The sequence below is a fragment of the Rhinolophus sinicus genome, chromosome 17, assembly GCF_057876585.1.
Source record: "Rhinolophus sinicus isolate RSI-liver-muscle chromosome 17, RSI-T2T, whole genome shotgun sequence".
Taxonomy (NCBI): Eukaryota; Metazoa; Chordata; class Mammalia; order Chiroptera; family Rhinolophidae; genus Rhinolophus; species Rhinolophus sinicus.
In genome coordinates, this window is record NC_142517.1 from 141554257 (window position 1) to 141676152 (window position 121896).

Consider the following 121896-nt stretch of genomic DNA (forward strand, 5'->3'; position numbering starts at 1 on the left):
TCCAGGAATGAGAATAGGGTCAATCTCACCTATCAGACAATTGGCTCAGAAGAGAGAAAGATAGGCTTGAAAATGAATATCACAAGACAAGTAAAACAAAATAGTAAAACATGTACTCCATGCCAGCCTATTATTGCTCCGCTGTGCGTGGCTCAGATCAGACCTCCCTTGGTCTTCACAAAATAAAATCAGAAATGTAAAAATGTAGTAGATGGTTTACAAGTGAACAACAAAGATAACTAAAAGTATTTGGGTTCCTTAGCCTAAGGAAGAGCAATCTGAAGTATGATGCAATGGACTCTATAGGAATAGTTGTAAAAAAAAAAAAAAATAGGATCTACATTATTTTTGCTTTCATAAGGATTAGGGTTCTGGTCTCCTAGATTTTCTCCTTAATGAATCCTTCTTGCTCTGAGACTCCCGGTCCTATTACAGAGCCAAGCCGGAATGCTCGATCACTTCACCACAGCTTCGAGTGGCAAAATTAGCCTGGCCTTGTGCCTAGGCATACTATCACTCACAAGATAACAACCATAACAAAGGCTAACGTCTATTGACTGCTTATTATGTGCCAGACAGAGTGCTAAGAGCTTCGTATACATGCTTTCATCTGAGTTTCACAACTCCATTGGTGGTAACTATTATTATCCTCATTTTAAAGATGAAGAAATGAAGTGGAGTTTCTTTTTCTCCAAGGTCGTAAGTAATACGGCAGACTTTCTACATATTCAAATGAGAAACAATGCAATGGCCCTATACTGAGCCAGTTGCAGAGCTTGGAGATGAGGTATTTTTTAAAGAAAATTCTCACTTTTTTTTAGGACATATTTATGTGCTTTTTGAGGATAGCTACAATGGTGTATGCTCTTTGAATACTCATTATAGCCATCCCAGAACGGTAACCAGAATTGTTACTCATGAATTATGCTAGTGGACGGGATAATCTGGCCAAGAGCATCTTAAATCTATCTAATTTGTAATAGGTACATAGACCCAATTGAATTAAAGTTTCTTTTGTATGCTAAATCTATAAATATAGATTCTACCTTTCAACTAAGTCCCTCTGTATCAGTCAACAATTGTTCCATAACAAACCACCTCAATACTCAAGTCATTGAAAGATAGGCATTGATTCTTAGTCACATGTCTATGAGCCAGCTGGAGTGCCTGCTTCAGACTGGACCAGAACTGCTCTGCTTCACTGGTCTCACTCAGAGGCCTAGGCTGAAGGAGCAGTTGCTACTGGAAGTATATTCTTACCTTGGTAGAGACAGAGAGCAAGAGGGCAAATCCCAGTATGGAAGTATGTGTCAAACCTTTGCTCACATTTCTAACATCCCATTGGCCAAGGCAAGTCACATGGCCCAGATCAACATCTGTGGGATAGGGAAATACACTGCTCCCTTGGAGGTGTTTTGGGGAGAAGAGACTAAGTATGCTCTGAGCAATAATTGACTCTACTACAACTCCTCAGATAAAGAATGAGAAGAAAAGATGAACACATATTAGGCACATACCCATTTATCCATCAATTTAGAAAATGTTATGTAGTAGGTACAATGTAGTAATTTTTGAGCTGGGACTGTGATAATGAACAATAGTCTAGTGACAAAACAAATGTTATTTCCTTGTGAATTCTAATAGCAATCCCATTGGTAGATATTCTCTTCCCCATCTGACAGCTGAAGAGACTGTCAAGAGATCGAAGGCATCAAGAGACCGAATCACTTGGTCAAAGTCATACAGATAACAAGGAGCAAAGATAGAATGTAAAGACTGAATATAAAGCCTAAATTCTTTCAACCTCATCATTATTTCCCAATAGTAGATAAACTCTCACATGGCTTCAGAAATGAATAATGAAAAACGGACTACCCATCAGTTAGAGTTAGGGTTCGATCAGGCAAAAAGAACCAATACGAGTGACAGAGAACAAGGAATTCCCACTAGCCCTTATACAATCCTGGATGTCTAGCGCCGAGCCTCAGCATCAGCAGTCAGGAAAACGAGATGGACGTGAAGTCATGGCAATCAAGGGCAAATTGGAACCTGCAAGGAAAAACTGAAAAGTCACCTCATCATTTACAGCCTCCAGACCCAATGACTTGAGCCACTTGTGAGATAAGTCAACACTGTTGACCACAAAGCTGTCTCTAGCCCTGGCTCAGGATTCTCAGAAGTTGCAGGGGTTTGATGGGAGGTGGCAGTGCTGGGGGCCTAGCCGCTGCTCCTTGCCAGCAGCAGCTCAGTGACAATGTCCACAAATTCCAGCAGTGCCTGCCTTGCAACACTTCTCAGAGCCTAGAAATGGGTGCCAAATCCCACAACTTTCTGACCTGGAACCACATTAGCAGAGAATTTGGAGAAATCGACATGGTGCAAAGCCATCACACCAGTTTAGGAGTTTTACTGTGAATTAACTAAATGTTATATCTAAAATAAGGAAAAAAGAAATAAAATGATATGCTAAAAGTTTCAAGTGCTCTAGAGTGGAAAACACTGAGAGATGTCAGAGGACTGATGTTCAGAAGTTATTTCCCAGGCTACTTTTCATTGTCACATTTTGTAGTTATCCTTTTAGGGGGCAGTGATAGGTCATGATTACTTTTCATGTACTTAACCCTGATATTTCATACTTAAAGAGCCAAACAGTTAATTTTTCTTAGCATAATGTCACTCTGATATATACTATTTTGGCTGCAAAAATTCAAAGAAAGAGGGAATGTATTGGCTCCTATACCTACCAATTCAAGGATGGCTCTCATTTCAGGCATGGCTAGGTTCCAGGGTACCCACAGTATCATTCAGGTTTACTCAACATCTCTCAACTCTACTTGTCTACTTGTCCCTTTGTGTGTAAGGTTCACATTTTCCTTCTCCAAACAAACTCTCTCCACATGTCAGAAAATATAAGTGCCAGTATTTTCAAGTGTGCATCTTTACATCTTAAGATGCAAAAAATAAATAAGTCTTCCTCTCCCAACACACACACACACACACACACACACACACACACACGCATGCACACACTCATTGAAAGCTTCTAACTTGCCCTGTCTGAGTCATATGCCCACGACTTGCATCAAACATTATCAACAGGATGATGGGACACCATGATTGGACTGGTCTGGGTACTCTGCCCATCCTATAGCAGAAGCTGACAAGACACTGGGCCTGTCATTTCCACCAAAACCCCTAGGAAAAGGGAGGAGTCACTCCTCAAATAACACAGGGGCTCTGGCCAGATTAAAATGACTGGTGCTTAATGGAAATGTACTTAACATCAAAGAATTGCAAGGTCTCTGTTAGTTGAGAGAGAGAGAGATGTTGAAAATTAGGCTATTATTCTTTCCCTCTTCTGGAAAGCACGACAGTAGCATAAAGAAGCACCTGTATTAGTTCTTTGATAACAGAGTGTAGAAATTTAAAAAAAAAAAAAAAAGGCACATATTGGCACTAGAACCAAATGCAGTTTTCTATAGATAGCACTGGCCTGCTGCTGTTTCAGTGTAAAATATATTCCAAAAATTGCCACCAAATCTGAAAAACAAAACAAAACAAAATCATAGAAAAAGAGATCAGACTTGTGGTTACCAGGGGTAGGGAAGGGGAGGAGGAGTTGGAGAAAGGTGGTCAAAAAGTACAAACTGAAGTTATAAGATAAGTACTAGGGATGTCATGTACAGCATAATGACGATCGCTAACACTGCTGTGTGATATGCACGAAAGTTATTAAGAGAGTAAATCCTAAGAGTTCTCATCACAAGGGGGAATTTTCTTTCTTTTTTTCTTTTCTTTTCTTTCCTTTTTTTTTTTTTTTTTTGTATCTCTATGAAAGGTGGATGGTAACTGAACCAGTTATTTATTTAACCCTGGTAATCATTGCAAAATACCAACGATTGTAATCAAACCATCACTCAGTACTCTTTAAACTTTTGCAGTGATATATATCAATTATTTCTCAAAAAAACTGGGAAAACATAAGGAAAACAAATTGCCACCAGATGAACTTTATGACCAGCTTCAGTTTTGAGGGAAATAGAAGAAATCTAACATCCAACAAGTATCTTGTAATGGTTTGTCTTTGCCTGGGATTTTTTAAATTAACAAATAATCATGCATGCAGTTGTTACCATTGATCATTCACAACTTATATTTTTTAATACCTCCCTCAGACCCTGAAAAAAAGAATCCTTAAGAATGGAGAGGCATCCTAATAGTGAATAATGACATATAATTGAAATGGATTTTACTTTCAGGTAAATTGGTAAAAGAGGCTTTTTATAGCATGACGAAATTATTATTTTTCTTAATGCCTTTGTTTCCAGACGGAATGTGAATCCATAAGTGATAATGCTCAAGTTAGTTCACACCTAAAAGTACTGAAGGATTTATTCACTTCCTCATTCCCTCGCTCTGTCTTGAGAGCCTACTGTATTATCATGCACTGAGCTAAGCACTAAGGATACTAAAAAGAATAAGACATGTCCTTGATCTACAGAAGCTCACAGATTAGAGGAGGAAAGCTCAAAAAGCATAGACAGTGCTACAAGCCACTTATGTCCAGACAGCTATGACAACACAAAGCAGCAAACACTTAGTTTTGCTTGGGGGAGTGTCAGAAAAGGCCTTTTAAATGAAGGTCTTGAGGAAGAAATAGTAATTTTCTAATGAGAGGCCTAGAAGGGTATGCCAGGAAGAAAAGGCAGCCCCCACTGCTACAGGACTTTGTGAATTAACTAAGTAATTAGCAGGACAGGGGACAGTAGAAAGGAATTCTCAGAGAGCCAACTGGGGGTGAGACCAAAGAAAATGGGATGGGAGTAGTATGTCATGCCAAGGAGTTTGGGAAGATAACTCTGGAAGCAGGGAAAAGGATGGGTTACAGAGAAGAGACTGATTTCCCTGAGACTTTATAGAGATTCTAGAAAAGGCTGGCATGAGGCCTACCCTAAGACTGAAAGGCTACAGAGACTTTGCAGGGTTCAAACGGAAATTATTAGTAATGGATTGAGTGAAGGAGCTAAATAGGAAGTAATCAACATACCTGTCATGTACCCAGTTTAGACTAGTTGGCTGGAGACACCATTAAAGATATTAGGGGAAATGGAAGAAACAAGCATTGGGACAGAGGGCAAGGTAGAGCTGTATTAGGAGAGAGAACAGAGCTGTGATAGCTAATAGACATTAATTTTCTGTTTAGTACAATAGCTACATATAATAATTTATTTTACCTGCATCATATTATTCTTTGATGTACTTTGATTAATGTCCCACTTAAACGTATGCACCATGTCAAAACACATGTTATGTAACCCAGTCACCTGTTTCTATATTCCCAATAATACATGAGGAGCATAATATTTTGAGTAGCAATAATCTCATGTTATGTTTAGTGTTCTACCTTCCTGAGTGTATTACAGTTGCTTTTGGGAAGAAAACACCATCTCCACAATATTTTGAGACAAAAACAATTTTCTGACCTCAACTAGTGATCTCTATTAAAGCCAAGAACTGATACAGTTCATTTTTCTTAACCTCTACTTTTCATGTGGAGATATTTTCATCTGTAGGAGTATCACAATGTTAAACCTTTTCAAGTGATGTCTTTTGGTTCAATTCGCAAAATTCAAGGACTAAAGATTCTGATGGATTAGGAGTGAACTATTCAACAGAAACAATGATAGCTACTAGTTGTTGAATATACACAGCATTTTCAATGATGTTCTAGAAACTTGCTTACTACTATATTATAAAATTTTCACAGTTGTCTTGAAAAAATGCATTAAAACATATTACAAGCACATGTTGGGGGGTATTCATTGTCTAATCTTATTTCACATTGAGTCTTTTTCATTTACTTTTTTTAAATGCATGCAAAAATTGTTAAAGTTTCTTATATGAAAATATGATTGATTGTTACAGTGACAGTAATTGCATTTTAGCAAAAGTAACCATTATAGTAATTTTCTTCAAGGAAGAGAAATCTAACTAAAGTAGCTAGTTACTTCCTCACATTAACTTTGAATTTTTTTAACATAAGAAACTTGATAAGGGAAGTACAGACTGAAGAGCATAAAATGGCATACAGTATTTATAAAACTACTTCCATTAGGTGGTTCACAATTTTATGTAGCTGTTAATTACAAATTAAGTGAAACAAATATAGGAAAAAAAACTAAAATTTCTACACTAGTGGGCCAACTAAACTAAGTCCTCCATTGAAACCTTTCAAAAATGACTCAGATGTTTCTTATTTTCATTTCTAAACTACAGAAGATAATGATTTTTTGAAACCAAGATTTATTCATATCATGCCCTTAAAAGACTGAATCAAATGAATACACAAAGCTATTAGGACTACAAAGAAAAAAGAAAAAGCAACAATTATACATGAACTTAGACAGGGGAATGTTGCATAAAGTAACAACTTGTACATGTTACATCACAAATGACACAGCATTAGCATTTCATTTCATGTATTCTGCTGCTCACCTGAATACAAATTAGCAACTAAAATAGGGAATGTGTGGTACTGCATGTATTGATAAAAATCTAAGTTCCATATTCTTCAGACACCAGCAATTTAATATGAATTGCATACTGAAAAAAGCTACTTTATCATTTTTATAGTTTTCTTTCTAAAATTCTTTTTCCTTGTTATTAAAAGCTATATGCTAATTTCAAAATCAATCAAAGGTAACTTAAATGTTGGCTTTATTTATTGTTGAGGATGTATACTCCATAAGGAGTATAAGCAGAAGCCTCAAATTCAGTTTGCAAATAGATGAACAGTATTCAAGGTAGCCTAAATCAACTGAGTCAATTCAAATTTTTCATTCTGGGGGCCCACTGAGAACACTGGTACTTTGTTCCTGCCCCTCCTTAGCCCTGTTTTTAAAATTGCCCCCAGAACTACAAAAGAAAAGTTTATTTTGAAGAGGCTGAGATAGTGGAAAAGTAGTTCAAACTTCATGATTTTTCCCTGGTTGCCTCTATTCATCGCTCTCCATCTCCATTCCTTTTCTAGCTTCTGTATTTAAATTGGCCCTTGCACTACCATTTGATTCATTTTAGAGTTATTCTTACAGATGAGAGTTTTATTCACAAAGCGTATTTCTTTGAGTTAATATTTTATTTTTCCACTATCCCCATAGATTATAGATCCTCTCCCATTTGTTTGTACCATTTTGTCCATCAATTGAATTTATAATACAAGTTAGTTCTTATTATGTATTGCAAGGAATGAATTGGGGGAAATTCTAGGTGTGTGTGTGTGTGTGTGTGTGTGTGTGTACGCACGCTTATGTCTGTTTGCTATTGAGTTGTATTCCAAAATAAGAATTCAGTATAAAATTGATGATAATAGTCTTTCAGCAAAGTCCTATTTCCTTGAAGCATGGCTGGTAACTCATTTATTAATAGAACCCAAAGGTAAACGTAATTACAAAATAATTACACGAGTAGACATCAAAACAAAATGTTTCAAAGAGAAGGACCTAATAAATATCCGCTAAGAAAGTCACAGGGATTGTATCAGTTAGGATGCTTCTAATTACAAGAAACAGAAAAACCAACATAAACATGCATAAACAATCAAAAGAATTTATTGGCTCATGTAACTAACAGTCCAGAGGATGGGAAAGACTCAGGTACAAGTCACCAGGGTTGAAGATGAATTGGCTGCAGTTGTCTCAGTCCTTCCCTTCTTGATTGTTGGCTCTACCCTTAGGCTAGCTTCTTTCCCTGTTGCAAAATTTCAGCTAGAAGCAACCAGAGTCACGTTCTTTCTCATTCTCATCTCCCAGGAGAGTGCATGTTCTTCCCCAGCAAAGAATAAAAGTCCTGAACTTCATTCTAATTGGCCCAATTTGAGCCCCTCTTGAATCAGCTATTGTGGCAAGAAGGCAAGATGTACTGTAGTCCCCCCACTTATCTACAGGGACTATAATCTCGAACCCTACGTATACTGTTTTTTCCTATACACACATACATACGATACAATTTGAACAACTCTTGCATTTTGGGACCATTGTGAATTAAAATAAGGGTGACTTGAACACAAACACTGTGATACCATGACAGTCACTCTGACAACCAAGATGGCTACTAAGTGGCTCATGGGCAGGGACCATATACAAAAGTGGAGATTCACGTCCCCGGTTGGACAGAGCAGGATGGCGCAAGATTTTATCACACTACTCAGAGCAGCATGCAATTTAAAACATATGAATTGTTTATTTCTGGAATTTTCTATTTAATATTTTCAGACCATGGTTGACCCTAGTTAACTGAAACTGGGGAAAGCAAAACCATGAATGGTGGAGGAGGGCTATTGCATGGGTTTAGACCAACCCAAGAACGTGCCTGGCACACACTGAAACAAATCCATAGGGTTTTGTTTTTTGTTTTTGTTTTTTTTTACATATTGAGATGTTTCTAAACCACATGATAAGTAGCCAACGCTCTGAGTCTCCCCAAGTGTTCCTCACTGTATCAGCAACCCAGCCTGAAATCTGCAACCACTCCATTCTCCAGCAACTGAAAAATTAACATCTGCAAAGGAAGAATCCATTTGGACCCTGCTCCGCAATGCAGGCATGTCTTCTGTTTGGATGGATTGTGTCCTGGTTAAACATTTTGATATCATGTAACCGGCCACTGAGGGCAGCATCAGTCCCACTGGACTGGTTTCCTAGGGCTGCCGTAACAAAGGACCACAAACTGGGTGGCTTAAAACAACAGAAATACATTCTCTCATCGTTAAGGAGGCCAGAAGTCCAAAATCGGGGTATTGGCTAAGCAGTACTTCCTCCAAGACCTCAGGGAAGAATTCCCCTGGCCTCTTCTAGCTTCTGGTGGTTGCCAGCCGTCCTTGATGTTCCTTAGTTTGTGGCAGCAGAACTCCAAATTCTGCATCTGTCTTCACATCTTCTATGGGTCAGTGTCTAAATTTCTCTCTTCTTATAAGGACACCAGTCACTGGATTAGGGTCCTCCCTGTAACCCAGCATGACCTCATTTTAACTTTATGATATCTGCAAAGACCCTGTTTTCAAATAAGATCACATTCACAGGTTCTGGGTAGACATGAATTTGGGAGGGGGGGAACATTATCCAACCCAGTATACCCCTCTCAAGTAGGACAGCTAATATGCAATGGGAAAGTGGCAAAGTGATACTAGGGGCTTCCCACAATGTCCATTATAGATGCTGAACCCTCTGTGCCTTTGCTCTCTTCATTTACCTGGTTGTAGTCAACAGCTATAGTTGAACCAGCATTTCAGATTTATTTGCATCTTCTGAGCTAGATCTCACATTGCCTAGTCTCATTTCTAACTCTAAGGCCTTAAGTCCATGGACTTCAAAGTAGTTTGGGGAAGGGGTCTGGCAAATAATCCTTAAGTCCACATGCCAGGCCAAGCATTGTCAATAGAGTGAATAAGCAATATATCTCAGCTAGGTTAAGTACTATTGTTTTTCAAATGTATGTAGCTGTGATTCATTAAATAAAAGTTCATTTAAAATCTTCCTGCATTGACAATACCTCTTTGTCATTATGTATGTTCTCTATCAACAGATAGTAAAGTAGAACTACTATCAGCACACTGGTCTCTGTTAAAAGGACCATGAGCAAATTGGGATACAACTCTATCTGCTGTCACGAAGGCCAAAAAAACAATAGCTCAAACAAATAGACATGGATTTTTCCTCATGTAAGAACACAAGCTGTCCAAAGGTCATATGGCAGCTACACTGTCTTGGGAATCTAGGCACTTTCTATTTTTTTGGCTCTATCATCCTCAAGATAGGGCTTTCATACCCTGGTCTAAGATGGCTTTTGCAGCTCTCACAAGTGTGGCTGCATGTGGCTCACATACGATTGGCCAGATCCTAAAATATATGGCCAAACATAACAGCAAGAGTAGCTGGAAAATGTAGTCTTTATCTGGGCAGACATGTGCTCAGCTAACTGTTGAGAGTTTTATTACTGAAGAAAAAAAAAACACAATAATATTAGGGAAGAGTTAGCATCCTTGACAAAAGTTGCATGCACTTGGGAGAAAGTAATGCATATTTACAAATGATTTGCATATTCTTAATAGATTACAAAGTTTTTTCTAAGCTAATGTTCAAGGTAACTACACATCCTTAATATTTTAATTTCGTGGTTTGTTTTCTTTAAATTCTATCTCATCTTACTAACTCTACTTATATAGTTGGCCTAAAAATGCTCACTTAGATGTCTATAGTGAAGTTTGAGAGACAGAAAGAGAATGGTTGAAAAATACTATTGAGGTTAACAGGAAATAGTGTGTGGAAGGGGAAAAATTACAATTTGGAGAGTGACTCTTGATAGGATAAGGTTTTTAACTCCCTATCTCTGGTGACATGTTATCCAGTTACAACTAACAGGAAGAAAATTTAAATGAGGGTATCAGTATCAAAGACTTTACAAACTATATGCACAGTGCCACAGCCAAGTAAGACTTTCTATAGCTTATACTTGGTACTCTGCTTAAAAGCAGATTCTTCTCAAATGGGAAGGGGCATGTGAAGGTCTTTATAAATGTTGAACAACAAAGTTGGGCAGAACTTTGCCAAAACAAAATAATAATGACAAATTAAAAAAAAAAAAAGAAGAAGAAGAAGAGGGAGGAAAAAGTAAACTTAAAAAAAAACAATAAACATTGGAAGATTGGGAGTATATTATTCAATTTACGATTGTTCAAAGTTCTTACTGATGCTAAAATTTTCAGAATTCTGACTTTTCACAGAACCTTATCATAAACTTTTTTATGGAGACAAGTGTGCTGGATGGTCTCGGTGTGTCCATCGGATCTACCCTCCATCCTTCCACAGCTGATCTGTGCCCCAGGAGGCTGACTTTTATGGACCGCATCACTAGGCTTGCATGCCCTCTGGTTTCTTGCTGGATGCCACCAATGAGAGGCTCCAGCAAGATACTGGACACTGGAATGATGCTGAGGTTGGATATTTTTTCCCCTGCTTCCCTCCATGCCACGCGGCAGGTTGCCAGTACCTGTGTTCCTCCACTGAGGGCCACAGCTACTATCATCTGGTCCTCTCCTACAGTTACAGCCACAGCTGCCTTTCCTGCTCCCTAGGACCTAGCCAAGCCCCTCTGATTGGTTTAACCCTTTGTAGCTTCTGACCACAGCAAGAACTATAAAAGGCGCTTCAATTCACCTTTCCGCATTTACAGGAAAATTATGTCTTTCCCTCTTTCCAAAGAGCTGAGACAAAAATACAGTGTTTGACCCAGGTCTATCTGAAAGGATGATATTCAGGTTATGTGAGGAAACTAAAAAGGTCAGCAAATTGGCAAAGTATTTCAAGTTTAGAGGACAAAATGTGTCATCTACATTGAACATGTGCAGAAGGAGAAGCCAATGACACAACTATCCATGTAGGCATTCAGCCCAGCAAGGTGGTTGTCACTAGGCTAAAACTGGACAAAAATGGCAAAATGATGGTTGGATATAAAGCCAAATCTTGACGAGAGGGAAAGGAAAAGGACAAATATAAGGAAGAAACATTTTAGAAGATGAGGAAATAAAATAATCTTATATACAAACTTCATGAACAACTGCTTAAATGAAAATCTTACCTATCTCTGTGGTTTACCAGCTGTCACATACGCCCACTGTACAAACAGGTGGGAAATTCTTTTAAGTTCTCGCTTATTGATTTTGTATCAATTTGCACCAGAAGATTGAGATAAGGAAAGGCTTCCAAGAATAAAATTAGGGTCTACTTTATTCAAGAGTTCTCCTGCCTTGGTTAATTACACAATAGGAGAAAGGACTTTCCTTTGCCCTTCTGCTGGCCATGTCAAGAAACCTGAACTTGGTTTTGCCTCTGTTCTTCTTCACATCTTCTTTCTTGGAAATATGCACTATGTTTGTAAATCACTGTGTTTTTAAAATAATCCAAAATATGAAGAAAAAAAAGGTAAAAGTCACAGTACATTCTAGACAAAAGGAAATGTTCTTGGGAAGCATGTGCAAGCAGGTACCTGAAAGTTTTCAAAACCACATCAATAAAAGAAGAGGTTACATAAACGGCTTTTGAATATTGAAATTTCCATTATGTTAGCAAATCAGAAGGCATATGAAACACGACAACACCCTTTCTAAGATCTCCCAAGATCTGTATCACATAAACAGAGATTCTAGAGGGACATTTATATAAAGTAATTCATATTTGGAGCGAACAGAAGCCTCGTATTGGTGAGAGAATTCCAACTGCCAGCATCACAGAGTAAGTGCCTTATGATTTCAATTCTTTGTTATTTGATCTGAGGTTTCACTGGTTTTATTTCAGAAGTTATGTCTCAGAGAAAACTAAAATTTATGTGAAAGTTCTTTAGGATCTGAAAAGCATTTTATATCTTGGCTTTCTTTAGAGAATTTTGTAGGAGAGAGGTAAAGTATTGAGATTTAACCAGACCAGAAACAAGGTAATAAAGTTGACTTTACTACACCAAATCAGGATTTTGGCATTAATAGGTACAAATTTACATACTCACAATCTCTGGTTTCTCTACTCTACATCTTCTGTATTCATTGATATACTGCCCAATATGTATATTTATGTATTTTTTCTAACAGTTAGAAACATGGCACAACTTGGGATGTACCTCAATGAGAATATTCTTCAATACACCAAATTTCATGTTATAATGGCTAGGTCAGTACAAAGTGACACCTGCAGTTCTCCAGAAACTAGTATCAAGTGGTGCTAATATCCTCACAAGTACTTAAAGATTTAAAGTTGTCTCTATCTAATCTATGTTTGAGCACTGCGTAGAGAAAAAAAGATAGCAAGATATACTTAAAAGTCAAACATTTGCTTCTCCATTTGCTAGGAAAAAGTATATTCTCTCATCAAATCCAATATGTGTTATTGTTAAAAAATTACATGCCCACCACTAAATAGCTGAGTTCACCTGCATATTTGAACTTATCAAACAAAGAAAACAGGCTTGGCTGCAAAGTTAATGAAAGTCAAATAAAAGGCCAAACTAAACAGATGAGACACCATGCCCTGAAGATCAACAAAGGAGATCATTGTTAGGTGAGGAGGGTTTAGTAACTTCAGCAAGGAAGATTTGCTGTGCTCATCACAAACACAAAGCAACTCATTTAAGCAACTTAAACACAAAAACACATATCCCGCTGCAACACTGATGGGTAGTTTGTTGCATACAACTGGATTGTTTCTTTACCACACTACATTAGGGGTAAACTCCAATCAGCCTTACATGGATATCCCAGAGATATTTTTGAAATTTTTGGTAATAATCATGGTGATAACAAATAGATAGTATTTTTTTTGTATCAGTTTTGGTTTAAATAAGGAATGTTATATAAATGCAAGATGTGACGGCCATTATGATGTCTGAGATTAAGATAATAATGAACTATTTATTTGTTTTAAAACAACACCCATTCCAGTATGTCCTTCCTAAAATGATTTTACAGCTTTTGAACACTGGACATTCCCTGGTCTGGTCTAGAGTGCCAGAGAGTACATAATACACCCATATTTGTCCTTCCCGAGATTTGTCAGAAAAACCTTCAATTCACTAAACTGAAGCACACACAATTTCTTCTCCTCAACAGCATCCATTAGGAAACCTCCTGCCAGGTATTATAATTACATATCTGGAAAACTCAAGAGACTCAACTTAAAAGCTATTTAGCAAAGTAGTGGGGCACAAAATTAATATACAAAAGACAAACAACAAATGGTATAAATGTATAACAGAAGAAAGTACTCATTTAAATAGGAAAAAGAGATTCAAGGCACAGGAATAAACTTAATAAGAAATGTTAAAACACTACTGGAGGACACACAAGAAATTTTGTACAAAGGGTTGGTAGAGTTAACATCAAAAAGATGTCAGTTCTTTCTGAGTTAATTTATAATTTCAACATGAGCTCAATAGGAAAATATTGAGAGTGGGTTTTTGAATCTAAGCAAAGTGGTCATAAAGTTTATATAGAAAAATAATTAACCCAAAATAGGGAAAACAAACAAACAAAACAAAACTGGGGGGAAAAGGGCAATGAGGGGGAATTCGCACTATCAGATATTAAAACAAAAAAGCCTGAACACTTAAACAGTGTGGTATTGGCTCATCATTAGACAAACTGACCAAAGAATGTTATAGAAAGTCCATAAATAATTCTAAATGCATACTGCAATTCAATATATGAAAAAGATAGCGTTTCAAATCAGTGGGGAAAAGATAAACACATCAATAAATGGTAATAGCATAGTTAAGGGAAAAGATGTCAGATTTGTACTCCACATCATACTCTGGTAAAACCAGGATAAATTTCAAATTAATCAAAGATGTATATATAAATTAATGAGAGCATGTAAGTATTAGAAGAAAGCACAGGAAGTTCCTTTCTAACATTGCAGTGGAGAAGGTCTTTATGACTCAAAACCTAGAATCCATAAATAAAAGGAAATAAATTTAACACATAAAACCACAAAGTCAAAAGATAAATGACAAACTGAGAAACTTCTATCATAGACAAATGCTGATCTCTCTAACATATGAAGAGCTACTACAAACCAATAGAAGACTAACCACATAATAGAAAAAGAGGCAGAAATATAGACACTCAAGTCACAGAAAGAAAATCCAAATGGCTTGTAAACATCGCTTGTAATAAGAGAAACATGTATTAAAACTACACTGATATATCATTTTTCAGATTGGAAATGGCCTAAGAGATTAGCGACACATTTTGTTGTTTGTGGGAAAACAGGCCGTCACACACTGGGTAGAGTTGAAATTGGTACAACTCTAAAGGAACACTGGACATTCCCTGGTCTGGTCTAGAGCGCCAGAGTTTATCAAAACTAGATATACCATTGACTCACAATTGATCTTATAGGAATTTATTCTACAGATATATTTACCAACATGTGAAATGCCGTTATGATAACATTATCCATGCCAATTTTACTGGAAATAAAAAATTGGAAACAACTCACATGCCCATCAATAGGACACTGGTTAAAAAGCCATTGGACATTTACAGAGTGAAGTTCTACACAGCGCTTAGAAAAAAAAGGGAAGAAACTCTCTAGTACTGATCATCAAGATGTATTATTAAATGTAAAGTAAAAGGCAATGTATAATACAGTGTATATTATGTGCTACTTTTTGTAAAAAGAGAAGGAGTAAAACTATCTATTCATAATTTCTGTTAGATAAAGAAACTGCAAGAACATATAAGAAAATAATAACAAAGTATGCTCTCTGAGAGAGAGAGAGAGAGAGAGAGAGAGAAATGGGGTACAGGGTGAGAGCAACACTTTTCACTGTATGCCTTTTTGCTTTTTCTAAAATTTTGAACTGTATGAATATATGACATTTAAGGGATGTGCAAAGCCTGTGCTGCCAGGAGGAGCTGGTGCTTCACAGCCCTGGTCACAAGCCAACTATTTACTATTGGGGACAGTGGGAAGTCAATTAAAATTGTCTTCTTCATTGCCAGAGGACTGTTTCTACTGAAAAGTACACCACTAAAGCCACATTTTGGAAAGAGAACTACCATGAGTAAAATAAATTTTTTATTGATTTGTGTTGTTTTATCTAAGAGAAAGGGAATTATGCCCCAATAGAAGGTATCCTCTTTTAAGTGTTTCTCTTCTTTTTACTCTTCTGTGAACCTCAAAAAACCATTCAGTATTTTCCGTGTCTTACTCCTGTCAGGCTGCTCTAACAACAGAAACTGACTTCTCCCAATTCTGGAGCCTGGAAGTCAGAGGTCAGGGTGCCAGCATGGTCCATCAGGGCATCTTATGGGTCACAGGCTTCTCATTGTGTCCTCACATGATTGGAGGCACATTTCTGGAACCTCTTTTATAAGGGCACTAATCCCATTCATGAAGGCTCCACCCGCATGATTTAAGCACCTCCCAAAGGCCCCACCCCCTAACACCATCATCCTTAGGGGTTAGGATTTCAACATATGAATTTGGGGGGTGGAGTTCACATACATTCAGACCATAGCATTCCTCATAACATACTTCATAGCTTTTAAATCTGATTTTCTAAGCTGAAGTTTTCTTTCCTTTTGTTGATTTTTCCATTAATGTTGGAAACTCCTCTATTTTGTCCACAGAATTTAAAGTTTTCTGATCTAGATGGACATATTAGTTTAGGACAAGTCTGTCAAATGAAAAGCACAGTGGAAGGATCCTTTCAAACAAAATTTATGGGAGTCCCTTTTCTACTTAAATCTCCCCTTTTATTGAGAGCGAGTACAAATCAGTATGTTACCTGTGATTTTACGCTCTGTTTTCAGACTTATATTTTACCAGCTTGCAAGGACATTTCTCTCTCTTTGCTCTAGGATATTAGCAAACCACCTAACTCAGCTGCCTATGAGTCTAACAATATACCCTGAAACCTTTTATCCAGATCATCAATAAAGATAGGAAGAAAGCTATCCTTATAGCAAGTTTCCACTAATTATCATTTGATTCGCCTCATCTAGAAACACATCGATCGCTAACTACTCTTTGTAGCTTTGTCGAATTGTTGAATTACCTAAAAGTGGTAAAAACCAGACTGTACTACTTTAGTTCTTTGATAGCTTCTTCCCTCTTCTTGCAGGTACTGCAGCTGTTAATACTTCCTCATAAATGGATAACTATTCCCACATCCTAACCTGCTTAGATTGAAACTGATTCAATCTTCTGTCCGGAGCTTGCACTGAAGAATACATTGTAGGGTAACTATGACAACACTCGTAGGATTAAAGAAAAGCTACCTCCAATAATCTAGAATTCCCTTCACCCATTGTTGCAAAAGACAATTTATAAGACACTTTGCGTTGCAACTTGCCTTACGTGGTAAAGATAACATGAAACACGTACTCTTGGAATTAAAAGGCTGTGTTCAGTTTGTTCATTTTCTTTCCCTCCCTCCTCCCCCACTCTTTTCCCCTCTGTGTTGCAGTTTGGTTTCTGGGCTGGATTTAGAAAAAGAGCAGATGGGTCAAGGGGGCCGATAATTCTTAAGAAAGTAATGTTAATACAATATAGTGACTAAACATATTTTTTTTAAAAATAACATAAGTAGATGATAACTGTAGAATCTGAGAGTTCAATATAATATTCCTCTACTTGGTATATTTTGAATATTTTTCATAACAAAAAATTAAAGTAAGTAAACATTAACGTACATTCTCAATCTCTTTCGCTGGGGTGCATCTTATCAGATATTCCATAAATTAGCCTTGGCCTCATCCCCCAAATTGGATCTATGTTTACAGACAGAGATTTGAGTATAATTGAGGTAAAATGTGCAATTTATTTTCCTGTATTTAATAATATGATGAGAAAAGTAGAGGGAGGTAGCAACATGGTGGTCACCCCTGAACGCTGGGCGTTAGGAACCACTTAAATAGGTCGTTGGTGCTGTTTGAATATGGTTAGAGGAGGGGAGAAGGGAAATATGTGTTGAGTTACACAAGGGTGCTATGAGAAAACAAGGTTTTAAAGAAACTCTGGGTCCAGATGGTAAAGAACATGAGAAAAGAAGGAAAAGAACAAATCCAGAAATGGCTGATAATGAAAGGCTGAACTCAGACAATCTCTGCATATTATCACATATCTGGAATAAAAGAAAAAAGACTGATCGCGGCGTTTCTGTGGATTCAATCCCAATGACCGTGCACAAGCTAAACACTCAAATGCCTACAAGGATTGCAGTTTTATCACAAAACTCATCCAGGCAGAAAAGGACCCTGCACCTTCAGGGATATGGTTTTCTAAAAAAGATTTATCTGCCCTCAGCTTGAGAATGGAAGTAGACTGAACTAGAAAGGGCCAGGATTTCAAGGATTTGGACTCAAGGAGAGAGTGGCACACAAAAGAAGTGAGATAGCTTAGGAAAAATGGTTTGCTGTTTTCCAGCTTTGCTGAGCTAATGAAGCAGTATACACCAGTAACTCACCTCATCTATCTATATAGCTTGTTCCTGAAATTGCCCAAGAAGATAGTAATATTAGTTGTGAGACTGAACAGATTATGTATACTGTATCTTGGTGGATATAACAGGAAATGTGTGCTCCAGAGAGGGAAAAGGGTGTCAGAATATAGAGAAATATTTGGGGGAGAAATCCACACCCTACCTGTGGGGACAGAGCCCCAGAAAGTAGTTTACAGGCTCTCGGCCTCACGTGGAAGGGTGCTGGCTCGGGTGGTGAATGGCCGTCGGCTGTGGCTGATTGGCCGTCGGCTGTGGCCGGTTAGCCGATTGGCCGCCGGTATAACCGCTGTGGTTACGAAGGATTGCCGAGGAGCCGAGCAGAGCCAAGCAGAGCCAAAGAGAGCGGAAGAGGAGAGCTGAGAGAGAGAGGAACAGAGTCGAGAGAGTGGAGGAGAGTTGTCGGTGGGTCGGTTGGCAGAAAAGCTGACGGCAGGTCACGCGTCCGGTGGGCCCAGCCTCCAGTGAGACCGTGGTGGTATGGCTCCCCTACCTATGGCTCCGTGGGTGTTCCTTTTCAGCCTCACCATATCCTGCGTTCTTGTGTGGGGAGCGGGAGCAGAGACCCCGCAGGCCGCCCCGCCTGAAAGATGGCAAGAACGCCTCTGCGCATGACAAATGGCACAGCGAGCAGGGTCTCCCGCACGACACTACCCCTCCCAAATCTTTAAGTGGTTGAGAAGGTAAGTTTTTTGCTTAAAATGAGGAGCAGAGAAAATCTGGCTCAAGTTGCTTTCTGTTTGGGATCTGAGAGTGGTGTTTCATCAGCCATTTAGAACTTAATTGCAAAAGCATAAATAAATTTCCCAAGCCCCTTATTCTCTTTATAAATAGCACTTTTCTCACTTGTGTGCTATTCTTCATTTGCCTGAAAAGCAAATTAAGGCTTTCTAGTAGCTATCCTCAAATACATAGGAGCTCTGTGGGTCCTACTTTATTTATTATCTCATTTGAGATTTCAGAATTTATATTGAGAATAAAATCATTAAACTAGGTAAAGAGGCAAAGTTAGCTGGCATGCCTATTACTTAAGAAAACATGATTGAACTCAAAGTCATCTTCACAAATCTAATGACCTTTAATAGGGACAAATGAAGATGAAATCACCCAAATAAAAGAAATAGATGTTAGAACTTTACATAAACATGACAGAATATTATCTAGTAATCACGATATATCACAAACAACAACAAAACAACAAAACCTTTCCAGTGATCACTGACTGGGTCTTAATCAGAGTAATGTTTTCTGGGTGAAAACACAGGTGAAATGACAAAATAAAGCTCTTTTCTGATAGGGAGTTCAACCAATACAAGAATGCTTAGTAAATGACAGAAGGAAAGCCTAAATAAAATAGGGAAAGGATCACTCATGTGAGGGTTAGGTTTTAATTCTCCTCAAATATTTAGAAAGGAATCATTGATTGTGATCAATCATTCTACATTTGAGGAGCAGGCAGGGAAAGAGCAAGCTGTGGAAATAGAGACTTAGAGTATAATCGTGAGAAGACTTCCTTATCATAAAAAGTATGACATTGAAATGAGTGAGCATTGTGAAATCTCATCAAAAGATGTTTAAGTTGGATGACAAATAGTCTTGTATCTCACAGAAAAACTTAAAAGAGGAAGTTCAAAATTCTGTCTATCCTAGACTCCTCTGATTACCTATAGAATCAAGGATTAATATCATCATTTAAGAATGATTTAAGAGAATTCTAAACCCTCGGGCACCCATCTGATTTTGATAAGTTGGTGACTAGCAATATTCTCCAGAAACTGTTGAGTGTGGAAAAATGCATAATAATCTAAGAGTAAGACACATAAAGTATCAATCCTGACTCTACTATTCACAAATGCTGACTCTTCATCTGAGTGTCCTCATTTGGAAAATATAACATTTGACCTCACCTTCAAGAGTTGTACAGATGATAAGATAATAAATGTGAAAGCAGTTTAAGACCTTTAGAGCATTGCAGGCTTATGTGTATATGCCTGTTTGCCACAGTAACAAAAATATTAAAAAACAAACCATTCCTATGTCTCAGTGGCACATGTATGAAGCTCTTAACTGTGAATATGAAAGCTTTCACTCCTGGCATAAAACTGTAAGGGACTCTATATCCAAGAATTAAAGAAGGGCCTTGAGGTTAATCATTTACTTTTGTTTGTCAAGTTTTTTATAAGAGTATACACATTCATACAATAATGTTCACAAAGTTTATTGCTCAAAGAATTTTAGTAAATGAATACATCTGTGTAACCATCATCCAGGTCAAGATATAGAATGTTACCAACACCCTAGAATATTCCTTTATGTCCATCCCAGTTAACCATCCCAAAGATAACTGCTGTCCCAGCTTTCATCACTATGGATTCGTTTTAACTATTTTGGAAGTTCACATAAATGAAATCATACAGTATATACCCTGTGTCTGGCTACTTTGGCAAAAATTATTTCTGTGAGATTCATCAATGTGGTTGCCTGAAGCAGTTGTTCATTATTTTATTGCTGTATATTACCACTTTTTTTTTATCAGAGCAGTGTTTATTATATATATTATTTCCTTAATAAGTGTTAGATATTTATTATGAATGCTACTTTTTTAAATATAATTTTATTAGTTTCAGGTGCACAAGACAAAGCAATACTTAGACGTTTATCATTTATATCCCTCACACTGTGTGAACCCCCCACCCCCATCCACTATCCTTCTGACATCGCACAGAGCCATTACATGTCCACTGTCTCTATTCCTAATGCTGTACTCCGCACTCCGCTTCCTGTAACCATATACATACAAATATATACATATACATACATACACACACACACACACATATATATATATATATATGATTATAGTTGGCATTCATTATTGTTCAGCTTCAGGTGTAGCATGCAGAGATCAGGCATCTACATCATCCCTGAGGTGGTCTCCCAAATGGGACACATGTCCATTGGATACCCTACAAAATCTTTACATTATTGATTACATTCCCCAAATTAATTTTCAAAACCCCGTGGCCATCTTGTGGTTACCGACTATTTTCTAAACCTCTCACCTTCCCCCTTATCCCCACCCCCCCACCCCTCTAGCAACCCTCAGTTTTTCCTCTATGTCTCCAAAACTGTTTCTGATTAGTTCATTCACTTATTCTTTTCTTTAGATTCCGCATATAAGTGAGATCATATAGTGTTTGTCTTTCTCTGTCTGACTTATTTCACTTAACATAATGTTCTCTAGGTCCACCCATGTTGTTGCAAATGGTAAGATTTCTTTCTTCTTTATGGCTGCGTAATACTCCGTTGTATAAATGTACCACAGTTTCTTAATCCAGTCATCTACCGATGGGCATTTCAGTTGTTTCCATGTCTTGGCTACTGTGTATAGTGCTGCAATAAACATAGAAGTGCATAAAGATTTTTGAATTGGAGTTTTGGATTTCTCCGGATAGATACCTAGGAGTGGGATTATACCAAAACAGAAGCACTTCTGGAACAGTGGCGTAAGGACTTCTGAAAATCTCCTCTTCTATAAAAGAAATGAGATCACTAGTAAAAATTGTTCAAATCAACTTTTCAGACCTCTGGAAATTAACCAAAGACTTGCAGTAATCTGATGGTCACTTATTAAAAACAAAACAAAACAAAAAAAAACCAGTGAGCTTTGTAACATTTTAACTTTCCTTATTCTGATTTCTCTCTTCCCAGACCCATAGTAGCCTTGCAAATCTGCAGCCTCACACCATAGCAGCTATGAAAACCACCCTAGTAGACACTGAAGGGAACAGAATGGGCTGGAGCTTCCAGAAAATGCTCAGTCGATTGCCTTTGTTTGATCTACCTGGCAATTCCCTAGAAAAGCCCCATTCACAAGACTTGTCTGTTTCACCTGATCCAGAGTTTACTCAGTGAGGAGAACTCTATTCCAAAAGCATTGTTAAAAATATTCAGTGGCAATTGTTTAACATTACAGCTATCTCAGGTAGAGATCCCATTTGAAACATGTAAGAGGCTTGCTGAAAAACTTAGGAAAATCTAGAAAATGGGACATCCACAGTGGGGCTTTGAAAAGCTCCAATATATTCCTGGGGATTTTGAAGGCCACATGCATGTACAGGGCTGTGTGCATGCCCCCAGAAAGACCATGAAAGACCCTATTCTCTTCATTCTAGCACAACCTGAGGCTCTGTGCAAAAAGGAAGTGAAGGCTAAGGCAGACCTATAAAATGCCAGAGCACTTAAGGCATGCCCCAACACAAACACACACAGAGCCTCTTAGCAAAATCTTGAACATTTTTTGTTTCAAAGCATTTAAGGAAATCTTCCTGCAATTGTTATCTGACCACTTAGCTAACCAAGAAGAGGCTTCAGTGGCACATATTACAAAAAATACAAATTTTACAGAATCAGTTAACAAAAGTCATTAAACAAAAAAATAACAACAAACAGTAACAACAAAAAACGCTGGAGATAGGATTCTGATTTCTGAAGTCAGCACATTATATCACATAAAAATTTCAGTTTTCAACCAAAACAAATAATTACAAGGCTTGCTAAGACATAGGAAAGCATGGCCCGTACACAGGGAAAAGAGCAGTTAATAGAAACTTCCCCTGAAGAATGTCAAATGTGGAGCTTACTAGGCAAAGTATTTAAATCAGCTACTATCAGCATATTTAAAGAACTATAGAAAATCATGGCTAAGGAATTAAAGAAAAGTATGAGAAAGATGACTTATTAAATAGAAAACATATATATATATTTAATCATATATCAAATATATATGTGTGTGTGCATACACACACACACACACACACACACACTTGAATGAGATAGAAAATTTGGGATTAGAAAATACAATAACTGAAATAAAAAATTCATGAGAGGGGATCAAGACCAGATTTGAGATAAAAATTGGCAAACTTGAAGATAGATCAGTAGAGAGTGTCTAGTCTGAGAAACAAAAACTTTTTTTAAGTGAAGAAAAGTGACCAGAGCCTCAGAGATCTGTGGAATACCATTAAAAATACCAACATGTGCATAATGGGAGTCTCAGAAGGAGAGAAAGAAAGAGAGAGAGAAAAGAACTTGAAGAAACAATGGCCAAACATTTCCCAAATTTGTTGAAAAACATTAATCTATAGATGCAGAAAACTCAACCAACCCAAAATATGATGAACATATAGAAATTCACCTTTAAACAAACTATAGTCAAACTGTCAAAAGACAAAGAGCAAAAATGTATTTTTGTCTATAACAATCTTCTTCTGTATGAATTAAAAAGACATATGCATAAATTACAAAACTGTGTTGATAGGCCTTCTTCATATGTAAAAATATAATTTGTATGATAATAATAGCACAAAGATGTAAAGGGAAAAGGAGCTAATGTGGAGCAAAGTTTTTGTACATTATTGAAAATAAGATGGTATTAATTTGAAGTGGATTGTTTTCAGTTAGCATGTTAATTGTAATACCCATGGCAACCACTAAGAAAATAACTCAAAATAATATAACAGAAGAAACAAGAAGGGAATTATAATAGTACACTACAAAATACCTAACATGAAAGAAGACAATGATAGAGGAAGAAAAAGACATAAGACATAGAACACAAATAGCAAAATGGTAGCTGTGTACACCCTAACTTATCAGTAGTTACATTAAATGTGACTGGATTAAGCACTTGAATCAAAAGACAGAGATTAGCAAAATGGATTTTTTTTAAATGATCCAACTATATGGTGTCTATAAAAGACTCTTTACCTTCTTTAATTTATTTTTTATTTAAGTATAATTGGTATGCAACCTTATATTGGTTTTATTAATTTCTGGTGTACGATATACTGATTTGACATTTTGATACCTTACAATGTGATCACCTCCCACCTCTCTTCTGGTAACCATCTCTTTGGTCTCTGTTTCTGAGTCTGTTTTGTTTGTTTGTTTTGGTATGTTTATAGATTCCACATATAAGTGACATTATGTATAAAAGACCCTTTAGATTCAAAGAACAAAAAGGCTAAAAGTAAAAGCATAGGGAAAAATCTCTTCAGTTATTATAACCAAAAATACTTAGTAACTAAAGAAACCTACATTAGCTATACTAATAGCACACAAAATAGTCTTTAAGACAAAAATGGTTATAGAGACAAAGGGTAATTTATAATAAACAGTTAATTCATCAAGATGACGTAAGTGTATATGCACCTAGCAGCAGAGCTCCAAAATACATGAAGTAAAAGCTTATAGAATTGAAGAACTAGGCAATTCAAAATTAGAAACTTTAGACATTAATACCCTACTTTGAATAATGGAGAACAAAAGGAGAGAGGACCAATAAAAAAATTAAAAACTGGAACAACGGTATGAGCCAACAAGATCTAACAGACATCTATAGAACACTCCACCTAACATCAGCAGAATTCACATTCTTCTCAGGTGCATATACTATAACAATTCCCTAGGACAGACCATATATTAGGCCATGAAACAAACTGCAATAAATTGAAAAGTATTAAAATTTTACATGTGTTCTCCAGCCACAATGGAATGAAATTAAAAATCAGAAAAGAAAGAAATTTGAGAAATTTACAAATATGTGGAAATTAAACAACACACTCCTGAATAACAAATGGATAAAAACACATACACACACACACACACACACACACACACACACACACACCAAAAAAAACAAGGAAAATTAGAATATATTTTGAGGTGAATGAAAAGCAAAATACAACATACCAAAACTTATGGCGCGTGTAAAAGCGCCAGTAAAAGCAGTGCTCAGAGAAAATTTTATAGTTAATAAATGCCTGTATTAAAAAAGAAGAAGGATCTCAAATGAATAACCTAAGCTTCCACCTTAAGAAATAGAAAAAGAGCAAACTAAAGTCAAATCAAGCAGGAAGGAAATAAAAAAGATTAGAAAGGAAATAAATAAAACAGAACACAGGAAAACAGAGAAAAATAACCAAACCAAAGTTTGGTTCTTTAAAAATATCAAAAAAATAGGCAATCATTTAACCACTGATTAAAAAGAAAAGGAAAGAACTAAGAAGTCTTAAATTACTAAAATCAGAAATGGGAGGAGAACCAAGATGGCAGAGTAGATAAATGCTGTGCTTGCCTCATCCTGTGAACACATCAAAATTACAATGAAATTATAGGACAGTCAACATGGAGAACCATCTGAAGTTTAGCTGAACAGAAGTTTTATAACTAAGGATATAAAGAAGCCACATCGAGACTAGTAGGAGGGGTGGAGACGCAAAAGGGCTGGCCCCACAACCACTTGTGGTGGCTGAAAATCGGGAACGATATCTCAGCCACCAGGGTTCCCCACAAAGGAGCGAAAAACCCCAGTCCCCCACACCAGGCTTCCCAGCCCGACTACTGGTGCTGGGAAGAGAAGCTCCCACATCATCTGGCTGTGAAAAACGGTGGGGATTCTGACCATCCAGGTGGGACAGAAGGCTGCAGGAAAGCAAAACATCCTCTTAAAGGGCCCATGCAGGCACTCACCCTCGGCTCCAGTGGAGGGATGGTGACTCTGGGGGCATCAGAGACTGAGTTGTGTAACTTCGGGACAAGGACTGGAGGAACAGTCTCCATATTCCCTGTGTAGGGCCTTTCTCCAGTGCAGCCAGCAGGTGGGCGCCATCTTTCCTTTGTTGAGCCCGCCCCCAGAGGCCAAATCTGAATCTGATTGGCCTTATAAGCTCTACTGCTGATTCATGAGACCCTGCCTCACCCAACTTGTGAACCGCAGAAGGTTTTATTAACAGTTGAACCTTATGGAAGCTGGCAGGTGGTAGCAGGCCTCAGAGTGTCCCGGCTTTTTTCGCAGCTACTTCAGACCTCGTACTTGTGGCAGCCATCCTCGGTTCACAGCATGCCCTCTCCCATGTGCTTCCAGGTACAGCACAGACAGCGAACAACCATGGATCCCTTTGTAGCTTCTACCAGGTAGTCCCCAGCCAGTCATAGATCGTAGCTGACCTGGGCATGCACTGAGCCCTTCCCAAGAGGCACTAGAACCAACATACTTGGAGGTTTCTTCAGACCACCACAGAAAAGCACCGCCCAATTAGCCCCACAAGTGACATACACAAAGGGAGGTCTCAACAGGCACCAGAGTCCACTGGGCTGAATCCCACTCAGTGGGTAAGCCCCCTGCACAGCAACCCATAAGCTGTGGATATGGCCAAACCCCACAGTCAGTTAGCCTGAGGGTCAATACAACCCACTGACATGCCAACAGCAATCAAGGCTCAACTACAACAGGAGGGCACACACAAGCCACACAAGGGACACTCTGGGAGCAGTCAGCTCAGGTGATCAGGAAGACTGTGCCACTGGGCCCCACAGGACACCTGCTATTTAAGACCACCTGACAAGACTAGCAGCCTTACCTATATATATTTTGTTCCAATATTGATACATCATTTGGTCTTAAATGAAAGAACAGGACAAACTCCAGAAAAAGAACTCAACATAACAGAGGCAAGCAACCTACCGAAGTTCAAAACAATGGTTATAAGGATGCTCAAGGAACTTTTATCTCTGTAATGTCTTTCTTTATGTATTTTATAGTTATATTATTAAGCACATTTAAATTTAAGGTTATAATGCTATCGATCCCTTTATCATTGGGGACAGACCCCCAAAGAGCAGTTTCCAGACTCTCGGCCTCACATAGAAAGGTGCTGGCTCAGGTAGTAAATGGCCATCAACTGTGATTGGATGGCCATCAGCTGTGGCTAGTTGGCCGTCAGCTGTAACCAGTGAGACATTGGCCACTAATATAACTGCTGTGGCTACGCTAGCAGAAAATGGGGGCTAGTAAGAAGATGGTGGCTGAGCTAGCAAGAGCGGATTGCTGAGAGGCGGATGCCACCAGCGAGAATATAATGATATGATTCCCCTACTTATGGCTCCGTGGGTGTTCCTTTTTGGCCTCATGTCCTGCGTTCTTATGTGGGGAGCGGGAGCTGAGACCCCACATGCCACCCTGCATGACACATGGCGTAGCAAGCAGGGTGTCCCGCATGACTCCCCACACGACAATTATAAAACACTGTGTTTTTCTCCAATAATACTTTTTGCCCTAGAGTTTGGTTTGTCTGATATGTGTATAGCTACACCATTTTCTTTTGGTTATCGTTTCACGTTAAATCTTTCATACTATCACTTTCAACCTTCGAGTCCATATATTTGAGGTGTATCTATTACAAGCAACATGTGATTGTTTCTGGCAATTTTAACCATCTTTGTCATTTAATTGGAGTATTAATCCAACTAATTAAATGTAATTATTGATGTATTTGTATTTAAATCTACCTTCTTACTGTACAGCACCTTCTGTTTTTTGTTTCTTTTGTTCCTTTTTTGGGGGTTATCAAGTGTTTATTATTCCTTTTGTCGTATCTATTAAACTGTTAGTGAGACATTTACTTTTAGTCTATTGGTTACCCTAAAATAAGAGATTCCAATAGTCATCTTTTGGTTATTATAGTCTGTCTACCTTATTTTAGTATAGTTTTGAGTAACACTTTTAATCCTACTTCTATTTTAAACCCCCAAATGATTATTTTTACTGTGTGTATTTAGATTTACTCATTTAACCTTACCTGTGTTTGTAATTTGTTCTTGCAGTTCCATGTTTAAACCTGAAAAAAAAAAAATCCCTTTGACTTTCTTTTAGTGTAGGTCTGCTGGAAACACACTCTCTCTGTATTTTTGTCTTAAAATGTATTTCACATTCCTTTCTGGTGTATATTTTTTGTGACTATAGGATTCTTCGTTGGCAGTTATGTTTTTTTAGAACTTTAAAGATGTCATTCCATTGTCTTCTAGACTCCATAGTTTCTATTGAAAAGTCAGCCTTAAATCTTATTTTTGCTTCTTTGAAAGTAATGTATTTTTTTCCTCTGACCACTTTCAATATTTTCTTTTTATCATTGTTTTCCAGTTGTTTGAATATGGTGCTCTGGGTATAGTTTTCCTTGCATTTTCATGTGGTTTGTGAAGCTTCTTGAATTCATGAGGTGTTGTCTTTCATCAGCTTTGTAAAATTAGTTGCCAACAGTATTTGAAATGTTGCTTTTTCTCAATTCATGCTTTCCTATCCTCTGAAACTCCAGTTACAGATATATCAGACTTTTAATTCTGTTCCTCATAGTTCTTACTTCCTATTCTGTATTTTCCATCCTTTTTACTCTCTATACTTAAATTTGAATATTTTCTATAGCCTTCTCCTGCAGTTCACTATTCTTCTCTCTCATGTGTCTATTGTAGCCCTATCTGTTAGTTTGTCTTAGTTCTTGAAACTTTTAGTTCTAGCATATCCATTTGGTTCTGTTTTTTACATACTTGGTAATTTTTTAATTGAATGCTGAACTTCCTTTGTGAAAAATTGCAGACTCTACATGAAGTTATTCTTTTTCCAGAAAGGATTTAATATGCTCCAGTCGTATGAAGTATGGAACAATCACATTACTCCAGTCAATGCTGGATTTCAGACTTTGTTAGCCTTGTCAAATTCCAGGTTGTTCTGTTAAAACATAGCCTTGAATTTTTAAGGAGTAGCCTTTCTGGGTTCTCCTCTGAAATCCTGAGGTATTTATTTGGGCTGTTGCACCTTGAGGATCTCTAAATTGTCATCTATCTCTCACGGTCTCTAAGACTGCCAAAATGTCTGCTTAGATCTTTAACCTCCAAGCTGTTCCTTTACACTTAATTTCTATGCATTTTACCCTGCAGTTTAGGAGTCAGCACGTGCTTTGAGGGGAAATTGCACAGAAGTTTGAGCACATTCCTCTGTGGTTTTCTCAATTCCTGGATCTTAGTATCTCAAGTCCTAACCACTTTGGTAGCCCCAAATTCCAACACTTGTCTCTTTAACCCAGTGAGACTACTGTAAGTCCAGGCTGATTAGCCTCTATTATCCATATCATGAATCTGCAAAGACACATGGGAAAAGCTGAGGTGAATATGGGGTTCAGTTCATTACAGTTTTGTTCTCTCAGAGATCATGGTCCCTGCGTACTGGCTTTCTTAGTTCCCCTCTAGTAACTTCAAATGGTTTTATTTTAAAATAGCTGTTCTCAATGGGAGAGTTAATGTAACACGTTATTTTATCATAGCCAGAAGTGGAAGTTGAATCAGTTACTTTTAATTTGCAATTTTCCAAATTTCTACTTTCAATATAGTCTTATCATTTGTGCTTCTAAAACTGCAGAGTTAAATTGAATTAAAAAAAATTATGTACCTGGTGGACTTAAAAAAAGAAAAATGAGCCAGGAAAGCATTTATTCAAATACTAAATAAAATTTGTACAACTGCTATTTTTCTATGATTGTCGTAAATAACGAAGGGAAATGAATTCCTGAGTTACATGTTTGTCTAACACTGCAGATTTACCATTCTTTTATGTCCGGTCTAATGCCACTATTGAAAAACAAAATCACAGGGATAACCAAGATGGTACAGTAGGTAAACGCTGTGTTTACCTTCTCTCACAACCGCATCAACATTACAACTAATCTACGAAGCAACCATTATTGAGAATCGCCTAAAATCAAGCTGAACTGAAGACTTTCAACAAAGGATGTGCAGAAGAAGCCACCTCCAGACTGGTAGGAAGGTCAGAGACGCAGAATGGGCTGGTCCCAAGCCCATTTGTGACCACTCAAGATCGGGAGGGCTATTTCAGCTGTGGGGATCCCCACACCCCCTAAGTAGCGAGAGACACCAGCCCTACTCTGCCCAGAGTTCCAGTGCTGGGGAGAGAAGTCCCCATAATTTCTGGTTGTGAAAAACAGCAGAGATTGTGACTGAGTGAGACAGTGCGGCTGCACTTACAGGCGCTCCTCTTAAAGGGACTGAGCATGGACTTACCCATCAACGGAATCACTCGCTCTGAGTTCCAGCACTGGGGCAGCAGCTGGAAAGGCAGCAGGGACAAATGGTGGGGAATTGAGTTGTCTGCTTGGGACGCGGGCTGGAGAGGTGTCTTTCTCCTGGACGGAGTGACTGGCAGAGGCCATTGTTTCTTTGTTGAGCCCTTCCTCTTCCCGGCATGGGAACACAGGCAGCTGCCATTTCTGAGTCTCATTTGCCCCACTGTTCGTTTGCCCCACCCTGGCGAGTTGAGACCTGGCCCCGCCCAACTTTCAGGCACACCCAAACTGCTTTCAGTGTCTTTCTCATGCAGACCAGACCACCTGCCTTGACTCAAGCTGCACTTTCCTAGGGTCTCTCAAAGGTTCGCAGAACCCAGACCAGTAGCATATGGCTGGAGCATGTCCTGCACGTCTGGCTGAGCAGCCCTAAGTCAGCACTAGTGGCAGCCAGCCTTGGTTCATGGCTCAGCCTCTCAAAGGTGCTTCCAAGCACAGCACTGGTGGCAGACATCTGCGGATTTCTTTCTGGCTCCCACTAGGTGGCCCTAGGTGGGGCATGGACTATGGCTGAAGTAGACCTTCAGTGGATCTTCTCCAAGGTGGTCCTGCAGCTGGTGCCCCCAGTGGCCAGCTTCAAAATGAGCTGGAGCATCACTTAGCCATCTCTAAATACAACACACCCAAGGGGAGGATTGGGCAGGCACCAGAGTCCTGCTGAGGTAGATCCTGCTCTGTAGGGTCAGCCCCTGCACAACAGCCTTTCCATATAGTCAAGGCCAATCTTCACAACCAGTGAGCCCAGGGTCAGTCCCTCACACTGATGTGCAATTATCAACCAAGGCTCAACTACAAGAGGAGGGCACACACCACCCACACAAATGCATGATTCAGGTGACCAGAAAGACTGCGCCACTGAACCCCACAGCACACCGACTATATAAGGCCACTCTACTAAGACTGGAAGAGATAGCAGCCCTACCTAATACGTAGAAACAAACACAGGGAGGCAGCCAAAATGGGGAGACAAAGAAACATGTCCCAAATGAAAGAACAGAACAAAGCTCCAAAAAAAGAACTAAGTGAAACAAAGATAAGCAATCTATCAGACACAGAGTTCCAAACACTGGTTATAAGAATGCTCAGCGATCTCATAAAAATGGAGATGGAACCCATGAAAAAGAACCAGTCAGAAATAAAGGATACAATAATAAAAACGAAGAATATATTACAGGGAATCAACAGATTAGATGAAGCAGAGGATGCAACCAGTGATGTAGAAGATAAGGTAGAAGAAAACACCCAACCAGAACAGCAAAAAGAAAAAAAGAATCCAAAAAATTGAGGAGAGTTTAAGGGGCCTCCAGGACAATATCAAGCATACCAATATTCACATTATAGGGATACCAGAAGGAGAAGAAAGAGCAAAGAATTGAAAACCTACTTGAAGAAATAATGATAGAAAACTTCCTAAAACTGGTGAAGGAAATAGACATACAAGCCCAGAAAGCACAGGGAGTCCCAACCAGATGGACCCAAAGAGGCCCATGCCAAGACACATCATAATTAAAATGCCAAAGGTTAAATGTTAAAGACAAAGAGAATCTTAAAAGTAACGAGAGAAAAGAAGTTAGTTACCTACAAGAGATTCCCCATAAGACTGTCAGCTAATTTCTCAACAGAAACTTTGCAGGCAAGAAGGAGTGGCAATATTTGTAGAAACTTTGCAGGCAATATTCCAAGTGATGAAAAGCAACAACATACAACCAAGATTGCTCTACCCAGCATGGCTGCCATTTAGAATTGAAGGACAGAAAAGGAGCTTCCCAGACAAGAAAAAGCTGAAGAAGGGGAATTCTTTAAGATGGGAGGGGGGTTAAGGACGGGTGAAAGGGGAAGGGATTAAGAAGAATAAATTGGGTGTTGTACGGTAGTCATGGGGATATAGGTTATAGCATAAGGAATATAGTCAAGAATATTGTAATAACTAGGTATGGTGCCAGACAGGTACTAGATCTATCAGGGTGATAGATGGGAATTGAGTTGGGGTCAGGGTGAAAAGGTGAAGGCATTAAGAAATACAAATTGATAGTTAATACAGAATGGGGAATATAATCAACAATGTTGTAAAGATCATGTAAGGTGCCCGATGGGTATTGGATTTATCAGGGTCATCACTTCATAGACTGTAGGTGCCTGACCAATGTGCTATACACCTGAAAAACTGAAGTAGAATAATATTGAATGTCAACTATAACTAAATATATAGGTATATATAGTCACGGGATGTGGAGTACAACACAGGGAAGACAAGTGATGGTATTGTAACAGCTACATAAGATGTCAGAGGGGTAGTAGCTTGGGGGGTGGGTATCTTTATGAGGGGTTTAAATGTCTATTACGTTGTGTTGTACACCTGAAACTAATAAAAAAGAAAAAAAAAAAAACCAAAACATCCTTTGTTTTTATGAGTATAAAAGTTACTGTCTTTTTATAACATATATTCTGTATTACATTTTAAATTTGTAACATACCATATTTCCTCCTTATAAAAAGGGGAGTTTATCAGGTTGGTGTGTACTTTTTTTTATTAGGTGAAAGAAATGGGTCTTTTTGCTAGGTTTCGTAAGTCTTCTGGATGGGACATGCTCCATTTAGAGCTCTGTTTCCTGCTTGGAGGGACAATTAATATGCTTACTACTTGAGAAACAGCATGGCTCATTGGACTAAGCTTTGAGTCAGTAGTTTGGAGTTATAATCCTACTTCTGCTACTGCTTCAATTTGTGCCCCTGGGCCAACCATTTAACCTTTGTATTTGTTCACCTGAAAAATGGGATAAAATTATCCCTTATTTGCAAGAGTAGCTAGTAATAACTGATTTTGACTATAAAGAAATTCATATGATATGTTTTGACCAGTTAAAATTGCTACAAACCTTTCTACAAAATTGCTACAAATTCAGTTTCCTCTAAAGCCTTAGTACTACTTTGATTGCGATTCTTCTGATCTAAGTAAAAATGAAGCACAATAAAGTGCAGTTAAGTGTTTTGTTTAATTTGCATGCTTAAACAGGTGGGAAAATCCAGGGTAGTTAAGTCTGAGTAACAATTTAAAAAAAAAAAAAAAGATAAATAATCTTTGTTTCCTCCATAGTTTCTTTTAAATTGTAAAAAGTATTATATATTATACATATGCATTATTATCTATTGCCAAAGTGCAAAAATTCACATTTACACACTATTATGTCAAATTAACACCTATTATTTTCCTTTTCCTATTTATAGTTTTTTAGAAACGGAGTTTAAAGAATAATTATTCGTAAATTTTATAATAATTTTATATCAGTACGTTTAAAAAACATTGTCTCACCATATTATAAAAGGGAGCAAATAGATCATTCCTTTGCCTGGTACTAAATCTTCTGCACAATAAATGCAGAATCTTCTGCTAAATCTTCTGCTCTGAAAAAATATGAAAATTATTTTGAATACAGAGAAATTTAAGATATAGTACTTGGACTTAGGAAAGGTGCCATTAAAAAGAAGCCTTAAAAATATGCTTTTAAATATTTAATAAACCATCCTCAATTTATTTCATAAATTTGAGTTTAATTTAAAATAGAGGATACTAAATTGACTCTCTTTACCATGTATCTCCTTATAACTGCTTCTAGTACATTTATAATTTCTCTATTTGAGACTCAGTGATTTTTCTTGTCTATGAAATGGTAATAATATTATCAAGGCTACCTACCAAAGGTGTAATGAAAATCAAGTAAGAATGTGTATGAAAACACTTTGAAAACCATTTATCTTGCTAGAGATAACACTGAGGAATGCTGTCATGTAACAGGCTCCAAGTAACATCTCTGTGTTACTGAAGCCTTAATATTTTTATTCACCAGCCTAATCTTTGTCACCATTCTAGGTGGTTTCAACATCCTTGTAAAAGACTCATCCAAATTCCTGGATGCTTTGTCATCCAGTATTTGGATCTCCTCATTGTTAGTGACCATTTTTTTTCTGTCATTCCACTGGTAACTCTCTGTCCACTGTCATCACCAGACACAACTCGGCTCCAAAGCCTTGAATTCTTATTCATAGATCGTAGTTTCTATCCTTCTAGGTCATTCGTGTAAATATCTTGCAGGAAGCAAGAGACCTTCTGATGGTGTCTACTTTCTAATCCATTGCTCCTATCACTTCTTTCTGTCCAGAAGAGCCTCTTCCAGACTATACTTTCTTCTTATCCAACTGAAATTCTATTATTCATTGTCCCAATGACTCCCACACAATTCCCATAACTTCCTTGTCCCTCTCTTTCTCAAAATCTCTTAGTATAACACATCCAACCATGGAAGAACTCAATCATCTGCCTTCTCTGTGCCTGTCAACCCCTATGTGTTACAAGAAATAACCACACACATAGCTGGGCAGACTGATAAACATGATCTTCAACCTCAAGTGGGCCCTCATCCCTGACAATTCTACTATAATGCTTTTCTCTCTAATCTCAATTAGGACTATTTTCTACCTTTTCATCATGCCCCTTTCACTTCATGCTAAAGCCTTTCTTTACGTTACAGGGAAATTAGAGCTCTCAGCTGGGAATACCATCACCCTCCAGTGTGCAGTTCTACAAACTCATCGGCTTCTGCTTGCCCTTTCTTATCCTTGCCTGTCTCAAGAAATGAATGAATGAATGAATGAAAGAAACGATAACAATAGAGTTAGATAGATAGATGATGGATGGATGGATGGATGGATGGATGGATGGATGGATGGATGGATAGATAGATAGAGAAGGGTGAAACGGAGGGAAGGGGCGGAGAGAAAAGGGGAAGGGAGGGGAGAATGTAAGGAAACAATAAAACAAAAAAAGAAAAAAAAAAGGACAGGTGACTCTTCTCTGAAGGATAGCTCATCTATCTCATGCTCTGAAGCTCCTGCCTTCTCACTCTGACAAGCATTTTGTTCATTCAGTTTTCCTCACTTTCTTCTGCATTTTCAATCGTCCCTCCTTATTGCATCATACATCTCAGTTTACAAATATAATTTATGATCTCTTATCTGAAAGTAGAAACAAAATCAAATCCTCTTTTGACTCTGAATTTGCCTCTAGCCATTGCCCCATTTGATTTTTTTATAGCCAGATGTCTTTAAAGCGTTATTTCTGCTGCCTCTAAATTCTTATTTACCACTGACCTTTCAAACATTTCAGTTTGGCTTCTGCTGTAACTACTGTCAAGGACATTTAATTCTCTCCATGATGCCGTATCGAGGGGGTATTTATTTATTTATTTATTTATTTATTTATTTATTTATTGTCCCTCAATTTACTCATGTATCTACAGGAGTCAGTACCACTTCTATCACCCTTGGTAAAACACTCTCATGGATGACATATCTTTCTCTTGGTTTTTCATCTCGTCTCTCTCAGTGCTACTGTTTCATCCCCGTTCCTCACTGTTAATCCTCTGCTTGCTAAATTTCTTCTGTTTACTCTCCATTTACAGGCTCTCATTCATTTCCATGAACTTTAATACCATTTATTTGTGTGCTGACAATTCCCAAATTTCTATGTGTAGCGTTGCATATTCCTCTACACTTCAGTCACCTATATCCAACTAATTACTTTATATCTCCATTTGGATGTCTCATCGGCAACTCAAATTTAACATTTTCAAAATTGAAAAATTCCACTGTTCGTGTCTCCATTCCCTTCCCTATAATGTCTCTCTCCCCTCAATCTACCCCATCTCAACAAATGACACCATGTCCACTCATTTGCTCAGGAAAAAAAAGTAGAAGTCATCCAATTCATCAGTAAGTCCTGTTGATTCTACTTACAAAATAGATCTTGAATCTGTCCACTTCTTTCCACACTAGTTCACAGTACCAATAATCTCTTGCCTGACTTATTGCAACACCCTAACTAGTCTCTCTAATTTCTTTGGTAATTTCTTGCAACCTGTTCTCCAGATAAGAGCAAGCGTAATCTTTTAAAGCATAAATGAGAGCACATAACTCTTTTACTTAATATTCTCCAATGGCTTAATGCTTTACTTTGAATAAAATCTAAGGACCTTACAAGATCTTGCATAGTGTTTGCCTATACTGCTCTCTTTCTTTCTTTCTATCACTCACCTCATTGCCATGAGAGCCTCCTTTCAATTTCTTGAACATATCATAGGCTTTGTACATACTATTCCTTCTTAACTAGCTCCTTTCACGGCTATCTCATTTTGTAGGTTTTGGTTTAAGTGCCACTTCCTTTGTAAGTTCTTCCTGAATCATTGTCTCTAAATAGGTCCCCTCTTTCTATCTAACCCATCATTCTTATTCTGTATCTCAGCATCCTGTCTGCTTTTATAAATAATCCTTCCCACTTGACAATTACTTTTTACTTGCTGTTTTTGTCTTCCTCATGATACTGTAAGCTCAATGAGGGCAGAGACTATATCCATTGCACTTACCGCTATACAGTCAATTGCTAGCAAAAATCCTATAGCTAATAGTTACTTGTCGAATAAGTGGATACCACAGGTAAAGATGGACAATGTAGTAGAAATGACTAATTCTTATGCAGTCTTGCATTGTAGAATTTTAGAACTATACCATCAAAGCTTTACTCAAGATTTTAATCATTTGTTAAAATGGATGGACGGCACTATTTTTGAGAGTCCTGCATATATTGCCTGTTCTCTGCTCCAGTGCCTCTCAAATTATCTGTGAATTTCCAATCTATGAGACTTTTGTAAAATACAATGAAATTGAATTACTAAAAAATAAAATAAAAACAAAAATATCAGCCCAATTTTTCTTATTACTAGCTTCAGCAGACACAAAATTATTCTGTCGTTTCTACAAAAACTTTTAAAGCATTTGTCAACGTCTGCACTAATGTCATTGAAGATTATATTACTAGCTGGGTTAGTGTAGCCTTTTTATCAGTGTTAGATACCTTATTTCCACTTTAACTAGTTTCTCTTTAACTATTCTAACTCACTTTTCTGTCCTAGACTATTCTGTCTTAATGTTTTGTCCCTCATTTATTCTCACATCCATAGTCTCAGTATTTCTTTTTTACCCCATTGGCACAGCACAAGCCTATGGATAGACCTAAGTAGAAAGAGAGGTATAACAGGAGCAAAAGCTAGGATATAGATGAAGATTCAGCTTGTGTTGCTTATATGTAGCTGTTGTTACGTCTGAAAGCAGGTGAATACCTTAAGATGAATTTCCTTACACTATATGCCATACTACCCAATCTCAAAAGCAAGTTCAATTCCAGCTTCTCTTTAAAGTTCAAGGTTTAAGCTTAGTCCATACTTTTTTGAGCCTGATATATCAGTTTCTAGGGTAAAAAGAAACCTTCATTGTGGAAGCAGTCTGTGACCCTAATTTACCTGTCCCCTCATCCAGCCATCACACACTTGAATCTGTAGGTTGAACAGGCTTCTCAAGGTTCTTCCAGCTGGGAATAATTTGAAGTTCAATTGAACTTCTTTTGGGGACTTCGGACTTGAAATTCTACCATTGGACTGGCTACAAAGCCAGGTCTCAGGTTTGGGGATTGAGTTGTTAGCTAAAGTTAACACGTAATGTCTAATGCTATGGCAGACCAGAATTCCTTTCGTGTTTTCTTTTCCTCACCTTTCTTCCTAAATCCAGTTTGTACAGCTTGCACTGTGTTAGGGAAGTATTGGATTTGTAGGATAAAAAACAGTGATTCTAGAAAATAGGAAGGAAAGGGGGCAATAGGGTCAGCTGCAGTTTACCTCTGTCTCCTTAAGCTTTGGAATTCCAGTGGGAATTAGTCACGTACTCTTATGTCTTAATAGGTTAAATTATTTTAAAAATGCAGAAGGTGGGGTAAACACAGATTTAGGAACAAAGTAGGTAACTACTGGTAATGGAATCTAACTTTTCCCATGGGGCTATATTAACTGTTTATTAGAGAAGAATATTCTAGTGAAGACTTTGACTTACTGCTCCTCTTTCATACTACAGAAAAATAATTTTCATCTTTTCTTACATTCTTATAATGGGGAATTTGGGTGGTAAGATAAAGGATGTATTTTCAAGTTTTAGTTCTATTACTGGTTATTCCAGTTATTCCACTTGCTCTGGTTTCACAATTCAAAAAATATTGAAGTGATGCAGAGATAAGACAACAGTGGGGCCTGATCCAGGGTATAACCGACATCAAATTCCTGAACTGAAGGTGGTTCTAAATGAAACACACTCTCCATTCCAGAAACGTTAGCAGCAAGTCTTAATTCAACAAGCTAATGGAAGGTTTATATTTATTCCTCTGAACAGCTCATAAAGTCCAGAGAACTACATAATATGAGATCATTTAGATACCTTGAAGATCAACTTGGGACTTTTCTTAACTGTTGCACAACATGAATCAAAATCTGAGCACCATGACTTGAAAACTGGAACTCTTGGACACTTTAAATGCCACAATGATTGCTGATAACCCTGACAAGTTGTAGAAATGGGCAGACAATTACAGGATGAACTTAACAGAAATACAGTAATCCAGAAGAGAAAAATAAAACACTGTAAGTACAAGGGAAAAGGCTTGGCTTTGTGGGGAAAATGTGGGCATTCATAAGCTACAAGCAAAGATGAATTAGCCATACAGTACAGTTGCTTTATTTTTATTAATAAAACATTTGGAGAGTACATGTGAGAATATTGGATTAAGAAAACGGCAGTTACCCTCCAGTCATTTATGCAATTATTTATTAAGCACCCATCGTAGGCTAGACACTCTGAGTGTTGAGATAAAATAAGGAAGAAGACAGATAAGATCCCTCCCTACCTTCACCCAGCTCGCTAACGTGTGGTCAACGACAAAGCTAGTATCTTTAATACTGACTTTAGTTTGTATTCGGTAGACACTTCGCGCACAGCAAATACTGTGAGCTTTTTCAGGTTAGGGATCCTATTTTTACATTTCGGATCCAACTCCATGCCTAGCACAGCACCTTGTAAGCAATCAACTTCGATTAAGTGTGAAAATAGGCCCTTAAAACCTAAAATTTGAAAAAGTAAACACTTGTCTGACCATCAAACACGTCGATCAAAATCTGCAGGTTTCCTCTTCAGCGAGTAATAGGTATTTGCGAACCTATTACGTGCAGAACAGCTCTCAACACAATGCTTTGTGTATTAAAAGTGATGGTGGGAATGGATTCAAATTGCACATCGTGATAATTGCCGTGGATATCCCGACCGGGTGGACAGCCCATCCTCCGCGAGATTTTTTTTTTTTTAGCCGAGAGACAAAACGCTTAAGCCTCCGGGGTGGGATGCATCGCTAAGACTGGGCGGCACAGACAGCCGTTCGCGCGCACCGAGCTCGCTCCAGCAGCTCGGCAGGCACGGCGGACCGGCTCCCACCCGCGGCTTCCCGGCGCCCGGAGTCTCGGAGCGGACGAGGCGTCCCCCCAGAGGAAAGACAGGGCGCCGCAGACGCCCCCCTGGAGGAGTCACCACCACCCGCCCCGCCTCGAGGTCCTTTTCTTCTTGGGCTCCCTCGGACCATTCGGGCGTGCGCCCCCGACGCCGGTGGGGCGCGATTACGCTACTAGGCGCTCCGGAACCCCACCGTAGCCACTCGTCCACCCACGGGAAACGCACAGCCCAGCAGGCCGAGCAGGCCGGACGCCGAGGCCTCGCGGTATCGAGCCTCCGTCCGCCCCGCCTCCTCGCCCTCCAGCCGGCCCCGCCCTCGCTCTCACCCCTCCCCCGCTCCCGCCTCACTTCCCCGACAATCTCCTCGCGCTCCCGGCCCGGCACGCGCGCCGCGCCTCGCAGCCGCTACCGCCGCCGCCGCCGCGGAGCGTTCCTTCACGGTGCCTGCCTTCCAGCTTCGGGCCGGAACCGGAAGTTTAGGGGGCGGGGCCGGCGGAGGCCAGGGGACCGAAAACGCGGCCGAGCCCGGAGCCCGGAGCCGGAGCCAGAGCCTGGACCAGAACTTGGCCGCCGCCTGCACCGCCGTCGCTGCCGCCGCCCGCCGCTCCTTCCCCGCTCCGCTGCTGCCGCGGCCGCCACCGCCGCGAGCTCAGCCGCCAGTGGTCCGCGGACTTTGGGTGTCCGGGTTGAAGGTCGGTCCGGACGTCGGACCCAGCTCGGTTCCCGGACTGTCCGGGCGGCAGCGGACGCCGCCGCCGCCGCCGCCGCCTCGTCGCCTAAGCCTGGCGTTTTGTTCCGAGAGACCGAGAGGCGAGCCGAGCTGACAGTGATTTTGACAGTGATTTAAACCCGCTTTTGTTGTTGTTGGCTTTTCGTTGTTTGGTTTTGTGTGTTGTGCGTGTGTGTGGCGGTTTTTTCCCCCGTGGTGCATTTTTTTTTTTTTTATTGTTGTGCTTTTTCTTTTTTCTTTTTTAACCCCGTGAACGTTTTTGTTTTTTTTTGGTCGGGGCTTCCGAATATGTTTTATGACGGTTGATTTTACACCAGGAGGTTTGTCTCCGAGGAAGACCTAGAGAACTGGATATCTAGCGAGAACTTCCTACGGCTTCCCCGGCGCCTCGGGAAAATGGGAGCTGCTGCAAAGTTGGCGTTTGCCGTCTTTCTTATCTCTTGTTCTTCAGGTAGGTGCATGGAGCGTGTCGCGGCGGGGCTGCAGCCGCTGCTGCCGCTGCTGGCGGCCGCGGTTGTTGTTGGGTCGGCGAGCTCCAGTGGAGCCTGGGGAGTTTTTCCCCCCACCCCGAGCCCCTCGGCCGCCACCCCCAAGGTCTGATTGCGATCTGGAAACCTCCATGAATTTTCCTCGGTTTGCGTTAGGTTAGTAACTGATAAGAGTGACTGTTGTTGTGGAAGTGAGAAAGTCATGGTTTTGTGGCCATAACACTGGATGACAGCACTGGTTGGGTTGCAATTCAGCCGCAAATACCACAAGTGACAATTTATGCAAAGGTTCGAGACCCGAAAGGTGTATTCCAACATGTCATTTAGTGTGGCATCCTCCAAAATAAGGGTTTCTTAAATCGTCATTTAATTAGTGCTTCACCAGTGACTATCAGGGCAGAGATCAAGTCAGTTGTTACTTAATTTTAACCGTGAGAAACAATGCATCATATCGGCGGTTTCATCTGGGTCTCCCCTCAGGTTTTCTTCAACTTCAGTGTCCAGCAGTGTTAAAAATAGTTGTAGTTGTTGTTGAAATATTAACTATAACCCAGTGCAGAAGAGGTATGCCGCTGTGTGTTGGTAATAAGCTGGCTTCCAACCACCATTTATGTGCTCTTTTCTGGCAGAGATTTTGCTTACCTACGGAATACTTATTTTAAACGCGTTGTATTGAAGCATTGTTTTCGGTTTGGAACAGCCCATTTGAAATTGTTCATACTGTCAGATGCACTGTAGTCATAAAATAGGTTTTGCCCCAAGGTTGGAAGAATAATCTGGCCTTTTGGTATTTGAAATTTTGATTTTGTGAGAACGTTCAATGGTTGCAACCAGTGGTTGGAAAACTATCGAGTCTTTTGTATCTGAAATTCTACAAATGAATACAGCATGTAGCTGAAAGGTGTGCACAATGTACAGAACAGAAGAGTTAGGTTGGTAGATGAAATAATGCTGAAGTCGCAATGGATCTATTTAACATAAAATTCAATATTCAGTAACTAGGTTGTGAGATAGAATTATGGGGGGTGGGAGGAGGAATTGACAGGTTTCATGGCCATATCTTTATCTCATTTGCCACAGGGAAATTAGAGGGTGGTAGTCTTTTCTTTGTGTACCTCTGTGGGGTGTGTGTGTGTGTGTGTCCGTATTGGTCTGTCCTCCCCACCCCCCTTTTTAATAGAATCTTTTGTAATGTATAGAATTTTGCTGATTGGTACATTTCCTTGTGGTTAATAAATGGATAAAGTCTAGTCTCATGTCTGTAGTGGTATTGATCAGTTCCGGGTGGGCTGAATGTGTTGTGAAATGGCGATCATTGCCAGAGATTAACCAAAAGAATCATGTCTGTTTAAATGGCAGAAGGAACATGCTTAAGGCAGGCTGACAGTTCTTTTTGTGCTCGGTTAGGGGAGGAAGATAAACAGTGGTGTCTCTGAAATGAATGAATACCTTGATAATATTAAATCTCTTGCTTTTGAAGCATGGTTTAACCATGAGGTTTGTATTTTTCCTGTAGTACTCTTTCTCCTCTGCCCCTATATGTTCTGGTTGGTGAACTTCTCTTGTTCAAATGCCTGTTTCTGATCTCCTGCCCTTGAGTAGGAGGGGCATCATGGCCACTGACCAAGGAGTTGTGGACATTATTCCCTCTCAGGCTCACCTGAGTAACACTAATTGGTGAAGGAGGTTATTCTTGAGCAGTCTCGAGGTATTCTGGAAAAGCAGGCTGTCGCTACAGACCTTACAGCTCCCTTTGCTCGGTTTGGGAGTAAAAATAATTGAGCATTATTTTTTTATAGGATTATTTTTACTGAACCAGGAGGTTAATTTTGAAATAATTTGTTTATATAGAACATATACATGCTCTCCATACATTAGACTGATATTAAATATTGTTACATAGTTTTTTAAGTAAACATTCCTAGTTGAACTAAAATATAATTCTATTGAAGATAATTGAAATAATCTTAAAGACTTTAATCCATATTTATACACGAAGATTTTTAGTACTTAAAATGTCTGATTTTTTTTAAAGGTCTTTTGTTATAAACCAAATTCTGTCTAAAAAAGGATTATTATGTTTCTTTCCTAATTGATTTTTCTATGTAATTTGTAACCTGGCATGTTTAGGAGCATGAGAATGGCTATTTTTATGAGAATTGAAAAAATTCAAGTTTTCAGTTTTTTGTTTCTGATATTTTATTTTTTTATCAAATGGAGAATAGTAGTAAAGAGCTATTTTATTTCAGGTATAGGATGGATGTTTACTGTTTTCTTTAGTACTTGTGGACTTTGATTTTTCACTTTCTGAGGACTGATTATGCAGACTATTCCTGTAGGGTATGGCCAAATGTATAATTTCCTACTCTTGTTCTAGGGGAAATATTTTTGAGTTTTGCACTTATCCTGAAATGCCTTCAGATTCCATTTGATGTTGATTTTTTTCATTCCTCTTATTCTTCCTCATTTTCTGTTTCAAAACAGAAATCTACTTAGTTTTTTTGTTTTGTTTTTAAAGCATTGTGGTTAATTTGTATCTTTTCCCACAATCTGTTAAAATGTGAGGATGAGTTTAATACTTGCTTTAGTTCTTAGGTTTATCCTACCTAAAGTGATGCAGCTATTGTGATACTATTTGAGTTGCAATGAATAAGTTGAGAATTGCTTTGGATTCTGTAGGAACTGGATCAGTCTGTTCCATATATTTGATGAAATACGAAATGGAAGTAATTATGTGCATTTCCTTCAGTTCGGCCAGGCAGTGTGCATGTTTCTGTAAATGTATGTGTGGTTGGAGGGGGAATCGGCAGTACAGTGACTCTTCTGGGACATTTCTGAACTTTGGCTAACAAGTGATAGATATTAAATGCTTCATTTTTCTGAGAGGCAGAACCTCTTAAATGTAGTCTGTGATCAAATCAAATATAATGTATTGGCAAATGAAGACCAGAAGTAAAACAAAGTATCTTCCCCCATTCATTATTAATTTTTTTTTTTTTTTTAATTTATGAGAAGCCAGTAGTTCTCAAGCTTGGTAACTTTTGCTCCCTGCCCCTGCCCCTCTTACCCCAGGGGACATTTGGAGACATTTTTGGTTGTCACAACTGTAAGGGAGGAGGGGAGGGTGTGCTACTGGCATCTAGTGGGTAGAGGGCAGGGATGCTGCTGATCGTCCTGTAATGCACAGCACAGCACAGCACAGCCTTCCACAGCCAAGAGTTATCTGGCTTAAAATGTCAGTAGTGTGCAGGGTGAGAAGCCCTATTGTAAACTCTTAATTTTTAAAAGGATTAGTATGTTAGTAAAGGGCACTGCTGTCCCTCCCACAGTCATCTCAATTTTATAAATACATGGCATCGATGATCTCCACGTGACCTTGTATTGAGAGTTTTCATCTTTTCATTATCTTTTAAAATTAGAATGATTAAATTTGAGAAACAGACGATAGGTATATACATTATTTCATCCTGTATGCTTTACTAAAAACATTTTGTTAACTGTTTAAACTCTCTCCAGTCCTTTGTTATGATGGAATGCTCATGATTCCATATTCATGGATATGATGAATGATTGGTCAAGGTATCAAGTTTAATTATATTTGCTTTTGATCCAGCCATCTTTGCCATAATAATCATCTTTAAGGATATTCCCTTTTATCCTTATTGAAGTCACTGTCTGGAATGATGTGATGGCTGCAGGTGTGTGTGTGTGTGTGTGTGTGTGTGTGTGTGTGTGTAACATGGTGCCCGAAAAGTTTTGTAAGTTTCATATGGAAGCAATATGTTCACTATTACGTGTTCCCTGAATGGTTCAAGGTGTAAATTCATTTTTTTAAAAGGATATTTTGTCTAGCTAACTTTAATTTCAAGAAACTTTTAAAGTGATTTCTTAATTACATAATTTTCCTGCGACTCATTAGCTAGGTTTTGGTTACCATTAGGCTCATTTATTCTATACTAAATTCTACAATCTATCATAGACCCTTGTCCTTTTTATGGGTTAAATTTGACCATAATTAATAAGTGCTTACCTTGTTTTGAACTCCGGTTTTAAGGAAGTTAGTCAGCCAGGATAAGAATTACAGTCAAACTCTTAAAATAAAGGTAGCATTACACCATTGAGAGGAAAAATTCTGAAGTCACTCCCACAAAAAGTATGCAAATAATTTATTTATTTATTTATTTATTTATTTATTTATTTATTTACCTCCTGTTGTCTTTGTAACACACCTCCCATACATATCTCTGGTAATACTGACATTTCACCTTTTGGGTCAACCAGAATCACTGTTTGATGAGAAGTAAGGCATAACTAAACCAAATGAGATTTTAATAATTTCTAAATTATCTCTTTAGATTCTAAAACTGTTTTGTTGCTGTTTTACTTTTGTAAGTACTCTTGTTTCTCATCTTTGGTGTCTCATAAATCTGTGATTTAAAATTTTCTTTCCATGTTGCTGTTTGTCGTGGTGTCTCTTATGTTGCCATTTGTCATGAAGTCCCTCAGATGGTAAGTTAGGTAAGGTTGTCAACGTTTGATACTGGGATCACTAGTACTCCTTCACTTTTTATTCCATATTCTCTAACTCATCGTTTCTTCCGTTCCCTTTCATTATAGTTTCCTTTCTACTTCCCTCCCTCTGTTTGCTGTCCCCACCCCCATCCCTTCTGTATTTTGCTTACTGTAGTCTGCTTGCGTGTGGAACCCATTGGTTGCTGACCATCAAGGCTGGTTCAAGAGGTCTCACCCATGGTGTAAATGAAAACAGATTAAATTTAGAATGCTTGAGAATTGACCAGATAATCTTTTCCACTGTTCTTTCATTTGTTACTTTCTGGAATACCACACATACACTTGGGAGTAGTGTTACTCTCTTGGAATCAAATGGCTTTATCAAACTTTAGATTGCTTTTATTCCCTCTTTAATATTCCGGTTTTTCTTTAACTCTTTGCTGCTTTCAAAAAGTCTACCTCTTGTTATTTATCCATCATCTCTGTTTAAGTAAAAATGTGACCAGACCAGAGAGTATATTTATTGCCACAACTGGGACCACATTAGACTTCCTCTGTGGTAGATTTAATTCTGTTAGGTTATAATAGTCATGTCTAGACAGAACATTGATTTTAAATTGACTATTGAACATGAAAGTTCCAGGAATAGTATATAGAGGAAGGAGAAGAAGTCAAGAAGGTAAGAAAACTGCTATAGAGAGCAATTGTCTTTCATTCTCCAACTAGATTTCTGTTAGTCACTTTCCTATACCCAGCACATCTGGTGGTCAGGTTTTGTTTAGTAAAGGGACGGAAAGGGAATGTGGTGTTGTCTCCGAAGTTGGATTTCTTACACTGTTAGAGTGGTGGGCTTAAGGGGAAAAAGTGCGGGGTCCTATGGATACTGGGCAAGGATGTAACTGTGGTCAGTAGGTGTGGCGTCTGGTGCCAGCACCGTCTCTGTTGAGCTCATCTGTCATGTTTCTTACCTGAGTTATTGTACCTTTCTTTCTAGCGAAGACTAGCTAGTTCCCTGTCACTGCTTCCTCTTCCAGTCCATACACATAGCTGCCAGGTTGACCTCATTGGAAAGTAAATCTGAATATGTCACTCCTGCTTAAAATCTTTCTCTGACTGTGAGTCATCTTTAACGTAATACGTAATTATCTTAGAATGGTATGCGAAGTCCCGTATCATTTGGTTCCTGCCTGTTTTCTCTAACCTCTTCTTATAAATGGTTAAGACTATAGGCTCTGGAGTTATTAGACTTCCTCCGTTTACTTCCTGGCTTTTCACCTCACCCTTGAGCAGCTCACTTCACCTTTTGTGCTTCAATTTTGTCATCTACAAAATGGGAATATTAATAGTGCCTACCCCAGATAGTGGTTGAAGATTAAATGTCACATAAATGCTAGGTATTCTGCTGTGGCGCCTCGTCAACGTGAGGTATACAAACTTGCGGTTTCCTGAATGTGTCATCCTTTATTTTATATCAGCATGGTATTTTCGTTCGTGCTATCCCTTCCTCCTTTACCTGGCTAACTCCTTGTTTTTAAGACTGAGAAGTGTCATCTCTTTAGAAACATTTTCTCTGCCACCCAACCCATATTGAGTTAGTTGCTTTCTGTTGTTACATTTTGTAAAGTACCCTGATTCCAGTAATTATTGCAAATGTTTACTTGCCTATGAATGAATGAAGTGAAATCTTTTCATTTCTGGGCCTGAGTTGTTGTTTTTTTAATGTAGTAAAGCGATAATTAGATGATCTCTGAACTTTTTTCCTACTCTAAAAGCTTTTTTATTCTAATTTTAAGGTAGAGTTTAATAGTGACATTAAGAAAAAATTATTTTGGTGGGGTTTTTTGGGTATTCTTAAATTCTGTTCATTTTTTAAAAATGCTGTCTCTGATCTTAGACTAAATCTTTCAATATAATTTGAATCATATAGATTTAGAAGACATCTTAGAGATCTTCAACTTTAGTAGCTTTCAACGTTTTTGACCATAACCCATAATAAGAAATACGCATTGCATCATTACTTAGTTCCCATGTACATAAATATGTATATGTATTAGAAATAGAAGTTTCATGAACTCTTACTGTGTGGAGGACACTTTTATTTATTTTTATATTGTATTTCATTGGAAAGTGTTGATTTTTGACCCAATAATTAATTCAGTGACCAATGGGTTCTAAACTCCTAAAAACTGACCTAGTTTAACAGTCTCTACTCTGTCCACCCAAACAGTTGAGTAGAGAAGGAAGCTGCATAAGTAAATATTTGCAATGGAAAATAAGTGCACTGAAAAATATGCTCATTATTTAATCTATAATAGAAAACGTGCTTAGGTACAAAACTGATGGGAAAAAAATGGTCCCAAGGGAGAACATGGACCAGCCCTGACTGAGGGCTCTTCTGGACGAGCTGGATGAATTTATGCACTCACAAAGTGCTAAAACAAAATTATTAATAAATTGTAATTGTAAAGAGTTCAGGTTTTTTCACTTAGGAAAGGCTTGCTGGGAGATATAGATCCTAATAATAAGGAAAAAATGTCTTGGCAGGAGGTCGAGGAGGATATTCATCTTAATATGAAAGAAAAGGTACAAAATAGGCTCAGGAACACAGGGGGCATTTGTGAGTAAACTTGACCATGGATGAAAGGCAAATTTAGAATGAAGGAATTTTGACAAAATCTAAAGAAGAGATTTGTGTGATGAAAAGATGTTTATAATTGCTTGAAGAAGCAGAACAATCTCTGAGGGGGTTTAGTCCAAATGAAAAGTAATGAGAACCTAGAGAAGATAGGAGTGGATGACACCATCCTGATGGATGTCCCAAATACACACAGGTGGAATAAAGGACAGACGAGCCTGAAGATTAAGGTTGGATGGTATTAGTACTAAATACAATTGGTAAAGAAATAACAAGCCAAAAGAAAATAGGAATCACTTTCATAATAAAAGAAATTCTACGGAGATAGGGATTTAGATTGTAAGCATGAATGAAAATACATAGATTTGGAAAAATAAGAGTACATAAAAAACGAGAGCATGTAATGTTCTTTTACAGGGGCAGAGACACTGTATGATGGATATGTAGCCATTGTGATGTCGAGTTAAAGAAAGAATTGTAAGTGCTGGTAGCTCAATATGTTGTTTGTGTTTAAATAATGGTCATATTGCAATAATTGCATGAATTACTCATACTGGTCTTCCAGATTATACTCTTTGAAATTTACATGAGGCATTTTCCTCACAGTAAATTATACTGTTCTATAGAAGTAGATTTAGAAACTTTTCTTACTTGGTGTATGCTATTCATGCATGAATTCTAAACCTTTTTAATACCATTCTATTGGACTATATAAAAGCTCTTTTTTCTTTGGTTGGCTGTTTTTTGAGTAGTATAGTCACATTGGGAATCATTTTATTCTCTAATGTTGCTGAAGAAAATATAAAGCAATAGGATAATTATTAGAAAGGCCCATGTAGGGAGGGATTGCCTTTTAAAGATTTTAAAAATGAATCGTTCTTACAAATTGCAGTAGAAATAAGCTTATCTATACATAAAGCTTTGAGGGAGGATTTTTTCTGGTTATGATTACTGACTTTACAATTTATGTTTTATAGAAATGAAGCCTTAATTATTAAGAAAAATCTCTTGGTCTTCACATCTTTATAACTTTACATGATAAACCAAGCTTGTTCCAAGGCATTATTTCAAGAGGAAGGGGCATGGGCAAGTTGAGATGTTGGCAGATTTCTAAAACTCTGAGAATTTTTAAAAATTTGTAAACCAAGATACATTAAATGAAATAATATGCCACATAATACAGTAGCTGGTTCATAGTAGATCTTATATGTGTTTGTTAGTTTTTAACCTGTCTTTAAGTCTTGTTTTCAGAAATGTGTAAAATTTTTAAAAATACAGATTCAGTTCTTAGGGGATGTTTTTAAATTTGCTGGTAAATTATCATTTAATATGAGATAACATTCTGCCTAATGATTTAGCCAAAAAAATATCAATAAGAGTGCCAAATAGGTGCCAGGAAATATCTAGAACATTTAGATATCATGGTTCTTTTACAGAGTTCTTTGAGGTCTTGTTGTTCTAGCATGCATTAAAAGGAAACATTGGAGTAAATCTTGATCTCTTTATTTGTTGGAATGTAAAATGTTTTTCTTAGACAGTTTCACTTAAGCCTTAAGTATTTTTACATTTTTCATGTAAAGATTAAGTCTTGAAAGATTCTCAAGTCTGTTTTGGGGTAACAGTTACAAACTTTGAAAACATGATCCTTCAGTTTGAGATCAATATTTTGAATGTAGTATATAATATTTTGGACTAAAACTTTAGAGTTTCTCATTTGAATTTCTACTTTCCTACTGACTTTTCTTTGACCGTGGCAACCACTGAGACCCCACTTTACTCATCTCTAAATTAAATAGGATGAAATAAGCATTCATTCATTTAACTACCGTGTTTTCCCGAAAATAAGACGTAGCCACACCATCAGCGCTAATGCATCTTTTGGAGCAAAAAATTAATAAAAGACCCGGTCTTATTTTAATATAATGTAAGACCCAGTCTTATTTTATATAATACAATATAAGACTGGGTCTTATGTTAATTTTTGCTCCAAAAGATGCATTAGAACTGGTCATCCGGCTAGGTCTTATTTTCAGGGAAATACCATAGTAAATATCGAACTACATGCTAGGCACTGTCCTTTGTGCTTGGGATGCAGCAGGGACATGATTATGTGACAAAACAGACATGATTATGTCCTTATGGCGCTTACAGTCATAAAATAAGTAATCAAATGAATAAAATGATTACAAATTGTCTTATGTGCTCTGACAGAAACAAACAGGGTCCTGAAAGGGTGACTTTTTATTGGCCTCATACCACGTCACAATCTCTAATTACTTAGTTTTTTTATCGAACTATGTATTATCTGCTCCTTCCACTAGTGAAGTAAGTGTAAGCTCTGAGACAGGGTGAGCCACCACTTGCCTTCATCACAATGCCAAGGGATAGCTCAGTTTCTGGCCCAGTAAATATTTGACTGGCCGCCTGAAGTAATGAACGCAGGATGGGACTGGAGAGAGAGTCAGGGACAAGATCTTGTTTAGATCTGATGTGGCAAGGAGTTAGAATGAAATCCAAAGGGCAGTGGGAAGCAAAGAGTTTTAAACAGGAGCTAGATCTGGGTTATGTGTTAAGATCACTTAGGCAGCTATCTGGAAAATATGGTGGAGGTGTGTAGGAGTGAAGAGGTGAGACCAGTTAGGAGACTATTACATCACCCTAAGCTAGAGAGACTCTTAAGATCCCTTCTAGCTCTGAACCTTCTCTGTATTCTGAAGCTTGCCTACACTTACCAGTGTTCCTCTTATATTTTCTTAGTCTCCCCAATTTTTTTCTTATTATTAGTTAAAAAGAAATGGATGGGTTTATTGTGCACATGAGAACTTTGAATACGATGTCTTAAAAAAAAAAAAAAACCCAAAGCAAATCTCAAAAAGAAGATACTAAAACTCAGACCAGAGGCTATTGAATTTTTGTGGTAAATTTCTAACTTTAGATTTTGGGCATCTGCTAATTTATAGTCTTATTTACTAAGCATTCCTGTTTCTCTTGAAACTTTCGTTTTACTCATTTTCACATGCCGATGTTTTCATAACATTGCCTCTATTGTTTCAAAGATGTAGGATATTGTATTGTTGAAGATTTTAAGGTAGAAACTCAGCATATTTTCTATCTTAATTCTTAGGAATTTGATACCTTTATCAAGGTCTTACAATAAATGCTGAAAGGATAAATAGTTAACATTATAAGCTATTGTTTTTACTTAGGGCTATGACCTCTAAGTAGTCAGCTTGAAAATTTTTATCTGTGACTGATTTCAAGCCTCTACTGTTGGTGGGAGATGCAGGAAAATCAACTCTATATTGGCAGAAGTTCAGCAGCAGCATCTTTGACTAGGAAAACCTGCATTTTTTACAGAGATAAAACCAGAAGAGACATGAAACTTTACAGAATTTAAAAATATTGTGGTGGCTGCCTCTTTTCATTTGGTTTCTTTCATTTTGGAAGCAGGTAAAACTAACTGTCCTTGGTAAGCTACCTTTATGAAGAAGTGTAATTTCACCCTATAAATAGTATAGGCCATTTTATTTATTACCTTAAATAAAGTAGTTGTAGAAATATAACGGTTTGCTAGGCTTTGTGTTACCTGGTAGTGAAGTTTCATACTGCAGGATTAGTGAATAGAATTTCCTAATTATTTTTATTTAAGCTAAAACTTGAAATTACTTGCATAAGTATACTTTAAAATGATATGGGGAGAAATGAAAAGTCCTTTGACTTTTCAAAGATAAAAGACAATGATAAATTATGAGTAAGGGCAGTTGTGAGATATCTTATACAAGATGGGCAAGGTAATAGCAAAGCAATTTGGTTAGTAGCCATTCAGAAGTACAATAAAACACCTTTCTAAATGACCAGGAAAAATGATTAAATAGTTACTGACCATCCTTTTATTCTATATAAATATTATTTAACAAATATTACTGGATAATCTTTTCTTAAATTCTCTTCCTTAGGTCTTTAGAGATACATAAACCTGTTTTGGGTGTTGAATTGGGAAATTAATTGCTAATTATATTGTTTGTTAAAATGTAAATAGAGATTGCCTGTTTGGTGAGAGGGCTAGAAATAATAGAAGCAATTAAATCAGGAGGCTTTACCTTGGTGAGAGGGCCTAACAAACTGTCAGGTACTATTTTCTCCAGTAACTACCTTCATCAGAATGATTTTTATGAAGAATAAACTACTCAAGCTGATCCTCACTTCTGAAGGACCCAGGAAAGTTAAAAGATTAGGGTCATAGAAGAAGTGTCTTATTTATATTTTTTCCTTTTGAATTAGTGAAGGGTAGTTGTGATGTTATCTTTCCCTACTGGAGCCTGAGAGTAGCCCCTACTAAGAATTATAGTTCTTATTAGTCTAGCAGCATACAGTTAGCAGCCTCGATTAAGCAGTATTTTTATAGTTAATAACTAGTCTTGTTTCCATGATATGGAAAGAAATCAGCAGAAGTGTGGATGAGCCTAGTCTGTTACAGATTATAGAATCTTCTACCATGTGGTTGGCCAAATAAGGGCTAGTTAATAGAAATAAAAGCTAATCTTGTTGGTACACATTTAACAGTGGTTAGAAAGAATGGTTTTCTAAAAAACAAGCAAACCAAATCAAACAAACAAACAGCAGTAAGAATGTGCTTCATTTAAATTCAGTGAAAGCAATTAATTATGCAAGTCTTGGGCTAGTATAGTAGAAAGAGCAAACATTCTGTAGGGGGAAAACTTGAGTGTTGGGCATTTCTTTACTATGGTGTGATGAAATACCGCGTGAACTTGGGGAAATTCTCTACCCTTAGTTTTTTAATATGGAATTTAATAATGGAATTTAATAATACCTACCCCACAAGATTACAGAGAGGGTCAAAGGCTACGTACACACACACACACACACACACACACACTCCATCATATATACTGTGTGTGTGTATGTGATGTATTATGCTATATATTATACTATATATGATATGAAATTTTTAAACTTTCAAATATTATTGGAAATATTTGTAATCAATGATTTATTCAGGGAGTAGATAGCAATTTATTCTGTAAACAACTGAATATAAAATATTAGAGAAGATCTGTTCCTTACAATGATCTTAAAGGTACTACTTGATATGGCCCTTCTCCAGCCTCATCTTTCATCATACTGGCCCTCTGGTGGTCTCTACAACAAACCAAGTGCCTTTTATTTCTTTGAGCTTTTCTTTCACTTGCCTTCCATGAATACTTACGAAGGCTACCATATCTGACTTATTCACTGTAGTTTCCGCAGTGTCTGGGAGATACAAAATAGGTGCTTAACAAATATTTGTCAGAGACAATAGGTAAATGAATCATTTTTTTTTTTTTTTTTTTTTTATGGGGATTAAAGTATTCTTTTTTTTTTTTTTTTTTTTTGGAGTTTTTTTTTTTTTTTTTTTATTAATTAGTTTCAGGTGCACAAGACAAAGCAAAACTTAGACATTTATCATTTATATCCCTCACACTGTGTGAACCCCCCTTAAATGAATCATTTTGACCGCACTCCAATAAAACTTTATTTATAGATACTGGAATTGATTTCATATAATTTTCATGTGTTTTCATATACTTTCATAATTTTCATATAATTTCATGCAAAATATTATTCTTTCGATTTTTTTTTTCAACTATTCAAAGGTAAAAGCCATTGTTCAGGGGCTGTACAAACACAGGCTGCAGATTGGATTTGACCTACGGGAGGTAGTTTACCAACCCCTGACATAGGACATTGTATAAGGAGCAATTTAGAAATATATTATGTTCCAAAAACTTTGTTTGGAGCCTGGGAAGCATTTTCTTACAAAGCTCATTGTCATACGTGTTGGTTAAGCTCCCTGCCGATCTATAAGCCTGTTGTATCCCTGGTGTTCTGTATTACGGCAGTACAACCAACTTTACCCGCAGAAATCATAGTGTCTGAGGGAAAAGGGATTTTAGTATTCCTTCTTGGACCAGCACTGTGAGAATTTCCTTCTTGCCTGCTCTCTCTTCTACCCGCTGCACTTTGCATCCTGAAGTACCTGCTCCCTGGGCCTCCAGGAGGGTAGTATGATGACAAGACTAAAAAGAGCTTCATGTGTGTGATTTAGGGAGAAGGGCGTGGGGCGAGAGGAGAAAGCAAGAAAGAAAATACAAAATATCAGAATGAATTACACATAGTAAAGGTTAGTATTGTTTTGTGAAATCTCAGGTATGTGTGTGATTGTATCTACATATGTGCTGAGTCACAATGAAAAATGCACTTCTTACAATGGTTTGTAGTCAAAGAATTTGAAAGCCTGTGTTTTAAGGGTTCAAGATACTGATCCTGAGATCCTTTTCCCCCTCTTACTGTATATTAGAGTGAAATGAAAAACATAAAAGAAGCCTCTTGACTGCTTGCTACAGTGTGTTTCTGGTACTGAGCTACCTTATGAGGTAGTTAACTGTTTTACAGACGAGAAAACAGGGTCATATAGCCAATAAACTTCACAACTGAGATCCAGACAGGCACCTTATTTTAGAATATATGCTTTGTCCGGTATATGATGTTTTCCCTGTAGGGAAAGAAGCCATGTATGACTTCCATTGTGTTTCAGAGGACAAAAAACATCCCAATTGATGGCAACAAACCAGATTGCTTGAGACAAGGCATTAGCTTAGGTATTAGGACAGGGCCACTGGAAGAAAATGGTTAGGAACTCCATGTGGAGAACGACATATTATGTGTAGGAAAGGAGGGGGCTCTGTCATTCTGCCTTTATTTTTCCTTCTTCCGCCTCTGTACTACTGTCCCTACCTATTCATACCTCACCACCAGTAGGGCTTTTAACTCACTAAAAACAGGAAGGGCTTGAGGATGAGGCTTAGTGAGGAAGAGTAATCTAATCTTGTCCTCAACTGAAGGGAGAATGAGGAGGGAAACTCAAGTAGCAGGGCCACCTGGCCACCCAGATGGGTTAACTGTTCCCAGGTGGCAATTTATAAGTGGGTGTAGGTGAAACAGGGCCTGCTATTTATTGTGTTACAAGCAAATTCTTGGCTTTGGAGACTCCTAGCTTTGATAATGCTAATTAAAATAGTTCTTTTTTAGTTATTCAGGGAATGTCTCTCTTAAGCAACACTTGGTTAGTCCAGATTCAGTTACCCTTTTAAAGTACTTAAAAATTGTAATACTTGTCTGAGACATCTCTGTTTCTTCTATGTATTGAGTTAACAAGTATGGTGAAAACTAATTTATGTTGATTCTGATCTCTAACTTGATTTGGAATTGTCTTGGGAAGAAAAAGATTGATAGGAAAGTTATTGTTCTTAGGTAGAAAAATAACAATACCACAGCAGACAGATACCTGGTTAATTGAATGGAAAGATGACAGACCCTTCTAAGATGTATTCATCTTTCCCAGGCTGAGTTGGGATTTTTTATTTTGCTATGGGAATTACTAATTCAAATAGAATTAGTTTCAACTAGTGTATCTGAAGACTTGGACATTATATCCCTTATCCCTATGGTACTGCTTACCATATTCAGTAATATAATTACTTGTTAATGTGTCCATCTAGTTACTGGCTGACCCTGAGTTCTTTCAGACTCATTCAGTGTAGTGCTAAGTTAGTGTGATGTAGGTTAAGAGCCAGAATGCCTGGTCTTGTATCTTGGCTCCATTATTTTCTGCCTCTGTGTCCTAGGGCAAGTTATTTAACCTCTCTGTGCCACAGTTTTATCATCTAGAAAATGGAGATGATAGTGGTACTTACTCTATACAGCTGTTATAAAGTATAGGTGAGTTAATATATGTAAAATGCTTTGAATGATGTCTGGCATGTAGTAAGCATTCTAAATAATTATTAAAATATTAATTGAAAGATAAGCCACACACTGGAAGAAAATATTTGCAGTATTTGGTAATATCTGATAAAGGATTGTTATCTAAAATAAACAAAGAAATCTTAAAACTCAATACAAAGAAAACAAACAACTCAATTAAAAAAAAATGGGTCAAAGACTTTAACAGATACCTCATCAAAGAAGACATACAGGTGGCATATAAGCATATGAAAATATGCTCCATATAGTACATCATCAGGGAGAAGGAAATTAAAACTATTATACACGTATTAGAATGGCCACAATTTGGAACACTGACACCACCAGTTGCTGACAAAAGGAGGTAGAATAACAGGAACTGTCATCCGTTGGTGGTGGAAATGCAAAATGGTACAGCTCCTTTGGAAGACAGTTTGGTGGTTTCTTACAAAACTAAATATCCTCTTACATATGATACAGCAGTCATGCTCCATGGCATTTACCTTAAGGAATTGAAAAGTTAGGTCCACACAGAAACCTATTATACATGGATGTTTGTAACCGCTTTATTCATAGTTGCCAAAACTTGGAAGAACCAAGATGTCCTTCAGTAGGTGAATGGATTAACTGTGGTACATCCAAACGATGGGATATTATTCAGCGCTGGAAAGAAATGAGCTATCAAATCATTAAAAGACATGGATGAACCTTAAATGCATAGTACTAAGTGAAAGAAGCCAATATCCCGGATGATTCCAACTATGTGACATCTGGAAGACGTAAAATGATGGAGACAGTAAAAAGATCCATGGTTGCCAGGGGTGGAGTCGGGGAGAGATGAATAGGCCGAGCCCAAAAGGATTTTTAGGACAGTGAAACTGCTCTGTGAGATACAATGATGGCTATGTGCCATCCTACATTTGTCCAAACCTATAGAATGTACAGCAGCAAGAGTGAGCCCTAAGGTACACTGTGGATTTTGGGTGATTATGACGTGTCCCTGTAGGTCATCCTTGGAAACAACCATGCTGCTCTGGTGGGTGACAGTGGTCACGTGGGAGCGTGTGCACGTGTGCCATCGGGGGTCGTGGGAAATCTCTACTTTCCTCTCAATTTCATTGTAAACCTAAAACTGCTCTAAAATGATAGTCTTTTTAAGAAGTTGCCAATGCTGCTTGTTGTTTTAGCCCAGCACAGAGTCTAGCTTTGAGCTGTTTATTGAATAGGAATGAGAACAATGAAGTGAATCTGAAACTGAGGGCATTCCAGTATATTTAGTGAAAAGCTGCTTTTGCAGATGGCTCTGCTGTTTCATTCAGGATACAGTAGTGTTTGTGTTTTTTATAATATTTATGTTTATGTATTTATTGGATTCTGGTTTAATTCTAGAACATCAGTTGGTTTTCAGGGAAGAATACTAACATTTTCAGTTATGTAATTTGGTCATATTTTATATAGAAATTTTGGGGGGAATCTTTTCTGAAAACTATAACATAGAATGGAGTAGTGCATTATTCAGAAGTATATTCCCAAATGAGAACAACTCAAAACCTTCTTTCCAAAATAAAAGGGAGTTGGTCTGTTAGCAGAATAACTGAAATTTCCAAAAGTATCTTGTTTTATTTTCTCAGTATTTTAATATCAACATATTTGGGAAGATGGCTTCCATTTATTAATGCTTTGTAGTTTTCTTAGTAATTTCATGTATGTTCATTTTATCTTACTTGAAATAGGTTTTGTGATTTTTTTTTTTTTTAACCCATACTGAGATAACAGAATTTGCTTGAAGTCGCTAATCAGTGGAGGCAGAACTTAAAACCCTAATTTTTAAGCTCGGTGTTCTTTTGGAAAAGTAAAGAATGCTTACCAACTATTTCTCATCCTCTGCCATCTCCTTACCTCGGTGGGGGAATGTTTGCAGTCAGTTACAGAGATAATCCTTGTACCACACTCTTAGAAATCGATGCTCGGTGGGAGAAGAGGGGATCCAGAAGTAGCAGTACAGCTGTAGGAAGCACCAAAGTGAGCTCTAATTCCAGGGCAGAAGTGGTTGTGCTCTTGCTTGGGTAGCTTGATGGCAGCCATAAATCCACGTGTGTTAATTGCTGCTGAAGGAAATTGGTAGGTAAATCCTGCCTTTCATTGCTGCACAAGTGCTTTTCTCAATCACTTTTGCTTTAAAAATATTTAAAAAAAGTTTTCAATTGCAATTTACATGCAATATTATATGAGTTTCAGGTGTACAGCATAGTGATTAGACATTTCTATAACTTACAAAGTGATCACCTCAATAAGTCTAGTACCCATCTGACACCCTACACAGTGATTATAATATTATTGACTGTATTCCCTATGCTGTACTTCACATCCCTAAATCACGTTTGCTTTTGATGAAGAATAGTTAAAATTGTTTTCCTGATGGGCAATTATTGAGTCCCATTACAAGTGTGGCAAATTTTACATTATGACATCCTTTTGATCAAAATTGGAAGTGGCAAGTCATGTCATAGCCCAATCATTATGTAAAACAATAATGTTTTTAATGATTATTATTTGTTTCAATTGACATTATTAATAGCCATCACTTATTGCATGCTCTGGACTAAGTGCTTTTAAGTTTTAGTGATAATGTGTATGACTCACCCTACAAGATAAATATTGTCCCTATTTTATATGTGAGGAAACTGAGACTCAGTGACTTGCCTACAGGCTACATAGCTAAATAAGTAGCAGAACCAGGGTATATAACCTAGGTCTTCAGGGCTTACATTTATTCTTTCTATTGAATCAAATATTCTAACATATATATTAAAATGGGAGTTACCAATTCCAGGGTAGTGTGACTTTCTTTGAACCTGTTCTGCCAACGAACCCATCCCCTCCTCCCACCCTGACAGCAGTTGCTGGTACCCCTTAAAACCTGTGATGTAGTAAAAAATGCTGAGTTACCAAATTGAGTTGTTGATGGTCTACTGTGGTTCCTGTTGCTGATATAAGAGACGTTCCCCCCTCTTATGAAAGTAATTGTCCACAACAGAAGTTGTTCCTTTTGATTATACAATGAGCCCAAATCAGAACCAGGTCAAAATTCATTTGCCCTAATCACCACTTGAGTAATTAGTGAATCGAATGATCAAAGTAAATGCATCTTTTAAAAGTGATTATAGCTTGATTCAGAGAGGTTGAATTGATGGAAATTTGCTCATGTAGAAGAAAACAAATCCAGGTCCTTTTTGACTCATATATGGAAAATAATTTAATGATAGTGGTCATAATTGCTCACTTCTTGCCCATTTCCTATGCTGGGTGGGTGAGAAAGATCATGCTGATAAGTATGAATGGTTCTGGCATTTGGGTTTATGGTTCCCATAAACATATATACATAGTTTGTTTTTCCAAATCCAAGTACTTCAATTTTCTGTAACTATAACTTTTAAATTATAGATTAGCTTGCAGAAATCTGAAAGATACTGAAGAGAATAGAAAGAAAAGGAAAGCCCTTATTTCTATGTTTCTTAGACTAGGAAGAGTGAACATAATAAAAGGTGACAAATGAGTACTAGAAAGTAATACATCCTTAGGGATTTGGTTTGAATTTAAGTGACTAAATTTATAGAAAGCTAATATTGTCATATCCTTAGTCCATTTAGTTATAATTGAAATCAGTCGGCATTGAAGGGCTACCTACCATGGGCTTTGCAGTAGGTACCCCTTATGCAGTAGGTATGCCCACAGCCACGGAGGTTGCAAAAGGAATATGAAGTCTGTGATTGTCCAAGATACTAGTCACTTTGGAAGGATAAACCTTACACTCTAAACATAATACACATTCTGAAACTGAAAATGTAATACAAAAACATTGGACACAGTAATTACTAAAATGAATGGTGTCTGGTACTAAGGGACTTTTTCTTTTGGAGGCTTTGGTTATTATTATCTTTCAGAACTTTGCACTAGGTGAGGGATGCTTTTTAGATTTCCCTTGATCTAGTCTTTTTGAATCCTTGTTGGCGTTGTTTCCTCCTGAATTTATTGCTGCTAAAATAAAAGCACCATGATTTTAGGTGCTTTTATGGCCCTCGTGTTTATCACTGCATTCTTAGTGTCCAGTGCTCAATACATATTTTTTTGAATAAATTAATGTGAAAGTGTCTCCATTTTTCCTCTCACTCCATTTTCTTGAAAGCTTTCTATCCTACACTGGTTTCACATCTGTACCTTTTGTTTACTCTTCAACCGATTGTTATCCCAAAGTAAATAAAAAATAATTCCCTCAAAGATTAATGATTTTCTAATTGCCTAATCTAAAGGATTCTTATCTATATTCGGTTACTACTTGACTTTCCTGTAACTTTGATGCTATTGTCTCTGTTTCTTCTTGAAAGTCTACTGTTCCTTTACTCTTAGTTTTTCTGACTACAGCCCCTCACCATCTTAAATATTCGATCTGCCCGTCCTTTTAGTTTTGTATTTCTCAGTTCAATCCTTATGGAATTCTTAGTCTACATGCCCTTCCCTGCTGAAGTAATCCTATCTCTCATCTTTAGTTTTTAACTAAATGTAGATGTCCATAGCTATATATCTCTGACTTTGATCTCCCTCTTCAGCTCCAAACTTATTTATTAGTCATCCAGTAAACATGAAGTGTATGTCAGAACTGGGAATATGGAGATAAATAAGACGCAGTCTTTCCCCTGGAGGACTCACAGCTTATTGGAGGAGAATGTTTAGTAAATTGGCAGTTATGCAGCCCATCATATCTATATGAGAGGACCTTGGCACTACAGGAAAAAGGTGTCCTAATTCACTTTGGAGGGAGTCACGTAATGTTGTCCCTCTGTGATGCGAGAGGTGATTTTGAAGGATGATTAGGAGTTCACCAGGTGAATAAAGTGGGAGGAATATTTCCTGTCGTCTCTGTCCAGCCTGGGAGGTGTGCGCCTCCTGCGGAAGCCTGATATGGAAGCGTCCAAGGACATAGTGCCACAGAGCAGAGAGTGAGAGTCTTCCAGGGCAGCCAGCCTCGTGGCCAGCAAAATGGTATCGAGCGTTAAATCCAGAGGGGCACAGGTGACTATAAGAAAAGGAGAGTTAGTATTAAAATCCATTATTGCTCTGTCAAAAGCAGTGAGTGTAAGGAAATGATTTAGACTAAGGCTCTGGAAGTGCTGTATTTGCCCTTTTCTGCGATACCTGTTGTATGTTGCTGTGGTCACGATAAATTAAAGCAGCGATTCTCAGGCTTTAATATGTATATGAATCACTTGGAGATAATGTTAAAATGTAGCTTTTGATTCCGTGGGTCTGGAGTGGGGCGTGAGGATCTGTATGTCTTACACGCCCTCAGTGATGCCAAGCTGTCAGTGCCTGTACTTTGAGTGGAAAGGGATTAGAGGAGCCAAGAATGGCCAGACGTGCAGAGGAAACAACTGATGTGGGCACATGAATAATTACTACATGTTTGAGGAACTGGAATTGGTTCATGAGCCCTAGATCACAAGGCACATTATGGGGGCGAGGAGCAGTGATGGGGTGAGCCTACAGAAGGGGCAGGGGTCAGATCACGAAGAGCTTGATTTGCTCAGGTGTTAACTTCATGCTAGAGGCTGTGGAGGGGCCGTTTTGTGCTGAGTGTGCTCCAGCAAATTAGAGCTTTAGCATAGAAAGATGCCTGTGCCTTAAGTTTTCAGTAAGTTGAAAGGTCAGCATGTTGTGGCTCATCCTGGTAGGGATAGCAAGTAAGTAGTTGGTGATATAGATCTGAGCTGGAGAGGGATTTGAATCTTTAGCCAATTGACATACAGGCATGCAATCTGCCAGGCAGAAAGAATAAAAAGAAGACCAAAGGTCAAACTGTGGGGAACAGTAACATTTTTAGGGTAGGGAGCGAGAGGATGAGGAAGAGCTGGTAGAGGAGACCAAGGTGCTGCCAGAAAGTTAGAAGGAAGCGGATAGAGTGTCATTGTATTAAATCTAGATAGAGGGGCTGCTCAGCAGAGCCAGAGAGGGCGATTAAAACAGCCCGACAAGTTACAACCAGATTTGTCAACGTGGAGATTATTTGCAACTTTAGTGAGAGACATTCAGTGGAATGGTGGAGACAAACCCTGTTGTCGAAGATGAGGAGTGAAATGTAGAGGAGGAAGGTGGTTCAGATTTGGTCAGTTATTTTTCAAGAAACGTTGGCTGAGAAGGATGTGGCGAGATGGGAAGAAAGCTGCAGTGGAGATGCTCATGTGCTGAGGAGTTGGTTCAGGAGAGAGCTCACAGAAAGGGAATGGTGACAGTTTAAACCTTTTGGAGGCAGAAACTTGGATTCCATCTTAATGATTACTTTTTAAGTGTTCTGCCAAGTCCAAGAAATTACTAAATCCTGTGAATTTTACCTTCTGAATATTTCTTGAATCTACTCTTGCTTGCCTATTCCCATCACCAGTGTGTTGGTTTTATTTACCCTTACCATCCCTCACCCGGACTCTTGGATGGACCTTCCCTCTCCCATTGCCAAATAAAACAAAGCAAACGAAAAAGCACCAGGGAAAAAGAAAACCTGTCTTCCACACTCTTTGCTAGAAACCATGGAGATTATAGAAACTAAGAGATCTGTCATGAATGTACAGATCTGACCCTGACACTCAGCAGCTTAAAACCCCCGCACGACTTCTCTCATCACCTACACAGGATGAGGGTCAAGCTTTTTAACATGACATCCAGTGCCCTCTGGGACTGTTCCTTTCCAGCTTCATTTCCTGCCACCCACTGCCTCCCACTTTGATCCTATAACACTGAAAATCTTCTCATCTCTCCCCTCCCTCACATACTTGTATTTTGCCTCCCAATTCCACTCGTTTTGTACTTGCAATTCTTGTGGGACCCATCTTCCCTCGCAAGTTGTTAGATGCTCATTTCTGTGTTCTCTTGGTTCCTTACTTATCCACTTCTAAAAAGCATTATATGTGGAGGTGGTGGCATTTGACTAGACCTGGGAAGAATAGTAGGATTTCACCAGGTGGCCTTTGATGGGGAGGAAGAGTCTATGCAGAGTGGCCAGCATGTACAAGAGCACTAGGCAGTAAATGCAACGTCATAGACGTGGTGACCACTTCTTTAGACAGGAGACACAGTAGGAAATGTAATGGGATATAGGGTTAGAAAAATAAGTTGGGTACAGATGAAATGGAGCCTTGGATGCTATGCTTTTCAGATTTTATTCCCCCCGCCCTGCCCCCAAGCAACCCTTGTAGGATGTTAGTTAAACTGAGAAGTAACAGCAACTCTTGAATTTGAGGAAAGGCTCTATACCTTCTTGAAGTATCAGATGTGGATAACCTATCTATTTTGTGCATGGTTTTAGTAATTTATGTTTTTGTTTTTTAGCTCTTTTCCTAAAGATTATAAAACGTTGCCCTTTGTGTCTATATCAGTACTTTTTGTCATTGTCTTTTAATATCTTTGATTACTTCTAGATATTTTTTATTCAGAAATAATCATTTAATAAAGGTAGGTTTCAATATTTTTTCTTTAATATTAGAAAATGTTCTAGTATTACACTTTTATACCCATAAGAGAACTTTTTAAAACTTTTCCTCCCCTTTAGCTTGGTAACTTGCCTCCTAGAATTGCTTTTCGAAATCTGTAAGTTTTGCTGTATACATGCTTTTCCAGGTCATTTTTTAAAATATTAAAATTGATCTTGCATCATTCATATGGGAGAATGATTCTCATTCTTGCCTTTTGCATATTCTCTTAAGGCAGTTTACAATTTATGACTGCAAGACCCTCTCAGTTATGTATTTAAATGTGATATTGTGACATTGTGGAAGGCAATCCAGGGTCTGAATGTGATTGGGGAGCTATTAGACAAGTTCAGGTCAGAGAGGGGGATGGTGTGTAGGGTAACAGCCATTCACACGGGGTGTGCCCCTTACTGTGTTCCTGCAGAGAAAACACAGCTGTGGCCCCTGCTCATGCTCTGAGAGTGAAGAGAGAATTCTAGATGTCAACAGTCAATGTTACAATATAGTTTATATTTGAATGCTAAGTGGATGAGAAACCAGCGCAACACCAGTTGAGTAAGAAATCCAGGACCAAGAAAAATCATCAAGAGGCATAGAAGTCTGGAAAGCTTCATAAAGGAAATGGACTTCAGTGAACCTTGAAAGATGAATTAAAATTTAGATAGATGGGAAAGTGGTTGTGTGTGGTGGGTTGAGAGGTGGGGGAGGAAAGGTGAGGGCAGGGACATGAACTGAGTAACTAGGCAGAAGCAAGGAAATGGCATAATCGCGGTGCATGGGGTCTGAATGTGCTCGGGGCCGTAGGACTGGGTGGGTGTGAGGCTGAGACTTGTGTGGGGTATGAAGGTTGTGGGCATGTGTGAGAAGAGAGGGTGCGAGGGTGTGTGGATGCTGTGCAGGTGTGTAAGAGCAAGGTGTGTGTCGGGGTGTGAGGTATTGTGGGATGTGTGAGGAGGTGTGTGGGTTTTCCTTCCTTTTGGTCAGTGTTGAATAGATGCCAGTGAGTTAATACATTATTACTAACAAATTATTAAATAAGCTTTCTCCCACACTTATTTTCTGCTAACCACTTTCTTTGAATTTTGATACCTAAATTCTAAGGACATGATGGGACATCAAGAAATAATTTAATTTGGTCTGCTTTTTAAATCAGGGTTTTATCTAAATAAAATATTTTGTATCTTATCCCTCATAGGAACATTTGCATAATATCTAGCTTAAGTGCCTGTGCATTTATATATATATGATGTATTTAATTATAACAAAATTTTTATGGCTGGTATATCATATTTTGTGAAGGAAAAAAAAAAAAGTAAAAAACCGTGCTGTCTGCTGCAGGTAAGTCCGAGCAAACAGCTTCCCTTAAGCCTTGTACTGTCTGTTTAGTGTCAGTAGAATTGAGCAGATATATATTGAAAATCTCATTTTACAAATATTCTGAGGACTAAGTCCCCTACTTAACCATCTGTTAACATTTCACTTTAGAGACAAACTTGCCTCGTGCTTTTTGGGATCATCTTAAATTGCTGCTTACATTGCCATCCTCTTGCTCTTCTTCAAGTTGACATCTTTTAATTTTTCCACTAACTTTCTACTCTTGTTACTTCCTGTATTTACATTCCTTGTGACTTGATTTTGTTTGTTGGTCTTTGGCATAAGTAGGAAAAAAACCAATTTGTTGAGTGCCTACTGTGTTAGGGACGCTTACTGGTGAAGATGGCTTGCTCTCTGATGCAAGTGTTTTTTACCCCACATGATGACAAACCCGATCACATACTTTCCATTTCCTTCTCTGAATTAGCATTGCAAACGTGGAGCCCAGGTTTGGTATGTACCGTGTTTCCCCGAAAATAAAACCTAGCCAAACCATCAGCTCTAATGTGTCTTTGGAGCAAAATTAATATAAGACCTGGAATTGTATTATATTATATTATATTATATTATATTATATTATATTATATTATATTATATTATATTATACCCGATCTTATATTAATATTTGCTCCCGAAGACGCATTAGGGCTGATAGTCCGCTAGGTCTTATTTTCGGGGAAACATGGTATGTATTCTACCACAGTAAAATTTTAAGGTTAGATAGCTAACTTCTTAATTGTGTCCCACTTACCAGTTTTGCATCCATCAAAAAGGAGTCATATGTTATTTTTTTCACGTTGAATGTATTATGTAAAGCCTAATTAAAAGTAAAATATACTTTGATGTAAAAAGCTTCTTATTATGTCTTAATGGATAGTTGGATTCCATGGATAATCAACATAATTAGTAGTTGACCTAAAACATTGACGACTTATATTTTGTTGTACTTTGTATCTTCTGAGTATTTCTCAACAGGAACCTCTCTCTTGCTCCTTTTCCAGTCTGACACCAACAAACCGCCATGGTTTTTCTTCTGATGTTTGGTTATCACTGCCACTTCTGCACATTCAGGAAAGTTGGCATTGGTGCATCTTTTGGCTCAGATAATGAAAGAAATATTGATGTGACTCTTTTATATGACAGAAATGCTGCTATTAGGTTGGTGCAAAAATAATTGAGGTTTAAAAGGTTAAAAATAATTGCAAAAAACTGCAATTACTTATGCACTGACCTGGACAACCACGGTAGGGGTGTGAGTTGACTTCCGCTGTCTCCAGGGCACCTGCTTGGGCAGGATTGTGGTAGGTGCTGTTAAATGCATCCTTTCCGAAAGTTATAATGATTTTCTTTCTTCATAATGTATCTTCTAACTCCCAGAATTTTATATACATTTGGTTTTACATAGAGATATTTTAGCAATGGAAGTTATACTTGTGTTTTTATGATTTCTCAGATTTCCCGTTTCCTTTGTTAAAGGTAGCCATTGCCTTACCTTATTGAGGGCACCTTTTAAGTGCACAAGAGAGAGTAATATGAACAATTCCAGAGAATAATTTCCAAGTATAGGAGAGGATTATTTTTAGAATAGGCAGGGTAGGTAGTTATGTGCCTTTGAATAGCTCATCTACTTGACTCTTCACTTGTAGTTCTCACTTTGGAGATGTTCATGGTAGCTTGATTTCCAGATGGTGTTCCTTGAAATGCACACATATATTATTTGTGATGAAACATTGTTTTAGATTTTTTTTTTTTTATGGGATGATATAATTTGAAGAGATGGTTGCAAGATGGAATGGGTATGTTTTAAGAAAGTCTCACATGACATGTGTTATAAAAAGGACAGTGGGCCAGTTAAGCTCAGGATGGTTGAGTGCCTAAAGCAGCATTGCAGAAGAAATACCATTCAGGCCACAAATGTGAGCCACAAAATGTAATTTTAGATTTTCTAGTAGCCACATTTAAAAAATAAAGAGGTGAGCTTAATGTTAATAATATATTTTATTTAACTCAGTATATTAAAAATATTATTTCAACATGTAATCAATATGAAAATTACTAATGAGTTTTATTTGTACTAAGTCTTTGAAATCTGGTGTGCATGTTACACGTATGGCATATCTCAATTTAGATTAGCCACGTTTCTAGTGCTCAGTAACCACACATGGCTATAGTGGCAGTTGTATTGGACAGCTTAGGTCTAGAGTGGTGAAATTATGTTGACGCCAGGGGGAAGGTGTAAGAGGAGCCTGTCCTCTAAGATAGACCTAGCACAGGGAATTCTTGAAGAAATAGTGTGCAATTTCAGAAGAGAGTCAGATTGAGAAACTGGTGTGAAATAGAGCTTTGGTAGATGGTGGGGAAACCATCTGGAAGATGAGAGCAGCAGAGATTCAAAAGACGATGAAAATAGGACATGGCAGTACTTGACAATGGCCGGTATTCTATAAGAAGAACAAAGTAATTGATTATCATTTTAAGGAAAACATCTTTCCCAATCAAGGGGTTTTTAGCCTGGGCTATGTCATTATAGTTTTGAGGAGAGTAGTAGTTACTCATAATGACACCCAAGAGAAACCATTGAGATCAGCAGATAAAATTGATTGCAGAGAAATAATGTGGGTTGCAGGGAGGCAGTGGAGGATAATTTACACTAAGATAGTAGAGAGGAAGGGTCTGAGGTAAATGATTGATTTTTATGAAATAAGAACCGGACAGAGTTCTTAGTGATGTAAGAGCAAGTGAAAGATGATGCAGAATATCAAAATGTATTGCTTAGGCCGTGGCTAAGACCTAGTGACAGGGACATTGGCTGTGGTATATAAAGGAAGTTAAGAGTCATGCTTTTAACCTTGGTCCAGTCCTGGTCTCATCACTTAACTTTATATTCCTTGGCAAATGACAACAATACAAGCTTCAGTTTCTTCCATAAAACAGGCAGAAATAATATCTACTTCATAAAATTACATGGATTAAGTGAGATTATATAGTAACTTTGACTAGTAGGACACGTCTTCCTGTTATTTCTTAGTCTGGAGTATCCAGAGGGAGGAAAACGTTACAATAGTGTTTTTGTTTTTTTTTAAATACATGCTCACACTACATCTTTTAAGCTCTTACTCCTAAACACAGTTTTCAGAGTTCAGCTTGGTGAAACCTCTTGATAACTGATGAAAATTTCTTTACACCAAATTCCTATTAAGTGAAGGAAGATTTTCTAAATCTTGTTTTGTGAATGGTGTGGGTAGTGAAAATGAAAATAGAAGTCTAGGATAGTGTCCCAGGTCCGCCATAGAGTGACCTAATCACTTCACCTCTCTGGGACTCAGTTGGGATTGAATTGATTAGTGATTCTCAAACGGTGGTTTGAGAACCTCCCAGCATTAGACTCACCTTGAATACCAGATAAAAATGAGTGAGCCCCACCTTGGACCCACTGAATCTATCGCTGAGGGCAGAGACAAAGAAGCTCTATTTAGTGCCCCAGTGTAGCTAATCCACACCGCATCCAACCACCAGAAAGGATGATTCTGAGATCAGTTTAGGTTAAAGTATGAATCTATTCATTGTATTATACGTCTAGAGTAGCAGTTGAGTAGGAATAATGATATCTATTCCTGTTTACCCTAGGATTGTTGTGAGGATCAAGTAAGATATCTTTAAGTTTGTAAAAAATAAGTTTAAATGAAAAATTAATTGAATTTTAGAGTCCTATAGATTGTAAAATATATAATACATAATATCTATACATACGTTGTAATCTGTAATACATATGTATATAGGTAGTGACTCAGCTATAAAGGTATAATGATTTCTGTATTAAGTAAGTCTTGGTGGATCACAGGTTTTACTAAGAATTTGATACCAGATTTCCTATGCACAGAATAATGAGTTTATTTTTATCTGCCCTATCCTTTTAATTTTTTGCTTTTTAATTGCATATAGGCTAAGAATTGTAGATATTGAAACCATATGAATATATAATTTGAAAGAAAGACTTCTAATTTTTAAGTTTAGAGGTCTAAAGTTTAATATTAGGAACATTAATATTCAGAATAATCCTAATATTAATGTTAAGAATTTCTTTTTCATGATTTTGGTAACTCTTAATTGTTCAAAGTATAAATCATGTTTAGGGATTATCTGTAGTCTACTTTTAATGTTCTTTTTCCATCAATTAACCCCTCTGCTGTCAAACAACAAAAAACCAACCCAGAACAAAAAGCCATCTCCGCTGCTAGAATGCTTTCTCTGGGGATAAAATATAATCCTCCGTTTTCTCCATTTCCAGAGAGGGCAGACTATTATTGAATATCTACTTTGTGTGAATTATAGTGTTTCATACTTAAATGCATCTTATTTTCATATCTAACCCCTACGTATAATTTAGTATATAGAAATGCTTATTAAAAATGCAGCATCCTAGACAAACAACACACTTTTGGAGAGTTTGATTTAGTAGATCTGGATTGGGCCCAGAAATCTGCTTTTTTGTGATTTTTGATGAAGGTTGTACAGGGTCCACACTTTGAGAAACATTGCTGTGAGTTTCTTGTTGCCTTTAGAGGCACACATTGTAGGCACTGGCTGCATCACTTACATTTGAAATCGTATTCTTCCAACTTGAGAATGATCATAAAAATGTTGCCTATCAGGACTTCACGTGTGTTTGTGTGTGTATTTTCTATAGGAACTCAACAGGATATTACCGTGTTTCCCCGAAAATCAGACGTAGTCAGACCATCAGCTCTCATGCATCTTTTGGAGCAAAAATTAATATAAGACCCAGTCTTACTTTAATATTATATAAGACTGGGTCTTTAATTATAATATCATATAATATATAATATCGGGTCTTATTTAATATAAGACCAGGTATAATATATAATATAATTTAATATAATGTAATATATAATATAATAATAATATATAATACTGGGTCTTATATAATATAATATAACCTGGGTCTTATATTAATTTTTGCTCCAAAAGACGCATTAGAGCTGTTGTTCCGACTACATCTTATTTTCAGGAAAACACAGTAACAAAGGTGTGTAATGAAGGGACAAGCCTATCACCTGCAGGGTAAAGCTGTGTAGTATCACAGAAAACAAAAGAAAATCATAGGACATGGCTGGCTCTTGATATACCTCCTCAGCCTTTCTTTTTAGTTTCAGGGATCCAAAAACATTACCATCCATGAGTGAAAAGTTAACATTTTGTGCCAAAATAAACAGGGAAGCAGAATCTAAGATAGGCAGTATGTGGTACTTCTGTTAGGAACGAAAGACTGCGGCGCTTGTTTGCCTAGTACTGTGCTCCTGCCGGCAGTGTCTACTTAGCACTCACCTCCTGACAGGGTTAAATGCCTTCTCTCCCTTGAATAGTCCGTAGGTTTTGGTCCTTCTTTCTGTTTCTCACTTAAATAGTCGGCTCACTCACTGTTCTTCCTATTTTTCTTTTAATATATCTCACTTTTTGTCTCTCTCCCTAATCTTGGGTTCCCGTTTTACTGTATGGTATAATTATAAAATGAATAAAATAGCTAATAAAAAACTAAAAACTCCTATGTGTCAAATTAAGCAAAAAATTAAAATTTGGTTTGATAAAAGCCATTTACTTACACCAGTGCTTTTTTCTTAGGCATTTGCTCCTAAACCTCTCCTCAAGTGTTAGAGGTATATGATGTAAGTGCTTATTTATATTTGAAAATGCTAATATTAAAGATGGATCTTGGATTGTGTGGCACCAAACGTAATTCTCATCAGCCTATCACTGTCATTCTCTTCATCAGCTTTATGATGCTTTTCATATCTATGATATGTAAGTTCCTGTTGGACTCAAACTTTTGTTGCAGTTGTTCCCTCTTCTTAATTTGTTTTTAAAAAGCAAAATTGTTCTTCACTGAAAATTGGGTCAGGAGGGTGTGTGTGTAAGTGCTAAACGGGAAGAGGGTATGTGAATTCCACCAGGAACTGGTCTTCAGACTTAGTGGAAGGCCGGGGATTAGAATTGTTGACCCCTCAGTCACCAGCCAGCCAGCTGCTTCACTGAGAACAACTCTGATGGATGCAGTTGTTCCTTGTGTTCTTTCAACTGCTTTTTGACTCCCTCCATCCTTTTCTTCTATGCCATTGCTGCTGTCCCTTCTCTGTCACCTTAGTGTTCAAATATATCACTGAGTATGACAAGGGCTAACAGAAGTAGCATTACTGCTGAAGTCTCGGTGTGTCTGAATTCCTTTGCTTTTTGTTTCCAGATGTATCTGATCCCAGACTTCCATTCCCAGTTAGACCTGAACCTAAACATTGGCCAGCTGTGGCCTTAGTTTCTGGCACTGGGAAAGTAGCTTTTAACTTGTAGGAAAGTGCCTTATATTTGAACTTCTTTAAATCTTATTTTGCTGTCTTTTAATAGCTCACTAGCAAGGATTTTTTTGGTCTCATGTTTAAATGTTTCACACATAAACATTGTTAGGGTTCTGTGGATCTTTGTTCTTGAAGAGAATGATGGATGTAAACATTTCTGAGTGGGAGGATGTAAGAAATGGTGGAATGGCATTCAAGGTGGGCTAACAGAATTCTCTTCAAAATATTTAACTTATTAGAACATAAGCAAGGATGTATCAATGTGTTAACTTTCTTCCACTATTAGATTTAAAAGTAAATAGTTTAATTTTATTTACTATTCTTCAGTTCTACTTTCCCAGGGTTGTCTGTCATATGGCTGAACACAAAAATTTCCTTTTACAATTAGCTTAAGTAAACAGGAGTTTTTCTGATTGTATTAATGAGATGTAGGTGGTGGCATATTAGAAAATAGTTTAATCATTCACATAGTAAAACTTATCAGTTATTGATTATTGCTGAAGTAAAACCTGGCATGTTTTCAGTGTAAACATGATATTTCAGTTGAGTTTTATTAGTGTAGATGATAAAATTTGTGGACTAAGTGTAATATGCTTTACAGGTGTTTGTATGAAAGCTTTCTGAAGGAGGCTAGTCTAGACTGTGTGTGTGCTGCTGTAACTTTGATCCTTGATTAAAACGGTTAGTGTTACATTTATCATGCTACCTTTTTTACTCTTTGAAAACTATATTCCTGGTTATATAGAGAAATAGCTACAGTAAAAATTATTGCCTATAATATTATTTATATATATATATATATATATATAGTTGTGGAAGGAAAAAATCTATTGAGATATTATTAAAATAATTCTTTTGTGGTAATTAACATAAAATTATTAGGTTTGGGGCAGTTTAATATAGTAAGACCATATGAATGTATAATTTGGAAGAAAGTGTTGAAGGAAAACTTTTCTTTCAGTTTAGAAGTTAAAGATTAAAGCTAGATTTGGAGGAAATATTTTAAAATTGTAAATATGAAAGATTTAGATTAAACATGCTTTATAATACTAAGTAAAAATAGGTGTTAATCTGATTTTATTATTCCTGCTACTCCTTTTTTATAGGATCCAGACAAGTGAATATCTAAAACAACTTTGGTAACTGTTGAAAGGTGTTAGATGGATGTATTTATCTTTAAAGTGGGCAAACATGACTTTTACCAATGTTAACTTTTATATTTTTACTAATAAGCAGTATTAATTTTTACTAAGTCCAGTAACTGTAAACTAGATTCAGATTTTCATTTGTTTTAGAATGTTTATCTGGAATTTTTGGTTAGCTTTCTTTGGGTTTTAGAGAAAGGGTACATATTTTGTATTATTGTGACTTAGGTATTTTTAGAGAATGGTTATTATTAGACTTAAGGGCTTTCCCTTTGTCTCTTATGAATTAAATAGCAAATGAGGCTTTTTTTTTTTTTTTTTTTTTTGAGGGAGGGGTAATGGTTATTTATAGATTATTTTAGTTTTTTAAAAGTTTAGAGATAAGTAGTTTCTTGGGAGTGAAGAAGATGGTAAATACATATATTTTAAAAACCTGACTAAATGTGTTCACCCATACATTAAAAGGGGTTAGAGATAGGGAGGGTGGTGGTAGAAAGAATTTATCAGGGACTGAAAGAGCTTGATGTTCACATAAGGAAGTTCACTTGTCTGGTGTGTATTGAGGCTGAATAGGAGCCAGAGTGGAAGGCCTTACAAGATTTGTTCAAGTTTTATTTTAAGGCCCAGGATCGTGGGGAGCTTTTGAATGGCTTTAAATTGGGGGAGTGATTGATTGTGTTTGCTTTAATAAAGGATCTGACTTCTGGATGAAGAACTGATTGGCTGGGATAAAAGTGGAAGCTGGGAAATCAGTTAGGGAGACTCTTGCTCTTGTCCAGGGGGAGACATTGGTGATTTGCAGTAATAACTTTATTACTCCATTGACACTCACTTCCTTCAAATACTAGTTTAGATTTTCTCTAATTCTGTTACTTATGACTTAAATTTCTGACTTGATCTTGCTTTTTCTTTTGTTTTAGTCATCTGTAAATTTTCATTTGACAAGATAGGTAACATTATTTTATTGTTTTATTAATTAAGGATACTAGTATGCATTTCTTTATAGTTAGTCCGCATGCCTTGATGGGGGATTTATTTCCTTTCTGCAATGTATTCAGTCTGTGAATAAGGAGTCGGTGTGGTGTGGCTGCTCTTAACATCCCACATTGATGGCTGCTGAGCGCTTTTGTATGCTAAGTCAGTATACTCGCTCCATTTTTATATTTATTCACCTTTTTATCTTCTAAATTCAGTTTCTAGACAAAAGTCTACCTTTTTAGAGGCGTTAACATCGTGTTTTTCCTTTAACTAAAGTACACTGATGAAGATTGAAATCCCCTAGTCTCTGTGATCTTCTGGTTGTGGTTCCTGTTTTCCCACTTACCTTCCAGGAGAAATGAGAATAAGCCTTCATTGAAGTTCAGCAGTATCTAACATTTGTGAATTTCTCTCTTACTTTCTGCTTTTAGTGTTTTGTTTTGAAAATTAAGCCTCTTGTTTTCCTCTTCTTTTCCAGGTGGAGGTTAAAGTTTTCTCAAGTTTTGAAAATACTTTCATTTTCACTATTTTCCGTAGTACCTAAATGTCAAAAGGCCTAAGCACATAGTGTGACAACTCTATGCACGTGTATTTGTTGAATGTAGAAGATGATTGACCTGTGAGAAGGAAATAGTGTCCTCTAAGATTTCATGTAGCATGTCACCAAGATAGACATTAAAGTGCCCTGCCAGGGGTAGAATGGGGGGTAGATGAGTGGAATTTTCTCTTTGGGAAGGGAAAGCATTGGGCTCCTATTTTTCCCACCTTTTTTTTAATTGTAAGTCTCTCCCCCTTAATATAAGAAGCCTACTTATATTGATTAAAATTAGAAGAAAGCAGGTCTTTTCTTACAATCATTACCTCTTTCCCCTTGTAAATAATTAAAAAAGCACGGGGAGGTTGAGGTCTGGAAATTTGCCAGGCTTTTCTAGAAAACTAATCTTAAATGTGGTCCCAGGTGCTAGTCATGTGAATCAGAAATTTGGAGTTTTGTGATTTGCTCTTTTGCTGGCTCTTGCCTATTATTCTATATATTCTTACTTTAAATATTCAGGAAAGTGAAGTTCTTTGGTAGTTGATGATAAAATCAATGCTTTGTTCTGGGCTACTAATCAAATATACCAACTTGAAGTGTATTTCTGCCCCAACAGATGTCAAGTCTTTCCTTAGGAGTATGAGACAGCTCTCTGATTCTGACGCCTTCATACTGTATTTTCTCTGCCTGGATGTCAGTGTGTCTATGTCGGTGACTTTTAAAGAATATTTTTTTGAAGAAAACAATATAATGCATATCTTTTGTCATTTAGTAGTTTAGTAATTGAGTTGGAGGTTACTCAGCATTATTAAACAAGTCCTGTGTAGAGTACCTTTTGTATTTAGGGAAGAGTTTAAGAAATAAGGTACTTTAAAAGTTTTGCTAATACAGAAATGGGCCTTTTTTGTATTAAACTGGATCTACAATTAAGTGAATTAAGAAATAGGCAAATTGTAAGGGATTTATTTAAAGGGGCTGCTTGCCTCTTTTATAAAAGGAAATTCTACCATTACAAATCTGGTGCTCTTTTTGGCACTAAAACTTTATGTTGAGGCTTTTTACTAAGAAAGAAGTTTGAGAAATGGAGAAATTTATGTTTGCAAATCTTTGTGTAAAAGTGGTACATACTTATTTTGGAACTATATGGGGGAAATTAGTCATCTATGAGTTAAAAATGTTGAAATACATTTTAGGTGGTTACCTTAGCAATTTGTCAGGAATTAACATTAGGAGTCCTTAAATAACCAGTGGCTAAATGTTGACTTTTAAGTACTTTTACTTACTTTCCTTATTACACACACGCGTGCACATACTGTGTCTAGTGTCACAACATAATGTTTATCTTTTTTATTCCGTATTTGTGTTTTTACTTTATATTACTTAAACTAGATGGACGGAATATTGCAATATTTTGTCACACTGATAATAAGTACTAAGTACAGAGTGTAACAGGCAAGACAAAAAATATTCCTGGGAAGAATGCCAGAAAGTGTGTTTTTCTTTAGAAGTGATTGTTTGGTGGTAGGAAGGTGCTTAGTTTAAAAAAAAAAAAAAATTTAACAAGGCCTAAAATGTCGCATTGTCACGCAAAAAATTTATTTGAAAATTTATTTATATTTCTAAGTTGTTTATCAGAAGTCTTTTGGGACATTGTGGACTTTAATTTTCTTGCTAATGCTTAAAAACAGCCCAGGACAGCCAAATAGGGAAGGTGAATTGTCTTCTGTGATGTGTATTACTACAGAAAAGAAAGGATACCAGGAGACCTATGATGGGGTTATAGTTGCATAGAAACAAATTATTAAAATGAGTTTTTTAGTGGGAAAGAAATTAGGTAACACATAAAAGTAATAAACAAGAATTTTAGATTTTTCTTTTCTAATACTAGGAATCTTAGTTATAAATATGAAAAAAGCTAATTTTAAAATTAAAGCTAGTTAAGTGATTCTGTGTAAGTTATTTAATATCATAGTGAGTTTTCAGTTTGCATTCTTTTCCTTTAATAGAAATGTATTGCTGTTTAAAGCTACTCTAATAAATAATTGCTAATTTTCTTCAATTGCTGGTTTTAAATTGTCAGATATTGCTTTGATGAAAACTTTTGTGATGAGTTATTTTAAGTTTCTCACTCTTGATACTACTGGTTCCTCACTACTGTGGTAATATTTCACATTTTCAAAGCAGCTGAAGTGATCCATTTTTATTCTTTTTGCATCAGAGTTTGAAGTTTTAATAAAAAGAAGGCCTGCATCTTCCCAAGTAAATAAAGCACTAAAACACCTCAGTATCTTCTCAGTGTAATTGAGACTTGTAGGTTGTTTTTAGTAAAAACTAGTGTGTGTGTGTGTCCTTAATATATTTTAGGAGGTCTCTTCTGATTTTGAGAATTTACCTTTCGTCTCTTACCCTTCTAAATTTTTGCCTAATTTTGGCTTTGTACAATTTTAAAAATAGCCCATTAATTCTGATAGGGGTATTGGCCTTTAGCTGTAGTTACCATGATTTTCCCTCCTCCCAAAAGGTGAAAATCTAATATCAGAAATCTGTTTCATACAGTGTAGGTAATACTTATATGTATTTTCACCTGTTTTGATGTAATTTGTAGTTTGAATGAGTCCCCGAGAACTGCACAGAACTGTTTTAATCTTGAGACCTGGGCATTTATAGATATCCCACACATTTTGTTGTTATAGGCAAACACTTTTCTGTTGTGCCTTATCTTTGAAGATATTTATCCCCAGCAATACATATCTTTCATGACAGCAAGACTAAAATATCAGGAAGAGAGTTAGCAACAAAGAAACGTGGTAAATACTAATGGAAGCAAGCTTTGTTTTACAGCTGATATATGATAAACATCCTACCACCTAACCCAAATCACTTTTATAAATCAAATCACTTTTATCTTTTACTTTCTTATACCCACAGAGACCAAATGAAGGTCTGATCTCTGTATTCTAACTTGCCACTCCTCTTGATAACCTGTGGCCATCTGGTCAGCATGGATATTATAGACATTTGGTTTTTATTGGGTGGTTAATATGGCTTACTGAGGTTTTTCACATTCCAACACAGTTTACTTATGTTTTCAAATTAATGTTAAAGAAATACCACTTCTGTTTTTTCTTTTAATTTTTCATGTCTTGCAAACCTGCCATGATTATATCCAATACTAAAGAATATGGAAAGTTTATGTCTAGTGAGAGCAGTCTCATCAAACGCTGATTATTCACAGCCCTGTTTATTTGGTCATGATCTTCCTGCCCGTGTTTGCCTTCGTTCTCTCTCCTTAGTAGCCCTGCCTTAGTCCCATTTCCTGCATAAAGCTGTCTTCTCCTTCTCCTTCTCCTCCTCCTCTTCCTCCTCCCCCTCCTCTCCCTCCTCCCCCTCCTCTCCCCAGGCTCCCTCTCCGGTCCCTCCCCTTATTCCCCCTCTCCTTCCTCCTGATTTAGGGGACATTTGTTGAGTTCCTGTACTGTTCCAGGCACAGATGATAACAGCTTGTTCTAGAAGCTCAGAGTCCAAGGGAGGTTCTAGGTTTCCTCCAGATTCCTAAAGCGTTTATCTATAGCCCTTATCTTGGCATTTTAATTTACATTACAAGCATATAATCATTTTTTTCATATGTATATGTTTATTATGAAGCAGTTTTCTTTAAAAGATTATTCCTCAAAAAGAATCATTTTATATTTGAATTCTTACAAAGTTTTTCATATTTTGAGGCTCTGTCTCAATAATTTATTTTGAATAGTTTGGAGAATACTGGCAAACTTGAAATGATGCCAGTAAGTGCTACTTTTGAATATTTATGGAGGTTTCCTGGGGGAATAGGTAGAAGGGGATAAAGAGTTTAAACAAATAAGAAATTATTCTTGGGGGTGGTGGTGGTTTACTATCATAATTTGTTGTAAACTATTTATAAAGGTTGTAAAAAAAAAAACCTTTAAAAGCTCACTTTTAAAATCAGTACTGTAAGTAGCTTTTATATACCTATACAACACTGAAAAAAATCACTGTCTTAGTATTATGTGAATGGATGTTTGTGGCTTTGAAAGACATTTCTAGTGACAATATTCTATATGACTTCAAAAATAATGCTTTTCAGACAACTTAAATGGAAGTGAAGATTATTTACATTTTGATACTTTTAGATGACTCAAAAAGAAGGTAACGAGATGATATTTGTTGAAAGATACATGTGAAGTTTGAACAAAGTTGTTTTGGAAAATATTTGTGCTTTATGATTTTGAAATATTTGTAAAACTAAATTAATGAGTTAAAACAAGTATACACTGGTCTGTTTCATACACACACACACACACACACACACAGATTTGTATGTTTCAAGTTGGTAAAAAAAAATTTAAATCTCATTGGGGAAAAATTGGGGAATCCTTCATATTGAGGGTTGTATAATAGTCATTCATTTATGCTTGCTTATAAGTTTCAGGATAATTGACTATCTAGCATAGTGAGGGACTTAAATAATATCTGTTGAGCTGATAAAATGCTGTATATATTTACTTATTTTAGGGTTTCTTGGTGCCATGAAGGACTGTATTATACCAGAATTTCCCAATTACTTAATTTACCTACAATCATTCTTTTGTATAATGTTCTTGATCCTGTTGTATTTTTTATTTGTACTATGAACGTTTTGGATTAAAACTATGACTCAGTTTGATCTGCCTTCCATAGCTGATTCTCTTTGGACATGTGTTCTTACCCCTAGAGGGGCAGGAAGCAATGACGCGAAAGGGAAACTAGAATTCCTTTTCAAGTTGGATTTATTATTTTTGAGACTTCATTAATCCTTCCCAGAGGACGTAAGTTGCCCCTGGGACGTAAGTTTAGGGAAGGCATTCAGTTGCATGCCTGTTTATACTATATTCTCAATGACTTCTTCATAGTTTCAGAAGGCATTAGGAAACTTATTCAGAAGTGAGGCTCAGATTTGTAAGTTGTCAAAAACAATTCTTTCTGTTTAATGTTGGCTGCACACAGAGGAAAATAATGGTAGGGTAAGGCTGGTCACAGGGCTGTGAAAAACATTGTGGTATTACTTAGAAAAGAAATTAATACAAGTCATAATTGTGGAAGATAGTTTAATTCCATCTACCTGTTTCAGAGGAGTTGGGTGGGGGAGTGGTGGCAGTAGAGGTAAGTTTTTAATTCAGTTGTTACATTGCATTTTTACATTTTTTTCATTGAGTACTATTTGTGTTTGAAAGGCAAGTAAATGGATAGCCTTAGACTCAGTGGCATTCTGATATGTAAAGACGTGTACACAACTGATATTAAAAACAATGAATAAATATAAAATAAAACATTTTAAGTTTGCAATGCAAGTAGTGTCCATTTTGGGGAAATAAGTCATGATTAAAGGACATCTGGAATTTTGTTACGTCTACCTTGAGAAAACTTGAAATTTGTCACATATGTGAGATTTAACCTGGGAGGATTTTTACAAGAGCTGGGTTTTCAGGAACTACTAGATGATAGACAGCAAACGGGAGGGTGTTCACAAAATATTTCTTGAACCATGTCCCATTGCTCCAGCACTATTTATTGAAAAGGCGATCTTTCCTCCATTGAGTAGCTTTTGCTCACTTGTCAAAAATGAATTGGGCATATTTTGGCTCTGTTTCTGGGTTCTCTGTTTGTTCCGTTGATCTTATGTCTGTCTGTCCCTCTGCCAGTATCACATGTCGTGCTCAGTACAGCTACATGGTAAGCCTTAACATCAGGAAGAGTGGTTTCTCTCACTTTATTCTTTTTCAAAAAATTTTAGAATAAGCTCATTTCTGTCTACAAAGAAATTGCTGTAAACCTACAATATGCATCAATTTAGAGAGAATTGACAGCTTTATTATGTTGAATCTTCCGATCTATGAACACAATGTCTCTCAAAGTATTTAGGTCTTCTTTGATTTCTTTCATCAATATTTTATAATCTTCATCATACAGATCCTATACATGTTTTGTTAGATTACATCTAAGTATTTTATTTTTTTAGGAGCAGTTTTAACTAGTATTGCATTTTAATTTCAGTTCCACTTGTGTTCATTGTCAGTATATAGAAATATATTTGATTTTTGTTTGTTGATCTTTTGTTCTATTACCTTAACTGAGCTCACTTACTAGTTCTAGCATTTTTTGTTTGAAGATTCCTTGGCATTTTCTAGATAGACAGTCGTGCCATCTGCAAATAGAAACAGTTTTATATCTTCTTTTCCAATTGGTATGCCCTGAATTTATTTTTCTTGCCTCACTGCAATAGCAAGAACTTTCAGTACTCTGTTATGTAAGAGTGGTGGGAGTAGATGTCGTTGCCTTATTTCTGATCTTAGCGAGAAAGCATTCAGTCTTTCACCATTTAAGTATATGTTAGCTGTAGGTTTTTTTGTAGGTACTCTTTGTGAGTTTGAAGAAGTTCCCCTCTATTCTGGGTGTACAGATGGGCCATAATGATTTTTTTTTTTTAATTTAGCCTGTTGATTTAGCAGATTGCATTTATTGATTTTTGAATGTTGTACCAACCTTGCATACCTGGTATACCACTTGGTTGTAGTATATTACTTTTAAAAAATATGTTGTTGGATTCTGTTTGCTAAAATTTTGTTGAAGATTTTTACATCTAAGTTAAGGAGAGGTATTAATCTCTATTACTGTTTTTGTGGGTACTATCTTTGTTTTTGGTATCAAGGTAATACTGGCCTCATAAAATTAGTTGTGAAGTACTCTCTTCTGTTTCTGGAAGAGGTTATGTAAAATTAGTGTTGGTGTGTTATTTTAAAACTTCATGCTTTTAAAAAATAAAACCCTCAGATGCGCTTATGTTAGGTGGTATTTACTTTTTCCTCATGGGAGGTGTATTTTAAATTTCAGTATGATTTTTGCAGGTCTTTTTTGTGGCCAAATGGTTTATCAAATTTCAGGTCCTTTATATTGCTTTTTTTTTGCTTTTCTGTCTTTTTCAAAGAAAAAATGGTCAGTACTAGTCATTAAGTACTGTGGAAGTAGAACAATTATCTAAATTAAGTCTGGCACTGAATTCTGTGACTGGACTTTTTGATTTATTATAACTAATCTGAATGTGGATTATGAAACTGTGGGATTATCCCTAATATTAATTGTGGATTTATTATGGAAATTGAATCAGATGTAGAAACAAGGTAGTTAAAGGTTTGGTAACTTGTTCAGGGTCACAATTTGTATGCTAAATTCCAAGTTCAGGTTACAGTCTACTAAGCCAGTGTTACTTTAACTAAGGAGCATAACAATACCAGTCAGTCTTTGCCAAAAAGATGGACACACACACACACACACACACACACACACACACACACACTGGGGGTACCAAAAAAATGTATACATGTGACTTGTATTTGTCTTTTGTTGTTGGTATGTATTGAGTATTACAATTTTAATACAGTTTTTGCCTTTCGGCACGCTCTATATATCCCTCCCCCCCTTTGTACTTTTCAGCTATTTGGTTTCAGGGCCTCCAAGATGGCATTCAAACATCTAGGGGATTGTGACGCACATCACTGGTTAACAACCATTGTATGAAACTCTGCACACAAGCCTTTTATGCCTATTTGTTTCCTCTGAAAATAGTATTAACTATTTGGAATTACTCGATAGAATGAACCTATAGGTAGGAATTTAAAGTTTCATAAAATTTTAAATTGGGAAATGCTATTAAAAATCAGTAGATAAATAGGTAATTTCTGCCATCCTTTTTAGAATTATACCTTTAAAATCAGAATGTGAGCTTAAGAACATACAAATACGTATAATTTGATTTATTCTCATAATTATCATGTTATTGTATTTTGTATTCAGTTAGCGATATGTGATAGAGACTGATTTACAGAATCAACTTGAGGAGAGGGGGTGGTGAGACTGTCACAATTTTCTCTATAAGCAGTCTTTTTTTTGTCTATGGAAAATATCAATCAAATGATAATCTAAATTTACAAAAATCATCCTGAAATCTTACTGACCCTTTAAAAATTAAAAAGTGTTATTTTTAAGTAAGGAAAATGGTCATTTGTTTGTCTTTTCTCTAGACTAGAGGTGGCAAATAGAGCACTGATGTTGGTTCCCCACTTCCGTACTAATTTCATGACCCTTGACCTCAAAATCTTTCTCAATACTCTGCTCCCGGAAGCCATGATTAACTGATTGGCATTGACACCAAAGCTGAAACTTACTTGGAATTTCTGTCCTGGGCAACAGTTTTTTTGATCATTATTCTGTAGTTTAAGTGGTATTCCTATGCCTTGATGGAGTCTTCTTTTGGAAAGTAAAAGTAACTAATAGTGTTTTTTGTTGTTGTTTTTTTAATATATATATATATATATATATATATATATATATATATATATATATATATATATATATATATATATATATGGTGTGTTTTTTTCCCAAGTCAAGTTGTTGTTCTTTCAGTCTTAGTTGTGGAGGGCGCAGCTCAGCTCCAGGTCCAGTTGCCGTTGCTAGTTGCAGGGGGCACAGCCCACCATCTCTTGTGGGAGTCGAACCAGCAACCTTGTGGTTGAGAGGACGCGCTCCAACCAACAACTGAACCATCTGGGAGGCAGCTCAGCTCAAGGTGCCGTGTTCAATCTTAGTTGCAGGGGGCAGAGCCCACCATCCCTTGCGGGACTCAAGGAATTGAACTGGCAACCTTGTGGTTGAGAGCCCACTGGCCCATGTGGGAATCAAACCGGCAGCCTTCGGAGTTAGGAGCACGGAGCTCTAACCGCCTGAGCCACCGGGCCGGCCCCTAATAGTGGTTTTTAACATGAATTACACAATTGATAATTCACAGAGGGACCCCCCCCCCACTCCCCCCCACCTCTAGTTAGCAAAAGGTAGGTTAACTAGACTGCTGGAATTAGGACATTGTTTTTAGAGGTAGCTGACCACACAGCCTCTGGGCCATATCCAGCCTGTGAACTGAGAATGATTTTTACACCTTTAAATGGTTAAAAACAATTGAGAAAAGAATAATACTTTGTGACTTGTAAAAATTACATGAAATTTAGTTTTCAGTGTCCATAAATAAAATGTTATTGTAACATAACCATGCTCATTCATTTACTATTTTATGGATGCTTTTGTGCTGCAGTGGCAGAATTGTGTAGTTGTCACAGAGACCATATGGCCTGCAAAGCCTAAAATATTTACTGTCTAGCCCTTTACAGAAAAAGTTTGTCCATCCCATTTTAAGACAATGTGGGCAGTGAATGATGGCTTTTGGGTTATTTTGTAAAGGAGGAAACTTATTTTGCTAATATCTTAACAAGCTTTTGAAAAGAAATGTTTTAGAAAATAGCTTCTGTTTGTATACAGATGAATAGTAGTAGCATTTCTTCTTGTATAGAACACAGTGAGCTGTAGTTTACAACCTGCCAGCTCAGGTATTGTTTCTAACACTTGGGAGGAAGTCACAGCACTATTTACTGCCGCAGATTCTAGCAGCCTATAGTTACACCTCTGCTAGTACTGCTCCGGCAGCAGTTCTCAAGCTTGTTGGTCTTAGAACTACAGACTTGAAAAAATTTAGAACTCCAAAGAGCTTCTTTAATGTAGTTTCTGTCTGTGAATATTATATTAGAAATTAAGACAGATAATTTTAAAATAATTATTTAAAAATGGCAATAATAAATCTATTATATATTAACAAAACAGATTTTTATGACAAATATTTTCCAAAACAAAACAAAAAACATAGTGAAATTTTTGTAAATCTCTTTAATGATTGTTTTAGTAGAAGACAGCTGAATTCTTATATCTGTTTCTCCATTCAGTTTGTTATGAAATGTTGTTTTGATATGAAGGAAATTTGCCATACATAGATACATAGTTAGAAAAACGAGGAGTATTTTAATATCTTTTATAGATAATTGTTGATTTTTTTTTCTTTGATACTATGCCAAAACCTAACCTGTGGTGGTATCTTTGCTTTTTTTTTTTTTTTTTTTTAAAGTCAGGTTTATTGAAATACAGTTTACATAGAATGAAATGTACTTTTCTAGATATACAATTCTGTAAGTTTTGATTAACCCGTATCGTCATAATCACCACCACAACCAAAGTGTAGAATATTGCCATCACCCCCAAAAGTTTCCTCATGCCCTTTTATAATAATCAGCCCTCTCCCTTTACTTCCAGCTTTTGGCAACATTTGATCTGATTTTTGTCCCCATAGTGTTTTGCCTTTTTCAAAGTGTCATGTAAATGGAATTATATGATATGTAACCTTTCAGTCTGTCTTTTTCATTTAACATAATGCGTTTTCGGTTCATCCATGTTGTTGCAGCTATTACTAGTTCATTTCTTTTTATTGTATGGATATGTATCCATTTACCAGAGCTGGATATTGGGTTGTTTCTAGTTTTTGGTGATTTACTGAATAAATCCACTGTAAACATTCACATGCAGGTTTTTGCATGGACATAATATTTTTATTTCTTAGGTAAATACTTAGGCGTGTGATTGTTAGGTAGTATATAGTAGGTGTATGTTTAACTGTAAGAAGCTGTCAAACTGTTTTCCAGTGTCTGGACCATTTCACATTTCCACCACTGATGTGTGAAAGACCCAGTTGCTCTACAACTTTACTAACTCTTGAGATTGTTCATTTTCGTTTTAGTTATTCTAATCATACTTGATTTAGTTTTAGTTTGCATTTCCCTAATGACGAATGATATGGAGTATCTTTTCATGTAGTATTTTCCATTTAGATCTTTGGCAAAGCGTCTGTTTGAATCTTTTACCCATTTTTTAAAAAAATTAGGAAGTGTGTTTTCTTATTACTGAGTTGTGAGAGGCCTTTCCATATTCTGTATATCAGTTCTTTTTTAGTAAATAATTTGCAAGTATTTTCTCCTAGTCTGTTACTTTTTTCCTTAACTTTCAAAGAGAAGTTTTTATTTGAATGGAGTTCAACTTATCAATTCTTTCTTTTATGCTCATATGTTTTATGTTCTAAGAAATCTTTCATAACTTATTGTCATAAATATTTTCCTTTTTTTTTGTAGAAGTTTTATAGTTTTAGGTTTTATTTAGGTTTATGGTATGTTTAGAGTTAATTTTTGTATTTGATAGCAGATGTGAGTTGAAGTTTTGTTGTTTTTTTCCATGTAGCTATCTAATTGTTCCAGCATCAGTTGTTGAAAAGACTGTTTTCTCTGTTGAAATGCATTGGCAACTTTGCTGGGTATCAATTGACCATATATATGTGTGTGTCTATTTCTGGATTCTCTGTTTAGTTTCATTGGTGCATCTGTCTGTCTTCTGACTAATACCACAAGCTTTTTATAATAAGTCTTAAAAACAAGTAGTGGGAATTCTCTTTTGTACATATTTTTCAGAATTATTTTAGGTATTTCCATTCCCCTGCTTTTCCATATAAGACAAGAGATAGTTTCTTAAAGGTTATTTATAGTGCGGAATCTGAAACTATTAATGAACTTTATGTCCCCTGTAAAATTAAAATATATTGGGCTATCTTGAACATTGAATGGATTTTTTTATCCATGAATGCTTTTGTAACATCACACATAATTCATTTGAAAAATTCTGTTTTACTGAATTATACAGACCTTCCAAATATTGGCACATTTCATAATTCAGTATTTAAAAGTAACATTTGTCAGTATTATCACTAATCTCAGGAAATTCTTTAAGTGTTGGGAAGGTGTCAGGCTAATGGCAATAGATACAAATTTTCCAAAATTCTTAATTTTGCTCAAAAACTCAAATTTTACCATTGGCGATGCATGCTGTCAGTTGTTTTTCTTGAAGTAACAGGTTTACTTGGTTCATTTTTGAGAATGTGTCTGCCAGATACCCAAGACTAAAGAACCGTGCTTGATTTCTGTCAACTCAATCACGCAAGGGCTTTTTCTTGAGGCAACCATTGTATTTCAGTATAAAGAAGTGCTTTTGATTCGTTTCTATTTTGCCACACAGAATATTGACATCTACCCAAGGGTTAAGATTTAATAAAATTAACGATTTTTCTGCTTTTCATCAAGGACATTTTTAAGTAAAGTGAAACTGGCCTTTTCCAGAGAAATGTTGTGATATATGTAGTCTCTTTGTATTAGCATGCTTATTATACTTAAAGGACAGCAATTCATCTGGAAACCTGAGCCTGTTATAACAATAAGAAGACAGTAAATTATTGACATTTTAGGAAGATCTAAAGTTGGTATACTGGGAGACAATCTCTTATTTTAAGAGCTAATACAGTTATATTAAGTTGTTGTTTTATTATCTTATAGGTGCTATACTTGGTAGATCAGAAACTCAGGAGTGTATTTTCTATAATGCTAATTGGGAAAGAGATAAAACCAACCGAACTGGTGTTGAACCCTGTTATGGTGACAAAGATAAACGGCGACATTGTTTTGCTACCTGGAAGAATATTTCTGGTTCCATTGAAATAGTGAAGCAAGGTTGTTGGCTGGATGATATCAACTGCTATGACAGGTAAGGAAACCTTTCTTTTTTTATGATGATGTTGAATAATTTTCACTCCCTCCCCCTCTTTTAAGTCGCTAAGAGAGTAGATCTTACAAGTTCTTATCACAAGGGGGAAAAATGTAACTGTGTGATAATGGATGTTAGTTAAACTTATTGCGATGATCATTTCACAATATATACAAATATCAAATCATTATTTTGTATATCTGAAAAATAATGCTATGTGGGTTTTCACTTAAGTATTTTAAGATAAAATTATGAAGCCCATTATAATGACAAGATATATATTTTAAAATAATAACATAAATATGGCGTGTTTGTTTTATCTTTGATGTACTTTGAATAACTGACCAAGTATATAAGAAACATTTCTTTCCCTATATTGTTAGGATTATAAACGTTTTTTTTAAAGCCAATTTAAAGGAAAAAGGATTTTTAAAATTGCTTTAAAAAAGAGTATATCTGTTGAAAATCTATCCTCAAGGAGAATAAACCTTAATCATAGTATTTAATTTCCTTTTAGTTTTCTGTTTTATGTATCTGGAAGAAATTGATCTTACTACATTTTTTTCTTGCAAAATAGGCCTTTGTTCTTTACCCCAGGAGACATTTTAACTTGACGTTCAAAATTACATCACAACTAGCACAGTCTTCATAGAAAGCTACATTTTATTTAAAAGATCTTGCTTAAATTGTTTTATTCTGTGCTGGAAATAAAACACAGTGGGCATGTTACTGACTGTTTGTAATCTTTCTGTAAGGAGTCCCGTAGATACTAAGCTGACCACTTAAACTTCCTGGGCCACAGAATTTTCACTGTGGTGGGTGCTGATGGCTGGCAGAGGCTGCCAAGTCCTAGATAACCAGACCTCTAGGAGCCAAAGAACTGATACACTCATGGAACACTAGATATTCCTGATTCTCTTTTAGGAGGTTCAGTTGATTACCATGAATTTGTGGTTGATTGGTCACTTGTGATAAATAATAAAATGTATTGAATTAGACCATAAAAATGGAATTAGCTCCATTTTTTCATGAGAAACTAAAAGTCATTTAGGTATATATTTAATATTTAGGGTATCCTTCTAAATCTGAAATTCTCAGGGATTATTTCTCTATAATTATACATTTCAACTGCATATTGATTATTAGCCTCTCTATTAACAGAGGTGATCATCAAGTGATATTTGCTCTTATGAAAGGCAAGTAGGACCACTAGGAAAACAACATGGAGGTCCCTCAAAATATTAAAAAGAACTACCACATGATCCAGCTATTCCACTTCTGGGTGTATATCCGAAGAAAATGAAAATACCAATTCAAAAAGATACCTGCACCCCCATGTTCATTGCAGCATTATGTACAAAAGCCAAGATGTAGAAGCAACCTGAGAGTCCGATGATGGATGAATGGATAAAGAATATGTGTGTGTGTGTGTGTGTGTACACAGTGTACACACATACACTGTGTACATACACACACACACACACACAAACACGAATGTTATTCAGCCATAAAAAAGGAAACCTTGCCATTTGTGACCACATGGATGGACCTTGATGGCATTATGCTAAGTAAAGTAAGTCAGACAAAACCCTATGATCTCACTTGTATGCGGAATCTTTAAAAAAACAATAACAACAAAAAACAGAACCCAACAACAACAAAAAACCTCATAGATGCAGAGATCCAATCATTAGTGGTTGCCAAGGGCAGGGGGTAAAGGGTGGGTGAAATGGGTGTAGGGATTCAAAAGGTGCAAACTTCCAGTTATAAAACGAGTAAGTCCTGGGGACATAATGTACAACATGGTTACTGTAGTTAATAAAATTGTATTGTGTATTTGAAAGTTGCTAAGAGGAGGAGTAGATCTTAAAAGTTCTCATCACGAGGAAAAAAGATTTGTAACTAGTGTATGGTGATGGATATTGACTTGTTTTCATTCACAACATACACAAATATCAAATCATTATGTTGTATATCTGAAAATATAATGTTATGTGTCAATGTTATATGTATATAAAGTTATATATATGTGTGTGTGTGTATATATATATATGTATATATACAAATATATAATGTTATATCTCAAGTTTAAAAAAAAGCTAAATGAGGTTTGGGTATCATCTTTATCCCCAACTATCTTTCCCTAATTAGTTGAAATCAGGGATCCCTGTTCCTTGTGTAGTAAAAAGCTACTATGCTTCTGACAAAACCAGTATTGCTGGAGGTTAAACTTTGCTAGATAACGGAAAGAGGGTTATTCAGTGCCAGTGCTTGCTCTTACAGTGATACTTACTACACCAGCTTTGTTTCTAGAGATTACCGTGTTTCCTTGAAAATGAGCCCCAATTAAGATCGTCAGCCAGACGGACGCATTTAGTATGTTATGACGATGTTCCAGAAGAAGATGACATGACTGACTATATTTGAATAAATGTAGATTATTGTACATGAAAAAATAAGACATCCCCCAAAAATATGCCCCAATGTGTCTTTTGGAGCAAAAATTAATATAAGACCTGTCTTATTTTCGGGGAAATATGGTAAATGCTAATTTAAAAGCATATGATACTTTATTTTTATGCTGTGAATTTGATTAAGAAAACAAATAATAAGAGTAGTAAGAGAAGTAGGCGAGAGGAAAAGATCCAAGATATGTTAAAGTATGGGGAAAGCGTAATAAGAATGAAATGGCGAAAAGTAATTTTCTAATTAGGATAGGTATTTAATCATGTTAATTTGAGGCATGATTCTAAAGATTAAATTTTAAGTTTACATATACATTTGTCTTTATAAATTGTTAAAAATTTAGCTTTCACTTATCTTTTACTTTCTACTACATACATAATTGTATAGATTTCATTTTAAGGTTTGGATTTTGTTAAAACTACATTCTCTCTGAAATATTTTGAGCTTTTCATTTTAAAGTTAAATTCAACCTTATGACTCTAATAACCATCACAAAAGTTCACAGGTTATTTTTAAGCTTTGTTTTTAAACCTACCTGTTGTTTATCAGCAATATTTAAATGTTTGATTAAAAAAAAAATAGGTACAGTAGTCCTCCCTTCTCCGCAGTTTTGCTGTCCGTGGCTTTAGTTACCCGTAGGAATTAAGAGTGTCATTTTTCGGTCCAGAAATATTGACTAGGAAATTCCAGAAATAAACAATTCGTAAGTTTTAAATTGTGTGCTCTTCTGAGTGTCGTGAGGAAATCTCGTGCCACCTGCTCCACCCTGTCCCACCCGGCCTGGGATGTGACTCATCCCTTTGTCCAGCGTGTGCACAATGTATGCGCTACGTTAGTCACTTCGGAGCTGTCTGGGTTATCAGATCAGTTATGAGAGAGGGAGACCATATTCACATAACTTGCATTACAATATATTGTTATAATTGTTCTATTGTATTATTAGTTATTGTTGTTAATCTCTTACTCTGCCTAATTTATAAATTTAAACTTCATCATAGGTGTGTATAGTTTAAATACATAGACTGTAAAGGGTTCGGTATTATCCTCAGTTTTAGGCATCTACTGGGGGTCTTGGAGTATATCCCCTGCAGATGAGGGGGCTGTGTATCTGGTTCTTAGTGGCTGATTTTAGGAATTGTTCTAGGAGGTAAATCTCTATCTTTACAGCAACTTTGCTTCTACATAGAGGGCTGCGTCTCCGCCCTCATCCCTCCCCAGTCAACCTAACTGGAATCAGTTTTTGAGTTACTAGGTTCTGTATGTCTGCTCTTACATATTGTTCTTTACTTGTTGCTTATCTTAACCCTGTTCATTGTGTTCAGGGAATTTAAATCTGCCACAAAAAAATGACACTTAATTCCCAAGCCTAGTTTGGGTCTCTGATAGAGATATGTTCTGCTGTGAGATATGCACTTGCATCATTTTGTGTTTGTGTACTTATGTATGTATTTGTATATATGTATTTATATGTACACACGTACAGCTTTATATGTAGTGTTCAGTTTCTGCATTCCTGAAAAGGGAAAGCTATATTTCCTGTGAGAAAAAGCACTCCTAGACGAAATTTCTTCACTGGCTTGTGTTCCCCTTCAAGCTTTCTAATAATTAAAAAAAGAAAAAAAAGATAGTTGTCTTAGCTTGATCATTAAAAATCAAATTAAAGCAACAGTCTCAAGTAGCCAATGTGATTGTTATAAAATCAGCTGTTGATTTTCTTCTGATGAGATTTAGTAACAGAATTCCAGGAACAGTTTTGGATTTTAAGAATTGATCATTGAATATTGATCAAAATCTTGAAGTTGACTATAAATGACACATTTTATCTCTGAGAAGAACTTCAGAAAACACCTATTGTAGATTCAGTATAATAATATTGATTTTAATTATTCCTCCTTTGTTTGTTTATAGGACTGATTGTATAGAAAAAAAAGACAGCCCTGAAGTATATTTTTGTTGCTGTGAGGGCAATATGTGTAACGAAAGGTTTTCTTATTTTCCGGAGATGGAAGTCACACAGCGTAAGTTTACATGGAAAATATGGATGTCTCCTTAGTAGATTGAAAGCAAAGCATATTTGTGTTGATGGAATAATTTATTCCTACTTCTATTTTTCCTTTTCTCCTAAAATTTGACCCTATAATAAATATTTATTGTAGAATTTTGTAGACTAAATCTGAATTGTTTTTTTTCTCCCCTTTCCACAGCTACTTCGAATCCAGTTACACCTAAGCCACCCTATTACAACATTTTGCTCTATTCCTTGGTACCACTTATGTTAATTGCCGGGATTGTCATTTGTGCATTTTGGGTATATAGGCATCATAAAATGGCCTACCCTCCTGTACTTGTTCCAACTCAAGTAAGTTATTGTTCTGTACTTTGTGCTGTTTCAAATTGTATATTTTGAAGGCATATTACTTTGGTGAAACCCACTAGGTTGTTACAAATAATTTTCCTCTGGAGTTAATTTTTTAACGTTTATTGTCATGGGAACTATATCTAATTTTGTAAACTTGTTCATTTGTTATGTCTTAAACTTTTACCACATAAGGGTAGAAGTAGAGTAAATTGAAGGATGTCCTCCTTCCTGTTCTTCTTGGGAGAGTTTACTATAGTTGTAGGTACTTTACAGTGTGGGATCCACCCTGCTTTGTTTCCTGAGAACTAATTGATGATGGAGAAGTGATATAACCCTTCCTTCCCCTTCCCTTCTTTCCTCCATTCCTAAAATTTTGTGTCTTTTTCAAGACTACTTACCAAACTATCCTTTTAACCAGGGGAAGGGAGCCAGAAAGGTAACCAAGGAAGTGTGGAAAAGAGAGGTTTCATAGGGAGATTGTCGTGTGGGGCGGCCTGCGGGGTCTCTGCTCCCGCTCCCCACATAAGAACGCAGAATATGGTGAGGCCAAAAAGGAACACCCACGGAGCCATAGGTAGGGGAGTCATACCACTATATTCTCTCTGGCGGCACTATACTCTCACTGGAGGCTGGATCCACACTGTCCACAAATCGCCATCCACACTTGCCAGCCCAGCCACCATCTTCTTGCTAGCCCCCATTCTCCTCTCCTCTCTTTCTGCTAGCGTAGCCACAGCAGTTATATTAGTGGCCAATGGCTCACTGGTTACAGCTGACGGCCAACTAGCCACAGCTGATGGCCATGCAATCACAGTTGATGGCCATTTACTACCTGAGCCAGCATCTGTCTATGTGAGGCCGGGAGCCTGGAAACTACTTTCTGAGGCTCTGCCCCCACAGAGATATATCCATAAAAATGCTGTTTTGGGGGAAAGGAGCAGAAGCATGATGTTTCTCATCATGTGTTGTTGGTAGTTTTTGTTTGCAGCTTCTCAGTTGTGTACTGAAGACTAACAACTTTTTTAATGACCTTGATTCTCACTCCCCTGACCCCGAATATTTCTGAAAATATAGGTGTCGTGAGTAGTCAGATTAAATTTATGAAATTTTCCTCATTCTCTATCATGTAGACAGTTGGCCCTGGTCAGTGCTTTACAAGACTTTTAATATAAGTAGTTGCTCTTCTGCAGGCTGAGGAAAGGTGGTAACTTTTGGTTATACTTGCTTGAGACATCTTTAAACTCTAGTTTTTACTGTTTCTTTTAACTCTTAAAATCTGATTACTTTACCTTGGCCTTCTGGATCTCTTGGTTTAACTTTGTTTCTCTAATACCAGTAAGAATGGTTAAAACTTGAGAGAAGAAAATGGTAAAGTCCTATAATGTAGTGACTAGAAAACTTCTTCCCTTTAAGCTTTATTTACATAACATATTTCTTCCTCAGTACTTGCAGCAGTCAGTCTGTTGCCATTAGGTCATTGCGCCTCATAATCTTTGTAAGATGAGTATATGTAGAAATAAACCCAAAGGTGAAAATACTTAATTAGTTAAGCGCACTGTTTGTACAGCTGAAATATTTTAACTTTTAAACATTTGTAACTAAGTTGTAGGTGTATTTAAAATCATCTCTAAAAGGTATCTTAAAACAAGAAATTTTAGTTCCCAACAAATATGTGTAGTTTATTCCAAATGGCCATAGGATGCAATTTACCTTCTCTGGGTGGTAACTATTTTTGTTTATTATCTACATGTAGAAGACAGAGTATTGAGTTCTATAGTGGTATCAGAATGTACCCTATATTTGTGGTATGATAGAAACAAACTGGAAACTATGTTTAAAAACAAATTTATTTCTTAATAGAAGTCTAAGAATAATAATGTAATCTTACAGATAACATTGATTTGTACATAATATTGATACGAAAGTATGGTTGGACTTTTTTTTTTAAAGGGCTAGTTTTCTTGTGTATGAGTCTACTTTACTTAGAGATGCTAATTAATTCAAAGGTTTAGACTTTTAAAAAGGAAAGATGCAATTATTATTCATAAGTAACTTAATAACCAGGGGTCTTTCATAGTACCCATCTCTGTGGGTTTTAAATATTTGTTGCCATGGTTAATGTTATTGTGCACATTTCTTTTCTGCTTGCTTTCTTCTGTGGTGAATTGAGATGAACTGTATTAGTTACTGAGAAATAAGGAATGAACTTAAAGCTTTTTGATGGAATGACCTGGAATAGTCAAGCTTTGTTATTAGACATACAAGACCTGCCTGACCTTTATGGTTTCCTTCTGTCGTAAATGTGTTGTGGGAGAGGAGCACTGCCATCAGTGTTTCCACATTCTCCATTTCTGTCGTCTCTCTCTGTAGCTCAGAAAGTCTAGTGCCGTGCTCTCAGTCTCATTTTTGGTGAGTGGTTATGCAGACTAGTCCTGCAAGGCTACTTATGGGCCGTCTAGTTACAAAATACTCAGTTTCATCTATTTCAAAATAATTGTTGGTAATCATATCAAGCATTTATTGAACACTTGTAGTGTGCAGAGTGCTTGTAAGTTATATATATATGTGTGTGTATATATATATATATATATATATATATATATATGTATAATAGAAGTATATAAATTAGATAAGAATATTCAAAATATATACAATAATCATTTTTCCCCATGATTTCCAAATCGTGGTGACTGGTATATGGGTCTCATCTTTAGAATTAGTTAAAAAATACAAATTCCTGCACCGCACCACCCCCCTGAAAGTATGGAATGGGGCCTGAGATACTAGATTTCTCATCAGTTTCCCAGGTGATTCTGTGACCAGCCAAGTGTGGAAAGTACTGATTTGATTTTTACCTCACAGGTTGTTTATGTAGTGCCATCTCCATTTTATCGATAAAGAAACCAAGACAGCAGATCTCACAAGTATCAGAACTGGAATCTGAGCCAAGGGCTCTGACAACTAAAGCTTTGCTCTTGTTGCTTATGCTGTTCTGCCTCTGTCCAGAAAGGAAATGCGTCGGGTGTTTCAGATAATTCAGTAAAATCCCTGCTAGCTCCAAATCATCCTATAGACTAATTTCTTTTCCTACTTTTGGATGTTGAATTGTTTGACTATTAAAGTGAGTAATAATGTGATTACATTGACTCTGGTAAGACAAAAAGGAAAATAAGTCATAGATAAATAGAAGGTCATATTCATGTGTCTTCCATTAAAAAATGTTTAGCACATTTTAGAATAGGGTTTATGAACATCGATTGGGTCGTAGGTACAGATTCTTGTGCGTCTGAGTTGATAGCGCCAATGCTTAGTAGATATTCCAGGCTTTTTTGAGGGATGGGAAAAGTAGGTAGCAGACACATACTACACATTTGAAATCTTAAGGTGACTTCTGTATTTCGTCTCATATTCATGTCCCCATTTTCAGTTTGATTCCATGTCCAGTTAAGAAAAGATCTTATATTTTTGTTGCGGGTTTCTGGAACATTCTTTCTCTAAATTCTTTGAACACTTTCAGCCAATGACATAAAATTTGTCATTCCTTTTCTTATGGAAACTTTTCCTTAGATCTTTGGCTAAAGGCTGGTTTGTGGATTAAGTGGTCTGATGTAAGACGTTAGTCTTATCACGGTGAGTCCTTGTTGATGAGTCATTACTACAATAAGAACTGTACTTGAAAAGAATTTACAGTGATTCTCAGCAGAGGAAGCTACAATTACATATACTGGACTCATTCCTTGGTCTGATCTGAGTCTTCTTCTCTTTGGGAAACAGATCAGTGCTTTGGGGCATCGGGAGGACTGAGAGATACTCAGGTGTGGCTTCTTAATAAGCTGGTCTGTCAGTTAAATGCTGGGATTCTTTGTTTGTAAGACATAAAATCGTTTAGAATTTCTTCTGGTTTTCTTAGTATTTTCTTCTGAAAAAGTGATGTAGGGATATGCATGGTTTTAAAAAACTGTCTTTAATTATGGTTCTTAATAACCAATAAAAATATCTGTTCTAAAATATATCTAGCATAGTAAAGGGCATAGAAAAAAGTAGTTTTACTGTTTTTTAAATTTTATTTAATTGAAGCCCTTCTTCTTTCTTTACAACCTGTGTGCTTCTGTGCCTCTAACATTGTTGCACCGTGTCCCTGTCTTCCAGTCGTCCTGTGTGAAAGCTCAGACAGCCCCTCCTCTGGCCCCGTCCTTTCCCAAAGTCGCATCATTCGCCTGTTTATCCCTTCTGATCCTGTTGTATGTAGCTCAGCACATTCTTACACCCAAGACTGAGACGATTTCTGTAATCTTGTAGCTGGTCTTCTTGCTTCCAGGTCTCTCTCTTCATCTTGTATTGTTGCTGTAGAAGAGCATTTTATGTGTCTGATTATGTTCCTTCTGTGCTTAGTTGGAGGGCTCTCCATGATCCACAGCAAAGAACACAAAGTTTGGAGCATAATATGTGACTTCCATACTTCGCCTGCCTTTTGATTCTTTTCTCCCGTTACATCCTAAGGTGTCTGCCATATGCATCTAGATTGCTATTAGTTATGCATCATCCCTGAAAGAATTGAGAAAGTAATGCTCAAGTCTGTTTCAGTTTTCTGTGATTCAGGTGAATGACCTCAGCTAAGAAAGGTTCTAGTCATTTGTGTACATGTTTCATTCTCCTTCTTGCTTGTGAGCTCCTTGAAGACAAGGTGTGTATGGTAATCACTACTGTATTTCGTGGTATTTGTATGTAGTGCCATTCTGTAAGTGATGAATTGCTGAATTGACTTTGTTGCATTTAGAGTTATACTAAGATGATAATGCAGTATGCCCAGGGATTCCTTTAATAAACATTCAGGTGTGTTTTAAGGCTTTGCTTTAAGATAAATCTGGAGGCTGTTTTTCTTGAGAGTAAAATGAGTTGAAGTATTCCAGGCTTTCATATAGAATGCCATTATTCATTTCTTTCTGTAATCACAGTCTTGAAGCATCTTTTTAATTTGTATCACCTGGGTCACTTTTCTTTTTGCCTGTGTTGAAACTATAGTAGTGAGTAAACTGAACACAGACTGGTTTTTCTAGTGCCAGTGAGTCATGAATATGAGGGAATTGATGCATTGACTCTATTATTAAGAAGTCTTATTGTGGTTAGAGTTAGTGTGGTTTCAATAAAACTATTTGAATCGCTTTCATAACCGTAGGTGAGCTTAAGCTTCCTGCTTATAGATCTGTATTTGTGCTGATAAAAAATACCACTTGATAAGAAAATGCATTTTAGGGGCTAGAAATTACCTGTCTTTAAGAAAGTATGAAGTTAGCTTCTTGTTAAAATTTTATAGGTTATATAAATAGTCCTATAGTATTGCAACATTAATACTTTTTAAATGGCATTGGTCTCTTCAGTCATCTCATCGTGACATTTTGGTCAAGGTTTTGGTTTGAGAAAGACTAAAGTCTTTCAGATGTTTGAGATACTGAGTTGGGCATACAGAATAATTGCGTGACCTTAATATTAAAATAATAATAGGTTGTTGTTTCATCCTGTCAAATTACTATCCACGAGAAACTAAGCCATCTGTGAAATGCTTTGTAGGATTTTCCTGTTGAACATGAATCTATATACAGAGGTGCCAAAAAAAAAAATGTATACACATTTAAAGAAAGGAAAACTATTAAAATGGTAATACTCAATATATACCAATAACAAAAGATGAATACAAGTCACGATTGACTTCTGCAATTACAAGAGGGGCTCAAAGTGGTTACCATCAACATCCAGACATTTCTGATCACGGTGAACTACTGCTTGAGCAACGTTGACCAAAGTGTCCACTGGTATACATTTTTTTTTGGCATACCCAGTATGTACCTTAAAATTAATAAGATACTGAAAGGGTAGCATAACCTCATCATTCAGCCAAGTCAATTTAGGGAAGTATGCCCATTTTTTATTTGGGGAGGATGCAGGGGAAATTTACTAGATTTTGTTAAGTATTTAATATGCTAATATTAAGTTATACTTGCAAAATAAACATTACCTCTATAAAAGCACATCTTAAAATAGTTCGGTTGCTAAATGGTTGGAGTTTATGAACACATCTCTATATCTTTCACTTTTTAAAAATCTATTTAAAAATTATAAGTTCTTGCTTGTTGTAACAAGACACATTATGCAGAACGAAGTGTGTTCCCCAAAAAAGAGAGAGAATCTTTTGTTCTTTCTCTTTTTCCTGTATCACTTTTTTGAAATAACCAGTTTTAACAGGTTGGTGTGTATCCTTTGATACCTTTCTCTGATCTCATTTGTTTGAGTGTATGCTTTTTTCTCTTTTATAAACTATAAAATGTTATTCCATAGTGTATACTTTCCAGCTGAATACTTCTAATCAATCTCATTCTGATTAAATTATGGTTTTTTATTAATTAAAAGTATTGGGGTAACATTAGTTAGTAAAAATTATATAGGTTTCAAGTGTCCATTTGTATAAAACATCATCTACGTATTGCACTGTGTGTTTACCACCTAGAGTCAATTCTCCTTCCATCAACATTTATTTGATCCCCATGGTAGAAGAGGTAAATGATGTGTTTTTAAGTGAAATTTGGTGGAACTTAATGTATGCTGATGAAATACCAAACTTTGTTGTTTTATTAGCTTAGAGTTTGTGTTAGGTTTCCAGCTCTGCTAAGAACTGGAACCTACATTTCACAAATATTTTTAACTGTATTTTTTAGCATGCTTAAAATATGGTGATGTAATGCTACTGTCTTATGCTTGAGCATTTTTTTTTTTTAGTAGATGCCTAAGAAATAGTACTACTACAGGGCTACTACAAATGTCACTTTCTTCTATGTTCCACCTTCACGTGTGATTGCTTTTGTATTGGTAACCTAAATTACAACTTACTTTTATATATATACTTCTCAACTGATTGTTGGAGAAGTGCCATAAATTATCCATAGGCATGCCATTTGACAAATTACTTTTACGGGATTTTATATACATATATATGTGTGTGTGTGTGTGTGTGTATATATACATATATATATACTTCACTTATAAATGCACAGACAGGCCCACTTGGAAATTAGCTGAAATTCTGTGTCCAAAAGCAAAAAGGAAGGGAAGGGAGAAGGAAAAAATCAGTTTTATCAAAAAGCTTAAAATAAGTTAACGCTGCACATTAATCGAAGCACCTTATTCCTAAAACTGACTTATATTTGTTTAAAATGTTTAAGTTCAGTTTTCCTTTGGCCTGTGGAGATTGCAGGGTGCCAAGCTACAAATGGGACTGGTGTGAATAGGCCAAAGTACACAGTTTCTCCTTTTTCTTGTCTGGCGAGGAAATGGTAGATAGGAAGAAGTGGGTTTGCTTTTCTCTCTATTCTTTATTTCCTGGATCTCGTCCTAGGTCTTTTCCTTCATTCCTAGCTACTTCATCGCTGTCAAATCTTTTTCTATTAATTTGAGATGATAAAACTGAAAAAGTCCATTTGTTAGTGAAAACTACTTATATCAGATAGGCTGGGAGCTACTCAAGTGTGTTCGTTTGTTTTGGTCTTGCTTAAGCACTCACCTAAGGCTCGTCCTGTTGTGTGCCAAGCACTTGCAGGACGGACAGTGGTAAGTGGCGTCGGGACAGTCCTGCTGGCCCTGGGAGCCCTCAGTCAGTATGTAGGTGAACTAAAGGTTGGTTGGTTGGTTGGTTGACTTTGCAGCTTGGACGTGAAGGGTAAAAAGAGTAGCAAGGGGGGTTGCCTCAATAATTTTGGGCATAGATGGAGGAAAGGAGGAGAAATACCTGATTCCCGTTCTGTAGTGATTTGGAGAAGAGCCACCTGGGGTGCTTAGCTAATGTTAAGCTAATGTCAATAAGTGCTAGCTGTTACTACTAACAGAGCAACAGTCTCAAAACTATATTCAAAAGGAATCATTTTTTATTGAAACCGTTGTAGATATATGTCAATACTTTGAAATTAGTGTGATAAAAGATTTCATTTTGAGTACTCTGTCAAGCGCTATACAGAACACTTTACACATATTATTAGCTCATTTAATCCTTCAACACCCCATGATACAGGTTGTGTTTTATGAATTCCATTTTACAGCATAAGAAAATCGAGGCACAGAGAGGTGAAGTGACTTGGCCTGGAGTCAGTCTGCTGACTGGCATTGCCTGGTCGTTTATATCCAAGGATTATTATCCACTAAAGTAATTTTAATGGAATGGCTTATTTTGGTAAATAATTAGGTGGAAGTCCATAAAAAACTAAAATAGGATAAGGGGAGGGACCAGAGTTCATAAATCACATTTAAAATAGTTTTTATAGTGAGTGTATATAGACAGATAAACATAACCACCCTACCGTATCACAATTTATTAATACATAGCACGGTCCTTTTCCTTTCTTTCAGACTTACTTGCAGAATACAAATGCTAAAATAAAAATTAAATTTCTTCTATACTAGTAATAAACCTGATGCTTCTGAGCAGCTACTAAAAGGAGAATGGGCGTGCTTGTATCTCTCAGACTTTTAATCCCAGTGCTGGTACCCTGAGGAGCCTACCACTTCTTAGGGAGTGTGTTCAGAATCCTAATTTCACCCACCTTGGTCTGTCTTTGCTTTGCTTCCAGGAGGTGTCAGATGAAAGAAACTGTAGGAAGTGGCAGTTGATACATCACAAAGGAATTTTGAAGATACAATTGGATAGAATCATGGCTGTGCATTTGACAGTATCAATATTACTGAATCTGTTAATGTATAATGTCTTGCTTTCCCTACCCCAGAAACATTTGTCCTGATAACACACACTGTGTTATATCTTTATAGATTCTATTTCTGTCTGCTTGGCAATAGTGTTTTTATATTTAGTGATTGTAAAACTTTTTAGAATGTAAGATAATTAGATGACTAAGAGGAAATAAATTTAGAATTTGTCAGTTTACAAATACTTTGGGTAGGGGATCTTTAATTCTCCTTGAGAGTTCCAAGAAGTTGTTGAGTGAGTTATCCCCTCTCACCTCAAAAAATATATAAAAATTTTGGAGTGGTTTAAATAGCACATAGGAGAAATATCTATATTTATTTTTAGTATATGAATTTAAAAAATCCATATTTCTAGAAAGATTTCTTTGTGTTCCAGCTTTGTATATCTAAATATCTACTAAATATCTCCACTGTGATGTCTCCAAGCACTTAACATTTAAGTGGAATGCTCTTCTCTCTGAAACCTGGTTCTCAGAAAATGGAACCAGTTACCATTTGGTTGCACAAGTCAGAAATCTAGGATGTGTCCCAATACTGTTTTTTGTATCTTACCTTCCTCCCTCTAATACTTACTCCATTTCTCAAGGGTCCTCTCCTCAGGAAAACCTCTTAACTTGCCGGTCGGTGTAAGTCAGTTTTCCTGTTACAGGTGCTCAAAGTACTGAATTCCTTTAGATTTTATAATTATGCATTTATTAGTGTAGTCTTTGGTTAGTCTTTCTTCTCCACACTGTAGGAAGCACCAGGAGAGCCTGGGTAATCAGTGGCTGGCACAAACCAGGCGCTCAAAGATTTAAAGATTTGTTGAATGGAGAAGGACTGTTCATTTCTTTTCCCCTTAAGGAATACGGAGCAAGTCTCTTCCTCATTCAGCAACCTAATTACTTGACATTTATGTGCTGATTTCGTTTTCACTGTCATCTCCAGTTATAGTCCATGCCATTCAAATTATATTTTCCATGCTGTGACTCCAAACTGTTTTGTTTAGTTACTTTATGTGTTTTGATGAATTCATTTTTTTGGATTCTGTCTTGACCTTTTTATTTTGTAACATACTTAATACACTGAGGCCTGTTTTTGGTGTCTCTTGTTTAGTTTGGATCATTCTATAGTTTATCCTAACATCCACTTATTGAGCAGTATGTTGAACAAAGGTAGACTTTTTGGTAAGATGCACGGATAGCACTTACGTGCAGTGTTGTTACAGTCGCATCTGTATCTCTGAGAGCACCTGTGTGCAAACAAACCTGAGAGATGCCTAAGCCTTGGGAAGCTGTAGTCTAGTTAGTTATTCACGTGGCACGTATTTCTTTTAAGGGATGAATTTTACTGTGGAGTACTGATCAGATGTTTTGATAGTAGGATTAGCTAAGCCTTTTAGATGAATTATAAATAATCCTGAATCATTTTCATTGGGGAAAAAAATAAAGAAGGAAGAAAAACTAGTTAAGCAACTGGTACAGATAAATGGGTTGTCAAATCTTTTTTGTCAGTGCTATTGTTCTCGGTAGAAATATCGGAAACGGGGGAATATAATCAATGATTGGAAGGATCAGAGCCTTCTTTTACACTGGTGACAGTATTTCTCTTCATTTTAAATTTGGCCCTTACTTATTTTAGGATGACTGGGGAAAATGAAAATCTTGTTCTTTATGAACGTCTGTCCTCAGGCTGAGAAGATGTATGGATACGTGTTCCCCGGGCCAGCACTGTTTCACTTCTTCACTCTTGATGTGTCTAGGGAAGATTAGCAATAGGCCTGGTCTATTACTTTTCTACTTTGAATTCTGATTTTCTCATTCTTGTCTTTTTTTTTTTAAACCCTAATTGTGTCATTGCCCTAGTGTATGGGCATAATGTGTACTGTCGCCCACACTCACACAGGCACCAGAAACATGTTTTCTGTCTCACTATTATGAGTCTGCTGTATTCCATGAAAGGGGAAGGAAGCCGTTCAGGAAGTGTAGGCGATTGTAGGGAGTCTGGAGACAGCTGTCAGAGATGTGGTCTCACTCGAGCCACACATATAATAAATTTCATTACTGCTCCTACAGTTTTTGTTAAGGGCAATACTGCCCTCTGGTGTCCAGAAGCCAAGTCCAATGCATAGCTTCTCCAATTACTTGTTTTACTCTTATAGTTTAGAACTTCTTAGAAAACTAAGTAACAGTTATTTAAGACTTGTTTAGTTTATTTGCTAGCTTGAAGTCCATTGGACCAGGTAACTCGGGGTCATGCTAGAGTCATCTTTATAATACCCCTTATCTGATAAGTAATGTCCAAGTTTTCTTTCATATGTATACATACATATTTATTACTTTCCTTCATTTATAAGGAAAGTGTTCCCAATCCTCATTTTAGAAATATGATACATTGGATCATTGCCAACCTTTAAAAAGCTGAATCATTATTCTCCTTCCTTCACTTTTGTAACTGATGTGTCATTTTTCATTTCATTCTGGATATAAATCGTAATTTCTTTTGCCTGTGTTTTTTCTTCACAAGCACGCCTTTCATATAATGATAGAGGTAAGATGCATTGATGTTTGTTTTATGGTTGTGGAACTTTCTGTGGATGCATACTAAACATTTTGTTCTTAGATTTTTTTGTTGTTGTTGCTTTATTGTGCATCCTTTATAGTTTATACATTTGTTATGAAGTTTTCTTTTTCTACTTTTAGTATTGAAAACATGATTTATTTGCCATAGTAATAGTTTTTGGTTTTAAAGGATTGTTAACAGTATTTATACTTTTCTGCGATGGAATGTAGAAACAACTGTTTTAGTTGATTAGACATTAACACCTAATGGCTAGATTTTTAGCCTTAAAAACCTTGTATTGTTTAATATTTACATTATATCATTAGCTTAAAAGTCAGCATGTTCTCATTTTTGACAGGGGCTGACTTTCTGGTTGAACCCATTATCTTTTAATGTGAAATCTGTATTTTCGGATAGTTTCTTTCATCTTTGACATCTTTAAGAAATGGACAACCTAGAGAAGTCTAACCTGATCTTTTGCTGTGTGGAGGCGTAAGGCTTTCTTTAGGTTAGAGTTCTCCCTTCACATGGGAAATGCAATAAGTAAGATGATCACCGACTGCTTCACAGCTCTTCACATCTAATAATTTATTCCAGTATTGGTTATAGTAATGATACTGGGTATTGGTATGGGAGCGGGGGGCACTCTTTCCAGCTGTTGTCATTTGTTCTTTCACAATATGATGTCTTTTGATGCCATAATTTTCACACACAAATGGGTAAAGAAGCGGTGTAATCAGAACCATGCTGTAATGTATATCTTTTTAACTGTGCAAAAAATAGCATGGATGCTGCAAGAGAACTGGAGACTTAGGGACCATTTTAAGGAACTCTGCAGTCTTTATCGTTGCCCCCCCCCCCCCCCCCCCCCCCCGCCCAAAGAGGATTTTCTGTGTAGCACAGCAAAGCCATGTTTTATGGATAACATCAGACTGGTGCTGTCATTATGAAGTGTAAGTCTGAAATTGTCTTCCCAGGTGTTCATATATTTTAAAGGTATAAATACTTATTTTCAGAATCAAGTATTGAGTTTTTGTGGGTAAATTAGTATAACAATGTTAATAAATGGAAAATAATTTCTAATCTTAAATTACAGAATAAGTAAAAGCTAGATATCAGAGATGCAGTTAAAGATTGCTATAAATTTAATGAAGAGCCAAAAAGTATGAAATAAAAGAATATTCTAGTAATTTTTTTCATTGAAATGCCAAAAATGTTTGTTGATTGGTGTTATAGATTTTATTTAGTTATAATCTGTTGCAGTCACTCATTTTTGAACACAGCTTTTTAAGTATTATAGAATATTATTTAAAAACACACATACAATTTCTAATAGTTTTGACATTCCATAGGGATATGGCTTTGTAGACCTTTTTCTCACCCTTTGAAAATTGGCCAGTGTCCACCTTCATTTAAGCTCTTTATGTATAAGCGATTTTGACAACAGTGTGTTTTCAGGCTGTTAGGATACAATTGTAATAGCACTGGAGAGCAATCTAAGATTTCTCATTGAAGTCATGGCAGCTTAGAGACTTGGTGAACAAAGCTTGGAAACGGGAACTTTGAAGTTTATCTCCACATTGGGAAAACATTCAATGATTTTTTTTTTTCTAAGCACGGACACTGAAAGTTATTGTATGTTTCCTAAAATTAAGGCTAATATCGTATTAAATCATATTTTGAACTACTGACATTCTTAATTTGGCATGTACATTAAGTGTACATTCAGAATTCTGTTTTATAGACTGAATCAGATCCAGGTGGTTGGCACTCTTTAGAACACAGAATGGGCAGTGTGTATGTTATCTAGAGAGACATTATCAGTCAATTCATATCAAAGTTATTAAAACTCTTAGTGTTGAAATTTAGAGCCGTATTACCCTTTACCTGGTTATTTTTCCTCTTCAGCTGTCAGCCCTTATCTGTATATTTTTTGGCATCCCTGCTTTGAAAAATTGATTTTTTTTTAACTTATCTCTAAAGGAGTGGAATGATTGACTTTAACTTTATAGTTTCAAATTGAACTTTTTCAGTTAGCATAATTATTCTTTTATGCAGTTATCCAATAATTCTTGGACTTTGAACCCTCAGTGGTTTCCTTTGCCTCTAGAAGTGTAGTTTTCAACCTTTTGTCCTCCTGTCTCCACATTCACATGAGTATAATCTCCTATTACACGTGTAATGACCAGTCAAGGACTGAGGTAGGGAGGATTTAGTTTTCATAAAACCTTTTCCATGTTTCTTGGGTCTCCTCCCACTCAGGATCATTACTTAGGATCCGTACTTCTATACGATTTATGTCTGACTTCCTTGACTCGTCACTCTGTTAAACGAAAACACTCTTTCGCCCTACTAACCTTTCATGTTTGGATGTGTGAAGGAGAAGACAACTTTTGTAGACATTTTAAAAGTAAATATCTGAGATTGAAGTGAGTCACAGGAAGTGCTGTAGTTTAGTTTATCTTAACTTTTTTAAAATAGGAATTCTGAAACCATTTTATAAAGATTGTCTACTGTAGTTCAGAAGAAGAAATGCCATGTTTTTCTTCCTTAATATCTTGCAGTCTTTCTGTTGTTGAGAGTGCTTCTAATGTAGAGGTCAACTTTATAAAACCTTGAGTGGCACCAGCGGGCTGAGCAATGCCTAACGGGAGCAGCAACAGTCTTGAAGCTTAGAAGAGTTTGTTTGTTTTTGTTTTTAAAGGGAGGAGAGGAAAGGCAGAGAGATGCATTGATATGGGGGTGACGTACTATTTCCAAGTGTCTTAGGTGCCACCCAGAATCATAATATCTGTTGCTGTAGCCACAGAAATTTTAGTAGCTCCCTACAATATTCATTATGCAGCCCTTCAAACATTTTTATTTTCTCCAAAGCTTTCCAAAAGGCTTTCTGCATCTTTTTTCTTGCAGATATTGAACTGGTAACAATACTTTCAGTGAAGGGTTGCCACGCTATGGTATAGGGGGATTCCCTTGCCTTTATAAATGCTGTACTCCTGTTTATATGCTATTAGTGCTCCATTTAAACAAAATTAACTATTGCAGTATGCTTCTGTTTCATGTACCAGACCCTATCATCTGCTATGATGACTGCTCTCTTTCTGAATGTTACCTGTATTTTCTTTGCCAGTCAGACCCAGAACACTAGTTATTGTTATCTCGGGTCAATTTTGGGAAATGATTATAAGCAAAGGGATGAATTGTTAATAGGTTGAAAAATTAGAATGAACGGAATAGTTTGGCTATAGCAGTGTTAACCTACATTATTTCTTTTATGTACTTTGTATTGAATATAACTATCTGCATTGTGTTTGAGACTGTGGGTATTTCTGAGATTAATGAAGAAAGGATTTAAAATTAAACAGTCATTGGGGAAACTTGTGGATTTGGAGGAGAGGTTTTCTTTGAGACACAGCCATAGTTTGCTCTTTCTGGCACTTTTCGAATCCTCATCCTGTAAGGAAGTATCAATTGGAGGAAACCATTGAAGTGTACTGTTAGTAGTATCCTAGCAGTCACAGAAAATCTTAGTGGGGAAAACTAGTGAGACTAGATCAACAGGATTTTAGGTCTTTTCTCCTGCTCTGCATATATAGCAGTAGCGCTGAATGTTACTAAGAAAACTCTTCATTCGAGTTGCTTGCCTTGTGATCACTACAGATAATTAGTAATGCTTGAGAACACATTTTTGGGAAGATTGAAGTTATTGTCATTTGTATGTGTTTACTGTTTCTGTCAGTTGATTCCTCAGTATACTCACTTTTCTCCTCATATTTAGAATGACATGTATCAAGTGCTGCTTTTTAATAATATTATTATTGTTTATCTGTAGGATCCAGGACCACCCCCACCTTCTCCATTACTAGGTTTGAAGCCACTGCAGTTATTAGAAGTGAAAGCAAGGGGAAGATTTGGTTGTGTCTGGAAAGCCCAGTTGCTCAATGAATATGTGGCTGTGAAAATATTTCCAATACAGGTATTTTGTTACAGTTTTCTTATCTGCATATATGTTTTAAAAGATGCAACTGGCTAGGTTGTAACTCAGTCTGGAAACATACGCCACGTGTTTCAAGGTGATTCTTGTAATACTAGGGAAAGTGGTCAGCCCTGTTATGTGTGCCTTTGCATCTGAGAGATGGAATTAATAGTACAAGTCATATTTGCTTGGAGTGGTGGAATTACAAAAAATGAACATACAGGAGATCTTATGCCAGTAAAAATTCTAAAGAAATGCAAAGTGAAGGTGAGGATTCTAATAAAAAATATGGTCCATTGTCTGAGTGGTTAACTTTTAATATCTCATTGACATTATCAGAAAAAGCAAACAAAAGAGTGAAAGAGTAGTGTGCTTTGTTTTAGAATTGCCGTTTGGAGGTACATTATCAAACGGATTCATTTTTGCTCTACTTTTGAGAGTTTATGTAATCATTTCAGTTTTTGTTTGGTGAATTTTCAGAGGTAGTGAATCAAGACTAAATAATTGGTTTACTATTGAATAATTTATTTTATCTTTAAAATTTTATTTATTTATTTATTTTATTATTTTTTTTAAAGGGGCTGACCTCATAAAACTCTGGTCTAATACACCTCTGAGCTGACTTATGTTCTGTTTTGTCCTGTTGGTAGTATAGACCTGTGGTGATTCCTCCCCCGTCTCTTGCTCACACACAGCCCTGCGGCGAAAGCCACGCATGGCGTTGTGGTCCTGGCACCCACACAGTGGGTCTTCCTTATTCCAAACTTATTATATAATCAAACTACTTTGTCTTACTATACCTAGATTTTAGCTTTCTTGCCTTTTTCTTAGAGTCTGTGAGGAAGTTTATTCCTTTTTTTTTTTTTTTTTTTGGTGGAAGTATAGAAACTGCATAGTTTAGTTCTCAGAGGAAGAGTCTATTCTTTTGTGGCAAGATTCACAAATATTTGGATGATATTAACACAAGAGGAATAACAATAACAGTAGCTAACATTTTATTGAGTGCTTCTATTGTGTCAGGTAGAGGTGCTTTCCGTATATGGGTGCTCACTAATATGTCCATATATTACCCATGTACATAATACAACACACCATATACATGTAATACAGCGACCCCATGAGGCGGACGTTACAGTCCCGTTTTGCTAATAAGGGAACTGAATGATTATGGAACTTGCCAACGGTTCTTAGATATTTTGGATCCAGAGGGTTACTAACCATTATTCAATCATGCCTTCAACTTTCATTATCCTTTCACTGTGAAAAGAAATTAAATCCTTTATAAATCGATATGTAGTAGGCATGGATCAGTTAGAGGCACAAACGCATCTGTGGTGTTTTAAATTACTGTATTGCGTATTTATACTCCATTGCTCTCTGTTGACTTTGCAGGGTATTGTTAACATTTTGTTAAGAATGTGTGGTACAATGTTAATCTGAACAGAAATTTCTAATTAGATGAAGTCATTCTACCTGAATTTCCTCTCTCAGGGAGATTATTGTGAATAGTAACACAAGTAACTTCAGACCACGATGAAATTTCACTGGAGTGCTGATTTGTAAGCAGAATGTGCTACCATTGTTAGCTACAGATGTGCAGCATTTCTGATCAACTCCTGTGTTTATAAACTAGAAACACAGAAGAGTATGTTTTGAGGGAATGGGGCAGAGCAGACATTTGGTATAGAATTGTTACCTATCGTTAAGAGTTTTCTTTTATTAAAAGACAAAACTAAAGAATCTTTTAATACTTAGCTTGATTTTTTTTTTTTTTTTTGCCTTAGAACTTATTTGAGTTATTGCTTAGATAGGGTTTATTTATGGCCTGTATTCTTTGCTTTCTTAGTATTCTTTCTTTTTGACTTTAGGACAAACAGTCGTGGCAAAATGAATATGAAGTCTACAGTTTGCCTGGAATGAAGCATGAGAACATACTACAGTTCATTGGTGCTGAAAAACGAGGCACCAGCGTCGATGTGGACCTTTGGCTAATCACAGCCTTTCATGAAAAGGTGAAATGACTTTCCATTTTAACTCAATAAAGTTGGGGTTGGTTTGCTTACCTAATGTTGGTTACAAATCCTTTAGACTTACTCTTTCTGGGAATAGTAATAGTATGTTATTCTAGTTGGTTAACATTTATAAATAAAAATCTATTTAAAAGAATAGTTTATTTTGATAAAAGAGCAAAGATGGCAACTTTTTCACCTAACCCTCTACATATGTAATACCAGTCTTTTATCCCTGATTTCTTGTGCTGCATTTACCTCTCTTACAAATAATTATTTTAGTATAACCAATGCTTAGTAATTTTCATTTACCATTTACCATCCATTTTGATTACATGAACTCCTGTTTCAGCTTGAATTTTGTTTCTTAAAACTCTGTAATCAAGGTAGCTTAGTGACAAAACTAGAGTCAGGAAATTTATCTGATCTTTGATCTGTCACTCATTTGTAGAGTAATCATTACCAAAACACAGTTACGATTTTTCCTCAATTTTTCTCCTTTCAAAGTTCGTATGAAAGTACACATTAATGAAGTAGGAAATCGTGTTCTTCTTGGCAGTCAGGTTCATCATTGTCAGATATAAGTGGCTCTTTTACTTCTTTTAATTCTCTAGAGGAAGATTCTTTATGTTAGTTATAGTTCACATGTCTTAATTTTGTGCTTTCCTAGTCCTACGCTGTAACATCTCTATATCAGTATATTTTAACTTTTTAAATATTTTCTGAAAGTTTAGATTTTCAACTAGTCTTTTTTTTTTTCTTTTTCTCTTTTTTAACTTGCCTTCTAAATTAGGGGAAATTGACTGACGTGCTTGTAGCAAACCTTTAAAGATTAGTGGTATTTCTTTCTGGTCAAATGTTTAATACGAAACTTGCATCATTCCAGAAAGATTGCTTTTCAGATATTATTATTATTCACCAAAAGAAAAGATATGTTGCCTTCCATAACCTCTTAAAAGTAAAAAGGAAAGTCTCCATATATACATATGGCTTTTGTCAAGAGCATAAGTTGTTTTTTCTTTCCCCCCTTTCTTTAGGGTTCACTGTCAGACTTTCTTAAGGCTAATGTGGTCTCTTGGAATGAATTGTGTCATATTGCAGAAACCATGGCTAGAGGACTGGCATATTTACATGAGGATATACCTGGCCTAAAAGATGGCCACAAACCCGCCATATCTCACAGGTAGAGCTAAATTTATATTATTTTCCCATGTAATTCAACATTTGTTTACTATTTAAACTTTTAATCCCTTGAACAAAATTTATTTCCCCCCTAATTATCTAATCATGCTGTAGGAGGCAGAATGATTTTCATTTGTTTTTCAAGTTAGTTTTGAGATTGGCCAGGAAGTGTTTTGGATAATGTATACATTAACATCATTAGCTTAATTGTTAGTCAGCATTAGTTTAATTATCGACTTATGTTTTAATTAGTCTCATTTCTGAAAGTATGGTTAAGAATGAAAGTATTTTCTCTAAATCAAAAGAGAAAGAAATTTGTTTTACCTCAAAACATGATTTACTTCAAAGATGATTATAAGTGGGCATAAGGGGATATAATTAAGGACACTTAGAATATCTTTTTCGCTTGTGTTTTGAATGACCACATGATCATTACCTGAGCTAAGGGGGAAGGAGGCATCATTTGAATAGTTTGCTTTTTTTTCTGTGAAGAAATAGCACTTGGACCTAACAGCTGCCATATACTCAAGAGAGTATGTTCCCTTAAATGAGATTCAGTTTGCTGTTGTGTATTTAATTTCTTGAACATGGGACCAGTTTGTCATCCTGTAGTATTCAATTTAAAGATGGGTGCTTTAAAAGTAGGTATAAACTGATTGATTTAACAGGTATTTAGTTGAGTGCCACCAGGTGGTGTTTTAGTTGCTGGGAGGCATTACTTTTAATCCAACTCTAATATAGATTATGGTTTTGCAAAATGTAAATGACCTCTACCTCAGAAATAGCTCCTCTTTCTTCTCACTTTCCTATATACAATCTAACTGCCTCTTCCTGGATTTTTACTCACCTCCCCCAGTCCTATAGGGAAATAATCCTTTGGAACCCCCCAAAGGGTATTAGGAGTAGGGTCCCTAAAAATCTTTTGAGTCTAAACCTGATCAGTTTTGCAGCATTTATGGGTGTCCCCCTGTGCCGCCTGTACCCCTTGGTCTCTGTTTGTGTGTACGTCAGTGTAACCCCTGCTCATGGTGCAGATGCATTTAGCTTGGGATGGTCGTCTCTAGGGTGAACCAGTTGAGGCTAGTGTGTAGAAGAGGATATCTGATTGCCTTAAAACGATTACTCTTTTCAGAACACCAGATCTAACTGGAGCGGTATATTACTGGTGAAAATTTCTATCTGTTATACGTTCGTACAGATGCTTTTCTCTAACCAAGTTGATGACTATAGGAACCACTAAAATAAGGGACCCTTCTAAAATGTTGGCCTATACCAACAGGCAGAAGGTCCCGATTCAGTAATTATTTGAAAATTCTGAAATTTTGTTTTTTTAAATGGGATTTTCTAACTATAAACTCTGATATATCCTTATTTCTTAGAAAACAGAAATTATGTGGTTGGTAGGTAGGAATAATGTAGACAACATTATTGGACAGTGTTTTTGGAATGGCGCCTCTTTACAAAATAATGTTATGGAAAGAATCCCTTCTTCTTGTCCATGTTATGAATAGGAGTTTGTTGTTGTACTCTTGTGCTTCAAGCCATATGGAGACTTTGCTTAAGCTTTATTTTTTCTCCCTTTCCCTTTTTCTGTGCTTCATACTGTCTAGTGACTGTTCTTTTATAGCATACATAGCATCCCTTTTCCCTACGTTCAGTGAAAAATTTTAAAAGATGTAACTTGTTTAAACTTAAGTTGAATACATTGTCTATCTTTCTTTCTGCAAGGGACATCAAAAGTAAAAATGTGCTGTTGAAAAACAATCTGACAGCTTGCATTGCTGACTTTGGGTTGGCGCTGAAGTTTGAGGCTGGCAAGTCTGCCGGTGATACCCACGGACAGGTGAGGATGGTGACTAAACTGGAAGGAAAAAGAATCTTGTCCTGTATTTTCTAACCATGGCATACCTGGATTGCTCTAAAATTACTGTGGTGGTGATTAAGTCGGCATCTACTATAAAAAACTCTCTTGAGAGTATTATGTTAAATTGGTTGAGGAAGACATTTTCATATGCTGGTCGAAGGACTGTGAGGACCTCAAGTGGTTTCGATCAAGCAGTTCATAAAACAACCTAGACAGATGTCATGGGATTCTGTTTTTAAAACGAATCAAAGAAGAATCCAACACAACTTAATAGACCTCATTCTTAGGGAGTTCTTACTATTAATTCTTTTCAACTTGTTAATTCTTTCACTATCTTAAGAGGAATGGAAAAATAATCCGTCACTATTGTCACTATTTATGCTACGGTGTATTAAGAACTGCCCATTTTTCCGGACAACAGTTACAGCTTCCTGCTTCTTGGTCTTTATTGCTTCAGTAACTCTTCAGTTAACTTTATAGCTTTTCTCTGAATTCCCTCCAGCGTTCAGAGGCTTGCAAAGCCCTGAGTGAGGAGCCTAAGTCTAGTCAGGGTCTGCACGGAGATCTCAGTAACAGCGACCTTTAATAAGGCCCAAGACAGCAAGAACATTATCCATACATACATTTTATTTTCAGCAACTGGGAGGCTAGGAAAGGTGTTTTCACCCCTGCAGATCACCTTTTAATCAGGAAAACCACCTTGACCTGCCCGGTACCATTTTGTTACAAAGCCACATGACTTAGGCTATGGTGTGATCATTTCTTTATCTTTCAAATCATGGAAATTATTCGGTCATCTGATTTTCAGCTTCTTTTTTCCCAGTATATCCTGTTGACTTCCAAGAATGGTTTTCAAAGAATCATAGCACAATAAATTTTTGCAATATTGACTCATGATTTAAGAATTTAGTTTGGAACAATGGTGAGCTGTCATAGTTCTAGAAAAGTTGACACTAAATGTATTTGGGAACAAAGGCAGTTTTGTGGAGAATATTACTGAGAGGGAGATTGTGCAGGAAGCTTAGGGACAAACTCCTGAGCTCATTGTATGATTAATTATCGTAAGACTGAAATTTGGGAGCCGGTCAATCCTTTGGTACCTCAGAGCCCTCCCCCTGGTTTTCTTAAGAAGAAATTTTGGGACTCATTCCTCTTTTAACACCCTCACAATTGGGTTACATGATGGGGTGAAAATGACAACTTACATCAGTGGTCCTTGACTTTAGACTTCATGGACCAGAAAATATAAAAATGCATGTTATTACACATTTTATATATTACACAATTGTACAATTAAAATAATTATTTAAAGTAGCAAAAAAGTAGAGCTACTTTCCTTTTCTTTCTTTAAAGTGTTCTCCTTACTAAATGAATTAAGAACTAGAACTTTAGGGTCTTAGTAACCTATCCTGATTTTTTTTTAAATGTTTCTGTAATATGTATATTTGCAGATAATTACCCAACTTCTAGGCTAGAAATCAGAGTCACCTAGGGATGGAGCTTTGGGAAATACCAGTACCCGGGCCACTGCCTAAACCTATGAATACTCAAGTAATTGTGACCTGCCCAGCTATCTCGCAAAGTTTTTAATGTTGTTAGGTACCAACCAAAGCTGGCTGTACTAGCTGAGTAACCTGTGACACTACTGAGAAATACCAGTCTGTTAGGGACAGATACAAAGAAAGAACTCTTAAGACAAAATTCATGAAGAAATAAACACAGACTTTGAACAAATAGAACTTTAAAAAGTTTATCCATCCCTTTTTGGCTAATTCTTTTTACATTTTGTATTGTTTATTAGTTTTTTTTAATACAGAGAAAGAGAAAAAAGATACATTTCAAACAGTATGCAGAAGTAGTACAACTGAAAAGTATATACCTTTTTCTCTATTCCGTACTTCTCCCCACAGCTATTGTCCCTTCCAGAAGGGGGAAAATTCTAAGCCTCTGCCAGCATAATGTTTGTTGATATATTTAAGTGAACCCAGAAAGATCTTAGTGTATATACTGCTTTGTTTCTTGCTGTTTCATCCTACACAATTTTTGGAAATCTTTCTCTGTCAGTCTTTAAAGACTTACCTCGTGTGTTTTAGGAGCTGCATAGTAAGTACTCTGTGTAATCGGGGCCCAGTGACTATGCTTCCTCTCTTTCCTGTGTCATGGCTGCTGTATTACTTGAAATGGAATAAGATTCTGCTTGACCCTGTAACCTAGTGGTCATGATTTAGTTACCTTATCTGATTTTAGACCATATTTGCTTTTGATTCTTTTTACAAAATCATGAAATGTTAGTTTGTAAAGTTAATGAATGAGTGCTGTTTGCTTTCAACATCTTTTTCAGGTTGGTACCCGGAGGTATATGGCTCCAGAGGTATTAGAGGGTGCCATAAACTTCCAAAGGGATGCATTTTTGAGGATAGATATGTACGCCATGGGACTAGTCCTGTGGGAACTGGCTTCTCGCTGTACTGCTGCAGATGGTAAGGGAAAAATATTTTTAAAAAAGATATATATGCCTACTACACATGTATGAAAAGGGATGGTTACACTCAGAAGTAATATTTTACAGTACAAGTCTTTTTAAAAAAGTAGACTCCAAGAGGGGGTAGCTTGAAGAGAATGGGCCAGAGGGTGGGCCACAGAGGGAAGTTACGGATGATGTATTGATCCTTCACCGTTGCAAGATGTTTTGCTGGGCATGTCACATACTTTTAGCTTATTTCCCAAAACAACTTTGGAGGTAGCAATTATCTCAGTTTTACAGATGAGGAGTTTGAGGCTCAAATTTTAAGTAGAAATTAAGTAGCTTCTTTAGCTTCAGGGTGGGAAGTGGTGAAACCGAGATTTGAAACTGATCCATATATAGGGAGGCGGCTGCTACTTTTGGGCGGTAGGGTTGTGTGGGTCCCACACAACAGGTTCTAAAGTCAACCCTTGTGGTGAGAGGGGATGCATGTGGATTTGGGGGCTATGCCTCCCAGGACACTCGTGATGCCAGCAGGCACCTAACCAGCCAGACTGAGTGGCACAGGCTGTCCTCCATGACACGGAACCGAGCACCCAGTCGGAGGGACCACAGGTTACATTCTGACTCTTAAAGCTTGGAAAGTCTCTGATCCGAGGTAACAGACCAAGCACAGCGCCTTGGTCTGAGGGTGTCCTGCGTGTTCTTGTCACGGAAATACTTGGCCAAGGCCTGTGAATGTCGGCCCTGATGGGTGGGCTGATCCTGAGCCTGCCGCTGCATTCCGGGGCCGGAAGCAGTGCGCGGGGCTTTGCCCTAAGGTTCTGGGAGACTGCGAGGCAAGCTCCCCGTGGAACTCCCAAACATTACATTAGCTTGACCTGTTTCTTTAAATTGTAATTTATAATTGCCTGAAAACTTCCAGTGGATTGTGCAACACCATAGAAAAAATTGTGTTGAATATCTAAAAAGCTATAACCAGCTTAACCTAGGTTTGTAAGAATACTTTATTTCCCGAGTGCTCTCACAGCCACTCAGGATAGGACAGACGACCCCTGGTGTGAAATCTGATTTGGGGTTCTTAGTAGAGTGAGCTCAGCAGTGAACAGCCGTTCATTCTTCCGAGATTGGGGGTTTGGCGTGGGAGGCATCCAGGACCTAAGGAAAAACCGAAGCGACTTGGATATAATTTAAGCTTAGAAGTCTATCGGAAGAAGAGTAAGCTGTTCAGTTATTTTGGCTCAAAGTGGAAGAGGAAGTACATTTATTATGTGCATTTATAGAAGCAGAAGTAGGTCCGATAACAGATGTCATAGGAAAATATATTTCATAAGAACTTGATTACTAAGAACTCTCTTAACGCAAATCATTAGCGATGGTGTTAGGAGACACACAGAACCCTGCCCTTAAGTACAGTTTCTTTAAAGTGATAAATGTTTTCCTGGACTTAGCTCTAGAGTAAGGTGAGTGTGAGTTGTCTAGCCCAGTGTTTGGTACACAGGTGTTCAGTGAATGATTTTGGATGAATGTAATACTGAGAAATGTAAGGGGGTGCGATGGGAGTTTAGCATGAGAAGTTGCTTTGTTAGCAGGGAGGGATCACCAGGGAAGTTTCTGTGCAAAAGGATGGGTGTTGGCATTTCTTAAATGCCTGGTACGTGCTGTGAAACAATTGCGAAGTCAGGTATTTCTGACTCAAGTTAGAAATTAGGGCAGAGGACAGTGTGAACGTTGCTAGAGTGAGTGCTTTCAAATTTGTTGCTGGCTAGTTATTGATGGTGTAGTTCAGTGATAATCCAGCTTTAATATGCACACTAAAGACTGGGAACCTTGTTATAATTCAGGTTCTGACTCAGTAGGTCTGGGTTGGGGCCTGATACTTACATTCCTTACAAGCCGCTGCCCTGTGGACCACACTGAGCAGCAAGGGTTGGATAGCTGCCTGGGACTGTCAGTCCTGTCACTGGAAGCGGCTACGCAGACTGGCTACCCAGGCACCATGCATGCTCACGCTGGGGAGGGTGGTTAGATGGCCCCCTTCATGACTCATTGTTTACGAGTATAACTTATGTTCTATCCAGGAGTGCTTGGTGCATCTCAAGAGCTTGTACAAGGTTTGTGTCTATACACAGACACTTCCGGTCCCCGAAATTGCTGATCAGTGACAGGTTTCTGTCAAGGGGAGACAGGACAGTGATTGATAGCACAGACTTCAGAGTCATTCAGAGATGGATTCCAATTCCAGCTCTACCACAACAGCCAAATTACAGAACTTTTCTGAGCTTCTTATATGTAAGATAGAGGTAATGCTGCCTTCAATCTGCGAAGAAGAAATGGAATAATACACAAAGTTCCTGGTCAGGAGAAATGCTCATCAAATATGTTATTAACGGCTAACTGCGTTTTCCTGTTAGAGTAGGCCTAAGAAAAGAGGAATCATTTATATTGTTGAATAAATCTTGCTTGTCTGTGAAGGCACATTCTGACTTCTTGGGAACCTTGTTTGGAGAGTGCGTTCATGATTTAAAAAAAAACTAAATGTGTTTTTGTCAGCTCTTGTGAGGGCAGACGTGTGACTGAGGTATATAATTCCTCATGTGGAGAGCATTTCATAGATTCAAGATGGTTGTAACAGACTGAACCCAGAGTCTTCAGAGATGGAAGCAGCACTGATTATAGTCTGATCAGAATTGCAAGAGTGGGTACCTTAGAGGGACACTGTGGTCCCCTACGTCCTACAGAGGCGATAGCCGTTCCTTACAGCAGATAAGCCAGCTCCTTACCCAGCCCTTAGGCAGGTTTACATGCCACATCACAGACGTTTAGATTTCCCCTAATTTAGAGTTTGGGTCACACTGTGGTTTAAGTCCATCATTATAGTAAGTAACAATTGGGAAAAGGTGATAGAGCATTTTAGAAAGTTTGTTCCAGTTTGGAAGTCATGCAGATCTGAATTAAAATGATTTTTTTAAATATTTCAGGACCTGTAGATGAGTACATGCTGCCATTTGAGGAGGAAATTGGCCAGCATCCATCTCTTGAAGACATGCAGGAAGTTGTTGTACATAAAAAAAAGAGGCCTGTTCTAAGAGATTACTGGCAGAAACATGCTGTAAGTTACACAGTTAGCTTTTCACTTGAAATTCCAATAAAATGCTTTTCAGGGAATGATTTATATCTCTGCACATTTCTCTTCTGGGAGCATTTTCTGGGGAGGCGATCTGTACTAGTTGTAGAAACAACAGAATTAGGGCTGTTCGTATATTCATGAGGGAGACAGTGAAATCACGGCCGCCCTGCGCTTATCTCTGGTCCCGGGCACAGGAGTCTGTCTCCTGTTTGGAAAGCTTCCCAGGGAAGGGAGTGCGTGGATGAGCCTGTGGGTAGTTGTGTAACCTTGCTGATCACCACCTTCCCAAATGATGCCCTTTTCAAAAGCAAAACGCCCAGTGTTTTCCTCTCTGTGGGAGTTTATTTCAACCTTTTGATTTGGGGTTGGAAGATTTTCAAGTTCGTTAGGAGGCTCTAAAACTAGAGACTAGGTAGGTGAAAAATGGAACAGTATTGCCCCGAAGATTTTGGTCTAGATAGAACTAGAAACTTGGATAAAACCAGGTAGAGAATCCTCAAGGATAGCTTTCTAACCATTCAATGCAAGGTAGAAATGCTGATTTAACTAAATAACAAAACTTGGTAGACCTCCTTTAGCCTTGGTTTTGAATCCATTTCAAGAGTTAGTACTGAAATGTTTTATGAGCCATGGGTAGGGATTTGGGGAATTAAAAAGATGAATCCCCGTCATGTGTCTCCAGTGCCCCACATACCTTGCTTTCTCGCTAATAGAAAACATAAAGAAGCTGTAGTGTTTGAATATGTTTTCTTTTCTAGGGAATGGCAATGCTGTGTGAGACGATAGAGGAGTGCTGGGACCACGACGCAGAAGCCAGGCTATCAGCGGGGTGTGTAGGGGAAAGGATTACGCAGATGCAGAGACTAACAAATATCATTACCACAGAGGACATTGTCACAGTGGTCACAATGGTGACAAATGTGGACTTTCCTCCCAAAGAATCCAGTCTATGATGGTTGCACCATGTGTACACACTGAGAAACAGGACTCTGGACTGGAGCTGCTGAGCTACCGGAACTGCTTACAGTTTATTTTCTGTGCGAGATGAGCAGGACGTCTCCTGGACGTGTCGGAAAGAAGGCCCTCGTTTAAAACTGTGGCTCGGGGACTGACTCCCGGCATGGCCTGAGCAGAGACGTGAAGGACACGAGACTCAGAGAAACGCTGCAAACTCAGTCAAGAAACTTTTGAAGACATGTACATGAAGAATGTGGCCCTCTCCAAATCAAGCATCTTTGGACCTGGCTAATCAAGTGTTTGAAAACTGACTTCAGATTTCTTAATGTCTGTCAGAAGACACTAATTCCTTAAATGAACTACTGCTATTTTTTTTTAAATCAAAAACTTTTCATTTCAGATTTTAAAAAGGGTAACTTGTTTTTATTGCATTTGCTGTTGTGTTTCTATAAATGACTATTGTAATGCCAATATGACACAGCTTGTGAATGTTTAGTGTGCTGCTGTTCTGTGTACAGAAACAAAGTCATCAAAGTGGGGTACAGTGAAGAGGCTTCCAAGCATTACTTTAACCTCCCTCAACAAGGTATACCTCAGTTCCACGGTTGCTAAATTATATAATTGAAAACACTAACGAAATTTGAATAAAAATCGATCCATGTTTTGTAACAAGGTATTACAAATTCACTGTGTTGTTTAAGAAAAAAAGGTAAGCTATGCTTAGTGCCAACAGTAAATGGCCATTCGTAAAGCAGTGTTTTCGCTTTTCTTGTGCTAGCTTGTAATTTAAGGGGGAAAAAAAGTGCTGTTCCTTTGAAATGAAAAAATGGTGTCATTTTTCCCTTCTTCCCATGTTTTAAAGCTTCATCTTATATCCAGTTCCCAAAATATTGCATACTTACCTAAGTATTTTTTTTTAAGGTGTGCTGTGTTTGGGGAATATTTGAAAATTTAAAGCATGATTTAAAATTTTTTAAGTGAGCTGTGACACTGGAAAGCTCTTCATTTTTATTTTAAAATAGATTTTTTTATTTATATATGTAAAATTGTAGTGTATTTCTTTTCACCAAACAGTGTGTGGGACATTCTTTATCACTGTTTTAGAATCACCTCAGGAAGTGTCATTACCCAGAATTCCTCACTCTCTGCTTCGAGACTTGTAACTTTATCACCATATTTCTGCTTGGTGCCATCTTGTCAGAGTAATATTTGATGTCTGTGATATGTAAAGAATTATCCTAGGATAGAGACTATAAATTTTAAGCACAGATTTCAGATGTTACTGCTTTAAAACAAATCAGGGATAACAAATGAAACTGGTAACTTAAAATATGCAATGACATTTAGAGGTAACCAATGTTGATGTAAGTAACATAGCCTAGCCTCCTCCTGCAAATTGCTTTACCAACTAACTCTGATGTTAATTTAGGATAGTTCATGCCTTATCCTTGATAAGAAAATGGAACTGATGTAGGTAGGCGCCAAAGTGCTTTTCAAAACATTAGAATATAATTGGATTCTTCCTCAAATTTATACAGGCCAAAGTAAGACATTAATTTCCTGAATTTCTAGATTACTGACCAACAAATAGCCAGTATTATGCTATGGACTTTTGTCAGGTCATTTTAAAATCCACACATTAATTTTATAAAAGACTTTTTTACACGTCACTATCAGGAGCTCACTGTGAATGTGTTATCTTCAAATCGCTATTCAATCACATCGTACACTACATTTTACTTATAATATGCACTTAATCTCTGGGAATATTAAGTTATATTATTTATAAAGAATACATAGGTCAACAGACTCTAAGCAGGGAGGGAAAGAAGAGTAATAGCATTCTTATCTGTGTGCCACACACCATCCAGAATGTGCTCTTGGTCACGGTATGTGCCCAAGTTGTCACTAGTCCTAAGAATTCCCATTTCAATGTTGAATTCACCTCTTTATTTCAAAGTACTCGGCCTCTCAATTTCTTGATTTGGTTTTACTTCCACTTTGAAACTAACCAAGAAGGGAAAATAATGAGACTGTTCATACATAAAAATGGTTAATCTCCTGAAACTAATTTCTACCTGTTCTAAACATTTAATCCTGTTTTTGAAAGTTGAAAAGAAACAAAACAAATACAAGGAATATTATGATGAATATTTGGCTTATGTGAGCACTAGAGATAAATTTTCTAAGACCAGTTACTCACAAGATAAAATTCTTCTCCATGTTAGAAAACATTTTTAGAAATCTGGGTATTGTACTTAACTCTAGCTAACCGATTTTAAAACTTGTATCCTTTTGAGAACTATATTAATGGACAGTTTTTATAAGCAGTTAAATAAGAATGTTCCAGTGACTACCTGTCCTGATACCTAGTCTTGTTAAAACTTTCTTTTGCAGGGCATTTCATGTTTGGTTTACAGTCAGAACAGAGTGGGCAAGTTAACAAAAAGTTTGAGCTAGGGATACTGAAAAAAAGAAAGATCAAAGAATGAGAAAAATGACTTCATTCTGGGGTAAACTGAGACCCCAATAATTTTTTTTCCTCATGTGTATGGTGCTCCTCATGATTCGTCTTGTATTTTGCCTGATACCCATCAGAACTGCTGCTCTAACTTACACTCTTTACCTTGCCCAGGTCTCCGTCTAAGGAATGAATGCTTTCTGATCAACTGCCATAGGACTGATGGATTAACCAGTGTTTGGCTTTATTCGAAATCTATGCCCTGCACAGCTCTTGTATGTATTTTAGATGCTAGGAAGTTTTTAGCATGTGATGTGTGATTCTTGTTTGAATGTTTATTACAGGTACCTTGTGAATTCTAGAACAGAGACTGTGCCTCACAATTGTTGGTCCCATGAATTATCTTTCATGGTGATGTTGTGAAAATACAATCAGGAAAAAAATCCCACCAATTTTGGAATTTAAAATAGAATCATATATCATGAAATTAAAAAATAATCTCTTCTCCCTTTCCTCACCCCTACAATAACAAACAGCTACATTTAAGTAAAACACAGGGGGTAGGGGGAAGAAAACCCTGGCCACATGATACTTTGGTGGAATAAACTGATTACTGTTACAAAAAAATGCTTCACCACAGATATTTTCCAGTTTCTCTTTTTTACCTTTCTAAAAAATTACTTTTTAGGAACATTTGGTATAATGTGCATAAAATTATTTACCGATTTATGGGCAAAATGATACAAGTAGCATCTTGATTGAACATCATTTACCTCAGATATTCAACCAGCAGTACATTTTTTATGCAGTCTCAACCCATATCCTATTTGTTACCTCTCAAAATATTGGAAAGCAATTATTTTAGCTTTACTCTGTATTTCTTGTCAGTGTTTTGGGCACAGGTTGTTGTACTACTGTCAAATTGTACTTGCTCTTTTTTTCCGCAAGTATTTAACAAAAAGCTAAAAAAAAAAAAAAAGACCCCATAAAACCCCACCTTGGATAAGTGATTGTTAAATATTGTACAAATAAAATGTATGCTATCCCCATTCCATCCCCAAGTTAAATAAAAAAATGAACATGGTATGATTTGCATATGCAGTTTTTCTTTAGCTGTGTGAGTTCTCGAGGGGAATAGTAGTAGCTTTGAAATCTACAGTGAGGCTTTCACGTTGAGATTTGCAAAAATGGGGATGTGGTGAAAGAAGGGAGTTTGTCAGTTCCCTTCTTTGTTGTCTAAGCAGATTGTCGTCCCACTAAAGTAGGTATGTTGGTCCTGCCAACATGGGAAGCCAGCGTCTGGCTGGCATCAGCTACCTTGTCTTTTCATACGGAACTAGAAAACTGTGGCTTAGGGAATAGTCATCAAAAATATAAACTATATTTCCAGTTTTGTAACTCGTTTACCAATTGGATGAAGAATTCTGATATTTTCACTTAGGCTAATCAACTGATCCTCAAGGAAACTAGCTTCCATTTACACGTTTAATGTTGTGAGAGTTTTGTATAACCCATGCCTTTCAAAGAAAACAGGTGGAAAAGCCCTACATTGTCACATGGAGTGTCACAGTTCACACCAATGGATTCTCAATTTTTTTAGGGTAAAGGTGAAGGAAGGGGCAACACTTACGTTATGATAGTTTGGAAGAACCTGCATTGCCTTCTAAACCAAATGAAAATGCAAACCATGGTGGGATCTGCATGGAATGTACAGGAATGGCTTTCCACAGGGTGCTCTGCAAAACACGGATTCTTCAG

General features: G+C 36.9%; 1 protein-coding gene and 1 pseudogene across 3 annotated transcripts; both read left to right on the forward strand.

The window, feature by feature from the left end:
* Positions 1-11161: 11161 nt before the first annotated feature.
* LOC109450278 (large ribosomal subunit protein uL24 pseudogene) lies at positions 11162-11580 on the forward strand (annotated as a pseudogene).
* Positions 11581-40335: 28755 nt separating this feature from the next.
* On the forward strand, positions 40336-121222 carry ACVR2A (activin A receptor type 2A). Of its 3 annotated transcripts, XR_002137829.3 has the most exons (13): positions 40336-40570; positions 85777-85984; positions 90359-90468; positions 90655-90809; positions 102060-102083; positions 105928-106071; positions 107940-108083; positions 109118-109263; positions 110991-111105; positions 113468-113606; positions 116572-116702; positions 117479-118263; positions 120313-121222. XR_002137829.3 is itself a non-coding variant. In XM_074335994.2 (12 exons), the coding sequence occupies exons 1-12, from the start codon at positions 40516-40518 to the stop codon at positions 117671-117673; spliced, it is 1566 nt and encodes a 521-aa protein (XP_074192095.1). In that variant the 5' UTR covers positions 40336-40515; the 3' UTR covers positions 117674-121222. The 3 variants fall into 3 exon arrangements, 2 of the variants coding, with proteins under 2 accessions (XP_074192095.1, XP_019592982.1); XM_074335994.2 differs by having other exon boundaries at positions 117479-121222; XM_019737423.3 differs by lacking the exon at positions 102060-102083 and having other exon boundaries at positions 40443-40570; positions 117479-121222.
* Positions 121223-121896: the final 674 nt, after the last annotated feature.

Excerpts from the sequence above, each read along its gene's own strand:
- ACVR2A (XM_074335994.2), top strand. The coding sequence starts at position 40,516 with ATGGGAGCTGCTGCAAAGTTGGCGTTTGCCGTCTTTCTTATCTCTTGT. Across the intron at positions 40,571-85,776 it reads TCTTATCTCTTGTTCTTCAG|GTGCTATACTTGGTAGATCA; the intron begins GTAGGTGCATGG and ends ATTATCTTATAG. Across the intron at positions 85,985-90,358 it reads GATATCAACTGCTATGACAG|GACTGATTGTATAGAAAAAA; the intron begins GTAAGGAAACCT and ends GTTTGTTTATAG.